We start from the raw sequence: 134,170 nt of genomic DNA, 5'->3' as shown, positions 1-134,170 counted from the left end.
TTTTGACCCACTTATGCATCTAAAGGTTAAACACGCAAGACGTTTTGTTTGCCATTTGTGCACTAAAAGATAATCCAGGCCAGGGGTTCATTTTAGTTCAGCGGTCACATACAGCCCAGTTTGATCCAAAGCGGGCCGGATCAGTGAAATCAGAGCATAATAACCTCCAAATAACCACAAGAACAAGTTTTCTCTTTGTTTTAGTGCTAAAAGAACATTCTGAAAATGTTCAAATCTAAGGATTTTTTTTTTCAAAACATCATGAACAACCTGAAATTTCTTCAGAAAAATAAGTGTACTTTCAACAATATCATGCTTCAGTTTATCATTGGCACATTACAACTTATAGATCACAGTGTATCTACAAAGGTACAAAATATTCAGTCACAGGAATCTGGAACTGAACGATATAGTATTTAACTTTATGATCAAAATGACAAAAGTCAGACAAAAAATGACAAAATGCAACAAAAAGAAGACATAATATTACAAAAATACACACAGCAACAAAAAAAAATGGGCAAATGACACAAACAAGATGAAAGAAGACAAAAAATAAAAACGAGATAAAAAACAACAAATGAAGGAAACACAAAAACGCAAAAATAAGATAAAAAGCACAAGCAAGACAAAAAGGAAACAAAACGACAAAAAAAAACAAACATGGGACACATGATAAAAGTCCGACATAAAAAGACACAAAACAACAAAAACAGGACAAAATATTACAAAGACGAGGCACAAAACAACAAACGCACAGTCAGTTGTCTGGTATTTTACTGTATGATCAAAACAACTTGTCAAGATCCGTAAATTATTTAAAATTTACAGTTTGCAGTTAATGTCTAAAAACTGTAATTTTTACACTTTACAGAGTTATCACACAGGTTGGATTGGACCGTCTGGTGGTCTACGTTTGGCCCGTGGGCCGCATGTTTGACACCCCTGGTCTGTGCACATAGGGATTGTTGGGCAGGACTCTCTTGGAGCTGAGTAAAAATAAAAAATTAAAAAAATATATAATAGAATAAACACCAATCAAAATAGGAAGCTCTTGTGTGCCTTATTATTATTATTATTATTATTATTATTATTATTATTATTATTATTATTATTATTATTATTGTGACACATAGCCTGAGTGTTTTCAAGAAAATCTTGCAACTTCACAAATGTGTTTCCCCCCCACCCCAAATGTATCAGACTTACCAGGTAACATATTGCAAGAAATGACTGACAGTATCAATTAAAAACACAACAAAAGCATTAATTTCCCAGCGGTAATTTACAGGGTTTCCACACATTCCTCCCCTTGAACGTCACGTCAGTCAGTGTCATCGCAAATTCCCATGCGCTCCAGTCACTGTGTTGAGTGTTCAGTTCTCCCGAAGCGTTTGAACGCATCGTAAGGTGAAGGCACGTCTCATTGTTTCTGTGATGTAAATGCATTCTTGAAGCCTGGGTTGCGTTCACTGACTGTCTGTATGGGTCTTTGCTGTTCTGCAAATTATTTTGGCTGTAGAATGAAGAATGGAATTTAGGACCTCATGATACTGCAGTTTACAGTATTATTACTGTAACTGTGTCCTGATACTACTTTGATGATGTTACACTGACAGACTTGTGTCCAATTTCATTAATAATTAAAGAATACTAATATAAACAACTATTCCCAGCTGACTATAATGGCAGTTAAAATGTCACTACAAGTCATTCTGCAGCAAGCTCATTTACAAAAACTTGAAAAAATGAAAAGAATAATGCAATGTAACATGTACAGTACAGTGACAAAATAGCAATATCACCGTTAGTGGTCATTATGAAAAAGGCTTCAGTCTTCTTGACATTTATCAGAGCTTTATGTTTCAAAAATATTGCATCATTTTATTTAACAATCGTTTGTTTAGGAATTGCACTTTAAAAATAATGTTTTGTCTCAATAAGAACAGCAATAATAATAATAATAATAATAATAATGCAATTATTGTCTGTGTAGGTTCTCATTCATCCAGGTCATGGTTATCCAAAGTAGTTTAAATCAGAGAAGCCATCTCTGAACAGGGGGGGTGGTCTGCGACATCATCTTTCACCAATTTACAATCAGGTCCTTTCAAAACTCCCCAAAAGAACTCCTCAGCAGACTCATGCTAATGACCACAATTAGCACACGAGGGCTCAGTGACATTTCAACGACTCCCACCGATACTCACAACGACCATCGTTGAGTAGTCAGATGAGTTTTGGTTTTGGGTCGTTGGAATAATAGCCCTGGACACACCTCACAGAGGTTTAAAAGCTGAGGCAACACCAACCACCACCAGAACTGAAGAAGCCTCTTGGATGAGAGGTGAAACGTCTTCAAGGAACTTTCTTAAAGTCCAGTGGATTGATTTAAACTACTTTGGATAATGCAATTATTGATTTGTTTTGAGTTCCAAGAACTTCTATTGACATTATGTTCAACCAACAAACTATAATGAGTTATGTAATGTCAGTTCTCCACTATAATTAACAGTATTTTTAATGACCAGCCTTGACTGTCTGAAATACTGAAATATAGGACTTAAAGTGAAGGGGAAAAAAGTCATCAAGCCAGTTAAATTAAGCTATCTCAACATGAATTTAGTGAAAAATCACAGAAACCCGGTATTAAGTTGATGCCAATAATATTATGGCAACACATGAAAGTGATGTTTGCAGCTTTAAAGGTTTATCTAAGTCAGTATGTTTTTTACTCGACCAAGGAATGTGGCAAAGTTATGTGATGATCAGTGTCTGTCTGTCTGTCTGTTTGCAACATTACTCAAAACGAACTAACAAATTTGGATCAAATTTTCAGGGAAGGTCAGAAATGACACATTGACAAAATGATTAGATTTTGGCAGTGATGTGGCTTATAGTCTGGATCCACGGATTTGTTAAAGATTTCTGTATCATTGCCAGACAGCGGCATGGCGTCACTGTAACCATGACAACAAGTGAACACTCCATCAGCTGCCTGCTGATGATCACATGATTGCGATCCTACTACACATCAACTGTTGTGAACTTATCAGGACGTATTTGTTGGAAATGACACAACGACTGTGCAGCCTTGGTAGAGTACTGCGCTGTCTGACTGCGTTTCTTGTTATTTTCATGCAACAATGCATTAAATAAGTGGTAGAAACGGATCCGTTTAATCATTTTTCGGAGTCCATTCTCTTGATTTTCTTAGTAGCAACATGCCTATTTATCAGTTCACCACTGGTAAACACTCGTGTATGTTGTTTATAGTGCTTTGTAATTTCCCTTATTTTTCTTTCTTTTTTTCTATCGCTAACAATAAAGACACGAAAGAACCTTGAATCCTAGCCAGCGTGCTTAATATATGTAGTGTAATAATTTCCTGTGAAATGTAGTACAGTAGAAGAACGAAGAAGCAGAAAACTCAAAACTGTGCCAGTATTTGATATAAATGTGCTGCATAAAGCCATCCAGCTGAAGTTGTTCTTGCAGCAGTTTTCTTTATGCACAAAGCAGAATAATTAGAATAATTTCAAAATATAACCTGCTATTGCTTCTTTACACAAGGCTAGTCTTTTCTGTATACTCTTGAAAAAAAAAACTCTTGTATGTTCTGTTGATTTTTACTGTATTATTTTTAGCTAAATTTAATTTAATTGTTATTAATGGTTTAATAATTAAAAAATATTTGAATTAAATTTAAAAAATTGAATCTCATTCAAGTTAAATTTTAGTTTTTTTCTTATTTAATTTGAATGAATTTAATTTAAAAATTAAATAATTCAAAATAGTTAATTTAAAATTTAATTAAATGTTATCCTATGTAATTTAACTTAATTTGATATTACTTTTATTTATTTTAGCTTCACTTTATGCCTTAATATTCAGTGTTGTCTTATTGTTTCCCAGTTTATTTAATATCCATGCTGCTGTAACGACTTAATTTGCCTCCGGGGATTAATAAAGCCATCTATGTCCCTTCAGTTTTTACGTCGGACTGCAGTTAAAGGACACTTCTGACTGTTGGCTGGTTAAAATGAAACTGTTGTCTAGACTGTAGGAGGAGAATTAAAGCCGTTCAGGAGCTGAGGCGAGTAGCTGTACTGGCCGGTGGGGAGTCCCAGGTGTTTCTGGGTCAATCTCACCATGACACATGAGGACTGAGGAGGTGAGTCATGTAGGTCACCTGGCAGTCACATGACATCTGTCAGAGAGGCATGAATCAAGGCAGGAAGAGCAGAAACCATGTGGGAATAAAAGCGTGTGAGCGTGATACAGGAGGGTCGATATCGCTTCCATAAAGGACATTCTGAACAGGTAGTGTAAAGTTTGAGACAAAGCCTGATCTGTTCACGCCCACTCTGGTCTGGTTTCACTTTCATTCACACCTGATTTCATGTGACAGGGAGCTCTCAGAAGCTCATGTGACAAACCCAGAAAGTCTGATATTCTGTGATGAGCAGCAGAAAATCTTAATCTGGCTCCAGTGGATGAACATCCTGGATGAAGGGGAGGAATGCCTCTCTAGCTGTGAAAACATTAGTCACAGATGCGCTTACGTGTGAGCTGTATGCTGAAAGAATAATAATAATTATTATTATTATTATTGTTACTGTTCTTATAGAAAACAAAAAGCACAAATAATTCTGCTAATCTTTTAATTAATTTTCCAACTAAAAATATAAGAAATATTGTGACATTCAAAAGCTGAAAAAGAGAAAGAAAATAATTGCAAATATCTGTAAAATTATTTGATTTTTTGCTGATTTAAATACAGTTACAGTTTTTGACAATATTTAATTAACACGTAGAGAAGAAAACAGATTTTACTAGATATGTGTAACAAAATAATAATAATCTGTAAAAAAAAAAAAAAATTTGTTTATTTGTTTGCTGTTTCAAATCATTACTGTATCTAATTTGTCTTTCTGTGTCATTAACAACAAACAAATGTGAAAACAATTGCAACTGTCTGTGAAATAATTCTCTTTTTTGCTGATTTAAACACAAATACTGTTTTTGACTTTTTTAAACATGTAGTACCAATCTGTGATTTTTTGATATATGTAATAAAATTGGAAAAATCTGTAAAATGTATTTATTTCTTTACAATTTTCAGATCATTAACATATCTAATTTATCTTTTTTGTAACTGGAATGTTACAAAAAACAGTTTTGGAATAAACTGCACATAAACAAAAAATGAGTAAAACACAAACAAACAAAAAGCATGAAAATAATAGCAAATATCTTTAAAATAATTATATTTTTGCTGATTTAAATGCAAAACCAGTTTTGAACAGTTTTTTATGATGAATATGTAAAATTTTTTCATGTGATTTTATTAGATATCTGTAGTTTTCAAATCACTAGTATGTCTAATTTGTCTGTCAAATAATACCAAATATCTGTAAAATGGAGATATTTTTGCAGATTTAAATACAGCCAAACGACTGTACTGTAATTTAAATTTAATTCACTGTAGTTTTATGGCATCGCATTGGAAAATGTAAAAACACATATTTTTGATGTGGAAATTATGTACAGTTTGGCTTGTAAGTGTGTGAATGATTACTTTTTCAGTATTTTTGCTAATTTAATAAAAAAGAGGACAATCTATAAAACTGTCAAAAATATTTAACATTTTCAAATCTCATACACCTCAAAAGTGCAATTTTATGGTCACACAATGTAAAAAAAAAGTAGCAAAAGGCAAGTTTTTAAAATGGTTCAATTTTTGAAAAATTCAGGGATTTTTTTCTGGAAAATGCTAGATGATGTGTAATTTAACAGAACAGGAAAAATCTGTAAAATGACAGCAATTCTTTGATGCCTTTTCTGCATTTCTCTTGTCATTAAGAATAAAACACTTTAAACTCAGAAATTTATCAGTTAATTAAAGACTAGACAGTAATTATGAAGAATATTAAATACAAAAATAAAAATATAAATAACAATAAGAAATATTAATAGGTTTGTTGTTATCTGTTATGGTGTTGGGCCTTAAAGTATGTTTTGATATTAAGAAAATAAACACACATTACCGTTTAAAAGTTTGGGGTCATATAGAAATGTTATTTTTGAAAGAAATGCAGTTTTTTCAATGAAGAAAACATTAAATTAATCAGAAATACAGTCTAGACATTGTTAATGTGGTAAATGACGATTCTAGCTGGAAACGTCTGATTTTTAATGGAATATCTCCATAGGGGTACAGAGGAACATTTCCAGCAACCATCACTCCTGTGTTCTAATGCTACATTGTGTTAGCTAATGGTGTTGAAAGGCTCATTGCTGATTAGAAAACCCTTGTACAGTTATGTTAGCACATGAATAAAAGTGTGAGTTCTCATGGAAAACATGAAATGGTCTGGATGACCCCAAACTTTTGAACAGTATGTTTCATATGCACTATAAATATAATAATTTTGAATTTTGAGATTTTTTTAAAGGAAGGTTAAATAGGAAACTTCAAAAGTAAGAGATAAACTCTTACAAAGTTTATGAATGAAGAAATAAACGTGTCTTTTAGTGTCTGTTTCATTTCAAATATTACAACACAACACCAAAAGTCTTACAGCAACAGCAGCAACAAAAATAATATAAATGCAACAGTTTTCACTGATTTTTCTTTGAGTTACAATAACTTCTATTGGCATTATGTTCATCCAATAAACTATCATGAGTTATGCAATTTAGCATCTAAACTATAATTTATAGTTTATAGTAATTTATAGATATTATTAAATTTACCTTAAAATATGCAACTTAGAGTGAAGGAAAAAAAGTCATCAATCACAGAAATTCAGTTTTTAATTCCACACAATATTAAGCTGATGGCAACAATGTTTTGGTAACACATGAAAGTAATGTTTGTAACTTTCAAGGTTTATCTAAATCAGTATGTTATTATTATTATTATTATTATTATTATTATTATTATTATTATTATTATAAACATCTTGACAAAGTTTGCCGATGATACCACGGTGGTAGGCTTTATCAGGGACAACACCGAGACCTGGTACAGGCAGGAGGTCCAACATCTGGTAGGATGGTGTGCAGACAATGAGCTGCTCCTCAACACCACCAAGAGAAAAGAAGTCATCATGGACTTCAGGAGGACCAGGAGTGCTGTGCAGAGGAGGAGAAGAGGTGGAGAGGGTGGACTCAGTCAGATTCCTTGGCATGCACATTACCAAGGATCTGACATGGACACTAAACACCTCCAAACTGTTGGAAAAAGTCCAGCAGAAGATGTTCTTCCTGGGGAAGCTGAAGCAGGCTGGTCTGGCCCCACAACTGCCCAGAAACTTCTACAGAAGCACCATGGAGTGCATCCTCTGCCAGGGCTGCACAGTGTGGTACAGTTCCTACACAGCCAAAGACAGACAGGATCTGTCCCGGGTGGTAAATGTGGCACAGAGAATCGTGGGAGCTGAGCTCCTGGACTTGGACTCTGTGTTCACTAAGCGCATGCAGAGAAGATCACGGGCCATCTGCAAGGATTCCAGCCACCCAGGACACTCCCTGTTTGTCCTGTGCTGTCAGGAAGGAGGTACAGGGCCATCAGAACACAGACTGCCAGGCTGAGAAACAGCTTCTTCCCCAGAGCTCCATCACATCACCACATCTCCTCCCTCCTCCACTCCCCTGTTCTCAAACAGAGACTTTCTGATGGACAGCAATCATTTTAATGTGCAATAACCATTCATACCGAGCATTTGACTTGAATCAGACACTTTAAAGCAGACGTTGAACCTCATTGCACGACTACACTTCACACTTTGAAATACTATTTACTTGTATATATATATATATTTAATACATGTTTCACATAGTTATTTGTTGTTCTTTATACTATGTTGTTCTTTTTTCCTTTGGAAATGCCACAAAAGTTTCGTTGCAGAAATGCAATGACAATAAATATCCTTGAATCCTTGAATCCTTGAAATATTATCTTGCAACAATGCATTTACATAAGTGGTAGAAACAGATCAGTTTAATTGTTTTTTTCTTTTCTCTGAATTTTCTTAGGAGCAGCATGCCTATTAATCTGTTCACCACTGGTAAACACTTGTGTTTATAGTTTACTTTTGATGTCTTTTTCCATTCCAAATATTGCAACACAACACCAAATGTGCATCCAGGTAATGATGACATTTTACCACTGAGCTCCACTAGATGGAGATGTTTAACCAATAATACAATAATACAATCACAAAGCTCATTCTCCAGTTTACCATTATCTGCAAAATATCCCCCTTATTGTGGAGTTCATTGGTCACACTCCAAAGGACTGACTCATTTCAAACACGTAGTTGGCAGCTTTTAATTGCTGAAAACTTTATACAAGAATAAATGACAGTATTTGATATTTACATTGTAATACTTCCCAAAAACACCCAACTTTACATTTCAAACGTACACACAACCACTTGATTACCGCCGTTTGTACCTAAAAACCCATTCAGAATGAGAATGCAAATCAAAACAAAAAGCTTAAATGACAAATGAAAGTCTGGGAGTAGAAAAATATTACTTTTTTTAATCATATGGTGGTAGAAAATTATGCGGTGATTCGCGTACAAAAGGTTTACCAGCAGGGAGAGAATATAGCCAGCTATCTCTCGTGTTTGCTCGAGAAAACGGTGGAAATACAAAAGCACAAAATATAATTGGAAATTCACACGAGGCACACGCGGAGGGGGGGGATCACAGCTTTACTCAGTTTTCATGTCTGTAGAAGCATAACAGAACCAACTCTCTTAAAGATGAAGGGAAATACTTCATTGTTTGCACCTAAACCTGCCAAACTATCCGACCAGAGTGCTTTTTACTGATTTGACTCTTGTAACTTACGCTGCTTTTCAACGGGTGGCTTGAATACAGAATTAATCCCCAGAAGAGAAAAGAAAAATGGAAAATAAGGCTGACAGCGTTGCCCTTTCTGCAGGATTTAACAGTTGGCTACATCTGCCAGTGATTATTAGAGCAAGTCGTTTTTAATCCTGCATTCAGACACTCTGCTAGTTTTCACTCTGACCATGTAATTTGTTATTCCTCTCCACATGGGACACCAGCTGAGTGCAATTAACTCCAACTGAAGAGGTGACAGCAGAGACCTTTCTGCACAAAACTGGCCACGAGGGGGCGCTTATGTGCGAAATTAATGGAGGTCAATATGTGAACCGCACACAAAAGGAAAACACCACAAAGTCAAATTAGGTTTGGCTTTATGTGTTCCTCATATTATCTGTAGATTGCAAAGATTTGGGACATATTTGGGGCATATTCATGAACCTAAACATAAATTTGTGTGTATTCTGAGGCCTTTAGTTCACTTGTGAAAGTTGAAGAGGCTCAACTAAACTCGCTCCCCAACACTGACATGAAGTGTTTCTTTTTCTCTTCTTCTTCTTAACACTGCATCTTACGGATGCTGCGTGAAATCCTCTTAAACTCGCGCTGCCCCTTCTGCCAGCGCTTCAGGGAGGTGATCACCAGGTGTCCCTCCATCTTCTGGCCCATCACCAGGTAGGCGGCGTTGATGTCGTTCATCTCCTCGCAGATGCACTGCAGTCCGTCCCGCAGCCACAGCACCGTCTTCCGCAGGTCGCGCTCCGTCACGCCGTTCATCATGTAGATGGTTTTGCTCTTGGTGTCCGGCACGATCTTGGTGTCGCCGTTGATGTAGGCGATCTCCTTCACTTTGATTTTCAGCGCTTCGTGGGAGACACAGAGAGAATGTTAGATGAGGAGCACCACTGCTGCATCATTCATGAAAGCCACCTGAGATGGGTAAAAGCGTTTGGAGCAAAATGCGCACAGTGGAGGAGATAAAAACACATTATTTTGTAGATTATGCTCAACATTTCTCCTCGTGGTGCCATAGATTACATGTAACCTCCCTTCAAATTGCTGAATGACACCTCTGCTTCACATTGGGAGCTAATAAATCAGGTGGAGGGACTTACCAAAGTCATTCTTGCACAGGTTGTCAACAATTTCGTTGTCATTTTCGTCTGTTTCTTTGCACGCATCGCACACTCTGGGCACTAAAACAGAAATTAGAAGAGGTGCATATGACACAATCTGCCTTAATTCATGTTTTCTAATATATCAGGCTCCACACACATGCATTTTATGTATCCTATTTATATGAAACGTAACTTCTGACTTTTACGCACAAGATTTTGGTTAACTTTGTGCCACTTTAACGGACCCTTACCCTCTTTGGTGACGGGTACGACGTTCTCGATGCCTGCAGGTGGTATGCACAGGTCGTTGTCGAGAGGGAAACGCTCGCAGTCCAACATCGACGGCCACGGGAAGCCAAACGCGGACATGACGGGCGCGCAGCCGTGCTTGACGCTCTCGCACAGAGACCTGCACGGCTGGATGGGCTCGTCCAAATCGTCCAGACACACCGGAGCGAAAAGAGAGCACAGGAACTTTCTCGTGTCGGGGTGACACTGCTTCTGCACGAGCGGGATCCAGGACGAAGCTTGCTGCAGAACCTCGTTCATGGTTTCGTGGCCGAGCAGGTTCGGGAGGCGCATCTCCGTGTACTCGATGTCATGGCACAAGAGAAGACTTGCAGGAATCGGCTTGCAGTTGTTCTTTTTGTAGAATAAATCATGCTGGCCAAAGTTGTACAGTCCGTGGATGGCCTCCAGGGAGGGGATCGTTATCAGCCACAGTACCGTGGCAACAGAAATTAAGGTTCTCATTTTGTTTGTGGGTAAAAGTTTTAAAAATAAAAGTGTCTTATTCAGGTCTTGCTAAGCATCAGTCAGCGTGGATGGAGCGTCTGTCAGTGGTCAGCTCCTACTGTAACGAGAGGTTTTCTTCCTGGCATGTCTGGGAGGAGTCTGCATGTTGTGCGTAAAGACCTCTTCTTCATTTAGCGCGCTTCGGATCAGGTGGACAAATTTCTCACCTCAGTCAAACAAAACCCCAAATTCTCACTCGGGTCTGAGAGACTTTTCTGATTTCTAATTATGGCTCGTAGTATTTTATCACCAGTCGTTTTCCTGACAGCTTCCCTCCTTATTTCATCTCCTGCTCCCTGGAGAAGTCATAAGAAAGTGACAGGTTTCCCTCATTACGCCCAGATCAACAGAAACACATCCTGAGTGATCCCTGAACTGGCTGCTTTTAGACCTGCTGCTGTAAATAGTTTGGGAATGTCAGTAAGGGCATTTAGCTCAGTTCAGTGGAGCGTTAATTTTCCATCATTAGGGTTGGGGAAATCCTTTGGGCATGTCTGCAGGTTCATACCACATGGTGAAATATTGTTTGTCCCGGTGTGAGTAGCAGACCTCCACTCAGCGCACCCAGGGGTGAAACCAAATCCGCCTCCTCCGGCGCTGCAACTCTGGCTCCCATCTACAAGCGGGTCTACAGACAGCTGTGTGGTTCTTCTCAAACCTGAACTTCCTCTTTCTCCCTATAAAAAGGCTGAAATGAGTGAGCACCTCAATCTCAGATGTGGCATTTCTTGCAAAAGGTTCAGTTTACCCAAATTAGAGACCCTTATTTCCCCATTTACCCCCTTATGGACTGTAGATATTCCGATGTTTTTGGTTTTGTAAATGGAGGATAATTCATTTGCATGTGTCTTTCCAGTTGCAATGAAGTCATGAGCATGAATCACTTCTGAAATCTACTTTTTGTTCTTGATTCCTGTAATGTCTTAGCTCATTGCCACCTTCGCAACAACTTCAATCACTCAAAAGCATCACAAGTCGGTTGCTTTAAATAATAGGGGGAAAAAAGCATTTAGATGGAAGACACAGTTGTAGTTTAGTTGCTCTGAATTAAACATGTCATTAAAGTTTATAGGTTCTGCATGTGCCAGTTTTTCCTTTTTGAAGAACTGAACAAAGAGGATAGTTTGGCGAGAGCTCCTCTTTACTTGTTTTTCTTTCCATGAGAAAACAAGGCAGAACTTAAAAGTGATTTGGTGAACCTTATGTATTAATCAGCTGATATGAATAAAGTCCTGCTCCCTTAAATTAGCTGTTAGATGGTTTTCACTACTGAGGAAACAGCAATCCTGAACGGAGAAGTGACAATGAAATTAAATGCCTCAGACTGACTACTGATAAAGACATAATGCTTATTTCCAGAAACTGGACAGCAAAGTAGTGAAGACTTGGACCCGTATTGACTTTAAAATGAGTCATTTTTCTTGTTTTTTTGTACAATGCATTACTCCAAAGGCATAAAAAGAATAAAACACAGTTTCTCACTTGTATTTTTTGCATTGAGGAGCTGAGAGGTTTGAAATTTTAAAGGACAAATGTGTTCATATTTAATATTTGCCTAATTCTGCAATGAATTGGCTCTTTTAACAACTATCACTTGTGTACAGTTCATTCCACAAACTCACAGAGCTGCTCTGTTAGTCCAAAATCAATGAGGAACACATAACTGAAACACACTGCCGGAATGGGAGTGATTTTATTTAGAACCAAGTGTCGTAAACACTCCTCAAATCCCCGTGTATGTATATAAACCTGCAGATGAAAACAATCCCAGATAAGTGCACAATCTACTCCTGCTTTGGGAAAAATTTGAGACAAACAGCTTTGGGAATTCGTGCTGCCTTTTATACAATAAATATATATATATATATTTGTGACAGATTTTTAGAGTTTATAAGATAAAGAAATTAGCCATGTGTGAAAACAGGCTAATACATTGTTGGATTTTGGACTTTTTATAGGATTTGATTACAAATTTTAGATCTAAAGTTTATAGGAAAAGCTATATTGTTCTATTTGGAGGAAAAATAAATGAATTTCTTGACGTGCAGATCATTTAAGAACTACTTTTATACATAAACAATAACATGTCTTACTTGAAATCTCATCCTACTTAAAAAAAAACAACAAAGAAAATAATCTGAAGTCTTCTTCAGAAAATGGTTTTAGTGAAAACTTGTTTGGTAATTTGAGTAAACAGACCCTTTAAAGAGGAAAAAATGCTCTCTCTATGTCAAACATTTCACTTTACAGGGTAACTCTCTCCCCCTTTACCTTCAAAGTTGTTTGGGTCTCAGTACAAACACTTTTACTGACATTTAGGGGCTAACGGAACCTATTAACCTGCAACTGGACCTGCCACCTTTTAGCCGAGCAGTAGGTCAGCCGGCTAAACTGTACCGTGGTGCAGCGGGTCACACGGTAAAACCTTCTTAGGCCACTAAATGTGATCAGATTTAAACAGGCTCAGGAAGCACTATTGGCCTGAATATGCAAACTATTTTAATACTGAGGTGTTGCTTTTTTTAAAAACGTGTTGTAAAGCGGAAGGCGCTGTCCCACAAATGCTAAAAGATGTTGAAGTGGATCTGAAGCAGGACTGGATCAAGACTTTACTTCTACATGCAGTCTCTATTAACAATAAAGATGGTTAAGGTCAGAGGCTCGGGACGGAGGTAAGCTGATCCAAAACATCAGCAGGTTCTCATTACAACTAGAAAGAGACGCAACTTCTAGTACTCACTGACCCACCCACCCCACCCACTTCCTTCCTTCTTCGTAAAGAATTGAAGGCTGCCGTCCAATGCGATCACACATCATCAAGCAAAACGAGAGGCAAATTTGAGTGGAAAATGTTCTGAGGAATCAATGAAGCAAGTATTAAAGAGACTCCTCAGAAACAGATTGACTTTAAGAGGATTTCACGCAGCATCCGCAAGAATCAGTGTTAAGAAGGAGAGAAAAAGACACTTCCTGTTAGTGTTGGAGAGGAAGTTTAGTTGAGCCTCTTCTTGTTGTTCCTTCAACTTTTGCTTTACCTTCTTGTAATTTGGCTCCAAAGTGAAGCAAAGACCTGAGAATACACACAAGTTTCTCTTTTGGTTAATGAATCTTTGACATCTACAAGTAATATGAGGAACACATAGAGTCTGATTGAAAAGATTCCTCTGCTGATAATTTATTGTTGTCTTATAGTCAACAAATCCCACAAATAAACCAAAAACAACAACAAACTGATCCAAAAATAGCATCTGCTGCTTCACTCCACTGGTCTTCAAACTGAGAACACATGAATGTTTTTCATTCCGACGAACATATTCTGCTTTATTAATCTGCAGTTGAAAGAAGTCCTCCAATAAATGCCCTATTTACCCTTGCTGGATTGAGCTTTGCTGGAAAAAACCCACACAGATGTCAGCACTCTTATTCAAAATGTGTATTTTTTAAGAGATTTATGTCTTCATAAGGAGCACATGAGCCGACAGCTGAGAGCCACAGACGTGCTGGGAAAGCAGACAGACTAATAAAGTGTTAGTTTGTTGACAGACAGAAAAAAATGGTGAAAAATTCTTGCCTTTATTCATTAAACATTAATGATCTGAAACCTACACAGCTGAATAAGTGCCAGTTTTTGATTCGAAATACTTTATTTTGACATAGAAGAGATGGTCTGCACCCTGCTGCACCTTCATAAAAATCATATTAGGTAGTGTTAACTTGTCTGACTCTACCATAAAAACATGCCCAGTCCTTCCCTTCTGGGACCTCTCCTCGTCTTCCTCCAGATTGCCAGCTGAGAATCACTTCTACAGCTCTGAGCATTATCTCGAACGGCACTAATGAGCTTGTTAACTTCAATCACTCCTTCTCGACACTGACGTTTCTGGAGGAATTTGTCCCATCCAAGAGGAATTAATCTCATTAGAGCTCCAGAGTCATATAGATCGTGCCTGCTTGGCGTAATTGATGTTCCTATTGTACAGGTCTAATTGACTCAGTATGGGGCCTCAGAGCAGCTGCATATATGACTGTTGCAGACTTTGGCAAAAACCACATCCATGTTAGAAACGTGGGCATTGTACAGAAATATGTGCAGTATGTATGTATTTTCTGCTTTTGCAATATTAATATGGAAATAAATGTTCGAAATATTTAACGTAAATTGAGAATTCAGTGCTTTTTGGAAATATATTTACATATTTTCTAGCAGAAAGTTCATTTAGATGATCCTTTTTATGTCTGTAAAATAAATAAAAAGGTTTTATTTTATTTCTTTTATAGATTTTTAATTACTAGCAGTATTTCCTACAGTATATTCTTTTAGTTAGCCCTGCTTTAGCAAGTTAATTGCTCCCTTTGTTGATTCTGACATTTTGAGGTTTATAAATATTATTCTGCCAAGGAAAGCGGCAGAGTTAAGTGACGATCAGCGTTGGTTTGTCTGTCTGTCTGTCCGTCTGTCTGTCCGTCTGTCTGTCTGTCTGTTAGCAACATTACTCAGAAATGGACTGACAGATTTGGATGAAATTTTCAGGGAAGGTCAGAAATGGTACAAGGACCAAGTGATTGGATTTTGACAGTGAAGTGGCTTATTTGTTACGGATTTATTTGTTAAGGATTTCTGTATCATTGCAAGATAGCGGCATGGCGTCACTGTAACTATGGTAACAAGCGAACACTACATCAGCTGCCTGCTGACGATCACATGATTGCAATCCTACTACAAATGGACTGCTGCAGACTTATCAGGACTTATCTGTTTGAAATGATACAAGGAAGAATTGAATAAATTGTGGGGGTGTTTTTGAGTCCCATCAATTCCCACCCCCTACGACATATTTAGGTGACATGATTTGGTATCCATACATAATTTATACATGCATAACACGTCTGTGCTCAGCACAAGGTCATTTTGTTGGTGAGTACATCTATATTACATGGCTACTTTCTATGTTGCCGTGATTTTTGATCATCAGTAACTGAGAAAAAAATGCTGTATTTCTACAAAATAATGTTGCATTTCTAACAATACCATATGGAGGAATGAACAGCCTTGGTGGAATAGTGAGCTCTTTAAGTGCTTTTCTGCAATTCATTCATATGTATGTATGTGTGTGTGTGTATATATATATATATATGTATATATATATATATATATATATATATATATATAGATATATACACATATCAGACTAATTCCTGGGTAGGTTTTCATATCTATCTATCTATATATATATATATATATATATGTGTGTATATATATATATATATATATATACATATATATATATGTATGTATGTATGTATGTATGTATAGGACAACCTACCCAGGAATTAGTCTGATTCTTTAAACCCCTGAGCATTTACTGTTGTTACTTGACAAGAAAGAGAATAAATGCATCCGTCCGAAAATGGAAAAGAAGCACACAAAAAATCATTTTTTGTACGAAAATGAACAAAAACATCATAGTTTAGTATGTCATCCGAAAATGGACAAAACAGTCATTTTTTGTCCATAAACAGAGAAAAACGTCATAGTTCAGTATGTCATCCGAAAATGGACAAAAATGTCATTTTTTGTCCGAAAATGGACAAACACGTCATAGTTTAGTATGTCGTCCGAAAATGGACAAAAACGTCACAATTTAGTATGTCGTCCGAAAAAGGACAAAAAAACATCATAGTTTAGTATGTCGTCCGAAAATGGACAAAAAAAAGTCATAGTTTAGTATGTTGTTTGAAAATGGAGAAAAACATCATGGTTTACTATGTCATCCAAAATTAGATGAAAAAATGACTTTTTTGTCCATTTTTGGACAACATACTAAACTATGACTTTTTTTGTCCATTTTGCGACAAAACTGACGTTTTTTGTTCATTTTCGGACGACATACCAAAAAATAACGTTCTTTGTCCATTTTTCAACAAAAATAGATGTTTTTTGTCCATTTTCGGACGACATACTAAACTATGATGTTGTTGTTAACTTTCTGACAAAAAATGACGTTTTTTGTCCATTTTCGGACGACATACTACACTATGGTGTTTTTTTATTTTCAGACAACATACTATATCATGGTGTTTTTTGGACAAAATTCATGATGATTTTTTTCCCAAAGAAAACTGCTCTATAGTGTTTTTCACTATGTCATAGTTTAGTATGTTGTCCAAAAATCGACAAAAACGTCATAATTTAGTATGTCGTCCGAAAATGGACCAAAAAAAAGTAATAGTTTATTATGTCATCCAGAAATGGACAAAAAATGTCATAGTTTAGCATGTCGTCCAAAATGTCACAAAAAACATCATAGATTAGTATGTTGTCCAAAAATGGACAAAAGCGTCATAGTTTAGTATGTTGTCCGAAAATGGACAAAAAATGTCATAGCTTAGTAAGTCGTCCAAAAATGGACAAAAACATAATATTTTAGTAAGTCGTTCAAAAAAATTAAAAAATGTCATAGTTTAGTATGTTGTCCAAAAATAAACAAAAAATGTCATAGTTTAGTATGTTGTCCAAAATGTCACCAAAAACGTCATCGTTTAGTATGTCGTCCAAAAATGGACAAAAAACGTCATAATTTAGTATATCGTCCGAAAATGGACCCAAAAACGTCATAGTTTAGTATGTCGTCTGAAAATGGAGAAAAAAGTCATAGTTTAGTATGTTGTCCGAAAATGGACAAAAAACGTCATAGTTTAGTATGTCGTCCGAAATCTTACAATAAAGTCATTTTTTGTCCGAAAATGGACAAAAACGTCATAATTTAGTATGTTGTCTGAAAATGGACAAAAAAACGTCATAGTTTAGTATGTCGTCTGAAAATAGAGAAAAAAGTCATAGTTTAGTATGTTGTCCGAAAATGGACAAAAAACGTCATAGTTTAGTATGTCGTCCGAAATCTTACAATAAAGTCATTTTTTGTCCGAAAATGGACAAAAACGTCATAATTTAGTATGTTGTCTGAAAATGGACAAAAAAACGTCATAGTTTAGTATGTCGTCTGAAAATAGAGAAAAGTAGACGAGCCCACAGTAGAGGGCAGAACCATGCCCTCTACTGGCGAAAAACCTGTCCTCCCTATACAAATGATGCAATATGTATCAATTTTGATCATCGTACGTATCTCCCTTCCTACTTGACCTGCTGACCTGTAACTCCACAACTGAGCAGGGGACCTTAGACTGATCTTCAGTGCCAAGTTTGATTATCCTGACTTCAGCACTTGCAGAGATATCAGAATGGACATAGCCACATACATACATACATACATACATTCTTACCCAGCCAGCCAGATACCGCACCGAATGCAGTAACCCCGCTGACGTTCGTCAGGCGTGGTTAACTAGACGAGCCCTCAGTAGAGGGCAGAACCACGCCCATGCATGATACTCTGTATCAATTTTGATAATCCTAAGTATATCCCTTCCTACTTGATCTGCTGACCTCTAACTCCACAACTGAGCAGGGGACCTTAGAGTAATCTTCAGTGCCAAGTTTGATTATCCTGACTTCAGCGCTTGCAGAGATATCTGAGCGGACATACCCACATATATACTTACCCAGCCAGATACCGAAGCGAATGCAGTAACCCCGCTGATGTACGTCAGGCGTGGTTAAGAAGTCATAGTTTAGTATGTTGTCTGAAAATGGACAAAAAATGTCATAGTTTTGTATATCATCAGAAAATGGACAAAAAAAGTCATAGTTTAGTATGTCGTCCGAAAATGGACAAAAAAGTCATAGTTTTGTATGTCGTCAAAAAACAGACAAAAATGTCATAGTTTTGTATGTCATCCGAAAATGGATGAAAAAAGTAATTTTTTTGTCCGAAAATGGACAAAAACGTCATAGTTCAGTATGTCGTCTGAAAATGGAGAAAAAAGTCCTAGTTTAGTATGTTGTCTGAAATTAGACAAAAAAGTCCTTTTTTTGTCCAAAAATGGCCAAAAACGTCATCTGAAAATGGAGAAAAATAGTCATAGTTTAGTATGTTGTCCAAAAATGGACAAAAAACGTCATAGCTTAGTATGTCGTCTGAAATCTTACAAAAAAGTCATTTTTTGTCCGAAAATGGCATGAACATTCGAGGCGCTTTTCAGTAGAATTTGTGTCACGGGATGCTAAAATAGTGTCACTGTACCATAAAACACAGCGATGAGCTGGGCAGGTTTATGCTTGCAGGATGTCTAAAGACCACTGTGACGAACAGATCCTTCTGTTGGGCCTTGCTCTCTGACCTCTGACCGACACCGAAGCTGGAAGACTCACGCTATGAAGGGCTCTCAGGGGATATTTTATAACTCAGACCAAAGTACCAGCAGCTCTACAGCCACAGAAGGGCTTTCTGAGTGACCTGTACCTGATCTTCGTCCCATATGGAGAGGGGGGCCCTGCAGCCCTTCAGCTCTCCTCCGTCACACATTACTCACAAGGAAAAAGAAACTTGAAACTATATATATATATTTATATATTATGGCATGCCGTTTAGGAAATTATATATATAATGAAAGTACGAATATACTGAATGAAAGTCAATATACATACATACATACATACATATATATATATATATATATATATATATATATATATATATATATATATATTAGGGATATGCGAACTAGTCGTTTAATCGTTTAACCGCCGACTCATTTATTAAATGGTTAGTATTTTACTAGTCGGTTAAACGCTAGTGTGCCCCCCCCCCACCCCGACCGGGCGCCGCCATGCAGCTCTACGCTCGGCCGTGCGCCGCACGCTCGTCCCGTCTGGGCTACCTGGTTGATCCTGCCAGTAGCATGTGCTTGTCTCTTTTTTTCAACCTCCGCTATCCCCCTCATCATTAGCGGTGTTTTGACCACTCCAGGTACACCCACCACGTCCCTTCCTGCCACCCCGAAGCAAAGCATCGGCTCCAGTATGTGCTGCTCGTGGACTGTCATGACACACCGACCCGCTGCCGTTACGCACAGACGCAGCGGCACTTTCTGTCTCAGTGGACGACTGAACATCTTCATCAGAGGGTGAATATTCCTCTTCAGAATATGAGTAAGCCATTACTTGACAAAGTACTTTGTCAGCGTTGACCAGACCTCTCGGTACGGTGAGTTTTCTCACTCTAAAATGTGCCATCTTGCGCTCTGATACGCTCCGACGGCGAGTCTCATCTCCTCAGTTTTCAAACTCTGTAAACTCCAAAACTTTGAATGAAAGCACGCCCACAACTGATGCTCAGATTGAAGTTCCAGATGTCCGCCATCTCCTGGTGTACAGTACATGAGGCACACGAGGCAGTATATTTGAAGCTATGGCTTGTTATGTTCAGCAATGTTGCTTGTGGCAATATTGCGACTTTGGCGCTTAAAAGGTTAAATTGCAAGTTTTCCGAACCGACTAGTCGCCAATAAAATTAGCGACTAGTCAGCTCGGAAATTAGTCGAAGTTCCCATCCCTAATATATGTGTGTGTATATATATATATATATATATATGTATATATATATATGTACACATACATACATACATGCATACAAGATATATATATATATATATATATATATATATATATACAGTGCCTTGTGAAAGTATTCGGCCCCTTTGAACTTTTCAACCTTTCGCCACATTTCAGGCTTCAAACATAAAGATATAAAATTTGAATTTTTTTTTGTCAAGAATCAACAACAAGTGGGACACAATCATGAAGTGGAACGAAATTTATTGGATATTTTAAACTTTTTTAACAAATAAAAACCTGAAAAGTGGGGCGTGCAATATCATTCAGCCCCCTTGCATTTATACTTTGTAGCGCCACCTTTTGCTGCAATTACAGCTGCAAGTCGCTTGGGGTATGTCTCTATCAGTTTTGCACATCGAGAGACTGAAATTCTTGCCCATTCTTCCTTACAAAACAGCTCGAGCTCAGTGAGGTTGGATGGAGAGCGTTTGTGAACAGCAGTCTTCAGCTCTGCCCACAGATTCTCGAGTGGATTCAGGTCTGGACTTTGACTTGGCCATTCTAACACCTGGATACGTTTATTTGTGAACCATTCCATTGTAGATTTGGCTTTATGTTTTGGATCATTGTCCTGTTGGAAGATAAATCTCCGTCCCAGTCTCAGGTCTTTTGCAGACTCCAACAGGTTTTCTTCCAGAATGCTCCTGTATTTGGCTCCATTCATCTTCCCTGCTGAAGAAAAGCAGGCCCAAACCATGAGGCTGCCACCACCATGTTTGACAGTGGGGATGGTGTGTTCAGGGTGATGAGCTGTGTTGCTTTTACGCCAAACATACCGTTTTGCATTGTGGCCAAAAAGTTGGATTTTGGTTTCATCTGACCAGAGCACCTTCTTCCACATGTTTGGTGTGTCTCCCAGGTGGCTTGTGGCAAACTTCAAACGAGACTTTTTACGGATATCTTTGAGAAATGGCTTTCTTCTTGCCACTCTTCCATAAAGGCCAGATTTGTGCAGTGTACGACTGATTGTTGTCCTATGGACAAACTCTCCCACCTCAGCTGTAGATCTCTGCAGTTCATCCAGAGTGATCATGGGCCTCTTGGCTGCATCTCTGATCAGTCTTCTCCTTGTTCGAGGTGAAAGTTTAGAGGGACGGCCGGGTCTTGGTAGATTTGCAGTGGTCTGATCCCAGATAGCAAACTATGGGTGAATCAATGTTGAATCTATGTTGAGACCTAACGTAGAAATTATACAGAAAGCGCAAGGTTGATAAAATGTTGAGTCAACGTTTGCTTACATAGATTACATGTCTGCTCTCCTTTGTGCTGAACATCAGCCGGATGACCGTCCACAGAGTCGCGGAGAGGCTAAAGAATGGTGAAGATCTTTCAGGTCTTCACCATTCTTGAAAGATCACTGAAAGATCTTCACCTTTCTTGAGCCTCTCCGCGACTCTGTGGACGGTCATCCGGCTGATGTTCAGCTGCTTGGCTCTGTCAGACCTGTTGAGGCCAGCATGAAGGAGAGCAGATATCTCAATTCTTTTGACTTCCATCTTGATACAGCTTCACCGGAGAAAAAAACTGTATTAAGGACACCTGCCTATAAGGTAGAACTTTCAGTTTATTTAATGGAATTTTTCACTCCGACGTGTAAACGTCTCTAAAGATCATGAAACCGTGTAACAGAACTTTTGCAAAGCCCGGTATATATCTCGTTGTAGGGTTCCTTGTTGGTTGGATGTTGGTCCAGACTGGTCAAAGCAGCACTGTTCACCATTGGCAGAGTGCTGACAAGTCTGAGAGTTTTGTCCATCTGTTTCGTTCTCACTGTGACACTGATTCAATGCTTTCTTTCTGGTGTGGATCTGCTGGTGTTGTTTCAGGGAATGCAAAGTTGTAAAAGTCTTCTTACACTCGTCACATCTGTATGGTGTCTCCCCAGTGTGGACACGTTGGTGAACTTTGAGGTATGCAGTGTAGCTGTAGCATTTATATATATATATATATATATATATATATATATATATATATATATATATATATATAACATTTATTGTATCTTAAAATTTAAAAGAGCTTCGGAGGTTTCTGAAGTTACGCTCTTGGACGACAGAAACAGAGGTCATTGTAATAGTGCTGTTTCAGCCTATTACAGTTGATTTTAACTTTTGATGTATTATAGCACTTTTTTATGTATGCATCATGAGTGAAAACAGGCAGAATAAAGCTGGCACTGATTTGGCCTGCAGTAACTTCACTGTCTGCACTCGTCAGTCTGGAACAATCCTCCTCTTTGGTCTCCTGTTTGTCTCAACTTTAAAAGTACAGTTAAGTAGTACACAAAATGGTAAATATCAAGTACTTCCTTGTTTCTGATTGGCCTTTCCTGCTTGAAACTTACATATAATTTAATAATGTAATTCAGTGTTATCTGAAGTTATCTGTAATTAACAGGAAGTTTCTTGATAAATGTGTCTGAGTCGGTTCTCTGAAGCTTATTTAATATGCAAAGTGTTGTAATTAAACAGCTTTGGCTTAATAAAATGTATTTCTGCTGCTGTTTTTGATGCAGTACTTCAAAAAAGACTGTCTGTGTGTTTCCCCCCTCCATTCAATCAAGTCAGTTCTTTAAATTAATCCACTTCCTGCAAAGTTCTCCAGAACAAATTACCACTCTGGCAGAAGTCATGGATCATTTGACAGTTTGTGTTGTGAAATATAATCTCACATACCTTCATCACAGGAATCTGAGGGTTAGAAAAAAGAAAAGAAAAACCAGCTCTCTTAATTTTAGCGATGGTGGCAGTATAGCAAGTGACCCACAGCGACCTCCTGAATACCAGACGCAGGCTCAAGTGTAAATAAAGGTTTGGCATTCATTCACAGTTGTGACAACACAACAAGGACATATTTTGTTTGTCCCCCTGAACTCACGGACTTTACACCAAGTCTGGCCCAAACTCTGAACAACCTCTGCTCACAGATTCGACCTCGAAACTTAAAAACAGACATCCAGAACCGTGAAACAGGATTTGACTTGAAGAATGGGCCAAAGCCATCAAAATATAATTATCTCCTGCAAAGACCTGCACAGTGCAGAGTTTTTTCTTTGTCCAGATGTACGTGATATGACATTTTTTTCCTGTTCTGGGACTGTAAAATGTTTGAATTTTTCTACTACAAGTAAGACAGATAACTCCATTCAACTTAAGTAAATGTAATTTAGGGTAATTTTACCCAGATGCCCTCGACCTGCCAGAAACTACAGACAAGCCTGAATAAACAAAGTATACACTTTATTGGAAAATTTGAATGTGATGTGGAATAACTGTCATTTAGATAAGAGCAGGAAAAAAAACAGCACATTTTTGTTGATCTGTTTTGTTACTTTTGTTATTTTTTAACTTAATTTTACTGGTTAATGTTGAAAAGTAAATATAAACTCCATTTAAAAGTAAATTTCAATCTTCAGGCTTTGATCTTCAAGGTGAATAAGTGACAAAACTGCTGCTGTCTCTGCCTCCTTCAAGAAGAAGACTCTCTTTGCATCCTTATGCATGTTAATAATAAATACAACAACATCTCCATACACAGTTAAAAACTACTAAAAGTCTTGCCATTTACCAAACAATATAAATAATATATGAAGAACATACACACGTGGACAAAATTGTTGGTACCCCTCAGTTAAAGAAGGAAAAACCCACAATTCTCACTGAAATCACTTGAAACTCACAAAAGTAACAATAAATAAAAATTTATTGAAAATTAAATAATCAAAAACAGCCATTACTTTTGAATTGTTGATTAACATAATTATTTAAAAAAACAAACTAATGAAACAGGCCTGGACAAAAATGATGGTACCTCTATAAAAGATTGAAAACTATTTGACCAGAGTGACATGATTAACTCAGGTGTGTCATTTAATTGACATCACAGGTGTTTCCAAACTCATAATCAGTCAGTCTGCCTATTTAAAGGGAGACAAGTAGTCACCCTGCTGTTTGGTGAAAAGGTGTGTCCACACTGAACACGGACAACAGAAAGCGAAGGAGAGAATTGTCCCAGGACATCCGAAAAAAAAATTATAGACAAGCATCTTAAAGGTAAAGGCTATAAGACCATCTCTAAACAGTTTGAAGTTCCTGTGACAACAGTGGCTCATATTATTCAGAAGTTCAAGACCCACGGGACAGTAGCCAACCTCTCTGGACGTGGCCGCAAGAGGAAAATTGATGACAAATTGAAGAGACGGATCGTTGGAATTGTATCCAAAGAGCCCAGAGCAACCTCCAAAGAAATGAAAGGTGAACTCCAAGGCCAAGGTACATCAGTGTCAGATCGCACCATTCGTCGTTGTTTGAGCCAAAGTGGACTTCATGGGAGACGACCAAGGAGGACACCACTGCTGAAAAAAACTCATAAAAAAGCGAGACTGGAATTTGCAAAAATGCATGTTGACAAGCCACAAAGCTTCTGGGAGAATGTCCTTTGGACAGATGAGACCAAACTGGAGCTTTTTGGTAAGGCACATCAACTCTATGTTCATAGACTCAAAAACCAAGCATACGAAGAAAAGAACACTGTCCCTACGGTGAAACATGGAGGAGGCTCAGTAATGTTTTGGGGCTGCTTTGCTGCATCTGGCACAGGGTGTCTTGAAAGTGTGCAAGGTACGATGAAATCTGAAGACTATCAAGGCATTCTGGAGAGAAATGTGCTGCCTAGTGTCAGAAAGCTTGGTCTCAGTCGCAGGTCATGGGTCTTCCAACAGGACAACGATCCAAAACACACAGCCAAAAACACCCAAGAATGGCTGAGAGAAAAGCGTTGGACTATTCTAAAGTGGCCTTCTATGAGCCCAGATCTGAATCCCATTGAACATATGTGGAAGGAGCTGAAACATGCCATTTGGAGAAGACACCCATCAAACCTGAGACAACTGGAGCTGTTTGCTCATGAGGAGTGGGCCAAAATACCTGTTGACAGCTGCAGAACGCTCATTGACAAATACAGAAATCGTTTAATTGCAGTGATTGCCTCAAAAGGTTGTGCAACAAAATATTAAGTTATGGGTACCATCATTTTTGTCCAGCCCTATTTCATTAGTTTGTTTTTTTAAATAATTATGTTAATCAACAATTCAAAAGTGATGGCTGATTTTGATTATTTAATTTTCAATAAATTTTTATTTATTGTTACTTTTGTGAGTTTCAAGTGATTTCAGTGAGAATTGTGGGTTTTTCCTTCTTTAACTGAGGGGTACCAACAATTTTGTCCACGTGTGTATTGTGGAGCTACTCCGGCTTCCTCCCACAGTCCAAAAATATGCTGAGGTTAATTGGTTACTCTAAATTGCCCGTAGGTGTGAATGTGAGTGTGATTGTTTGTCTGTATATGTAGCCCTGTGACAGACTGGCGACCTGTCCAGGGTGTCCCCTGCCTTCGCCCGAGTCAGCTGGGATAGGCTCCAGGACCCCTGCGACCCTAGTGAGGATAAATCGGTGTATAGAGAATAGATGGATGGATATTGTGGAGCACAAGATAGCAACTATTAAAAACTACACACTTCAGTATATTAAAAACTCCACCTCAAGAATAAAACAAAAATCTCATCAAAAACTATTAAAGTCATTTATACATTCCAATTAGAAATACACCAATAATCAGTTAAATACATTATTGGTCTAATAATTATAATGCAGTCAATGAGAGTAGCAACTGAGTGCCCAGAACCAGGACTTTATATCGCTTTTGACTTTCTCTGTGAGCAATGTTTCTAATGAATATACAGCTGTTGTTTTTAACTTGTGTGTTTAACATGTAGTCTTAATGACCTTTGTTTCTGTCACTGTTTCATACTTGTTCCATTGTCTGAAAACAGAAACAGAAAATCAGTGAGAACAGCTTTAGTGGGAATTTAGCTGCTATTAAAGACAGAATATTTAAGCACAATGAGCAGGAGAGAAGCAAAACAGAGGTAAACACCGACTGAGTCTCGGTTGAGCTGAAAGCACAACGGGTGACATGAAAACACAATAACTCATCAAGTCTTTATTTATTGGTTTCAAAATGTTCAATTTCCACAGAGAGCTGCCCTGTGAACGTGTGATCAAAGCTAATGCTAACGTTAGCCACAAAAGCCACATAATGTGCAAACACTGAGGATTTCTTCTTCTGTCATGGGGACATTGCCATGACAGTAGAAAATAATCCACTAGATCTTCAGTTTCTCAGATGGTGGGAGCGTGTGAAACTTTTATGTTCACTCTTGCACCCAAACAGCAGAACACTTGGTGAGCTTGGTGACATTTTAGAGTTAGCAAAAGCAGCTCTAGACAATAAATAAACCTAAGTAGTGAAGAAAGGGCCAATAGTTGCCAGTAGGGTTAACTAAAAATATATATTGTTATTATTTTACACTCTGGCTGTCTGAGAAGTATCCATATGACTCCTCGAACAATTTATGTTTATGTTTATGTGTAAAAACATGGCTAAACAATGGTGTTTTCATTTCTCACTAAGACAGTTATTTGTCTGTATAGTAATTTTTAACAAGCAAATGTGCAGCAGTGTGTGCCCATCAGGAGAAACAGATGAAAGTTGTTTAACACGTCCTGGCCAAAAAAAAAAAGGTGCACACTCTGATATTTTGTTGGACTGCTTTTAGCTTTCAGTATGGCACTCATTCGCTGTGGCATCACTTTGATAAGCTTCGGCAATGTCACAACATTTATTTCTATCCAGAGATGCACAAATTTTTGACCAAGATCTTATATTGATGATGGGAGAGTCGGACCTCTACACAAAGTCTTCTCCAGCACATCCAAGAATCTCAATGGGGCTGAGATCTGGCCTCTGTGGAGCCAATCCATGTGTGAAAATGACATCTCATGCTCCCTGATTCACTCATTCACAATGTGAGCCCCATGAATCCTGGCTTTGTCATCTCGGTATGCCTGTGCCATCATGGAAGAAAAACTCCACTGATGGAAAGACCTGGTCATTCAGTATATTCAGGTAGTCAGCTGACCTTGTTCTTTTGGAACATAACGTTGTTGAACCTGACCAACCCCAGATCATAACCCTAACCCCCACAGGCTTGTTGGCACTAGGATGATGAGTGCATCACTTATTCTGCTTCTCTTTTCACCCTGATGCTCCCATCACTTTAGAACAGGGTAAATCTGGACTCATCAGACCACATGACCGACCACATTTGTTCCCTGAAGATGATGGTTCACCATTATCCTTCAGGTTTTAATAATGTGTTGGACGGTTCTTCACTTGATTTTAGTAGTTTCAGAAATCTCCCTAGTTGTTTTCTTTGCTTGATCCAGGCCAATAATTTTACCAGTCTGAAACAGTTTGGCATCCTTTCCATGACCACAGGATATGTCTTCCAACACGGTTGTTTAAGAAATGAGAAGCTCCTCACTGCATCAGATAGTGTTAAATAAGTTGTGGCCAGTTGAAACATATTCATCACTGCAGTAATTATCTGCTTTAAAGCGCTTACCTATTTGCCCAGTTAAATCCAGGTGGCGACTTTTTTGGTTTGGCTGCATTTTTTGATGCTACAGACAACAAATCCACAGTTGAGAGTTGCTTTTCATTCACACACCCCGCACAAAACAGCAGCCCACTGGACAACCGTACATTCTGAGCAAAAAGTTGGACTACGTGCACCTCATCGGTCTCAACAAGCAGAATTTATTGATGTATTTATTAATCTCACCACTGTTAAAGAGTTTTCCATCATATAAAGTCTGGCATTTTACTTTACAGTGCTGCAGGTTTATTTTATAGATAATTTCCAAAGGCAGACATTTTCTCCACCATAGAAGTAAATTGTAAGAGTTCCAGCTATGAGCATTAGGTAGTCTAATGGACCCACCAACACGTCTTCACTGCTTTCCTGTTTTCATATGAAGAAGGCAGCATTAAAACTCCACATGCAGAATTCTCCCACTGGAGGAGAAGGAACCTAACTGAACCACTGAAACCTTTATTATTCCTCAGTGCATTTCCAAAGCGTACTGACTTAGACTGGCATTGCTACCGTGTGTGTGTGTTTCAGTCTAAGATGGAACAAGCCTGAGGTGGTGCATATTAAACCTGCAGAGTCCTGCTGAGATGAGGAGGAAAAGTTTATCCTAAACTCTTTGGGAAGACACATTACTGCACACACACACTTAAAAACTGGCCTCACATGAACTAAATGATGGCTCCCCTTTAACATCGAGGGCTTTTCCAACCTCAAACATCCAGCAAAACAATCTCCTCTACACTGCTTGTGTTCCGTCGAAGGTTTCACAGCATCATCATCATCATCACCACTGTGCCACAAGACGACAAACTAAATGCTTATCTTTAGCTGTGAGGCTTATTTAAATATTCTCCAACATCCTGCTCAACAGTCCTGGTTAAATGATGGTGGTGGCACAATCTTGAGATTTAGCGTTTCCAACCAAAGCATCGCTCTGGCTCTGCCTCACCCTGCCAGAAGTTACGTATGCCCTATCAGATGACACATCCAGTGTATACAGGATCCAATATAACATTTATTCTAATGCACTCCATGCATGATGTCTGCGTTTTAGGGCTGCTTTTACAACCGAAATGGCGAGCAAGAAGTGACAAACTTGCTCAGCATCAAAGATGGTGAGAGTGTCGTGTTTTCCCTGTTTTTGGGGAGAAATTTTGGTTTCTGCTGCTCTGCCAAGGGAGCAGAACATGAGATATCCACTGACTTTTAGGAAATGTTACAGCAAAAGCTGCATTGTTTTCTGAAGATAAGATCCTGTTGTTTCACCTCCCTCCAGAATACCATTGTTTGAGTTTTGAGAAAAGTTTATGACTTTTCAGCACAACTGAAATAAGAAAGTCAAATACTAAAGACAAGTTTGCAGCATTTGAGAAGCCTTAATTTATGCCAGATTTGTGGTCTGCATACTATAAACAGTCATGTCTACCGGCCTTAGCTATCTTAGCTTAGCATAAAGACTGGATTTAGGGAGAGGTATAGACTGTCAATTCTTGGCTAAGCCTATTGTTGGGCTGCAGTGTTTTAATTAGTGAGCTTTGGAGTTATTGGTAGGATTATTTTTGATGCTCCTCCACTACTCCCTGCCTCTATGATAAGCTGGGTTAATTACCCTCTTGGCTCAGACTCCATATTTAACACCCAGCTATGAGAGCGGTATTTCTTTTATCGTCTAATGTTCTAGAAGAATGCAAACAGTAGGATTCCGGATCTGCAACCTCTAGTGGATGGTTGGTAAGTTTACATGTTTTCGGACAAACAAAGTGAAGTTAGGCTGCCATATTGGCTTAATATTGCCAATTATGCATGCAAAATATGTGAATTATCTAACACATCACTTAAAATTGATCTGCACTATATGAACAGTAAAGCATTTCATAAAAACACATAAAACCCAAGATATATGCAAAAGGCATTTTAGATGTTTAGACACTAATCTGTCTGGTGATAAAAAATGCAAAGAGACAAAATGCAAAGACATTCTCCAAGATTCTTTGAACAACCAACCTGCCAAGTACATTGGAAAATTGCACAAACGAGAACTGGTGCTGTTTTAAAAGCAGATTTTTTTCGTCACATCCAATAGTGTTCTAACTATTAGATTCTATTGGAATGCGAGGAATAATTTTTTACCCAAAGAATCACATTTTTGAGGGCCTAAACATGCTGAAAAACTCATGAAAATTTGCACACAAATCAGAACTAGTGAAAAATTCAAAATTTTATGGGACTTAGACGTCACTTTGAGACTTTAGACTTTGACGTTTCACTTACATCTACAAAGTTTGGTAGCCACATGTAGCATGTTAGGGCACACAAAAGAGCCATTGGCATCCCTACCCTACTCCCAATAGGAAGTCTGACATTTTTTTTAACTGTGAGATTTTTTTTTCTATTTTTGCTCATTTTCAGGTCATAAATCAGATCTCCAAGAGACCTCAAATTTATACAACAGGCCTTATTGATGAAAAGTTATCAAAATCTTCCACAAAAGTCACAGGACATGGCTATTATTGGTAACTCTTGGTAACAGGAAGTTGTAGCCATTATATTTGCATGTACCATGACTAGAAACTTTGTGATATAATCTTTGAAATTGTTCAGCTAAGTCTCAGCTCATTGGAATTTCTGCCACATAATGACATAAACCAGACCTCGACATGCACCATGAGGGCCCGTTCAACGCTGCTTGCAGCTTTAATTGAGCATATTTTCTCTTTCTTTTCGAAAGTATTTATAAAAATGCTTTAAGAAGTAAAACTTTGCAGTGGTAATTCATGCTTTAGTGATAAGTTGTGAGTGAACTCCTTCACCTTGCATCTTTGTGCACAGTTAAAACTTCCCTGCACTGCTGCACACATGGGGCCTGTATACTTGTGTTGTATAAATCATTTTGACTTGGCTGTTTGGCACTTCCTATGCCTGGACCCGATATATTTTCCCTGTATATAAGAGTATACAGTATACCCGTCTTTGCATGTTTCTTCACTGTATATTACTTATATATGTATACATTCTTTGTATGTGCCAGTAAACTAAATGTTTTAAACACACAAATGCATTATGGTTCTACACTCTGAAGATTATCCGCAAAGTAACGGGATAAAATGAGCTCCACATGGGACATTGTGCTTTCTCCTGCGCGACCACTTTCTTTGGCTTTGGTAGCTACAACACACACACACACACACACACACACACACACACACACACACACACACACACACACACACACACACACACACACACACACACACACACACACACACACACACACACACACCACACACTGAGCTTTTCCTTCTGCGTCCCACATCTGTGTCTATGGCTCTAATTGTTTAATACCTCTCCCCTTCCAACCTCCCTGTGCGGCCGAGGCACTAATAGGCCCATCAAAAAAACTGCTGGGGCCTCTGACTCCTGCTACGCCGAGCTAACCGGTGGAGACTTTTCTGGTCAGTGGATGAACTCATGCTTCTCCCCACCTGTGTTTATTTCACGTGGTTGTTGTGGCTTGATTGTGTGTGTGATTGTGTACAGAGGAGGGCAAAGTGGCTCAGAGAGCAGCTTTGGTGATACCTACCTCAGGGGCCTGAAAAAAAGTGTTTGGACATGTGCTCTGTTTGTTTGTTTCAGTCTGTCTGTCCTTAATTTATGCATGCTGTTGAGGTTGGACAAGAAATCCTTTATTTTTGTTCTCCTTTGTTGAGCAGGAGCACAAACCCTCTACCGCCGGGAAGATCGATGCTGGATTCATTTTCTGCCTGTGATGTTAAAAGTCTAACTTTGTGACGCTGAAGGACACTCGATTTGGAAAAACTTGACCCTAACATCGTTGGATCCCCTCCATCCTCCTGAAGCCCTCAAAGACAAAAATGGACGGACTCTTTTTGGACAAGAAGGGAGGAAAGCTGTCATCATCTACGCAGTGTCAGACACAGCTATTTGAACCTGAGGTTGGGGCATAAATCTCCACCTTCGGGCCAACCTTGACATTCTTTTCCCAGATGGTGCCTCCCCTGCTGTGGACTCTACCCCGGAGAGGCCTGGCATCTCAGATAGACCCATCCATCATAGCAGAACCAGACCCTTTATTCTGGGAGCAGAGGCCCCTGTAGGGAGCACCTGCCCTCCTGTTTTCACCTTGTGGCTAAAACAACCCCCAACCACCCCCTCCCCAGCGCTCTTCATCCCCCACCGCTCTCCTGGCAGGTTAGAGGTCATCTGAGGGTGTGAGACGACTCTGCATGTCCAGAGACACTCTTTTAATGTGACATTCACACTCAGGTCTGCGGGTAAATCTATTAGGGCTCATGTTACAGTCAGGTCAGGGGTTGAGATATTATTAATGTTAACAGAAGGCCACACAGGCTACAGAACAAAAAGAAACGTGAAAACAATCAGCGTGGAGTCCAACTTTTTGCACACAAAGATCAAATACGGTAAAACAGAACATTTCAGAGAATGAAAGGGAAAGCTGCAAAAGAAAGAACGCTACCTCTTCACTGCAAACAGCTTTTGCACAAAAGAATCGTACTTCTCCTGTTTTCAGTACATCTGTTTTATATATTGTAGCCCAAAAACATCGCTGATTTGATTGGACCCAAATGTGACGCTTGAGGCTCTTTCATACATCCAAAGACTGTTTGACCCTCCTTCTCTTGCCCTCCACCAACAAAGCTCCGTTTCCCCTCGTTCAAGGGGCTCCAGGCCTGACAGTGTGTGTGTGTGTGTGTGTGTGTGTGTGTGTGTGTGTGTGTGTGTGTGTGTGTGTGTGTGTGTGTGTGTGTGTGTGTGTGTGTGTGTGTGTGTGTGTGTGTGTTTGGGAACAGTAAGATTTGTGCTTGCAGCGAAGACGTATACTGCATTCACAAAAGACGTATGATTTCTGTATCAAACATTCATCAACAGCTGGTGGCTCTGAAAATGTTGTCATCAGTTTGTGAGGTTTGTCCACTAATCGCTAAGGTTGGTGGTTCAGTCTCTGGTCCCTGTGCATGCCCAAGTGTCTTTGGATAAAACAGTTAATCGGATAACTGGCAGACATTGTTGCCATTGGTATTTAAAAGGATAAAAATAAAATTCAACTGCTCTGAGTACCATTGAGGTAGAAAAGGGTTGTATAAGCGTAGAACCTTTAGCTTGAATTTATGGCAAACAACAATGGCTGGTGTGAAGTGGAAGACGTGTATCTAATCATAATTTCGCATGCTTTATTGAGAATGAAGAGTTTCCAGCCATGCTATCAGCTCAGCGAGTGCTGTACATACAGATTTGGAAATAATAATTAGAGCAATGGTTCGCACTGTATCGCTCTTTAATAAACACCAGTATGGCTGATCTCTTCTCTTAGGCGTTTGAGTAACAATTTAGTCTGAATTATTGAGTTGACTTTACATATACAACTTCTGCACAAATAACAGTAACTCGGAAAATGTTTTCCACTATCAACCATGACTTTTGAAATGTTTACACTTTCAATATGTCAGAATTTGTTGCATGTTTTAAACTATTATGAGAATTTTTCATGCCTTCTAGAAGGTGTTTCAAAAATGTCTAAGCTGAAGCCCTGTTGTGTCAATTTTGCACAGAAAGCAAGAGGTGGTTTAACGGCTATTTCCAAAGCTGTAGGTAAATTGTGTTCTGAGCTAAATGCTAACAATGCTAACATGCTGATATGATGTTGACCAACACAAGTAATGTTGGGAATCTTGGGAAAGGCTTTTGTTTTAAAGGTGTTTGGTCAAAAATCAAAATAAAGTACAAATTAAATATTAAAGCAAACCATCTATAGTTTAAGGGAAAACCTTGCCAACATTGCGGTTGCATAAATGTAAACTTTTCAGTCCTTGACCTCCAAAATAACTGCAACACAGACTCAAGACCCCCCAGTATCCCTGGCAGTGGTTAATTTGAATCACCATTTTTATATTTCATAAGAATTACATATAAAATATGCTATTTCTAATCATTTAGAAATGATGATGATGATAGAATTCATCCATTTCATCCATTAAGCAACATACATCTCTGCATCATAGTTAATATAAGGTCAATTTTTAGATGTTTGTAGCCTGGAACTGGACTGCTTTTGTCCTCTTCCATAAAGAAACAATATAAAGTGAAGATTACTTGTATCCAAATCATGATTTTATGGTAGAGCAGCATTTAAGAGCTGGAGGGCTTCACAGTTTAACTAATATTAATGCTTTATATAGTGTTTTGTGCTTCTACAACAGAATGTAAGAACCTAGGAACCAATCATATGTTGTACATTCAATGAAATAGTTTTCACAAAAATGGAGTAAAAGTTACTTTCCCTCAAAGATGAAGTGTAGAAAAAGCATACATTAGCATAAAATTAATGCACATTGAATACATTTTACATACACTGAGATAAACAGATATAATGCAGGTTGTTTTGGAATGAATAGTCTTTAGACATGAAAAACAAGCTTTGATAAAAGTTTACATAAAAAATAAACCAAGCAACAAAACAGGCTCTACATGTTACGCGCTTCCTCTCCTGGGATTCTTGTTCCCAGCTCTGCTCAGTTATCCCACATCATGTCTGCATCAATTTCCATCAGGGGCAGGCAGAGCAACACACTCTGGCATATATCGTCCCACACACTTGTCAAACATCTGAAAAGCATAGCAAGGATATTCCACATGTTTCTGATAAAAACAGAGGTAAGCTATGGTCACAGAGTGCCGTTTACTCACTCTGATTAATTCTTCATCTAAATTTCATTATCTCTTTGTTAGGATTCTAAATTTAACTGGGAAAATGGTTGTATTATCCATAAATGCCAACATGGGTGCCCATTATTAATGGATCACAATGGTTAACTGTTTCTTCTGCTGACAAATGTGCCTCCTTTTGTTTTAAAGAAAAGAAATGTGGAGAAAAGACAAAACAGAAAGATTTTGGACTGTTTCCAGCTTGCAAATGAAGCATAAAGCGTGCTCACAGGGGGACAATGTTTATATAATCTTTCAGCAACACAGCTTAGACGAACATACAGATTTATGGAAAAATATCAAGACGCTGCACATATGTTGATTGTCTGAAGTCAAAGGGTCCGTTGGTAATTTATGACAATGAGGATGATGACTTCTATTTTTGCCACAGTCCTCCTGATAAAGTGTAAACACAATCTAAAGAACAAAAACACATACGTTGCAGCACGTCTAAGAAACTGTAACTGTTGATTATATTGTAAATACAACACGGATGAACTCATAAATGTTTGAACGCTTTTTAATCTCGTAAAGCTGTTACTGATCAGTGTGTTGCTACAACGTCAACAGTCCGTTCTTGTCACTTGTCTCTATAAAAGTTCCCTCCTCAAAGAGCATTTATATAAAACCAATGTCCTGAGGTATTCAGTTTTACACACCGCAATCTCTCCATTGACGATCCTGCCAACCGAATGATTATGTTTTTAAAACATTATTATAATGGCTAGTAAACCATTTGATACTGCATGCTAAGTGAAAATTACCCACCTCTGATTTGATACCTCAGTGTTTTGGTTCATCACTTTGTTTTAAACAGTTGTTTTTAAAGAATTTGTTTTAAATCGACAGTTCTTCTGATGTTATGTTTGCATCATGGCACTGTAGGAGCCACATTTTCTGGATTAGGATGGTTCTGTATAAATGTATCTGGGCTTGTTGTCGTGCAATAGAATGAATTCAAGACCTTCAGATACGTCCCTGATGGTACTGTATGATGGTTAACTCGAATCCAACATGCTTTAAACCAGTGCACAGTCACATATATCAACAAACCGGTGACCTGTCCAGGATATACAGCTAGGATAAACGTCAGTCCTCCGACACCCTACAGAGGATAAAGTTATGTATAGACGATGGATGGATGGATCTCCACAAATACAGTCTAGACTGCCATAAGATTCAGTGCAGACATTCATGTCCAATCACAATAGCTGTAGAAATCCATTAACTTTTTATTTATTTTTCACCATTAGACCAGTTTTTTAATGTCTCAGATTCTTTGGTTTATGTCCTGTTTCCTTTAGCCTCAGCTGCACTTCGTGTTTAGTGTAAGTTGACATTCCAATAGAAAACAATCCTGTGACAAAACTGTGTAGTCGGCTGTGTTGATCAAAAAAGTCCAAGTTGAGAAACGTCCATTTATTTACATCTGCTTATACATGGTTGGGTCATGCTGGCAGCAGGTTAAGCAGGACATTCCACACTTTCTTCCACCCAGCAACGCTTTCAAGTCTCATGTAACGGCTTCTAAAACATTCCCAGGCGGGATGAAGTATGTAATCCCTCCAACCAGTTGTGAATCTACCACACAGTTTCCTCTTAGGTGTACATGCCCAGAAAACCCCCAACAGAAGGCACATTGGAGGCATCCTGATCAGATACCTGAACTACCTCAGCAGAATTTAATTGACATAAGGCTGAGTCCCCCTCTGTATTTGTGATTTCATGCTTTCAATCACTACCCATAGAGCACGACCACAGGTGAGGCTTGGGATGCAGATCGACTGGAAAATGGAGAGATTTGCCTCCTAGAACAGCTCTTCCTTCACCACAATGGACTAGTACAAAGCCCACATTACTGCTGATGCTGCACCAATCCATCTAGTCCATCTCATGCTCTATTTTTGCGGAAAAGTTAGTTAAACTCTTACACTTGTGGCCAGAGGGAGCAATCTACTCATTTCTGGGAGAAAATAATGGCATCAGAATTGGAGGGGCTGACTCATCTCAGCTGCTTTACATCCAGCTGATAGCAACCCTGAGGAAGCCAATGGAACAACATCATCTGCAAAAATCAGAGATATGACTCTAAGTTTCCCAAACAAGACACATTCCTAATCCCCACTGAGAAACTAGTCTGTGAATTGTGTTTATCTTTCTCATCACAGGCCACAGGACAGTTATCACTGTGGAAGTTCTTCTGTGTTTAATGGTGACAAACCCCAAGTAAAAAGAAGAATTCATCTGTTTATATCAGCCAGAAACATGTGCTTGCATGCATTTGACTGAACCCACAGTGCTTCTATAATAGACAAAAATTGACACATGTTCAGCTTTTTTGGAGGACTCCTACAAGTTTTGTTCATGAAAGAATGATTTGTTCTGTAGTCATTAGCTAATGCTGGCATGCTAAAATGATAATCCAACAAGATAAAAGACAAATCTGTTAACTGCCAATATGTTAGCATTCTCATATTAGCATACCAATGTTAGCATTCAGCTCGAAGCACCACTGTGATTAATTTACTGCAAGACTGGCAATTGACTCTAAGTTTCATTAAACACAAGTCTGTTTGCCTTTAAGATAAAAAAAGTTTTCCAATGTTAAGTGTCTGAGTATGGAGTCATGTAAGGACTTGTCTTATATGCAGTACTTACGGAAAGTTTTCAGACCCTTTCAAGTTTTCCACATTTTGTTTTGTTTCAGACTCATCCTGAAACGGATTCATTACCGGCCATGGCAGCGTGACTGGTGTTGTTTTCACCTTCTGAGTCAGTGTGTGTCATCGGGCAAAATGCAATCCTGGAGAACTCAGCGAGACCCACCACGAAGTAATTTAGGATACTTTGACAGGTATTTATGTGACTGTATTTGACATGTATGGTGCCATGGACAGAAAAAAATCCAGATATGCCTGCAGCACTGTAGTTATGTGCCAGAAAGGTAGGCAGCTGTATGAACCCCAGTGTCAATAATGTAAACCTGCATGCAATGAGTTGTAAAATTTCACAAAATTTAACATAGATTGATTGAATTTAAAGTCAGTGACTTTCTGCCATCCATGTACAATGAAAGTATGTAATAAAAAAACAGCTTTCTATTCAGAATCCCTTTAGCACTTGTAAATTTACAACATTACCGTATTATTAATGCTATGTTAGAAAAACACTTAAAAAAATCCATTATACGCATGAATTTCACAATGAAAAAAATCAAGGCTTTTCTACATACATCTGCTCACTGCTAGTGATTTTACAGCATGGAGACATTTTTAAGGAGGTTTAATCAAAGGAAAAACAACCAATCAACTTCTATAGCATTTTTTTAAACTAAAAAATACTGATTATAGATAGAAAATATGTGAACTCCTGATGTGGTTTCATCTTCCAGTTTGAATTTCGTCTATAATCTGGGCCATTTTTCATGTGAGAGAACTTCAGAGGAGTTTCTAAATGCTCTTTAGCAGCAGGTGGAATTTGTAAGGAATAGCTCAAGCTACAAATCTTCATTACATACACAAGTTTTATTTGACAACTCTCTGGCACGAAAACATAAAAAACAAGAATAAGACCGCTATCAATACATTTAATGAGATTTTACATTTGTTTCTGTTAAAACCTCTAAACACAAATCAATCTGCGAGAAATGTGTCGACAAACATTCTGCATATTGTCATCTAGTCTGTCAAATCACATTTTCTGCCAAGAGGAACAGGTAGTGATCCGTCAAAACCTTCAACACTGGATATATAAACCGTTTTAAAAATCATTTATTTAAACACCAGCTGTCGCTCAGGCTACACTTTCCTGTTCAATGACTGTTTTTCTGCCAGTTAAATGTAACCTAAATTCCATCTGTGCATCATATAGCCTCGAGTCTGCTGTGATACAAGCCAGAAACCACAATGCAGAGCTTGTTCTGAGGCCAGTATGTATCTGAGTAGAATGCAAATAGAGACACATATGAAATCCAAGACAGGATGAGAACACAGCTGTGTTTTATTTATCACAGTGCCTCTTCTTCCAATTGACAATCAGACCGGACTATGAGATCTTCATCTTCTCTTCTTCTGACAAATGAGGATCTAGCACAGATGACTGCGTGTTATGATGGAGCGAGGAGATCATTACTTGCCTTGAGTTAAGTTTCTGGCCCGCAAGATTCAAGCTCAAGGATCTTATAGTCATTCATTTAGAGGAACACTGCAGAGATTAGGTACATTTTAAAATGGAACGTTGCCTTTAACTGAGCAATAAAATCGACTTTGTCTTCAGTCTTCATAAAATCCAAATAAACAGTATTTGCCCTTGAAATTAGCTGATCACACATATATCTTTGACTCAAGGAGACATTATGCATCGCATAAGGATTTCATTCAGCGTTTTTTTTTTAAATACAGTACCAAATCATAACACAAGTCATCTCACTTCCCATACTAAGGTCAACACCTTACAACACTTACGATACTATAGAGAAATCCAACATTCCCAGATTAGTACACAATCGATGGCAGTGGGGAAGAAAAACTCACTTTTAACAGAAAAAAACCCTCCAACAGACTGAGGGTGGGTGGCCGTCTGCTTCGACCTCTTGTAGTTGTTTTTGATCTGACAATGTGCTCTTCATTTAGCCTCCAAACAACAACAGACCATCTTTCTTTGTACATCAGGGACAGTTCGTGCAGAGAACAACTAATACTGCCTAGTAATCTATTTTTGGAAAAGAAAAAATAAAGACAGTAATTCAATTGATTTGATTCTATGTTTGACACTGCTTAAGAGTTGCAGATGCAATGGTTGGAACATACACACGTGGACAAAATTGTTGGTACCCCTCAGTTAAAGAAGGAAAAACCCACAATTCTCACTGAAATCACTTGAAACTCACAAAAGTAACAATAAATAAAAATTTATTGAAAATTAAATAATCAAAATCAGCCATCACTTTTGAATTGTTGATTAACATAATTATTTAAAAAAACAAACTAATGAAATAGGGCTGGACAAAAATGATGGTACCCATAACTTAATATTTTGTTGCACAACCTTTTGAGGCAATCACTGCAATTAAACGATTTCTGTATTTGTCAATGAGCGTTCTGCAGCTGTCAACAGGTATTTTGGCCCACTCCTCATGAGCAAACAGCTCCAGTTGTCTCAGGTTTGATGGGTGTCTTCTCCAAATGGCATGTTTCAGCTCCTTCCACATATGTTCAATGGGATTCAGATCTGGGCTCATAGAAGGCCACTTTAGAATAGTCCAACACTTTTCTCTCAGCCATTCTTGGGTGTTTTTGGCTGTGTGTTTTGGATCGTTGTCCTGTTGGAAGACCCATGACCTGCGACTGAGACCAAGCTTTCTGACACTAGGCAGCACATTTCTCTCCAGAATGCCTTGATAGTCTTTAGATTTCATCGTACCTTGCACACTTTCAAGACACCCTGTGCCAGATGCAGCAAAGCAGCCCCAAAACATTACTGAGCCTCCTCCATGTTTCACCGTAGGGACAGTGTTCTTTTCTTCGTATGCTTGGTTTTTGAGTCTATGAACATAGAGTTGATGTGCCTTACCAAAAAGCTCCAGTTTGGTCTCATCTGTCCAAAGGACATTCTCCCAGAAGCTTTGTGGCTTGTCAACATGCATTTTTGCAAATTCCAGTCTGGCTTTTTTATGAGTATTTTTCAGCAGTGGTGTCCTCCTTGGTCGTCTCCCATGAAGTCCACTTTGGCTCAAACAACGACGAATGGTGCGATCTGACACTGATGTACCTTGGCCTTGGAGTTCACCTTTAATTTCTTTGGAGGTTGCTCTGGGCTCTTTGGATACAATTCCAACGATCCGTCTCTTCAATTTGTCATCAATTTTCCTCTTGCGGCCACGTCCAGGGAGGTTGGCTACTCTCCCGTGGGTCTTGAACTTCCGAATAATATGAGCCACTGTTGTCACAGGAACTTCAAGCTGTTTAGAGATGGTCTTATAGCCTTTACCTTTAAGATGTTTGTCTATAATTTTTTTTCGGATGTCCTGGGACAATTCTCTCCTTCGCTTTCTGTTGTCCATGTTCAGTGTGGTACACACCTTTTCACCAAACAGCAGGGTGACTACTTGTCTCCCTTTAAATAGGCAGACTGACTGATTATGAGTTTGGAAACACCTGTGATGTCAATTAAATGACACACCTGAGTTAATCATGTCACTCTGGTCAAATAGTTTTCAATCTTTTATAGAGGTACCATCATTTTTGTCCAGGCCTGTTTCATTAGTTTGTTTTTTTAAATAATTATGTTAATCAACAATTCAAAAGTAATGGCTGTTTTTGATTATTTAATTTTCAATAAATTTTTATTTATTGTTACTTTTGTGAGTTTCAAGTGATTTCAGTGAGAATTGTGGGTTTTTCCTTCTTTAACTGAGGGGTACCAACAATTTTGTCCACGTGTGTAGACCGTACTGGTGAGATTTGCCTTTTGTCTCATCTCCTTTTTCACTATGAAAGTCCAATCCACACGGTACAACAGCTGTGGATACTGCCCCGATCTATATGTCCATTTCACACCTTATTTATCTGTCAATCTTGCACAAAAACCTGAGATACCTAAACTCTTTCACTTAGGGCAGAGAACCACAGCCTCAGATTGGAGATTCTAACTCTAGTCCTGGGCAAACCTAGCTGCAAAAAGGACTGAAGGTCATGGTCTTTGTCCTTTTCTATGACAGATCAAGGATCAGACTCAGTAATAAGGTTGGAGAAACAATCAACCAATTACAGCAGGAAGATGAAAACTCTCTAATAAAGACTCTTAAAACAACCTATTTTTTAAAAATTAACATGTCAAACACCAAATACCGAACCTCACTTCTGTTGGTTTTGGTGCAGGAAAGGCCTTCTTCACACATGACACAACACGCTGTTTCCCAACATTGGGCGCTTGATAGGCATGTCACTAGCGGGTCACATGACAGACACTCTACCTCTATGGTACATGTCCACAGGATCCGTCAGTTCAACGCTTTCTATTCATTTTCGATCTGAAACCCTTCACACTGCATTCTGGTAGCGTTGTGTCGCATTTCGAGCAATGGGGTATCGCATTGCCAGCTTGCTGCCCACATCTCATTTGCATAAAACAACTTAGATCTCAGCTTAATGCAAATGAGGAGAGTCAAGCAGAGGTCCAACACCTCATGAAACTTTCGCAAAACCTCTAAACTTACAGTTGCTGAGGTAGGTTGAAGGTTGAAGGCACTTTACCTTCAGTCCTGCAGAGGCGTCGGACCAACACGGCAGCTTGGTCACAAACTTTCTCTTTTATTATAAAAGCAGTTCAGTGTAAAGTATTTCTGAAAATGTTTGAGGAGAGACACAAGCTGCTGAATCCGTCCTCATGTTAGTTCAAAAACAGCTATTGTAGAGGTCTTAGGAAAGTTTCACGAGGCGTCGGACCTCCGCTCGATGCACCTCATTTGCATAAAGTTGAGATGTAGGCTACTTTATGCTAATGAGGTGCAGGCAACGCAATGCTCCCTCACTCGAAACGCGACTCTATCAGAATGCAGTGTGGAGTGTTCACATACGTAGACCATGAATTGAAAGCTTTAAACTGACGGATCCTGTCAACAGGAACCATCAGACTGAAGTGAAAACAAAGTTGCTATTCAGTAAAATCATGAGACCATCTCATTGTCAAAATTTAGTTTTTAGATGTTCATTTCAGTATTGTTGAAAATTCCCTAAATTATTTGTATTTATAGTTTATTAAATTACCACACAAAAACCATCTAATATCTGAGCATATACCATAACCAGTACAGAGTGTGGGAGGATTCCTCTGGCCATGTTCAGGACTCCTGATGTTAAGTTACCTTTAGCATGTATTGAACATAATCTAGAAATCTCTCTGTCTTTGTGCAAGTGCTGAAAAATATTATTGTACTCAAGATTTCCTGACCTTTCTTACCAGATTTACTTGCCCGGCTGAGTGACAGGCGGCGTAAATGGATCAGTTTGACAGCTCTTTACACAACTTGTGTCGACTGTGGAGCTCTGTGCTGAGACACAGAAGCTTGTTTGGTCAGATCACCTGATATGGTGAGAGATCTCTTCCATCACCGGAGCCATTGAAACCACAAATACAGAAGAGTGCAGAGTTTGTCAGAACCCACCGAGGTGCAGAGGAGGGACCGAATTGAGTCAATAAATAATTATGCAGCTATCAGCGACCACGTACAGGTCACACTTGGCAAGTACGGTTTGAGGCCTGACTGTTTGTTATATTTCATGAATCTATCTGATAAAGACTTTAGCTCCTCAGCTTCCTCAGCTCATAAGTTCCCCGAGGGCAACACATTTGGATTAACAGCAGACCAAGTGGAGCCATGTTGGAGCACTTCAGGTTTCTTACTTTTCTTGGAGAGGCAACATATTCAGATTGCTGTTCTTCTTAAATAAAGGAGGAGAAACTGCAATGATTACTCACAAACGATGAGGCATTTTCTGATCTATCAGTAAGAGTTGGGTTGTCAAAAAACTGATGGACACTGGTACACAATAATCACACTGAGTTTACATTTAACACATATTTCTCTTTTGAATCACTGCAATCATTGCAGATGCAGATTCACAGGTTGTAAACCAGAGATCAGCAAACAGTCAGGCAGGGATCTGAGACTGTCAATAGCGTTTAAACCTGACAACATCTTTGGATGCTGCATTTCTTTATGGAAACAATGGAGAATGAATGATTTGATTCTATTACAGCAATCTGAGGAGGCGGCTCATCACTGTTGTTCTAAAGCCAAGCCGAGGAGTTTGGCACCACAGATGAAAGTGATGAAAGGGAAATACTGGAAATGCTGTAAAAGGTCTGAAAACTGACAAAGCTCGTCTGGGTCAAAACACTGCTCCTTAACCGAATGGAACACCTTATTTATATCTATCTATCTATCTATCTATCTATCTATCTATCTATCTATCTATCTATCTATCTATCTATCTATCATCCATCCATCCATCCATCCATCCATCCATCCATCCATCCATCCATCCATCCAATTTATGGAAAATGCATGATTATCTAAGTAAAAACATGCACACAAAAACAGAAAGCGAGAAGTCCCAGAAAGAATAATATGGACTGTATTTTGAATTGATTTGAACTTTGGATACTTGTTGTAGAAAAACATTTAAAAAGGTGAAAATTGAAAACAAAATCTAATTCTTCAAGACGCACTTCAGTTCCGATATTCCCTATAAACACAGCAGTGAAGTGTTTGCCCTTTCTGGTAAAATTACATCTAATGATCTCTTTAATCTTATAATTTTTTAAAATAATTTTTGTAGTTAGTTCCATCATTGTACCACTAAAAGAATAATACCTTTGCTATTTTCGCATTTTACTTGTCATTTACAGCAAGAAGTCGTGTCTGAACATTTCAAAGTACACATACTCGTACACATCAATAAGTCCTCCTTGAAAACAAACATTTTAAATGTTGCATGCAAGAAAAATACAGAAGAGAGTTTCTTTATTGCAAATCCATTTTTTGCAAATTTATTAATATTTAAAGTCTTACAATTCTCTTCAAATTGTACATAAAGTGCTGTTTATTATCAGGGTATCCAGTCAGCTGACAGTCAGCACAGACAGAAACAATAACGGAGCAAACAGACCATTTCTGTTCATGAGGATAAAGTACAACAGCCAGTATCTGGAACTGGTTTCTGAACAGCGACAGCAAGACAATATAATTCCATTTCTGGAATCTGAACAAAATTACTGTCAGTGAAGAATCCCTTCTCGTTTCTTTTAGTTTTGGATGAAGTCTGCATACATGCAGACTTTTTTTTCTAGCTTTAAAAGGCTGAATATGATATTAAATTCAGCCCTAAATCAAAGGAATAAAATAAGTTCTGTTTGTCATTGGATTTTATTGACGTTTCATTGGCAGAATACATTAAAGAAGAAGGAGGCAAGAAAGGGCCTGGATTTAAAACACATTTTTTTTATGATTCCAGGAAGATAGACAAAACCACATAACAATGTTGCCTTTCTTTGGTTATTACAGTTAAACCAACCGTATAAAAGTTTCCATTTAGAAGCTGCAACCAACTGCAATAACAAAGTGTTTCATTTTCTGCAGATATAAACATGTTTACATTAAAATATTCTGCAATTAATTGCCAACTAGAACATCTGCTCTCATTCAAACTGTTGCATTACAAGAACAGAATGCAAGACAGGCCTGAGTTCAGTCTTTTCCAAGCATTTGTTTAGTTTTATTACAGAAGCGAGTTATGAAATCAACCTCAACCTAAGTAATTAAATCACTATATTATGTTGATATCACCCCCTCAAGTTTAGCCTCACAAAACCATTGTGTCTAAATTCATAAAAATGAAAATGTGATAATGATGGAGTCCAGGAGTACATCAGAATGTCAATGAATCAAAAACTGAACTGTGCGGCGTCCCTGAAAAATCCTCCAGATGGCAAATTAAGGGTAAAATCGAATGTCACAGATAAACTTGGTCAAAGTTGGTGTTTACACCTGTATTTCTGCTTCCAAAAGGCTTGCAGTGAGGGGCCCTGAGTCAAGTCTGATCCCCCCCACCCCGGTCTCTGAGACTACTGGTGAAGCACTGGGGGTCCTGATAGTGAGAGACGACAGTGACGGGGAGAAAGTGGGTGTCATAGCTGATGGGGTGAGTCCTGTGTTTCTGGCTAGGGGGGAATAAGCATATTTGCGGTAAGAGGGCTTCCTGCTCAGGGTTGGTACTCGACCCGGCTTTCGAGGGGGAACTGTCCTAATGCCAGGCTGAGCCACCCCAGTTATAAGAGGCGGTGGGTACATGAGGCAGCTCGACTCTGCTGCTAAGTCCTCACGGCCGCCTTGAAGCTCCTCGTCAGGAAGCATCCCGATATCTGTGAATACAGACGCCAGAGTCTGGAAGTGTGGCTCCCAATCTAAAAGGTAGTCCCAGTTGTAGCTGCCCTGTAGCTGCTCCTCCAGACAAAATAGCGAGGACAGACAATCCTCAGAGGCTTGGGCTTCAGAAAGGGGCGGGTACCCTTTCGTTCTCACGTTCTCCTCCAAATCTCTCACCCTGAGTATTGCAGGAAGTAGTCCCTCACCTCCTCCCTCCTCTTTGAAGTGGTGGAGACTTTCTGTGCTGGGCATCCCTGAGACTAAACATTTATTGACTGCTAAAATGTGCTCAGGTCCTACATCGATAGAGTGGCAGGAGATATTATCTCCAGGTAAGGCAGAGTCCGGGATCTCTGTAGTCTGTTTGCCGGGCTCATCTCGTTTCCGGCAGGGGAACTCATTGATCCACTTGATCTCCTGGTCCTCAGCTGTCTCACCTTCCGCTGATCCACGGCCACTTGAGTCTGACGGATTGTACGGGAGTGCGATGTCCCTCTTGGTTAATAAGAGACTGGGTCGCGTCATCTCCTGCAGAGATATGTCACTTTGGCCATTGGATCTACTGATGGAGCCCGAGCTGGAGTTCAAGTGTGCAGCAATGGTAGCAGCCTTTCTGATGGCAGCTTCCTTGAGCTTGTACCTGAGAACCAAGCCCACAAAAATGGCAAGGACAAACACGAACATGATTAGTGAGACGCTCAGACTAAGCATGTGTGCATCAAGAGGAACCCCGGTCAGTGCTTCTGCTGAACTGGAGATGTTGACAAAAACCAGGCACGTTGTGGTCTTGGAGCCCAATCTCGGGCTCCCTGCAGACACAACCAGTTCCACCACGTCGTCATTGATGTGACTGCCTCTTCTGCGAAACACAGGACCAGACACAGAGATGGCACCAACTGTTTTGTTAATCGAGAAGAACGGCGACAAATTCACAAAAGAATACTCCACCAGTCCGTCCACCCCGGCATCATGGTCCATCGCCATCACGTAGCCGACTGTCTCTCCGGGCTTCACGTTTTCTGGCAGGAGGAAGTGGTACTGCTTTTGGGTGAAGATGGGACTGAACTCATCCACTCCCTTGATGGCCACCTGCACTCTCACTGTCGCTGCTTTGTCGCCTTTGTCCCTGGCCTCCACGACAAAACAGTACTCGCTCTCTCGTTCGTAATCAAATGTTTGTCTGGTGTGAATGTCGCCCGTAAGAGGGTCGATGGCAAAGGCCTCCTTCCTCTCCGGGCTGCCGCTGCCGTAGTCCATGAAGCAGGAGGACAGAATAGAGTAGGTGAGCTGGCCATAGGTGCCTAAGTCGTTGTCAACCGCATGGACAGAACATGCGTGGGTGAACGCTGGGAGATTCTCCAGAACAGAACAGTTAACTGTAGGGAACATGAAATATGGAGTGTTGTCATTCTCATCCAGCACTGTGATGAAGACAACTGTGAAAGCCACCTTATGGTGTTCGGATGATTCGCCGCCATCCGATGCTCGGATGGTGAGGGTGTATTTTGAGTCTTCCTCATAATCCAGCAAGTGGTTGACCACCAAAAGACCAGACTGAGGGTCAAGCTTGAGGTGGCCTTTGCTGTTCCCAGATATAATGTCATACCGCAAAAGGCTGTTGATTCCCAGGTCTGGATCCTGAGCACTGACTTGAACGAGTCTGGTACCTATCTGGCTGTTCTCACTCACCTGAGCGTGGTACTCAGTGCTGGAAAAGATGGGGGCATTGTCGTTGCAGTCCATCACTGTCACCATAACGATGGCAGAGCTATTCAATGGCGGAGTTCCCCGATCAGACACGCTAACGGTTAGCGCATAGCTCTCCATGGTCTCGCGATCCAAAGGGTTGCACAGAACAAGCTTTCCTACATGTTTCATCTGATTCTCAACTGGAATCATCTTCACTTCCAGGCAGAATCTTCCCTCCTCATTTCCCCTGACGATGCTGTAGTCCAAATGGGTGTTTTCAGGGCTCCAGTCTTGGTCTTCAGCAGACAGAGTTAGCAGGGTGGTATCTGTGGGTGTGTCCTCCGGGACGGTGAGTGTGTAGATGTCCTGATGAAACAAAGGTTCGTGATCGTTGATGTCCACGATCAGCACGTCTATGGAAGTGACAGTAGAGCGCATAGGGTCGCCTCCATCTCTAGCCTCAACCAGTAGATGGATCAGGTTGCTGTTTGTGATTGCCTTTAATGCCTTGTTGGTGAAAACAGAACCTGCAAGACAAGAAATGTAGTAAAGAATATCGTATTCTTACTGAAATATTTGGTATTAAATCAAAACCAATATGGAAACACCTAAAATGTGGTCTCACTAGTGTAAAATATAAGACCTTTCAATAGCTTTAACATACGGTTTGAAAAACACGCTGACATGTTTCTCTGAAGAACAACAGCTGTAAAATATGTCTGCGTGTGTGACAATATATCGAGAGTAACATCAAAATTGCCCTGGTCATTAGACACCGCAGCGCAACATCATTTCCCGTGTAACTATTCTGAAATGAATTCCATGTGTAGACTGTAAAAGCAATTTTCTTGTTGGATGGCAACAGTTTGTCCATCCAATTTATTATTCCACTTCACTGCCACTTAAACTTTTCTACAAGATGACTGTATTCATTCTGAGGCTTAAGTCTAAAGAGGCATCATCCACTGTTTGTGACACACATGAGCATGGAAAAACAGAGGCTCTGTACCACAGACAGCACCACATTAAAACTTCTGGATTATAGTTAGAGAGTTTTATTCAATAATGATGCAACTTTCCACCAGTGCTCCTCACCACAAACGAAGCAAATGCACTTCTCTAATATTGAATTTGGGGTTCAAACATAATAGAAACTCATAAATCACTCTTGAGTAAAAAAGGCTACTTTGGTTTCAGGATTTATCTTCTTGCTTGGGTTTAAGGATTTTTTTTAAAGGAAGATAATGGCATAGGCACGGCTCATCTGAAGCACTATATCTCAATGACTTAATTGCCTTCTCATTCCCCTTGTCCAAGAAACTCCCTTGCACAAGCATTCAAAAATATAAACAGTGGCGAAATAAGCTGCTGCTAGCAGAAAGAAAACCCCTAGTAACCTTACACATTGAGAGCTGAGCTGCTCACTACCACGCAAAGACTGTCTCTGTGCCCTTTACTTTGGCATGTTCCCCATTAACTACACCAGAAAACAGATTTTAATTGACAGAGTAGGATTGATGGATATGAAAATAAAACCACCAATTACAAATCATAAAGATTGTAAGGCAAGAAGAAATGTCTTTTGCAGGACTATATATTGTTTGTAGAACATAGAGTATACAGTGATGTTATGCTGTCTGTTGTATATCAGAGCTGTTGCACAGTTAAACTGGTCTTACCATTGTCTGGATGGATGTAAAAGCCTTGCAGTGGAGATGAAAGCAATCGGTAGCGGATTTTGCCATTGAGTCCAGAGTCTCTGTCGGTAGCGGACACTGACAGAACTAATGCATCGGCTGAAACCAGCTCCGACAATTCCACCTTAAACAGGAAACGAATAATGAATCACGTCTTGGTGTATACTCTGCATCCAGTCACGTATTACTGTCACTTTATGAAGGGGTTATAATTGTTTTATTAATGGCTAACAATGATTTAATAATACCATATAAATAAGAATAACTTTTAGGTTTCCAGGTGCTGGTTTTCTGGCTCATATATAGTCTTCTTCTTTAGAAGGATAACTCCTATAACAGTCTACATGTTTAAGTGGACAAATGAGCTGCAGAACATCTGGAGCAGATTCTATTTATTACCAATCAAATAAACTAATTCAAATCAAGAAGTTAAAGTGGAAAACATTTTATAAATAATTTACAACCACATACCTGATGGCTCTCATAGTAACCTCTCACTAAAACGGTCACTCCACTCAATTTTACATCAGGTTCAGTTTAGTTACTCATATTGAGGAGTATATTCAGCCTGTATGATGCTTCAATAGCTCTGAAAAGAGTTTTAGAAAGTCTGTCCCAACATTAAATCTTCCGTGATAGGGATACCTCTGATTTAGGTTGAGACTTCAATTTCTAAACTGAAAAAATAAATTAACTGGATTTGTGGGGATGAAAACTATGAGCATTTAAGAAACAAGGTGGGAGTCGAATGAAAGAACAGCTGCCTTATGGGAAATGTAGGTTCTAGTGTTTTTTTTTTTTAAGATTGACTCATACAGTCAGGTCCATAAATATTTGGACATTTAGGCTCTGTGCACCACCACAGTGGATTTGAAATTAAACAGCCCAGATGTACTTCAAGTGCACACTTTCAGCTTTAAATTGAGGGTATTTCATCCAAATCAGGTGAAGGGAGCAGGAATTACAAAACATTTTAGATGTGCACTCTACCTTTTAAAGGGACCAAAAGAAAGTGGACAACTTGCTGCTCAGCTGTTCAATGTCAGATAAAAGGTCTACAGTTTATTTCAAGTGCGGTATTTGCATTTAGAATCTGGATCTGACTGTAGTAGGAACTAGAAGTTAGGACGTATAGACTCCTGGATATTTATGGAAGTGAAAGACCAAATCACTTGGATGAAATCTTATTTTACTTTATAACAATAACAATAACAATAACAATAATGGAAGCTTTCTTACAGCTCAAAAAATATTAGTCTTGTGTTAGAATCTCACGAATCATCTCTGGCATTAGATTGATCAACACATCATCTGTACCTGGTAGGAGACCTGGCTGAAGACTGGAGCGTTGTCGTTGACATCAAGCACCTGGACTTTAACATCTCCAGTGGTCTGATGCAGGGAATCGGACGCCCACACTGTCAGAGTGTATTCCTTCTGCTCTTCGTAGTCCAGAGCTCGAGTCAGAGTGATGACACCGGTGTACCGGTCGATGGCGAAGGGAGCTCTGATGCTGCTGTTGTCTGAGAAGCTGTAGGTGATGGTTGAGCTCAGGTCAACGTCGTTTGCAGACACCTGGGTGACCATGTAACCAGCTGGGAGGTCTAGTTAGAGAATAACAAATATGGTTACTATAAATGCACTGCACCCCCATTTAAATCCTGTTCTACAATGAGTCCTGATAAGTTAAGTCAAAGTCTACTTTATTGCACAAGACATAGTCAGAATTAAAATGTTGTTTCTCTCAGACTCTGGTGCAAACATGCAAGGCACAGTACAAAAACAAAAAAGAGACACTGAGAAACAAGTAATGCAATGAAATTGATAGTGCAATAGTGTAGTAAAAATTGCCTGGCTGGTGTGCACATAAATAGATATTTACAGATGCCAGTACAGTGTATTTACAGATGTAAATAGTAGTGCAATATATCATAATTGGAAGAAGAACGTAAAAAGAGTCTATCAATCAGTGAAATGTCAGAGCAGTTAGACGAGTGAGGCTTACTCTCAGCTATAACCACAGGCTCCATCGGTGGGATGGCGGGACTGTTGTCGTTGACGTCCACCACTTGGACTCTAACGGTGGCGGTGCTGCTGAGCGGAGGTTTCCCCCTGTCTGCTGCCTGCAGAACCAACCTGAAACATCGAGCAGCAACAAAACGATCCTGTTCATCCAAATGCGTATTATGGATGTGCTGGGTGTCTGTTCTTCATCTGCTATCCTGCTACCACCACCACCCTCATCATCAATCTCAACCCAACCAGTCAAGGCAGATGGCTCGCTTCCTTGAGCCTGGTTAGGTCTGAGTGTTTTCTCCCTCCAAGCGTCGCTGACTGCTTGCTCATAGGGAATTCAAAGGCAAATTTGGATTGTTGGGTTCTCTTTTCCTTGTTTAAAATTTGTAAGGTCTGTACCTCACTATGTGAAGTGCTATGAGATGACATGTTGTGAAATGGCGCTATATAAATAAAATTGAATTAAACTAGCATAATTCAGTTCAATTCAATTTGGTAGGAAATGTACAAGATACAAGTAAATATGAAAAACTAAAATGAGCTGTTCCAGACATTTGCACTTTTTTTTTCTAAAATCAGAAACTGTAGTTTCAGTCAAGCAGATTTCTGACTGTTGTACAAGGCTACATTTTGCAAAGCAGGAATTACAGAGCAGTCAAGCAGTTTGTCTGTTATAGCTACAGCATACGTATATTCCATTTTACTTTAATTGTGTCAATAAATCTGTCCAACAACTTTCTTTTGATGGAACAATATCAGGATTCAGTCATAATGAAATTACTGGATCAGGATCAGAGGCCCATTTCAACAAGTTTGCAAAATGCAGGATGTGACCTTTAACATCCTTCTTGTCTATTTACATGTGTACACGCATTTTTACTTATTAAACTTCTTCAAATTTATATTCTGCTTGAGCTTGCAGGAGCCACATAGAGATAAGTAATGTGTTTGTCATTTGCACATTAACATTCCTGCCAGACACAGTAGGAACTTTTAAACTAATACAGAAGTCTTGTCTCAAAACAACTGCAACTCCAAGCACAAATGCCAGGAAAGTAATTGTGTTATCCTGGATGAAATACTCTCACATTTACAAACAAGTACAGAAGAAGATACACATTTAATCCAGTTGCTGCAGAACTTAGGAAGCAGGATGTTGGCTCTTTACTTTTATAAGTAGAACCATAAACTGTTATAGTCCTCCTTTAAATGCCACACATGCAATAAAAGTTGACAATTTAATGTAAAGTTTGGGCGTACTTGTACGAGGGAGTGATCTCACGGTCCAGTAAAACGTTGGTAGCCAGGATGCCTCGCACCGAGTCCAAAATGAATGCTTCATTATGGTTACCAGAGAGGATGGAGTATTCAATCTGTCCATTCATACCGCTGTCAGCATCAGATGCAAAGACCTGCCCGAAACATGGGGAGTCATCAGCATCAATGGGGTTATTTTACACAATTTTATCACAATGAATTAAATTATCTACATCCAAAGTCAAAGAGGGCTAAACCACTGAGTTTACCTGCATAATGTAGGTGTTGTGCACTTGTCCCTCCCAGACGGCTGTTCTGTAGCTGCTGTATTCAAACTGTGGTGCATTGTCGTTGACGTCCTGCAGGCTGATGGAGACTCTGCAGTGAGCCGTCTGCAGCCCACTGTCAGCCAGCACCACCAGGTGGATCTCAGGACTCACCTCAAAGTCCAGAGAGTTGTCTTTCTGGACTCGGATCTCACCTGCATAAGACAGAAACATGAAGGTAAACAACCAAACTGCATCCTGAACAGCATTAGAGAAAGTGTGGCTCAGTTTATATCGAGGCAAAAGTGGATTTGTGTATTTTAAAATGCATTTAAGAAAATATTTCAAATAATAATAATAAAACGACCCATATTATGCACGTTTACAGGTTTATAATTGTATCTGTCTAATGCTTCTACATGTTCTGCTGTGATCATGGCCTTTTCTCTTTGGCTTGTGATGCCTTGTTTTACCAAATAATAGAAAAGTGAAGATAGAGTAATGGAAAGAAAAACTGAAGTTTTAATCTGTTAAAAGTGCTGAAAGGGAGTACTTTTAGGTTCAAGTTTTGTGGTGATCGTTTAGTAGAATACTTTGTAAATGAGTCTGCTTGTTTACTTTATGCAGACAGGAATCCAAAACAAATAGAACATAATAAAATCAGACAGATAAAGTTATATATCGTAAAGTAAGTAAACCAGAAATGGTTCAAACTGGTCAAAAAAAATTTCTGGACATTTCTGTGGAAAATAAAAGGATGAATGAATGAGAATTTGTGCTATTTGCTTAACTTCAGAAAGCAATCTGATAATCCTCACCAGTGAACTGGAGACAAGAGCAGCACTTCATGGGTTTATTACCTGTGTGACGGTTTATGGAGAAAATGTGATTCTCGTTGCCACTAAATATGGTGTATGCGACTCTCTGTCTGCTGTTGGTTTGGTCACTGGCCTCCACTTTTGCAATCCAAGTACCTTGAGAAAGAGAAAGTGAAAAGATCATTGAGGTTTTAATGTTATCAGTGAAAACAGCAGGAACAGGGCTGATAAAACGTACCGGATTTGCTGTTCTCCTTGACAGAAGCGTTATACACTTTGTTTGTGAACTGGAGTCCTTCGTGTTCTCCCTTCAGATGGATGAAAACCAGGCAGGTGGAGGTCAGAGCAGGACGTCCTCGGTCTGAAACCTCAACCTGCAGCTTCCTCCCAGAGAAACCTGCTCTCACTCGCCTCCTTAGTGAAATCTCTCCTGACTCGCCGTTGATATCGAACAGATTTTCCTCATCAGACAACATAAACTGAATTGTCCCATTCTCCCCCTGATCACTATCTGTTGCCACCACTGTGGTAACTATCTGGTTTGGCAGAGTCCTCATGGAAACCCACGCGTTGAAAGGATTCTGGTCGCAGACTGGCATATTGTCGTTCACGTCCTCCACCTGTATGGTCACTAATGCCACAGAGCTCAGTGGGCCCTGAGAGCAGCTGTCGGTGGCCACGGCTCTGAGAGTGTACTGAGCTCTGTTCTCTCTGTCCAGAGACCTGGTGGTGACAATCGTTCCGGTGAAGGCGTCTATTGAAAAGGCGCCCTGGCTGCTGTCGTCCGTCAGGGAGTAGGTCACATCTCCGTTGGATCCCTCGTCAGGATCGAAGGCACCGATCCGCAGGACCTCAGTCCCTGCAGGTAAGCCCTCGCTGATGGAGGCGTGGTAACTCTTACGGCTGAAGGAGGGGATGTTATCGTTCTGGTCCAGCAGCACCAGCTGGAGCTGGGTGGAGGAGCTGAGCGGGATGGGGCCATAGTCCCGGGCCTGGATGGTGAGAGTGTAGTTCTGAGCTTCTTCCCGGTCAAGGAGCTGCGTGGTACTGATGTCACCTGTGTGGCTGTTGATGGTGAACCGACCTCTGTAGTCCTCACCTGGAGACAATCAGAGATGTGGTCACAAGAGTCGCTTCTGATATCTTGGAACATTTCTGCTATGTAGCCCAACATGAGCGGTTAGATGCTTGGACAGTTTTCTAAGCACTCACATCCAGGTAAAACCAGAAGTCAGCGCACCTGAGATGCTAGTAATAATCCATATACACCCCTGTCAAAAGTTTTAGGACGCTTTCTCATTTATTTTAATAAGAAAGCGTCCTAAAGCTTTTGACAGGGGGTGTATATGTGCACAACTACGGAAGTACATTAGTTCAACATCAATCCATGAAGTCATTGATTGTCTGTTTGTCTTTACTTTCTTTATTCTTACCCTAACCGGTCAAAGCAGACGTCCACCCTCCCTCAGCCTGGTTAGGGTGAGCGTCAAGGAAAGAAAGATAAACTGGGTGTGTGTGTGTGTGGGGGGGGTGGGGGTGGGGGTGGGGTGGGGGGGGTGGGGGTGTCATCTGCCTCAACCAGTTAGGGTGAGAATGAAGGAAAGCCAGAAGGACAACAAATAAGAGACAGAGAGACAGAGAGAGAGGAAAAAGCAGAACCTATGGAGCAAAAACAACATCTGGGTTCTTTACCTAGTATGGAGTAGTGTATTGTGCCGTTTTCTCCGTGGTCAGGGTCTGAGGCCTGGGCAGTGTGGACGACCCCCGGAGGAAGGTTTTCCGGCAGGCTGATGCGGAACGACGACTGCATGAACTCTGGAGGGTTGTCGTTTTCATCCAGCACAGAGCACAGCACTGTGGCGGTGCCGGAAAGTGGACGAGTGCTGCTGTCACGAGCCTGAACTGCAAACAGGAATCAGAACGAATTTACTCTCATGATTTCTCATCTTTTGTTCTTGCTGGGTCACAACATTTCAAAAAACCCTTGAAACTATATATTCTATGTTTGCAGCGTTCTTGTTATGAAGAACAGTTTCTGTCAATCTCTGTCTTCCCTTAAGATTGCTTTTTTGCCATTTTGCCTCATTCAGTAGAGATTGAACATAGATTCAGTCTCAACCGAAGTGATCGACTGACGCCAAACTATCGATAAATAGCTCAGAGTGGCAGCATCCTCTTATCATAATAGCTCAGTCAGCAGCAATTCATTATTAAAAACATAAATATTACATGTAACAGGGGATAGAAATTGACAGTTTTCCTCTGTAGTCTAAGTTTCAAAGCACGGCAGTGAGACACTTATTGGTTCCATATCTGCTGACCAAAGACTGAGGCCAGATTCAACTTTTAATAGCAGTACAAGCTCTACAAAAGGAAAAAATCCTGTCAACATAAAGTATCCAGAGACAGCTTTTAATACGAACTGAAAAGAACTTTCCAAATTCATGTGCAGCCAGAGAAAATTGTCTCCACATACTTCGGTATTTCCCAATAAGCTCTGTGTGACTCTGGCACAACTTCAAGACGTTCAGACTTTCCTGTTATTATATTTTATTATTGGATTTAATTGTTCATCATGCTGGTGACTGAAAAAATATTATGCTAAAACATCTGACAGCATTTTTATCACTAAACATTGCAGAATAAGTTCACTGTAATTAGTGAGTGCACCCATGTGAGAGTAAAAGCAAACACTTCAAAAGAGTGAGGCAGTCAGCAGAGGTTAGATATACTGTAGCTCAGCCTTTTAAAGGTCTACTGTTTCCTTAACATAAATCAATCCGCTGAATAACGCTGCCCTCATGCAGAGGGCAGACCTTGAATTCTTTATGACTTTGGCTGTGAAGCATGACAAGAGGGAGGGCAGAGAATGAGAAACAGAGAGGGGAAGGGAATAAGAAATGTCCATGTTTAATAGAGACTGTAAAAGGCTACTTTATGTGTTTGGTTTCAGCTCTTTTTAAGACACCATTTGATATTTGTGTAACCCTTCAGTGTGACGATCGTGGCCAAGTACTGACGTAAACATGCAGCTCAGCAGGAACATTGTAAAAAAGAAAAAGAATCCCACAGTTGGTTGTGTTCCTATCATGAATGTAAGGATTTCATTAAGTTTCCCCAGAACAGCTGATGATACAATGATAGAGCATATCAATACATTTGAATCTGAAGATGGACTCTAAATGTGTCCAGCTGCTGGATAGAAAACTCGCCTCAGCCTGGCGAGCTGCAGTCACACAAATCTGCACAGATTTCTGATTTTTGGAGCATTTGTCGCTAATATGTTTCCCAGCTTGTAAAAGCTCACAAGGTTTTCTTTGGTCCATTGATGCTGCAATATGGTGCTCTAATTAATGGCAGCTAAACAAACCTACGATGTGATCAATCAGTAACTCGCCTGTTGAGGTAAAACAGGCCAATAATGACACACTGTAACTTGAATATTCATGTAATTACTTGATGATAGTTAAATAATCTTATTTATAAAATATGTGACCTTAAGAGCCAATAAGGTCACATTTGAGCTCATGCACAAGACACAGGGAAAGTCATGTGGGTAAAAAAAGAGAGATGGGAAATCTGGTAGCTGCTATGGAAATATGTTAGTCTCGCATAGTCAGACCATTCTCTTTTGCTAACACAGCGCTGTGCAGAATGGTCTGACTGCAACTTACTATCATTCTGCTACAGAGGGAAAACATCTCTGTTGTGTTGTGTATCTTTGCACATTGGTCTCGGGCAGAGTTGAACACGGTCAGGATGGCTTTATTTGAGATTTCAAACCTTATGCAAACATCTAAATTTTCAACATGTAGGTTTCTGCTTGGAAGTTGATGATGTTGTTTCTTGCAGTAAAGGGTATTACACAGACAGCAGAACAAGACAAGAAAGTCATGTGAAATGTGTGGACAATAGCAGGCTGATACTTCCAATCCGCATCCAGCACATTACAATAAAATATGCTCAATAGTAGAGATCAACCGATACGAGTTTTACTGATGCCGATTACTGTTAATCAAGGAAGGACAAAAACCGATACTTGGAATCGATGTACATTAAATGCATTGTTTTAACACCATGTGATAGCAGAGAACTTGTCATTCATAACTAGATTTGTTCATTTATAAGTGTGACTGAAACTTAATATGTAAAATGAAATAGAAGTGACTAAATTAGGATGCTGTCAAAATTGATCAGTTTGTCTTGATCAGAATTGTCACTTTGTTCTTCACTATTTTCTTGAGCATTCACTGTTCTGTCACTTTAATTGTCCACTCAGGTACAGATCTTAAAGCATTATTACCTCCGCCAGGAGGTTATGTAATCAGCGGAGTTTGTTTGTCTGTCTGTGTGTGTGTCTGTTTGTCTGTTAACAGCATAACTCAAAAAGTCATGGATGGATTTTCACCAAATTTTTACATAATATCCGGAAGAGCAAAAGTAACAATTAGATTTTGGAGGTGATCCGGATCACCGTCTGGATCCAGGATTTTTTTGAAGGTCAAAGGACAATTGAGAGATGGCCGCCAGGTATGCGCTCTCCGAGTGCTTTTCTAGTTAACTATTGTTTTCCAAATTCTGTTTCAGGCTAATCTGTGGCTACCTTCTAGCTTAGCCACAAGCTGTTAGCATAGCTTTAGCCACTACAAGAGTTGCTAATTTCTTGGTTTGTGTTTTTGTTCAGTTTTTGCTGCTTGAGAGACATTTCTGAGACCACAGAGTGATGACACACACAGAGAGAGAAGGCTGCATCAGATCTGAAGTTGCACATTTAATTTATCAGTAATTGGTCAATAAAAATACTGATACCAATAATCAGAAAAAGGCTAAATATCAGCCACAATAATTATGAGGCCGGTATTTGGTCTATCCCTACTTGACAGCTAAAACATCCAGTCCACCTTTACGACATACATGTTTATCAAAATTATTTGCAGACATGTTCTATTTCAGCCAAGAAAGAGATCATCTATGATAAAATACTAAGGAAAACCTGTAATTAAATGCCCGTGTCTCATCTTATCTCATCTTAAATATAAAATAATAAGCAACCTTGAAAGTGAAGTGACAAACGATAAAAATCAGCAAAACAGGATTTGACAATGGTGGTGAGTCACTCAGGTGTAACAGGTGTGTGTTCATGTGTTGTACCTCTTAGAGTGAAGTGTTGCTGTTGTTCTCTGTCCAGGTAGGAGGTGGTGGTGATCAGACCAGTGAACGGGTTGATGCTGAACAGCTCGTAGCCGGGACCCGCCAGCAGACTGTACCACACCACAGCGTTCTCCTCTGAGGGACAGAAACAGGTGAACACTGTTACCGACGTCAAAGCAAATACGGTTCAGAATTCTCCGATTTTTGTGTATTTGTTACACTTGTTACAAATCATCAAATTAATTTCAATATAAGACAGATATAACCCAAGAAAACACAACACATAATTTGTAAATCATGATTTTATTGATTGAAGGAAAAATGCTGTCCAGTCCATCTTGCTCTATTTGAAAAAGTAATTGCTCACTTAGCTACCAATCCACCTAATGACCAAATTCATTCAGCAGTTGGGTTCAGTTTCACCATCCACACTCACATATGATTATACCAGGCTTGTTGAATCGAAACATCACTAAATAGAACCTGTCTGGCACTGAGAAGTAGATAAAGGGTCTGAAAAAGCAGCACATGATGCCACATTCTAAAGGAATTCAAGAACAGATGAGAAACAAAGTCATTGACATTTATCAGTCTGGAGGACTACAAAGGCATTGCTGAGGCTCTGAGACTCCAAAGAACCACAGTGAGAGACATTATCCACTAATGGAGAAACATGGAACAGTGGGGAACCTTCCCAGGAGTGGATTGATGACCAATATTTCTCTAAGAGCTTCACCATCTAATCCAGGAGGTCACAAAAGAACCCAGACAAACATCTAAAGATCTGCAGACCTCACTGGCCTCAGTTAAGGTCCGTCTACATGATTCTACAATAAGAAAGACTCTGGGAGAAAATGGATCCATGAGAGCATTGCAAGGATCAAACCACTGCTGAGCAAAAACAACATAAAGGTATATCTGGTAATTACAAACAAATGTCTGGATGAGCTCCAAGATTTTTGTGATAACATCCTGTGGACTGATGAGTCAAAAGTGGAACTTTTGGAAGACATGGGTCTGTTACATCTAGTGTAAAGCTAATACTACATTCCAATACTTTTTTCATACAACTGTACTCAAGAAGAAAAAAGAAAAATTAAAGTTCTGCTCATACTCTTACTATATTTGTGATTGATAAAGTTATAGCACCAAGTCTGTAGCCTACTAGACAGCAACTACCAAGAGGAGATCACACTGTATGTCCTACTGTTAAGGATACAAGCTAGTCATTGTTGACTGTCAGACCTACATACTGTACATACACTACCATGCAAAAGTTTGGGGTCACCCAGGCAATTTCATGTTTTCCATGAAAACTCACATTTTTATTCATGTGCTAACACAATTGCACAAAAGTTTTCTAATCATCAATTAGCCTTTCAACACCATTAGCTAACACAATGTAGCATTAGAACACAGGAGTGATGGTTGCTGGAAATGTTCCTCTGTACCCCTATGGAGATATTCCATTAAAATCAGCTGTTACCAGCTAGAATAGTTATTTGTCACATTAACAATGTCTAAACTGTATTTCTGATTATTTTAATGTTTTCTTCATTGAAAAAAATGTTTTTTATTCAAAAGTAAAAAGCATTTCTAAGTGACTTCAAACTTTTGAACGGTAGTGTACAACCTCAGTAACTCATATTTTGTATAATACTATACAGCATGTAGATCTAAAACAGCATGACACTTCATGTTCTCCAGAAAAACTGAGTTTTAGTCTTGATATTTGCAGTTTGTTAGTCAGATGTCAGTTTAGCACCTCATCAGCTGAGTTCATGTTTATTGCTGCTCCTATTTCAGACTGTCCTTATCTGAAAGTCTAATTGGAAACAGAACTATAGGAGGAAAAATGACCGACTCCTGGTTCTTCTATTTAGTGGTCATGTCAAAGTTCTTCTGTTTGGAGCCATGCGATCACTAAAAAGTTCACATTAGTTTCCCAGCAGCTGCAGCACAATATTTCATCATCCCAGTATCAGAAGACGTCTTCAGAAACTGATAAAAATGCAACTGAACAGTGCGACTCTCCCTTGATCTCCTACATAAATGGCTTCAGTGGTACAAGAGCTCTTCTGCAACAACAGCGCAGAGGTTGAAAAAAAAAAAAAAAAAAAAAAACCAAAGAAAAATCTGTATCATGTTGATGCATTTGCTCAACCATCACTGTCATTTCTGCTTTCTGCTAAAGCATTAGCCTCCTATAGGAATAACTGGCTCTATGGGGTTGCTACAGCGGAGTGCATAGCTTTTGCTTTTCAAAGCAAAAAAAATGCATTTTTCTTAAAATGTGAGTGAACTCCTGCTCTTTGGTGTCGGTAATGCAATTAATGTTGGTGTTTTTTTTTTAAATGGATCGCCTCCTGATCCATTAGAAAATGTGTTATAAAAGAGTGTTGAGCAACCATTTATGAATGTCAAGATGCTCCACAGAGTGCTCAGCTGTGATCCTATGAACCCTGTTTGCTTGTTTTGAAAAACGTAGGTTGTTCTTTTTTTGTAATACTACGTTTTATTGACAAATACACTATTGATTTTTAAGCGCATCACTTCATCAGCCTGTTATTTAGCCATTGCTTTTTCAATGACATTGCTTGTCAGACAGCAGAGAAAAAAATGTGTAATGGGTCAGATGCGCCTTTCATTAATTAATTTTTGCAACTTGTGAATATTTTGTTTGGAATTTTGTCACTGCAGAAAAGCAACCAAACTCATTACCTTAAGTTTACCGTGTGAAACATAAGATCATACCGGATATTCCTCAATTTTTCTGCAAATTTTTTATACTTTTGATGATTAAAAGTTTTAGCAGAAAAAGAGCCCCAATCGACAAGAATACATTTATCAAATCTTAACATCATCTACCATCTAGTGTATGAATAAAGAAACTCCATCTGTCTTCTTGTGATTCCACAGACAGCACCGTTACTCATCAAATAAAATCCCTCAGAACATATAAACACTTGTTCAACAAAGTGGAATCCAGGACACCTGTTGCTGGACACAGAGACAGGAACAAAACAACGGTCATCTTTGGTGACAAAAAAAAAAAAAAAGCAGCACAAATGACAATGAAATAAGACTGGTGGGAGAGCAGGCCGAGCTGCCAGACGAGGCGATCCGAGGAGAACAGATGAAAACACGGCGCCTATTGGCACAGATGGCTTAGATTATGGAAATCATCATGAGAGAGGACCTTTCAAATCTCCCAGAGGAGCCATGTGCTTGCTGTTCTTGGACAATTCTCACCCCCAAGAATGTTAGTTCACATCGAAAACCTCTCCTGTACCCACCTCCAGGATTTAAAGAGACTCCCGCTGTCAACATGACGAGACCAAATGTGATGTCGGGGGCCCTGCGTGTTAAAATAAACAGGAGTGATGTGTAGGTTTGTGAAAATGATTAGGGGGTCAGATTTGGTGGGACGTACGATGAACGGAGCTCGCGGGAAAAAGACACAAACTGGAAGAGGAAAAGGGGGCAGGGGTTGGATTCAATTAAACTGCTAATGGAGGGAAGAAAAACTAACGGTAACCTTGATTTTAAGCGTGAAGAAAGTTCAACCAAACCATGGCAGGGACTCGCCGTGGCACGCTGGATTTAGTCATGTGGTACTGTGCTGCAAAAATAACACCGACTGTTACACAGAACAAGTTGTCAGAGAATTTCCTCTTTTTACTACTTTATTACTTGAGAAACTAATCCATTCAATCCTACATTATTATTAAAATATACCATTATTTTTGCAGCTTGCCAGCTGCTATTTTATTTTCATGTATCACTGTGGTGTAAAGCCCACTGGATCTCTGATTTGAGGCTACCGGACTTTGAGGATACATGCTAGTGCTGCCATCTAGGCTCCTTGGAGGCAAACTGCCACGGCCAAGTCAACAGGAGGATATTTCAGGCTAAATTTCAATGCTAAAATGATTCTAAATATAACATAAGTCTGCTCTCTGAAAGAAAAAGATTCCTTGATTTATTTGTGTTACCATTTTCCAGGAATTTTCTTTCAGTTTTTTGGGTAAATCTTATCAGTGCAACCCAAAACCACACATTTCTACAAGAAGGCACCGTCAATTAAACATTAAAGAAACAACAAAAATGCCATAAAATAGGAGAAGCAACAGGAAAATCAGCAGAATGGCAACATGTGCCATATCTGTGAAGCAGAAATGACCCGTAATCTGTGGATGATGACTTTGTTGAGCTCATGGTGTTGCCATGTTCATTCAATTCATACTTTCTTTTCCTCAACCTACCAACTTTGTAAAAACATACACAGCACATAAATTAGAAAAAAAACACTGGATTAGAGAAAATTAAATATGTGATCGCCTGTCAAAAAAACACAAATTCACGAACATGGTTTGGGAAAATTAGCCCAACTTCAGCTCCGGTTACAAGTTAGTTTCTTTCTCACAGCTTTAAACTTCATCCTACCTGGTGAGTTTAACTGGTTCAGTTCTCATCACCTAACATAAATACGAAAGCTCAACTTCAAGTTATAACGCAACCATACCCAATAGATTCACGATAAGACGATATTCTCTGATGGAGACCACTAGATGGATCGGTAACTCTGATTTGAGCCATTTGTGACTCAGCTACAAGCAGCAGTCACATGTGAAAAATTATTTGTTTTTTTCAGGGAACTAGATTGAACTACAGCCAGTGCTTGCACAGAGCAGACATGAGAAGTATGGAAACAAAAGAAAAATGTTGAAATGATGATTTGCCTACAGTTATAAATATTGACAGCATCCTTGGTGACACTGAGAAATGCTGTACATGTCAATTACAGGTGGAAATTCAGCTTTCATTTCTCTCTCTCTCTCTCTTTTAATGATGTTTGGCATTTTAGCTGTCTTGCAGCACAGAAGACATTTTTGAGAGAATCTCATTTAGCCATATGTAAGATGTTTCCAGAGAAAAATAAACCCATAGTCACTTAAAATGTGACAGGAACAAAAACACCCAGAATCTGCTTGGAATTCAGAAAGAAAAACTACAATAGAGTGACAATCTTTGGCTATTATTTTAATAGCATGATAAATATTTAATACTAGTAATTAATTGGACAAACCCATGTGGCTCATCATCCTCAGTGTTTTGAAAGAATTGATACTTGAGAAAGTATTCAGTCTGAACCAATAAGAAACCAAACAAAAAAAGAATATGACGCTAACTGCTAATAGTCATTACCTGAGTCCTCGTCGGTGGCAGAGACTCTGACCACAGGTTCTCCAGGGTCTCTGTTCTCGGCCACACTGGCGTTGTAGATGCTCTGACTGAAGACCGGCGCCTGGTCGTTCACGTCGCCCACCTCCACTGTCAGGGTCTGCGTGGACGACAGCGAGGGGAGGCCGCGATCCACTGCTCGGACGGTCAGGCGGTGGAAACGTTGTGTCTCGTAGTCCAGAGGGGCTGAAAGGAACAAAAGGCCTAAAGAGGACGACAGAGTTTAGACATGACGGCCTGAAGAAACACTGACACACCAACATGAAAGGGATGAAAATGTGTAAAAAAGATAGAATTTTAACAAAGAAAAATCCTGCTGAAACAGTAAATATGATGGAAATGAAAAGAGAAACTGCTTGTACATCTAAAAGTATTCTAATAAGTCTATAAGGTCCCTAAAATGACAAAATATTAGTCAAATCGCTTAAGATGTTTATAATAGGCCAACAGATGTACCTACTTTGACCGTTTAAATGAAAAAAACATTAAATTTTAAAGAACAAGTACATATTTAACCTTGAATTTACCAGAGGATGGTTAAAGTATCTATCTATCTATCTATCTATCTATCTATCTATCTATCTATCTATCTATCTATCTATCTATCTATCTATCTATCTATCATCCATCCATCCATCCATCCATGCAAATATCAAAAACATTCTATTAATGAAAAGTTACAACTACTGAAGTAAGAATGGGGTGTTTAAGACAGTTCGGGAGCTGTGTTTTGACAGAGATGAGTTTTGTAAGGTGTCAGACCTTTTACATGCACAAAAAAGCCATATTACACATTGGAGGAAAGAGAGAAACTCTCCATCCATCCATCCATCCATCCATCCATCCATCCATCTTCACAACAATGAAGCTTTAGTTAAGACAGGGGTCTCATGTAGATTTCCAATGTGCAAAAGCCAAACTCTACCTGTTTTCTCCTCCAGTGTGAAGAATCCTTTGTTTCCAGCCATAATGGAGAAGGAGACGACCCCGTTTTCACCTTGATCTCCATCTATGGCCACAAAATGATGCAGCAGACTTCCCACCTCAGCGTCCTCCATCACCTGTACCGTGTCCGCCGACACAAACACCGGCCGGTTGTCATTCACATCCAGCAGGAAGAGCTGAACCGTCACCGATGTTTGTTTTTGCTCATCCTTCTTCTTGGCCTGGTCAGTGGCAGTCACCGTGAAGGCAAAGCTGGGGTTGCTCTCTCGGTCTAAAGGCGCCGCCACAGTCAGGCTGCCAGTAAAAGGGTTCATCAGAAAGGGGAAGCGGGACGACGACCTGCTGACATCAGGGTCAAAGGTCAGGGAGTAGCGCAGGGCGCTGTTTGGAAAAGTCCCATCAGCATCTCTGGCATGAAAGGCAAACACAAGCGATCCGACAGCAGCATCCTCCCTCAGGCCAAACATCACCAGCTTGTCAGTGAACCAGGGAGTGTGGTCGTTCACATCCTCCACCATCACCGTCACCAGCACGGACACGTTCACGCCGGGAGATGAGCCAACATCCTCAGCTCGAACCACGAGGAAGTACTGCATGGCGGACTCGTAGTCCAGCGGCTGGTTGACGTAAATGTCACCAGAGGAGCCGTCGACACCGAAGTGAACGCTGCCGTCACCCTCTGTGATGGAATAATGAAACCTGCCTTTGTCTGAAACTCTTGCAGAGCCGACGACGGTCGCAGGCTCCGTGTCCTCCCTCACCTGGAAACGTCTCACAATCTGGTGATGGGAGCGGCCATACAGAGCCTCTAGTCCATGAACCTACAGGTGGAAAGCACACAATGTCATATTCTGATTCTGGAAACAGGTGAAAACAAAAGGATGACTTTAAAAGATTCAGTAACGTGCACAAACTGTGTAATGTTGTTCACACGAAAGAGATAAAACATCTTTCTTTGGTGTTGATTTGGAGAACAATAATTCCCCAGCATGAAACAGGTTTGTACATTCAGAGCATGATGTCACCTTGTTGTCTAAATACAGACTTTATAATAAAACTCATATAAAAGTAATATCTCCCCTTGTTGTCTAATTTAAACTTACTTAGTGATTTGATTTTTCTTATCCAAAACCATCACATTGTCTTTCCTTTTTCTTTATCTCTGTATAGTGTCTGCAGACAGTATACAGAGGAAGTAGGTACAACTTTGTTACATAACTGTAACATGGCTAAAACTACATTGATTTTCAATAATCACATTATTTCAAAGTTGAACAGGAGAGTATAGTGTTTATGAACCATCAGAGGATTCAGGCAGATCAGTGAATTACAAAAAAAACAACCAAACAAGAAAAGCACTCAGAGAGCACAGTACTGAACCAAGGCTGCTCAGTCGTTGCATCATTTCTGACGGGTGAAATCATGAAAAAATTTGTGAAAGAAATCGTGTCAACATAGAATGTCGACATTTAATAGAAATGCAAAATGACCTTGTGCTGAGGACAGGCGTGTGTTTTGCATGTATACGTTATGCATGGATACCAAACAGTGTGACCTAAATACGTAGCAAGCGGCGGGAATTGATAGGACTCGGAAACACCCACACAATTTCGCAATCATGTGATCATCAGCAGGCAGTTGAAGTAGTGTTCATTTGTTACCATAGTTACAGTGACGCCGTGCCGCTATCTCACAATGACAAATCTTTAACAAATCCTTGGATCCAGACTATAAGCCGCATCACTGCCAAAATCTAATCACTTGGTCCTTGTATCATTTCTGACCTTCCCTGAAAATTTCATCCAAATCTGTTTGTCTGTTTTTGAGTAATGTTGTGCACAGATTAACAGAAGGACAAATGTACGCCCATCGTCACATAACTCTGCCACATTCCTTGGTGGAGTAATTAACTGAAACACAGTTGCAGCAGTAGTCAAGAAATATAGAATCTTGGTCTATATTTATCAAACTGACCTGACTAATTGTACAATAATTTGTCCTAAGACCTTTAAAACCATTTAAGCTTCAGTCAATTCCAGCCGTTTTCAGTACAAAAAATCGCTAATATTCTATTTTTAAATAAAAAAAATTACGAAAAATACGGGGAATATTGGACGGGCATCGCGAGGTGCATTTCCTTGAAAATGACCGATTCGGGGATTTTATACCGACTTCAGGACATGTTTTGGACAAAATAGTTTACTGGCTTGTGTCATCTGGATGTAAAAGGTTGGATTATGGCTGTTTTTTGTGGAATCTTTTTTTTGTGTGTAATAATGAACCCGGAAATGTGAGTCGCGCTGTGTGCGTTGAAGCCGTGTATAGAGAACGGATGGATGAATATTCGTTTTTGTCGGACAAATGTGTTTTTCTCACCCGCTGTAGTAATCGCATCTGAAAGTGGTTTATACCGGCGGATTCATGAGAATCTAAGCTTTCCATCGGCGTATAGTGTTTGTATAATCGTGTTTGCAGCCGTCGGACATTCTTGAAATTCCTATGCAAATTAGTAGGTGTACCGCCGGCGGTACACTGAAGCTTAAGGGGTTAAAATGCAGGAAGGCTCTCAAAACTTTCTCTGCTTTGCTAATTCAGTGATAAAAAGAGTTATATACGCAGTAAAAATGGAATTTCTGTGGTTCCTGTTTCCTACAAGTAACTAAATTTCAAGACTGAATTCTGAAACTGAGTTGGAACTAAATAAACCATCAATGCAGCAGAAATTTCACTACAGAAAGCCATAAATCATAGTAGTGAAGGAAAGACTGTACCTGGACATGGATGACTGCCGTCTCCTCCTGAGGCGGCGCTCCGCTGTCCTTAGCTGTGATTTTCAGACTGTAGTACGGTTCAGTGTTCTGGGTGAAAAGTTCTGTAGTTCTGATGTCTCCACTTTCACTGTCGATCTCAAAGTGTCCGAGATCATCATCCTCTAAACCAACTGAGAAGACATGTGCAAGGCTCATTATTTAGTGGCACTACATATACATATTGTACATTTAAAACACATATTTCCAACTCACCTGTAACCAGTGAATGAGTAACTGTTCCATTCTCTCCTGCATCCAGATCTTTGGCAAACATGTTTGTTACCAGTGATCCTGCTGGTAAACCAGCCCAAATCTGCAATAAAAAGAAGAACATGCAGAATTCATAAATAAATACGACAAAAACATCAACCGACACCTTAAAGACATTTTCCTGTGTTTTTGTAAATTGAGTCTAAACTCTTTCTTTCCTTTACAAAACATTTGTGTCCATTTATTTTAGGTCATATGACTGTTGATCCAAACCCACAGATGAGAAATGTGTCCTTAGAATCTTTTAAAAGTAATTTTACAAACAAATCAAATAGCAAATCAAAGTAGCTCAGTTTCTCACACTGATAAGTCGCCATTTATCAGTGTGAGAAACTGAAAACAGACAAAATCGTTGCATTTTCAATGTTCTGATGGCTGTTGAACTGTTCTCATTTGATGTGCAATTCTCCAATCTTCTTTTCCTTTCGGCTTTTCCCTTCAGGGGTCGCCACAGCGAATCAATTGCCTCCATCTAACCCTGTCTGCTGCATCTTCTTCTCCCACACCAACCACCTTCATGTCCTCTTTAACCACATCCATAAACCTCCTCTTTGGTCTTCCTCTAGGCCTCCTGCCTGGCAGTGGGAAACTCAGCATCCTTCTACCAATATATTCACTCTCTCTCCTCTGGACATGTCTGAACCATCTCAGTCTGGCCTCTCTGACTTTATCTCCAAAGCCTCTAACATGTGCTGTCCCTCTGATGTACTCGTTCCTGATCCTATCCATCCTGGTCACTCCCAAAGAGAACCTCAGCATCTTCAGTTCTGCTACCTCCAGCTCTGCCTCCTGTCTTTTCCTCAGGGACACTGTCTCCAGACCAAACAACATGGCTGGTCTCACCACAGTTTTGTAAACCTTTCTTTTCATTTTAGCTGAAACTCTTCTATCACACATCACACCTGACACTTTTCTCCAGCCGTTCCAGCCTGTCTGTACACGCTTCTTCACCTCTTTTCCACACTCTCCATTGCTCTGGACTGTTGACTCTAAGTACTTAAAATCCTCCACCTTCTTGATCTCTTCTCCCTGTAACCTCACTCTTCCACTTGGGTCCTTCTCATTCACACACAGATATTCTCCAATCTAAGCTTAAAATGCTGAGGATTCATCAGAATCACTTTATTCTACATGTCTTTTTAATTTAAAAATTCACCACAACAAACTGTTTGCACCAGACTCGAAAAAAACCCAAAACAAAATAAATAAATATATTGTCCTTAGTTTGCACCAGACTCTAAAAATAAAATAAAATAAATAACTCTATGATCCTCACGGCCACGAGTGACTCAGCTGTGTCCAATAATCAAGTAACAAAAATGAATTATTTGTTTGGTAAATTGGGAAAATAAGTATTTTTTTTTCTTATCAGCAGCTTCAATCCCTTTTATATGAAAAATATATGCGCTTTTATGACTGTAGAGACAGACAGTCTTAAAGTTGCAGCCTTTAAGATCTTTGGTTTTCTTTGGCAGCTTGTCTGGTGACTGGTGGTGTCTTTTTAAACCTAATTTCACAGAGACTTAAACTAAGTCACTTGTGTAATGTTGGCAGTCGATTGGTAGTTGGGATTTGGTCCAAAAGTCTTGAGCTATTTGAGGTAACCATACAAGAAAGCAAAAAGGGAATCACACAGAAGAAAAACTGTTTCACTGTTCAGTCATAAAGGGAGTCTGTGGTGTGAGCTTGTGATTTTGCACAGTGATGTCGCAATAGACAAATTTCTAAGACTGTAAATACAACAAATTTTACATAATTTCATTCACCATTGTGTTACCTCATTTGGCTGAAAGGACATTTATCTAGATGAAAACCTTTAAAGTCCTTCTGACCTGCACACTGAGCTCTCTGCTGGCCGGCAGGTGTGTAAACTGTGGAGCGTTGTCGTTGACGTCAGTGATGAGGATGTGAACGGTGGCGGTGGCGTTGAGTCGAGGGTGACCCTGATCTGTCACCATCACCTTCAGACTGTGCTGGCCGTGCTGTTCCCGGTCCAACGCCACCCAGTTCATGATTTCACCTGGATGGGCGGAAAAGGCAGAGAAAAATTGAAGGGTCATTCAGTCCACCTTTGATTAGGGGAGGTCAGTTGCTTTCCCATCTCAGAATCTCTTGGAACTTTGTAGGAACTATCTTTGGCATTTGAAACTGACATCTGCCAGTTTTTTAGCTGAAATTCCAACATTTTTAGAATTTTTCACCCAATCGAAATTTCCAGTACATCATTTGCAGGTTGGAAATTGAATAAGATGCCAGTTTCACATGTCCACATCTCTTGAAGTATACGTCCTAGAGTCTTCATATTTTCAGGAGATCTTCAGAAGTTTCTGGTAAATGGAGAGAATGCAGAAAATTCTGGCGAACAAGCCTCAATGCTTTCTAAGCATTGGTAAAGTCATCCAGACAGTATTCTCACAATAACACTGATCATGAAAATCATGAAAATCCTTTTTTTTGCAATCTTTGAACAAATCCTGAATCTGAGAGGTCTTAAGCACAAAACTGAAGCTTGTTTGCCAAAATTTGCTGCATTCTGTTCAATCACCAGAAACTTCTGAACATCTCCTGAAAATGTGAAGACTCCAGGAAATATACTTCAAGAGATGTGGACATCTGAAAGTGGAATCTCGTTCAATTTCCAATTTGTGAATGATTTATTGAAAATTGCCATTGGGTAAAAATTATGAAAATGTTGGATTTTCAGCTAAAAAAAAAATGCTCAGATGTCAGCTTCAGATGCCAAAGATCATTCCTACAGAGTTTCAACAGATTCTGAGATGATCAAGCAACCACTGTCAATGAGTTCACACGGAACGACCCTAAAGACTCTCAGCTGCACAACACAGCAAAAACACAGAGTAAGTCAAGGATGGAGTTGATGATTTACCTGTTTTTGAATTGATGCGGAAGAATTTCCCATCTGAGAGCAGGATATAAGACAGCTGGCTGTTTTTCCCAGAATCCTTATCGACGGCCTTGACTGTTCCCACCAGGCCCTGTGGCGAAGACCCCTCTGACACAGTAAAGTAGTAAACGTCACTGCTGAACACTGGGGGATTGTCGTTGATGTCCAGCACTAACACTATGACTGAGGCTGTAGCTGTGGTGTTTGCCAGTGAGACCTCTTTGGTCGTAGCCAACACTTGAAAGCGATACTGAGACTCCGTCTCGTAGTCGAGGTTCTGGGAGAGATACAACCATCCAGTCTTTGGGTGGATCCGGAAAGGAGCCGGAGGAAACCCAACTTCAGCCTCCAAAGAGTAAATGAGACCCGTGTTTGACATGTGAGCTCCCCGAGTCCGGTGTGCTCTCACCTGGATGACCCGAGAGTCTTTCCGGTAGCCTTCACCGATCTCCACCTGGTAGACCAGCGTCTCGAAGGCCAGGCTGTCCTCTGCAGCTGTCCGGTCGATGTTCACTAAGAGGGTCAGCGTGGAGCTCAGAGGATGTTCTCCTTCATCTTCAGCCACGATTTCCAGGCTGTAGCTCTGCTGACGGTCCACCTGCAAACTCTGGTTCAATGTAACTGTTCCAAGGTTGTGGTCGACAACAAACGTATCATTTCTGCTGCTCTTCAGGAAGTACTGCACCCTCCCATTGGCGCCGCTGTCGTAGTCATGTGCATGGGCAATGAACAAAACTGTACCTGGTGGAGTGTTTTGTGACACTGTGATGGTGTCGCTATGTTTGGGGAAGATGGGGGCGTTGTCGTTGACGTCAGCGATGGTGATGTTGACCTGTGTGGTGCTGTAAACAGGAGAGGAGTCGGTGTAGCACTGGAGGACCAGCAGGGCGTTTGGCTGAGACTCGTGGTCCAGAGGTTTGATGTTGCTGATCAGACCAGACTTGGGATGAACAGAGAACAAACTCTGAGGGTCTCCAGAAGATATCCGGTAAGATGCAGATTCCATGGAGTCTGTGAGGACAAACAGCTTCTCATTGAAATGTGAAAACAAAACTAAGCTTCAGTGGTTGCATTGAAAAATGTACATAGCTTTGGTCTTTTTGTCTCAGTTTTGGGAATTTGTCAGATTACTGCTGACAATGGACCAACGGTGAAAAAATGTAATCTCAGACAAGAGTCTTGCCTCTCTCTGTCTGTAGTGTGGTTCTAGGATAATAAGGCTAAATTTGACGTTTCATGACCAAGCTGCAGCCACCTGGGCTAAAAATCAGATGTCAAAAACCTGCAGTTCTTTAAATGACCACTTGAGGCTAAGTCAGTCCCCATAGACCCCCATGTTAAAATGTGCAACTTTACAGCAGAAATAATACAGCCTGGTACAATAAACAGCTTACAGGAGGTACATTTTGATACAACTCATTCATGTAAATTCTATTATGGTGTAAAGTTGTGGATAATTAAGTGCATGGCTGTCAGTGGCCCAGACATGCTTGCATGGCCCACCTCCACTCACATTTAATCTTTATTAAAATATATATTAAAATTTAAATAACTAAAAAAAACAAACAAGCTAAAGAAATTCAACCACAACGTACTTATAATTATTCCTCCACACAGACCAACTAGAATTAATCCTGTTTTAATAATAGAAACTAGAATTGTTGAATTGCAGTTGTATATCTCTACCACACATGCATGATTGTCCAGACTCATGTTGTGTATGTTTTGTAGCGGAGACTGACAACTTAACAGGTCATTTTCCCAACATTAGTGGCACAATTTTATTTACTTAGGTCTGATTAAATGTGACTTATGATCACAATCTCTTCTGTTTCTGAGTTATGGTGTTGAATATCGGTCAGAAATATATTTCTGCAGATCTTCTGGGTGTGAAAAGCCATTGTTTTACACTTTTAGACATTCAAGTGAAATTGTCATTATTAGCGAATGGATTCTTGAATTTTGTCCAAAAAGGTCACAGTGCGACCTTTTTTTTTGTGCTATAAAATCCAATAATTTTATCGTTGAGTCCAAGGGAACATTTGTGCCAAATGTAAAGAAACCCCCCCAAAGGTGTTAAAAGGATATCAAGTTCACAAAGAAGTGAAAAATATAAGCAGTGTTTTCAAGTTCAAAAATGTTACATCATGCTAATCAGATTGTAAAGTTACAGCAGAACAGTCACTTTGTTAGTGTGCAGCTCAGTAATTTGTGGAGTCAAGTCTAGATACTACATGTTATTTTAAGGATATAGACATTAGGTATAAAGTGGGTGGAGAAACATACTGTGCACACTCACACTAAGCTGCATTAAGTAATTACAGTGCAGGTCGAAAGATCCCATTAATCCCCTCTGAGTGTTTGCTGCACTTCAACACTGACTACAAACCACTGAAACAAACAAAGGGCTTAGCGGAGGCCGACCCCTGTCTAACAGTTCCGTTGTTTGCGCTTTAAGTTGAAGCTTTAATCTGTTAATCGATTAGACATCCTTAAATGACTGTCTAGTGTGGCCAAGTGGTTCAGCTGCTGAAGGGAGAAACAAAAGGATGGCGAAGGGATGATCCTGGAAAATTGGAGCGTTGAGGAACCCTCCACAGAGAAAAACAAAAATCAAATAATACCTGCACCTTCAATATCTAAAATGTTGTCCACTTTTACCTGCTCTTATGAAAGCAAATACATAAACTCACACACATTAACAGAAATGTTTCTAATAACACTGACAAATAAAGAGAAAAAAGCCTACGCTCATTTACGACATGTTTGACCCTTCAGAGAGCAGATAAAGTACAACACAACTGGCTTTGATCCTTTATTATCTGTCATGACTTCATGAGGCTTTAAGAGGATTAAAGATTAAACTGCAGCCTTCTTATTTACTGCCTGTCTCTTCATGTCTGGAAGCAGATTTGAGCAATGACAGATTACTGAATTGTTTTTGTCACCATCATATGTCAGGATAAATCCTGTTTTAATGCTGTGTTTGTGCACAATATTACTGACAGTGAAACTAGCCACTGTTTAGAGTGTTAATCACTGTTTTTGTTTTACAGATTATGAGTTCATTCTACTTTAGCTGGTGCAAATCCCTGCACACAGTTTAAAGTTTCAAAACCTGACCTGTATTTTTGCTACATGTGAGCTACAAGACACATTTATTATCATATATGACTTTGCAACTTTCAGTTCTCATCATTGATCACATTTACACTCAGAACCACAATCAGGGATACAGCTGCGTTTTTTTTATACTGTACACTCTTAACAAAATTTTTTCAGTTTTTGCAGTTTCATGCCCTCCTGGTAGAGCATACGTGTGTTGCAGCCCGGTCTCACGGGGATTCGTGAAACTGTCACGTCAGTTTTTGTTTCGGTTTCGTGCGCACCAACACGATGTCGTCATGTTTTTCGTGCCGCTCACCACGAGCGAAACCCGCTGTGGTAATCACATCTGAAAGTGGTTTATACCGGCGGATTCATGACGATCTAAGCTGTCCATCGGCGTTTGCGGCCGCAAACGCCGATGGACAGCTTAGATCGTCATGAATCCGCCTAATTTGCATAGGAATTTAAAGAATGTCCGGCGGCCGCAGCGGCGGCCGCAAACGCCGATAGACAGCTTAGATCGTCATGAATCCGCCGGTATAAACCACTTTCAGATATGATTACCACAGCGGGTTTCGCTCGTGGTGAGCGGCACGAAAAACATGACGACATCGTGTTGGTGCGCACAAAACCGAAACAAAAACTGACGTGACAGTTTCACGAATCCCCGTGAGACTGACGCTGCACAATGAAATCTTTTTTTTTTAATAACAACTAAATTAACAACATAAGGTAAAACACAAAATCATGACATCACAAGAAAGTTAAGCGTAATTTTCATTATTCTTTGCTTTTAAAGCACTTCTGACACACGGCAAACACATTAAACAGACAGAGTGTTCTATCAAATGCCAGAATAAAACGACTTTATTCTTAATTGTGCTGATTCAGCTGATGTCTTGGGGTTTTACCGTTTGATCGCACTAAAAATAAAGCTGTACTTGGCTCTGTTGCACTGCAGTTATCTAGGATCTACTCTTAACCAACTTCTTAGACCTCTGCAGCTCCCTAAAATTTAAGAGCAGGTGAAAAAAGTTGGATAAATATCTTTTACTGTTATCTTAATGAAGAATATGAATTTCCCCATTGTGCAATAACTTACTGCAATAACTACGTATTTATGTGTAAACAAACCCCACTTATTACTCCGTATATGACACTCATTTTCTAGTAAAGCACATTTTACATTCATGCTTATACTGCTTCTACTTATGTTTATATTTTTAGTACATATTTTTCTATTTATGTTTATATTTTTGGTTGTATTCATAGTTTATACTTAAGTTTGCACTGTTCATATTTCTGATTTTGAATGGGAGCTAGTCATAACATAAGCAATTTCCCTTCTGGAATCAATAAAGTATTTTTGATTCTGATTCTGAATTCTGATAAATACAAGCTCAGAAAAGAAGGAAAGGAAATAGGTATTCCACCTGGCTAAAAATGAAATCCGAGGACATTTAAAACTTTTTAAATTTAAATTTTCTATTGTCTTCTAATCAAAAATCCTCAGAGTGCCTTTTTAAATAAGTAGGAAATCCCAATATCTAACCTCAGTGTAATAGCTGATAGAGTACAGATTCACTTCAAATGTTTCCTTTTTATTTCTTATAGTTTAAAAAGTCTGTGACTGATTCTGTTTTCAGATTATTTTCTAGTTTGTGCAAAATGTAATTTGCGTTATTCCGAAAACAAATTATGTGTCTATATATTATAAGCCACTCTACACTCCTTGAGTATCTTGCTTTTTCTGCTCTTTGGCTACTGTACATTTGTTCACCTGTGTCTATTATCAGCCTCTAATTTGACCCTGCTGTTCTAGATCAGTTTCGATCTGACTGTGGAGATCAAAACAAGCCAAACTAGGTGTTATTCCGCATTTTTTCAATCACTGGTATCATTGTTTTTTTTAAAAACTGATTCCTGAGCGGATAAATAATTATAATGTGTCTCACTTTGGCTCGGTCACCCTTCTCTGTCAGTAGTGCAGTTCTAGGAAAATAAGTGTAAATGTGACATTTCATGAGCAAATAGGAACCTAAAGGGCTGGAACATGAATGTCTCAAAAAGCTGCAGTTCCTCAAATGTCCACTTGAAACTGACCCCAAAACCAAGTCAGTCCTTAAAGACATCCATGTAAAAATTTGCAACTTTGCACCAGAAATAAACATGTTTACAACCTGGTACAATAAACAGTTTTGGTTTTTACAGCTAATTTGTTGTTCATGACGACTGTACAGGAGGTACATCTTTATATAACTCATTTGTGTAAATTGTATTACGGTTTCAAGTGAGCATATTTAAAGGCACTTGAGTGACTGATTGGGACTTTCAAAGGACAGTCAGTGGCCAAAATATGTTTGCATCGCCCACCTCAGGTCCACTCACATCTAAATTTTTTGCCTATTTTTGATTAGCCGGGAGTTAGGATGGTTTAGATGGTAGGAGAAACAGCACAATATCCTTCAAAACAGCTCTTTGGGAAACTTGTGCAGGACGTCCCAGAAGGTTTTTCCATCTTTATATACAGTCACTGCTCACGACTAACAGAATATCAACACTAAAGGTGAATCAATGTTGAAAAGAGGTCTTTTTAATCAAATACCTGTAAATTATATAATAACAAACTCACCATAGTGAAGTTCACGTTCCTCTAAATTTACATTTCAAGCCCAAACACTGCTTTTCTGTAACCTTGATTACTACTAATAATGGGAAAACCATACCGTTGACCCTCTAAAACACACGTACCGGTTGGATTGATGGCCTCCACGGTGCCCACAGACGTCCCCACCGGTGCGTCTTCAGGCACCGTGAAAGAGTAGCGTGACCTCTGGAACACAGCTGGGGCCTGAACGCTGCGTAAAACGTTGATGGTGACGTCTGCCGGTCGGGCTGTGGTCAAACCGTCTCCGTCCTGAGCTGTTATGGAGAGTTTCACACTGACTGAGCCCAGATGGGTCAGGCTGGAGGTCAGGATCAGCATTCCTACAGCAAAGGAAACCACTTTAAGTTGGTTTTAGCTTTATTTAACTTTTCTACTTTCTCTTTTTATTTTTAAAAGTTGAGATTGGAACTAAGAATATTAAATCAACAGAAATCCAAAAGTGCTATGATTAACAGATTATGTTGACTACTATTCTTCTTTCTCTGGTTCCAGCATTTCAAAAAGGAGAATTTGTTGATTTCTATTGTTTCATATCAATGTAAGCTGAAAATCTAGGGGTGCTGAACTGCTGGGTACTCAAATATCTCATTATAATAAAACATACAAGCATGGTTTATTGTTTCAAAGAGGATAATTTGCTGATTTCTATGTTTTCGTATCAATGTAAGCTGAAAATCTGAAGGTGTTGAACTGTTGTTGCTACAATACAGCACCTTAGGTTCTGGAAAAATATACTGGGCATTTTTTTTAATGAATTAAATTTCATTAATGAAATTCATTTTAAAAAACTATGAGGAATTGTGCAATTTTAAAACTCTTTTCAGCCATTTTCCAATCTGACTTGACTTAAAATTGTTTTGTTCAAAGTCAGATTGGTAACAGAAAACATCAGTAACAAATAAATCCATTAGTTAACTGTTATTTGTAAACAGACAGCTGTGTGATGACAGATGGAACTAATTTTTTTCACTTAAATTTACCCTGAAATCCCACAGCAGTAAAACTCAAGCTTGTAGAAACTCCAATTTTCGAGTTAAGAGAATCAAAACAGCTCCCGATTTTCTATATTGAGTTGGAAAAGCATCTGTTTGCAGATAGAAACACCATTAATCCTTAGAAGCTTTGAATGAATTTCTGTGTTTTAAATGTTTAGTGTTACACTGAGTGTAAATCGTATCTGACCCTCGGCCACATGGTCATCTAAAGCTTTCGGGCTTTCTGCACCGCCCCTGCTGAGCGGTGACACTGACAATCATATCACGTGGACTTACATGAAGTAAGTCGTTGTTTATCCCTGAATACCAGAGGCACCAGTTAGAAGTTACTAAAAGACTAGTGAGTGGATTTACAGTGCTGTGGAAGTATTTGTCCCCCTACAGCAATATTCTATTTTTGAATATATCTCACACTTGAATGTTTCATATCATCAAACTAAATACAGTTTAAGACAAAGAAAACACAAAATGCAGTTTTTAAATGGTGATTTAGGTTTTTGAAGGAAAAATGCTGTCCAGTCCATCTTGAAGTAATTGCACCCTTAGCTATCAATCCACCAAACAACCAAATTCGCTCAACAGTTGGGTTCAGTTTCACCATCCACACTCACATATGATTACTGCCAGGCTTGTTGAATCTAAACATCACTAAACAGAACCTGTGAAGTAGCTAAAGGGTCTGAAAAAGCAGCACATGATGTCACGTTCTGAAGAGATTCAAGAACAGATGAGGATCAAAGTCATTGACATTCACCAGTCTGGAGGGTTACAAAGCCATTGCTGAAGCTCTGAGACTCCAGAGAACCACAGTGAGAGGCATTATCCACAAATGGAGAAACATGGAACAGTGGGGAACTTTCCCAGGAGTGGATCAACGACCAACATTTCTCCAAGAGCATCAACATCTAATCCAGGAGGTCACAAAAGAACCCAGACAAACATCTAAAGATCTGCAGACCTCACTGACCTCAGTTAAGGTCCATCTACATGATTCTACAATAAGGAAGACTTTGGGAGAAAATGGATCCATGGGAGAGTTGTAAGGATCAAACCACTGCTGACCAAAAAGAACAAAAAGGTTCGTCTGGTATTTACAAAAAATATCTGGACGAGCTCTAAGACTTCTGGGATAACATCCTGTGGACTGATGAGTCAAAGGTGGAACTTTTTGGAAGACATGGGTCCTGTCAAACTAAAACTGTACTTTGTGTTTTGTTTGTTATCTCTGTCTAATATTCAATTAATATGAATGTAGTTTAATGATCTGGAACATTTAAGTGTGAGAAATACGCAAAAAATGGAAGATTTCTGTAGGAGGTCAAACACTTTTTCACAGCAGTGTATGTGACAAACCAAGCTTGGCAAATCATTGAAATGCAGTTTGAAAGCAAAAATAAGGCTGCAACATAACTGTCTGCTACTTGGAAAACAAACAACACAATGAAACTTGTCACATTTACAATCTTACGTGTATACCTACATTTCTCACACCCCTACCTGTTTGTCTGTCCAGTGTAAACAAACCAGACATGTCTCCAGGGAGGAGATCGTAGGTGACCTGCCCAAACCGACCAGAATCTCGGTCTGTAGCGATGACGTTGACGATTTCTGTTCCCGGCTGTGCGTGACTGCTGACGCTGACGGTGTACTCTTCAGGATTGAACACCGGGACGTTATCATTCAAATCCTCGATCTCAATGTGCACGTAGGTTTGAGCACTCAGGCCTCCCTGAATGGGAATGAAGAGAATTTATTAGGAGTCAGGGTGAAGAGAAGCTGTGATATGTGAGGCCAAATTGATTTGCATTAGTACGTCAGAGGTAACTGGTCACGATAAAAGCCCACTCACTGGATCTTCAGCTTTGATCAGAATGTCGTGCACCGTCTGTCCTGCATCTCGATCGATATCCTGCGACACACACAGCTCTCCTGTGTTTGGCTGGATTTGGAAGAGAGGATGTTTGTCGTGTTGGTCAAAGCCATCAGACAGAGAGTAGAGCAGAGCACCAAACTCAGGGCTGTCTGCGTCCGTGGCAACAACCTGAAGACAAGAGAAGCACACGGATGAAGATTACATAGAGAAAGTGTGAGCATTCATTCATCTAGAAGAGGGGTGTCAAACATATTTTGGATGACTTTGCACCAGGTAAAAATTACAGAGACGACATTAATTGCAAATTGTATATTTGTAAAACTGTACATTTTAAATAATTTCTAGATCTTGACAAGTTGTTTTTATCAAAAAGTAAACCACTATATTGTTCAGTTCAAGATACATGCGGGTAAACGTTGTGTTCTTTTGTAGATATGCTGTGATCTGTAAGCTGTAATGTGTAAATGCTAAACTGAGGAAAATACTGTTGAAATTTCAGGTTGTTCATAATGGTTTGTAAAAAGACAGTGCCTTAAATGTGGACATTTTCATAATGTACTTTTTTGCACTAAAACAAAGGGAAACATTTGGAGTTGTGGTTATTTACAAGTTATTAAATTGTGATTTTGCTGGTCCGGTCCACTTGAGATCAAATTGGGCTGAATGTGGCCCCTGAACTAAAATGACTTGGACATCCTGGCTCTAGAAGGAGGTACTGAATTTATTTTGATGCTGTTCAGTGATACTCCAACATCTTCTATGCAGAAAAACATGGAGAAAAACACAACTACAGATTTTATATCTAGTTTTGTTGTCAGTGAAGAAGTGTTCTAATCATGTATGTGTATAGATAAATGCAATAATAATGATAAAAAAATAAATTAAATGTTTGACAAAGGTCATTATACTAAAACATACACCATATAAACATGGCTTACTGTGTGGAAAAGCTGTTGTTTTTTAATTTTTTTTAATGCACATCAAGTTGTTTAAGGGTCAACTAGACAATAAGGATGGCGTTATAACTACAGGTCAGTAAGTTAAAAATGTAAATGTTAAATCACGTGGAGGTGTTTAGTTCAATGTGAAAAATACACAGCACGTCCTAAAAAAAGTTGCACATTCTAATATTTTGTTGGACTGCCTTTAGCTTTGAGTACAGCACACATTCACTGTGGCATCATTTCAATAAGCTTCTGCAATGTCACAACATTTATTTCTGTTCAGAGATGCATTCATTTTCACCAAAATCTTATATTGATGATGGGGAGTCAAAGATTCTCAGTGAGGCTGAGGTCTGGACTCTGTGGAGGACTATCCATGTGTGAAAATGACGTCTCGTGCTTCCTGAACCACTCATTCACAATGTGAGCCCCATGAATCCTGGTATCATCATCTTGGAACATGCCCATGACATCAGGGAAGAAAAACTCCACTGATGTAAAGACCTGGGCATTCAGGATATTCAGGTAGTCAGCTGACCTCATTCTTTGGGAACATAACGTTGCTGAACCTGACCAACCCCAGATCATAACCCTAACCCTCACAGGCTTGGAGGTGCTAGGATGATGAATGCCTCTCTTCTTACCCTGATGCCCCCATCACTTTGGAACAGGGTAAATCTGGACTCATCAGACCACATGACCTTCTTTCATTGCTCCAGAGTCCAATCTTCATGCTCCATAGCAAACCAAAGTGATTTTTTCTGATTAGCCTCACTGATTAGTGGTGTTCTCAGAACTGCACAGCTGTTAAATCTCAATCCCTTGAGTTCTCTTCCCATTGTGCGTGTGAAAATGCTCTTACTTTCACTATTAAGCATAGCTATGAGTTCTACTCTTGATTTCTTATAATCTGATTTCACCAAACCTTTAAGTGATCTCTGAATAAACAATTTTTCAGTTTTTCGTGTACATTTATCACATGATTCCTTGCAACCGTGTTGTGGTGACACACTGAAGTAACTGTCAGTTTGCAACCTTTGTAGTACCCATGAATCATAATGCTGGTCTTGTTCTGTCACAGAAAGTCAACATAATAAAAGTGTAAAAATTCCCCGCAATCAAAGGGCGAGGATTATCACCTACGTGGAAAACGTCGGAGTAAAAACACGCCTTAGAACCGGCAGAGCTCCTTTCATGTTCGACTGACAAGAGGCACTTTGACAGATAGAGCGCTCACTTTCCAGTCATAAAGATGATATGATCTCAGAAATTTATAACCTTTGATCACAGGAAGTTTTAGAGACGTGGGTCAAGGTCTGACGTGTAGCACAGCCAACGTGTTTCTGAACTAATTCTTGGAAAACAGTAGATCTATTTAAAATAAGCATGAAAGTACGATGGGTTCGTCATCTGTTTCCATGGAGACATTTTCTCAGTTAGCCATATCACTTCTCTACCTCCTGATTCTTATATATTAGCATCTATTGCAGCTGATTTCTTTACTTTACTGAAGCTGCTTTGAATTTGCAGAGCTGACTTGACACTGACAGGCTGTTGCTCCTCTGGTGGCTATAGTTAACTTGTAGTTCTTGGTTAACTGCTAAATATCAAGAATATTTAAAGAAAACGCACCATTGAAAAGGCTTCTCTTGTGGTGAGCTGGTGCCAGGCTGCAGCGGAGCCGTACCAGGCATCACAACAGTCATACTAAAGCCTCAGTGCTGGACTGAAGGCTGCATGTAGTGCGTGCTTGGGAGGAACACTGATGCCTTTGTGCAAACAGACTGAAGCGACTTGTGTGTTACGAGATGTAAGACGGACGCTACAAGTCAGAGAGTACGAGACAGTGGACGTCCACAGTGAGGACTCTTTAAACTGAGTAGCATCTTTTAAGCAAATGATTGTTGATCTATAACTGAGGAGAGTCACTGGACTGTGGGTGAACGTGTCAGTGCCTACTTGTGTTCTTGTAAAATGCATATGTAAGTGTTTTTATCGCTTCCAAGACTGTTACATTTTAACCTTTATACCTGCATTTCACATAAACTTGGAAAGATTGAAGAAGAATCAGAGGAAATAAACTCTGTGTAGTAGATCATATCACTACCCAACCACAGTTCAAGAGGTTAGAAGCAGAGTGGTCTAATCCACAAAAAAGCTGAACTGAGTGCAAAGTGGTCGAACCCACAACCCTAATATAACAGTACCATTCTTGAAAACACAAAGCTTTGAAGCCCTTTTTCTCAAAAACTACACAAAATTAGTTAAACTACTCTGTTTTCTTTTCATCGTCAGGATTAATTGGATGATTACGCAGTCCAACTAAGTAAAATAATAAGGGTCGGCTCGACCGAACTATGAAATAACATCTTAATTTAAATCTTGTAGTATCTTGTGTTGTAGGTAAGCTGTTAGATTTCTGAGTGGATTTTAATTTGTGTGCGTATGTGTGTGTGCATCTAGTTTTACTGGATATGGTTTATACTGGACAACTCAATAAAATCATCCAGATTGTGTTTGCTGAGTGAACAGAACAACGTTTTTGAAAGGATCAGTCGCTGCTGAACTTTACAAAGTTAATTTTTTTTTAACACTTAGGTCACTAAAAATGAAATCCTGATCCCTTACATGTGACCAATTGGCACTTTCTCATGACTTGTGTGGTTACTAGAAAATGCATAACATACTTTTCAACTTGAAAACATCCAATCAACATGTTTTCTTAAATTATATATAAAATGAGATGCCCATTCAGCCACCTTAAGTCATTCACTACTTCAAGCTAAAGGACAAAATGTGACAAATTTAGAAATATTCTCATTCAAAAACATTAATTTCAACAAAGGAGTTTTCTTTTTATAATCTTGTCAGACAGAAAACACCTGCATGCCAGTGGGCCTGAGGTGGGCCTCACTTTAACATTTGCCCAAAGCATCTTCAGACTCTTTGGTGGAAAAAAATGTTTTTTTTTAAAGGTAAATTTTTGCAGGACAGTTTATCTGTGTGTGTGTGTGTGTGTGTGTGTGTGTGTGTGTGTGTGTGTGTGTGTGTGTGGATTCAGGTTTGGGTAGGGTTAGGGTTATGGCAGTTTTTTTCTCAAGAAAAACTAAATAAAATTAAAATACATAAATATATATATATATATATATATATATATATATATATATATATATATAACATAGCAGTGCTTTGGAAGAGTACACATGGTATTTGGTGGGATGCATCATGGCAGCGTTAGACCTTCAGACTGTAACTGCTGATTGGTTCAAGCAGACTGTGCATTTCCTGTCAGCATTTCCTGTCATAGTGACTAAAAGATGGAAGTTTGCACCAAATGGCAACTGCAGATTTCTCCCATACTTGGACCAACTGACTTTACCAGTAAGGATAAATGAGAAAAACTATTTTTGTAGTTTCTTGAGCCAACTCTTGATGCTAAATATTCTCCAACATACTTGTAAGAAGCAGCTTCCGACGTGGCTGTGTTCTGGTATGTAGACGTTGTACAGCTGCTGCTGGAACACCGGCTCGTTGTCGTTGACGTCCTCCACCAGCACCGTGACCGTAGCTGTGGACGACAGGGCTGGTTCCCCTCCATCCACCGCCACCACCAGGAACCACACCTCCATCTGTGTCTCCCTGTCCAGAGCTGCAGCCGTGGTGACCAGGCCCGACTCTGGGTCGATGCTGATCAGGCTGTCCTGGTTGGATTTCAGGATGGAATATCTGATGTCCGAGTTGACGCCTTCGTCTGCATCTCGGGCCTGAAGCTGGATGAGGGAGCTGCCCTGAGGAGCATCCTCAGCGATGCTCACGATGTGCACGTCCTTCTCAAAGACTGGGTGGCAGTCATTTGTGTCAGACACCTTCAGGAGGAAAACCATCTCACTGCTCAGAGGAGGGCTTCCAGAGTCTGATGCTAGGACCTTCAGCTCATACAGATCCTGCTCTTCCCTGTCTAGCTCAGAGTTCACACACAAAGCATACAGAAAATCATCTGTCTGCTTCAGAGTAAACTTCCCATCTCCTCCCTCCAGTGTGACAGTGACCTTCTCCCCCTCAAGGTCAGGGTCCGACACTGAAATCCGAGCAACATAGTCTCCAATCGCTGCTGCCTCTGAAACCACGGCGTCTCCTGTCTCACTGAGAAACAATGCACTGATGCTGGGACTGTTATCATTGATGTTCAGCACCTTAACACCCACAAAGGTGCTGCTGTGCTCCGGTTGAGCTCCATTGTCTCTTGCGCTGATGATCAACTCATGAAAGGCTTGTGCCTCAAAGTCGAGCGGCTTGTTGAGGTAAACCACTCCAGTGGTTTCGTTGATGGAGAAAACTTCACTCGGGTCGCTCTGTCTCCTGTTGATCTCATAGGTGACTCTGCCGTTGTCACCCAAATCGAGGTCGGTGGCCTGAACCTGACACACAGTGGACATGATGGGAGCATCCTCTCGCACCGAGGCGTGGTGCTCAGTCTGGTTGAACACAGGAGGGTGGTCGTTCTCATCCAGGATGTGGATGTTCACCTGGAGAGTCCCAGTTCTTGCCGGGATCCCACCATCGAAGGCCTCAATGGTCAGGGAGTAGAAGTCCTGTGTTTCTCTGTCTAGTTTGCTACTCAGAACCAAATCCAGGCTGAGGTGGTTCTCTGATCCACTGCGATAATCCAAGTGGAACAACTCGGCCATGTCACTCTCTGTGATCCTGTATCCCTGAGTGCCAAACTCTCCCTCATCCTGATCTTTAGCACCTTCCAGCTGAAACCGGCTCCCTGGTGGGCTTAACTCTGAAATGTCCAACTCCGCCTGCCCTGAGGGGAACACAGGCGAATGGTCGTTCACATCTTTCACCTCTATTTTCACTTTGATCATCTCTCCAGTGAGCGTGGCTGCCACAAATTCATAATTATCTCTGCTCTCTCTGTCCAGGATCACAGCCGTGGAGATGATCCCGGTGTCCGCGTCTATTTCCAGGTCCCTGAACACGTACGAGTCTCTGCTCTCTGAGATGAAGAATCCAGTGCTTGGCCTGCTTAACCCCGCTCCCAGATCCCCGACGATGGTTTTAGCAGGCAGACCCTCTTTTACAGACAGCGTCAGGTTGAACACCTGTCCGAGCGACTGCGCGCAAAGCAGCGACAGGACGAGTGTCCGCAGGAGCGCAGCTGACGCATCCTTGCGACCCATTCCTCCTGCACACATGGCTTTGAGCTCTTTGGAAATCCAAGCTGGACTACATATTTCTCCCCGTGTCAAAGTGAAACTCCAAACTCACGTTTTAGAGCACTCTTCCAGACAAAAACGTGCCAAACGCGTCGTACATCTTTGCGCGCAGGAAAGCAGCCAGCAGTCGTTCTCCATCACAGTATTTCAGCAGCCTGTTGCGTGATTTTGGAGACTACAAATCCAAACATCTTGCTGCGTAAATCCCCTGCTCTCCTTCACACTACACGACACCTCAGAGTGGCCGCACTGTGCGCACTGAGCACACCTCCTGGCAGGCGGCGCGTCCCACGCTGATCGGCTCCATCTGTGGCCATGATTGTTTAAGATTGAATTAGGCTGAGAGATTACCTCCAGAGCTGCCAGGTGGCGCACTGAGTCTAACCTGTTCAAGATCCTAAAATGAGCTGAAAACAGGAGGAAGTTAAAATATAACTCGTGTTTAGACAGAAAATTGAGTTTGTGTAATTTGGCACTTAGTATTTTTGACAGTTGTGAAATGATTGAGAATAAATCAGACATAAAGTGGTTTAATAAAGTTTTGGTCCACGTGCGCATAGTGTTGATGTGGCTCCACCTGCTGGTAAAATTATAATTTGAACAGTACAAGACAAAGTTTATCCTGGCAGTTATGAGCACAGTCAATAATTTGCTTGTTTGCCATCTGCAAAAAAAAAAAAAAAAAAGTTTTAAAAAAAGCAGTTTTCTCACAGTAGCTTGACAATACAAACAATTTACACAGCAATACAGGATCTGTGGAAAAAACTGTTCATTCAACACTGAATTATGGTTAATTCGTTTTGGATTTCAAGACAAGAACTTTTCAAGAAAATACAAAAAGACTCTTTCATGTCAAAGTGAAAACAGTTTTCTACAAAGTAATGCCAATTAATTAAAACTATAAAGTCTGAAATAAGTGATTGCATAAGTATTCACCTCCTTCAGTGTGATCTAATTTAAACACATCAGTCAACTGGTGCTAGAATTAAAATCACAAAATTAGTGAAATTTTGGCACGTGTAAAATCTGCCTTGAGCAGGCCATCATTAAAAACTTAGTGTAAAAAAAAGAGAGAGAGGCCACCACTGTGAAGCATGGTGGTGGCAGCATCATGATGTGTTAAAGCTTCTCAGCAGCAAGCCCAAGGAGTCTGTTTTACCATTAATGTTAATTTTGCATACAGTATTGCTGTAACACATAGAATCATTGTACTTTTTTAAAATATTTGAAATCAGATAATTTGCCCAGTCAAATTTCTTTTTACAAAGTTTTCAAAATCAATCCAAATTATTCTGGAATAAATGAAAATAAAGGTTACTTGGCCCAAAAATTAGAGTAAAAAGTTTTTCCTTTACATTTTCACGGGACAAAGTATAGAGACCTAGTTATTATGGACCTTTTGTTGGTTCTGCATGACTGATGCAAGCAGACAATGTAACCAAGCAACGGATGTTACCTGAGCTGCACACCTGAGTAAACAAGCAGCACAGCAACCAACTCTCTCTTTTCTCGGTTAGTTTGCTCAGGTCACAGGAATGTTTTGTCATCCATTCATAAGTTTAAAAAAAATGCCGTCTCATATTATGCTCTCCTTATCAATGGGATGATCAGGCTCTTGTGAAAAAGATATACGAGCGCCTGAAAGATGACGGCCTGCCAGTGTGGATGGACATCGAAGGAGGGGTGACAGGGAACATCAACGACACGTGAGTACAAACTTGTCTGCTGCCATAATGAACTGACAGGATAAAAACTGAAGCTGCCGGTGTGTCATCAGGATGGCTGCAGGGGTGGAAGAGGCTGCTGTGATTTACCCGTTCATGACTCCAGCTTACCAGGCGTCCCGCAGCTGTAAGAAGGAGCTCAGCTATGCAGACACCAGGGAGGCGGTTATTGTGCCGGTCATGCTGACCAACAACTGGGAGGCCAGTGAGTGGCTGGGGCTGATCACTACAGGCCTGCTGTGGGTGGACTTCAGGTGAGGAGGCCTTTGAAAGAGGACACGTTTTTAAAACAGTCCATGTCCTTGGATGTCTAGAGGAATGTATTCCTCAGTCTCAGAATTTCATTCTCACTGACAAGGAATGTCTGAGCCACCTTAAGTGTGTTTAGTGACTGGGTTTTATGTGCACTAGCAAGAAGTTGGTAGAAGCAAAATTTAAGATCAGTACTCTGACAAGAGGGAAATAAAAATTATAATAAAAGTCTTCAAAATCTTTTTCTGTTGAGGATTTCTGGTTTCCAGTTGACTGGGTGACTGTCATCGGCCTGTATGAAAGAAAACAGTTTTGCCAGATGTTTTTGCTGTCTGATACAGAAACTCACTTTAACCCTCCTGTAGTCCTCATTTATGGACACCAAAAAATATTGTTTCCTTGTGTGAAAAGAATCCAAAAATTCAGCAAAAAAATTCCCCAAATTTCTGAAAACTTACAAAACCTCCAGGAAGAAAATTCAAATAATTCCTTAAAAGCTTCCCTTAAAAGTTTTATTTTATAAACATCCCCCAAATTTGGCAAGAAAATTCTTGTAAATACTTTCAAAAATTGAGTAAAAAATCTTGCCAAAAAACCTGAAAAATATCTAAAGTGATTTCATACATATCAGTAAAACATTTAATATTTTCTTTAAGAACATTCACAAAAAAAAATCAACCAAAATCCAGCAAAATTCGCTGGATTTTGGTTGATTTTTGGGTGAATGTTCTTAAAGAAACATTTTTAATATTTATTTTTCCCACCAAAAAATGTTCAAATATTTCCCAGAAATGTTGAAAATGTGAACACCAGAACATTCACTGTGATTTTTTTTTTTTTTTTTCACGTTTTCAAACTTTAAAACAGGTCAGTTTTCAACACGAGGGTTAAAGCTAACAGTTGAACTTACGGTGGTGTTATTCTCTCTTCTCGAAATGCAGAAGAAGATGAAGAGCAGTTTGAGACGTGTCTCCGGTCTCTGGAGGAGTAGATCATGTTTAATGTCGGTCACCTTCTAACAGATAAAGAGACTCTAACAGAGTCGGTGGATCAACCAGAGCCAGCAAAACAAGAAACCTGGCCGAGGCTTTCGTCACGCTCTGTCAAAGCTCTACATCCAGGACTCAGGTAGACGTAGATGCAAAACACCAAGAACCAAACTACCACTGACCCATTTGATTTTAGCAAGTTGTCCATTTAACCAAATTAGAAAAAGTCTTGTTCACTCGACAGTTGTGAAGATTTTGACTGTGGATCCATGAAGACATTTAATGATTATGAAATAATAAATATCAGCTGAAAAGAGAAACTACATTGGGTTTGGCTTGATGAGAAAAACCTAAACAGGTACTTTTTTTCAATAATATTAAAAAAAAGATGATCACTTTAAGACCTATATGTGTGTATATATATATATATATATATATATATACACATAATTTAACATTAACAAAACATTTTATATCATAACAGTCAAGTGTAAAGTAGCCAAGGCTGCCAGATAAATGTAGTGAAGAAACAAATACAATATCATAGATATAGTGGAGGAGAATTAGAAAGTATGGTACAGTCACCTCACATTACTGAAGAACAGAACTTGAGTAGATGTCCTGAGTTACATTCCTACACTTAACACAAAGTCATAACATGTATGTGGTTTCTATTGTCAGCCAAATAGTATGGTGGTAAAAAAATTTAAAAACATTTTTAGAGAAGCTTTTATTGGAATCTTTAAAAAAAAAAAAAAACTGCCGATTTTAAATGACATTTTTAGTAAAGCTTTAACTGGAATCTATTTAAAAAACAGGCTCAAAAATTAACCCAGATCTTCCAAACGATATGCTGTCAAATGTCTTCATGGATTTTTTGTTTTGTTGAAACTTGATTCAATAAATCTAATTCAAAGCGGGCTGCACAGTGTCCTAGTGGTTAGCACTTTTAACTTGCAGCAAGAAGATCCCCGGTTCAAATCCTGGGGTGGGCCTGGGATCTTTCTGCATGGAGTTTGCATATTCTCCCTGTGCATGCGTGGGTTTTCTCCGGGTACTCCAGCTTCCTCCCACAGTCCAAAAATATGCTGAGGTTAATTGATAAATTGTCCGTGAGAGTGATTGTTTGTCTGTATATGTAGCCCTGCGACAGACTGGTGACCTGTCCTGGGTGTCCCCTGCCTTCGCCAGTCAGCTGGGATAGGCTCCAGCACCCCCCGCAACCCTAGTGAGGATAAAGCGGTGTATAGAGAATGGATGGATGGATGTTTAACTCAAAACACTGGAGAATACTTGTCAGGTGTGTTCTTAAAATCTGTCTTCTCTCTGCACAATCCTTTAAACTCAAAGCACTCCTGATATTCGCACACTGAAACCCAGCTGTTAACAATTAGCATTAGCTTAAACTTCTGTTTAACAGCAACAGGATCGAGTTTCTTGTGTTCAAGTCTCAGGTGAGCAGACTGGTGACAGCAGAAACACAGTGGAGCTCAGTGAGACGGCTGGAGATCAGAGCTACTGGGAGGAGATTAAAGGGGACGGCTGTAAGTACTACAGGAGCATCATCACCAACAGATACCTGGGTAAGCTACTGAACGAAGGCACATATGTGAAAATGTGGTCTTTATTAAAATGGAGCAAAATAAACTTCACATTCCAGGCCAGAAACAAGTTTGTTTTCACGTCTGTACAACTGGTAATTCTGTGGAGTCCATACAAAAGAACCTTTTGGAAACCATTTCTTGACGTACTTCGTCTCTCCTGCTGCAGGGTTTGATCCCAGCAGCAACCAGGTCCACTCTGAAGGTCGTCCTTCTCCAAATGAAGAGTGGCTTCTGCTGGTGGACCAAACGGACCAGAACCACCAGAGAGCCGTCGTCATCAAGCACAAAGGCTCCGGGACGTTCCTGGCAGTCCAAAACGGCAGCTTTACTGGACTAACGTCATACAACGAGGGCTGCAAATGGTTTTTAGGGTAAAGCAGACAAACAAGATGTGGGTGCTTCTGTCAAAGTTAGTTGAGGGAAAGTTTGCTTGATAAAAAAAAAGCACTAGCAAGAAGTTGGTAGAAATAAAATTCAAGATTGGTAAGAGGAAAATAATAAAAATAAAAGTCTTCAGAATCTTTTTCTCTTGAGGATTTCTGGTTTCCAGTTGACTGGGTGACTTTCTTCGGTCTGTAAGAAAGAGAGAAGTTTTATCAGATGATGTTCTTGCTGCCTGATACAGAAACACTTGAAATGTGACAGCCTAACTTACGGCGGTGTCATCCTCTTTGTAAACTTTAATGGTCTTGTCAGCCTCTGTGGTGATCAGTCGGCTTTCTGAGTGGTCGAACATGCAGGAGAAGATTCCTGACTCGCTGTCCAGAGATCCAGGCTGAACAGCTGCATGGATTCTCTGGAAGTTGTATCCCGTCCTCCAGTCCCACATGTGGATGGTTCCGTTGTCAGCTACAGAGCGAGAAAATAACACGAATGAGGAACCAAAGTCTGAGCTCAGCGTCCTTCTAAGCTTATACGTCATCAACTGAGGTGAGCATAAAGCTGACTAAAAACAATGCACAAAACAGGCATCATTACCTCCAGACACCAGCACGCCATCAGAGTTCACAGCCAGAGTGTTGATGATGGCGTTGTGACCCGACAGATTCTGGATGAAGTTGCCATCTGGAAACATCCACTGCTTGATGTTATCAGCAGATCCTGAAGCAAATGTGTATCTGGAAAACACACAGCATAAGAACAATGTTTCATCAATTAATTCCACATTTTTATTCATTTTTTACAACAGCATTATAATCCCAAGCTCAGACGTAATCCTGTTTCTAATAAATACAATTATTATTAACCTTGATTTAAAGAGGAGAAACCCCATTGAGATTAAGAAACTTTTTTTCAAGAGAGTACACAGTTAAAACACTAGTAAAAAATAAATAAGAAAGATTCAATTTACAAGCAAATTATGAAAAACAAGTGCATGTTGTGGACTCTACTAAACTACTGACACCCAAGTAAGAACAAATGTATTTATCTGCATTATTAATTTAGCATCAAATGTTTTTGGTTATTCTATAGAATTCAAAAAAAGACAAATGTCAATCCCAGCTTTCCAGAGTCCATGATGTCTTCACAATGCTTAGATTGTCCTAGTAACTTTCTACACAATTCTAATATGCATCCCAGTTTTAAGTTTAATGTTGCTTAAATTTGGTGCATCAGCAAAACATTCAGGCAGCAAGAAAGTCAAACAATGCATTTCTTGGAAGAGAAATGCAGTTTTAGGTGTCAGTACTGTGATTTATGAAACAGTACTTACTGCCTGGGGTGCAGCACCAGAGTCCGGACAGACTTCTTGTGGTTGGTCAGAGTTGCTCTGGTTTTCCCAGCGATCAGATCCCACAGCCTGATGGTTGAATCGTGACTGCCTATGAAAAGAAATGATAGTAGAAAGATTACTAGCAGGCTACAATTTCACAGTAAATCCAGTCATATTCAGGGACTATGCCCAGTATTTTGATTTAATTAAAGTATCTTTACCGGTGATGATCTGTGGTTCTGCTGCCTGACATCTCACCGTGGCCACAGTGTTGGTGTGACCAGTTAGCGTGTGCACATTAGCTTTGGTCCTGATGTCCCACACCTGCATGACCAGGGAGGAAAACCAGTTAGTCTAATTTAAGCATTCAACATCTGGCAAACAGATGGTTCCTCATATGACACAACATTGTACCTTATTGTTTGTAGAGATTAAACTAAACCAGCTACTTGCTTGAACATTTCTTCTTTCATAGACCAGAGGATACTTATGCTATTTAAACTTGAATGCACGCTGCATACACCAACAGTTTAGTTAAGGGCAATTAGTTTGTTCATTATGTAAACTACTGCTCTGTTGTTCTATGAGAACTGTAAAGGTGTGAGGTGGCAGATACTAATATATGATGGCCCTGGAAAGCCCAATCTGTCATAACAATTGAAGACAAAGTCTAGAAGTCACGGTATGTAAAATTCAATACTTAATGCTTAGGAAAAGATTGTTTAATTGTAATGTGGTTCGTTTAGACTAGTGTGCAGTCAGAATCTTTGGCAAAGCTCTATCTAGTGTTTGAATAGTCAATAAATGTGAGAAACTGAAGTCAACTGAAAGAACATTATTTGATTTGATGAGACCAAAATGTAACTTTTTGGTAATTATACTAGACGCTATGTTTTGCGTACATCAAACACTACTACACAACATCATCGCAAACGCACCACTGTGAAGCATGATGGTGGGAGATTTTCCCTCCTCAAAGTGGCATTAACCCTTTAAGCTTCAGTCAATTCCAGCCGTTTTCAGTACAAAAAAATCGCTAATATTCTATTTTTAAATAAAAAAAATTACGGAAAATACGGGGAATATTGGACGGGCATCGCGAGGTGCATTTCCTTGAAAACGACCGATTCGGGGATTTTATACCGACTTCAAGACATGTTTTGGACAAAATAGTTTACTGGCTTGTGTCATCTGGATGTAAAAGGTTGGATTATGGCCGTTTTTTGTGGAATCTTTTTTTTTGTGTGTAATAATAAACCCGGAAATGTGAGTCGCGCTGTGTGCGTTGAAGCCGTGTACAGAGAACGGATGGATGGATATTCGTTGTTTGTCGGACAAATGTGTTTATATTACCCGCTGTGGTAATCACATCTGAAAGTGGTTTATACCGGCGGATTCATGAGAATCTGAGCTTTCCATCGGCGTATAGTGTTTGTATAATCGCATTTGCAGCCGTCGGACATTCTTGAAATTCCTATGCAAATTAGTAGGTGTACCGCCGGCGGTACACTGAAGTTTAACGGGTTAAATCTTTCTCTATACAGCAAATCAAACATTTACATGCTTCCAGACCTTCTGTAGCACATATTCATCATGTGAGAGACTCTGAAGTCAACTGAAAGGAGGTTCTATGGTTTGATGGGGCCAAAATCGAGCTTTGTGGTCATCAGACGAGACGCTATGTTTTGTGTACATGAAACACAGCAAACGTCATCACAAAACACACCAACGAATCCTGATGGCCTTTTTCAAATATCTGGACCATTCATTCAACAGCTGCGGGTCTCAAACCGGACAAAACTATAAAAATACGACAGAAATTGTTGATGTGGACAACGAAAAAAGCTGACCTATTCTGACATCTCTACAGACAGAACTGGAGCTTACCCTTGCTGTGGCATCCCTGCTGCACGTCACCAACACATCGATGGTGGGATGTAGATCCAAATCGTACACAGCACTGAGATGTCCGTGGTAGTGCCTGATTACCTAAAACACAGAATTCCAAAATACCACAACTGAAAAAATCATGTAAAACAAAAGACAAATGTTTGATTTTACAGAGGTTTCACAGAGTGACGCCCTCTCAATAAACTCCACTAACAGACTCATGCAGAAGACGTACCTTGTTGTACTCCAGATCCCAACATTTGACTTGCTTGTCTTCTCCACAGGAGAAGAGGTAAGGGCTGCGGCTGCTGACTGCCACACCACGCACCGTACTGATGTGCCCGGTCAGAGAGAGTTTCAGTTTTCCACTGGCCAGGTCCCAGATCTGTCAAGACAATCAGCCTTCAAGTCACATTAAGGTCATTACACAACATTCCCAGAAATAGCCACTCTGCAGTGTGACACCTTGAGGTGAAAGTTACAGCTGTAGATAATAAAAAATGACTTAAAATGTAAGACATGTGACTGTTAACATCAGTGCACTAAAGCTGCCATCAACCACACTTCCATGTGTGAACCAACACAGAACACACTGGAGTAAATGGATTTAAATGGATTACACAAAGGCAGGGTGAGATCAAGCAAAGTCCTAATCAGAGACTTAAGGTTGCTAACATTTAAACAAAGATCACTCCGTGTCAGGTCGGCCAACTTCAATTTTCTGATGAAGACTGTAAGATGCAGCTTAAAGCTCTGGAGATTAAAAGTAATTCTAAAAACGAGTCACCTGCACAAATATCAAACAGACATCAATATAATCAAAGAAAAATGCCTCTTTATGGCAATTATTTTATTAAATAGACAGAATAATTTATTCATGATGTTACTGAGATATAAAACTGTCATTTATTAGCTTGACTCACCTTTATAGTTCTATCAGCTGACCCTGTGACAAACCACTGATTTCCAGGCTCCACAGCGATGGACCTCACCCAACCAAGATGACCACTGATGACCTATCAGACAAAACATACCACAGTTAATAATAACACCAGGCATTTCACATATGCATCCCTCCTCTACAACACAGGAGAAGTTAAAATGATGTGTTGTTACCCGAAACAGTTTCCATGGAGGATGCCACTGGGGTTTAGGCATTGTTGGAGCTCTCCTCATTAGTGCTGAATTTCTGGTCCCACCTCCTTCCATGAGTGACTGGAATAAACACATTAATTATGAGGTCTGCTGCTCTTCCTGACAATTATCAACATGAGTTAACGTCTGTAATACGCTGCGACCTACCACTACAGACGACTGAGTGTGAACTCTCTCTGCTCCTCCTGCATGTCGATGGATGTCAGCAACACTGGCTGCAGTGCGACTGGCTTCCTGCCTAAAAACGCACAACAGAGCAGGCATGGTTAAAATGTGAATACATTGTATTATTCGCTTGGACTACCAATAACTTAATCAATTTCGACAATGTGTAGGGAACAGTTTACCGAGCTTGTGAGGGTGGTAAAGCCAACGCCATGGAGTGTACTCCTCCCTCGCTGGGATTCCTGTGCAGCTTTGTGTCTGCAGTCAGTGCCACTCCTGTTGAGTCAAAGTTACTGGTGTCAACACTGGAACATAGAGAAAGGCTACAATCATAACTTTGGCTGGATTAACAATAATTACCAGGTCCAGAGGGGTAAGCATGTGTCCCTGCGATCAGGTATTCTGGGTCTTCACCTAAAACACATTAGAAAAATGATAAACACCTCAAACAAGGCAGTCTTGGAAGCTAAGTATTGAAGCAAACTCTTAGAATCTCTCTTAAAAAAAGTCTAGCTGAACTAGGACACATTTATGGAGGCATATAAACACATTTCACATTTTTTTGCATTTCCATTAAGCAAGTTTTACTAGATTTATGTTTAAATGCAGTGTTAGTTTCCTCCTACCTGGCTGTATGTAGCCCTGGTGGCCCTGCATGCTGCCTGGAAGCTGTGAGACTCTGTCTTTTCCTTCCTTCAGGACGGGCATGTGCAAAACTGCACCGTACTCCGTTTTCAGTTTCACGCCCATCTTCACCTGGTGGCTGCAGGTACAGAAGACAATAAAGAATTTAACTTTAAAAATCCACTATGTACTAATACTACCAGGTGATATGATCTGTTCACGTTGTTTTCTACAAAACAAAACATGAAATAGGTTCTTGTTGTACATGTACAAAATGTTTTGTACAAGTAAGATGGCATCTTCTCTTGTGGAATTTGTAACTTAGTATTATAATAGCAGTATAAACCCAAATTAAGATTCCATTTTAAGCATTACTCTACTTGTCTGCTTGTGGTTCTATAAATTCAATATCTGACAAACGAATGGATTTTAGAGCAGCAATCAACAGAAGATTAACTTTCAGCTATTATTCATCATTTCAGTGGTTTCAAAAATACCAGTTACAGCTTTCCAAACATATTTTATGCTGATACTTTTTTACAAATGATAGTAAACTTAAAATCAAGAAACTTTTGAAATTTAAAGGCTGAAATGGTGCATTCTGGTGAACTCTGACACCTAGAATTCTTCAAACATGAAGGCTTAAAAAATGTCTGTATGGGACCTTCCAGGCACCCCCCAAAAACAGCACAAAGTCATGTTAATGTGATGAAACCAAATATTTATACTGGATTCAAATTTGAATGAGCCACATGAAGTCATCACTATGTGTGCTTTCCGATCGACCATGGGAGTGAGCCTCTTCTGTTGAGGAACTTGTGGGGCAATGCCACTGGGTTGTTGCAAGTACACACTACTGATCCCGTATGTTTGGTCCTGTTGTCGCATCTCTTCCCTCCGCTGGGTGAAAAAATTGCTGGGCATTTGGTGGTTAGAGCGCTTTTCGTACAATTTCCTGGCACGATTTTTCATTTTCATGTGGGCTATCAGCGCTTGGCATCCTCTGTCGCTGTATTTTGTCTCATCCTCGCACACCATGCACCTCGCTTTCCCAGCTACATCTAACTTTCGATAATGCTCTCCAATCGTTGTTTCCAACGCGTGCTTTTGGTGCGTAAGCTTCATGGGTTTCGCCAACCACTCCCAATTCCACTTGACGTGACACCCATCGTCCACTTCCCTTGCTCTATTCTCCTCTTTCCTGTCAATAATTCTAGCCATATTCCTCTTTCTCCCTGTCCTCCTTCTTCGCGCGACCACGCAAACTGCCTTCCACTCTGTAAAATGGCAGTTCTCGCATTACCGAATTTGAACACGATGTACGTGAAAGTAAACATTGCAAGCCAGCGCACTGTTGACAACTACGTGCGATCCAACCATATACCCCTTACACCCCATATTTTTTTTCTCATCGAATTTGGGCGATTCACGTTGGGTCTCAACATTGATACCTCGATACGTGAATTTTCGCGGATCCGCGACCAAATAACATGCCTGTCTACACAATTAATGAAGGCCAAGAACCGAAAAGTCGTTGTCTGCAAATGACATTTTCGCATGAACGGCTGCAGCCCTGAACAAGTGGACCAGACTGCAGGGCTTTGGTCACCGATTGCATCTTGTGGTTTGTAAGTTGTATTCAAGTTACAGTACTACATATTTTCAATATCATGCATTCATTGCCGGTATAATGCAAAACAAGTCCACAGCACCACAAACAGCATACAGAGTGATAAATTAGTTTAATTAAAACCTGAACATCAACACCTTCATGAAATTTATCATAAGGTGGAAATAGTCACAGGAAAATATACCTAATAAACTGGCAAATAAAAGCATATCATCATTGAATATTATCCTCATCCATACTGTCATAATTAAGGATATCGTTCTGCTTTAAAAAAAAAAAAAGAAGAAGAATACCCTTATCAGCTAATTGTCTTGCAAGCATAATTACACTCTCATCATTTGGTTAAAAAAATTACAAATAAATACAAATTAAGGTCTAGAGAACATTGACCAAGTTTTGTTGAAAACTTCTCTGCACATTCTGCTTTATTGCAGGATTTGAAAACTCCAATCTGCTAATAGACATATCTTTATAGCCTATTTGAGTAACTTGTTATATTCATGAAAACAAACACAGACATATTATTTACTGCTCCTCTCACCACACAATGGAACCCACAGCTAGCAAGACCTGGTCTGGATTAACACTGAACACCTGGCGCTAGTAATCCTTGCATATTCTAGTAAATACAGGAGACAAAAAGCTCTGGTTTAGATACTACTGTAAGTTACCTTTCATCATCCAGCGAGACTGACTTGGCGTGGTCGGACACAAACATATCATGAGTCCTTTTCAGAGACCTGAAGACCAAAGTGTGGACCGAGTGCTTCTGGACTTCCTGTGAAAGAGAACAGTGGAGTTTAAAAACATGGAATTTAATTCATAAAAAATATAGCTACTTACTTTATTTTGTAACATGACACATACAAACAAAATAATGCTAAACGTATATGGTTCCAGTAATTAGCCTGGCCCGGCAGCGTCAACGTTAAGCTAGCGTCTGAGCGGGAGCGAAGAAAAGAAACACAAAAGGCTTTAAACATCGTCTTACCTCCGTCATTGTTTGGGTGAGTTTTGATTTTTCTACCAAAGGTGAAGAAATGTATGTGTTTTAAGTGAATGTAGCTTCGGACTGGACACAATATCACACATGCAAACACATTCCCACCGCTACAAACCAGCGACCGGAAACCCCGGAAGTAAACAGGACCAAAAGCAGCTGGTGATTTGTTAGCGCCTCGTAGCGGCCAGGAGGTGTACAGCAAGTGTTTTATTATTTTAAATTTTTAATATATCATGAACAGAAATATGAACACAGCATGTAGTTAATTCTGTCCATGTTTTTTTTTTACTTTCTTTCTGGAGTTTCTTGCTTTCTTTTTTGTGTTAAATAGTTTTTCTGTGCATGTTTTTACTTCATTAATCATGCATTTTCATTAATAGGATGCTTTTTGACAGACAGACAGACACAGATTTAAAAAATATTCAATTTAGGTTGCTGTGTAATTGCATTAAAAAATTAAAAATAATAAAGCAACAGAATATATGCATCATTAGTGAAGTATTAAAATAATGAACTGTTATCCGTTGGTCTATGTTTTTTTTTTATTGTTTTGCTTTTTTTTGATGTTCTTTATTTTACAAGGTAAGATCAGTTGACAACAATTTATTCATTTGCCATGATGACCTGGCAAGAGGCCCCGGCATTCTATCATTCTATTCGTGTGTTGTAAATTTTTGAAGCAATTTAAATAATCGCTGGTCAAAATAGGTGTCTGTTTACTAATCACACTATCAGACTTTGATTCAGATTAACTTGGCCGTCGAGATTTTCTCCCCAGCTGAACAGCTAAAATTTTTTGTGCACATTTGACTAAATTTGACCCTTTCCTTACTACAACAACAGACTAGAGCTTCAGTGGAAATCAGCTCGGCTTCTCTTCCTTATTTGATACTGATTTCTACTGAAGCTCCAACAATCACCTGAACGACTGAAAATCTACATATACGTAACAATAGATAGAACAGAAGAGAATAGAAATTTTTAGTTAGGTAGGTAAGTATTGATCCTGAGTGAAATTGAAGCATATACTAAAGCTGAAGGACTGTGTAGATGGTGGCAGAAAAATATAAATCAAATGAGAACAGTGCAATTAGCAATGCGCAAATAACAAGAAGTATCCATTTAACCAACATTGTCACATAAAGTGCAGATGTCAATGTCAGGCAGCTGAGCCACACTGTACTGACCTATTGCTGGACAGTGTGGTTCAGCTGCTGCACTGCAGAGGACAGGAAGGACCTGCTGTCCACAAGCTGTGGCCACAAGCTGTCAAATGTCTTCTCCCTCCCGCTTGTAGAACAATATCACATACCTACAAGTACAATTGCAATATTCATGTTTGAATGAAATTCATATTATGTGCAATAATCATGAGTAGAACAAGTCCCTAACCACAAACTGTTTCCACATTGTACATTTGCTCTTGTTTCAATTGTAATTATTTTTAGTCAGTGTTTGGTTTTGCCTTATATAGTTTAATTTTTAATGCTACTATATGGAGAATGCTAACCGGATTACTGATAACTGAATTTCCCTTCAGGGATGAATAAAGTGATTCTATTCTATTCTATTCTATTCTATTCTATTCTCATTGTTTTTTGTTGTTGTTTTTTCAATAGTGACAATTAAAGACCTATTCTGTTCTGTTCTATTCTATTCTATTCTATTCTATTCTAATCTTTGTGAGGAGGAGTTGATGTATGGCCTCAGAAAAGAAACCAGTTCACATGCTGTTTTTTGTATTTTTGTTTGGCATCACTACTTTGTAATTTGCAGTGAGTACAGGCCAAGGTTTGGTTGTCCAACCTCACCAGATCATGTTTGCTCAGTGGAGAACATTGATTAATGGTTATCCAATCCAAAACTAGACTCAGTTAGTAAGATCAAAGTGTTCCCTGCAAGTTCTATTGAAATTATTATGAGACTGATCTCAAAAACATCTTGTGCTTTTGATGACTTTAAGGCGAGCTGGTGGCTGTACGTGGTGGGGCTTTTGCCCTATTAAATCAAGGCATTTGGTTTTTGGCACAACCATCAACCGTGAGCCAGGTGGAGTTTGGACTCAACGAGACTGGAGGCGAGAGCAATGTTACATGGGAACAAGCACTACTAGTACACAAAGCAGAGTAAATAAACTGTGGACGCAAATAAACATGTCAAGTGTCACCTGATAAGTCTGACACAATGAATCTCACAAGTGGTTTTAATGTCCTGAACATCCCACAGAGAATTCTTTGTACTGACAGGGTTTATGTGGACTACTGTGTAAAAAGTGAGCATGTTTAAAACAAGTCAACACTGGCAAGTGAAATAAGATAATATCTATATCTATTATATAAATATCTATCTATCGCTCTCCACACACACACAGATATATACAGTATATATATATATACAGTGCCTTGTGAAAGTATTCGGCCGCCTTGAACTTTTCAACCTGTCACCACATTTCAGGCTTCAAACATAAAGATATAAAATTTTAATTTTTTGTCAAGAATCAACAACAATTGGGACACAATTGTGAAGTGGAACGAAATTTATTGGATATTTTAAACTTTTTTAATAAATAAAAACCTGAAAAGTGGGGCGTGCAATATTATTCGGCCCCCTTGCATTAATACTTTGTAGCGCCACCTTTTGCTGCAATTACAGCTGCAAGTCACTTGGGGTATGTCTCTATCAGTTTTGCACATCGAGAGACTGAAATTCTTGCCCATTCTTCCTTGCAAAACAGCTCGAGCTCAGTGAGGTTGGATGGAGAGCGTTTGTGAACAGCAGTCTTCAGCTCTGCCCACAGATTCTCGATTGGATTCAGGTCTGGACTTTGACTTGGCCATTCTAACACCTGGATACGTTTATTTGTGAACCATTCCATTGTAGATTTGGCTTTATGTTTTGGATCATTGTCCTGTTGGAAGATAAATCTCCGTCCCAGTCTCAGGTCTTTTGCAGACTCCAACAGGTTTTCTTCCAGAATGCTCCTGTATTTGGCTCCATTCATCTTCCCATCAATTTTAACCATCTTCCCTGTCCCTGCTGAAGAAAAGCAGGCCCAAACCATGAGGCTGCCACCACCATGTTTGACAGTGGGGATGGTGTGTTCAGGGTGATGAGCTGTGTTGCTTTTACGCCAAACATATCGTTTTGCATTGTGGCCAAAAAGTTCCATTTTGGTTTCTTCTGACCAGAGCACCTTCTTCCACATGTTTGGTGTGTCTCCCAGGTGGCTTGTGGCAAACTTCAAACGAGACTTTTTACGGATATCTTTGAGAAATGGCTTTCTTCTTGCCACTCTTCCATAAAGGCCAGATTTGTGCGGTGTACGACTGATTGTTGTCCTATGGACAGACTCTCCCACCTCAGCTGTAGATCTCTGCAGTTCATCCAGAGTGATCATGGGCCTCTTGGCTGCATCTCTGATCAGTCTTCTCCTTGTTTGAGGTGAAAGTTTAGAGGGACGGCCGGGTCTTGTTAGATTTGCAGTGGTCTGATACTCCTTCCATTTCAATGTGATTGCTTGCACAGTGCTCCTTGAGATGTTTAAAGCTTGGAAAATCTTTTTGTATCCAAATCCGGCTTTAAACTTCTCCACAACAGTATCTTGGACCTGCCTGGTGTGTTCCTTGGTCTTCATGATGCTCTCTGCACTTTAAACAGAACCCTGAGACTATCACAGAGCAGGTGCATTTATACGGAGACTTGATTACACACAGGTGGATTCTATTTATCATCATCAGTCATTTAGGACAACACTGGATCATTCAGAGATCCTCACTGAACTTCTGGAGTGAGTTTGCTGCACTGAAAGTAAAGGGGCCGAATAATATTGCACACCCCACTTTTCAGTTTTTTATTTGTTAAAAAAGTATAAAATATCCAATAAATTTCATTCCACTTCACGATTGTGTCCCAATTGTTGTTGATTCTTGACAAAAAATTAAAATTTTATATATTTATGTTTGAAGCCTGAAATGTGGCGAAAGGTTGAAAAGTTCAAGGGGGCCGAATACTTTCACAAGGCACTGTATGTGTGTGTGTGTATATATATATATACATATATGAAGCATTTTTAAAGCTGTTACAACCACGATGAGTAAAGAAAACAGCCCTAAGCAGCACTTTTAGTTTAACTAATTGGATTAGACTTCCTAAATTCCTGCTGGAATGCTTTTCCTTCAGTAGAGCTGTTTGGATCTCTGCCCAGGTCAGAATCTTTTTTATGTATTTACTTCACAAAAGTGAAGTTATGATGTTCTTTTCTTTTAATCTTGGCATTTCATTTCTTTAAGAGGTTCTTCATGTAGCCAGATCAGATGTTCCAGATGTTATTCAATTTTCCATTTTGTGCATCTGTAAGAATATAACGGTGACCTAGAAATGCAACTGAAAGAGAAGCTGAGAAAGCTTTGATAATTCTACAAGTTGTTGGTGCTGAGGGATTATATTATATAGAATGCACTTAAAGGGAAGACGTTGACTACTAAGATGTATTTTGGTGTTATGATAAAATGTTTGGTTTGTTATTTTTTCCATTCACAGGTGTCATGGTCGAGCTTTCTTGGCTATTTCTTTTTTATACCAGATGCTTTTGCCTCATAAAGGAGCTGCTTTATGAGGCTGGAAGCAACTGAGTGCAATGAATCTCTAATGAAGTAATGTCCAAACATGATTGTTAGAGAAAAGAGGTTTATTAGTGCTTAAACACAACAGTAGAGAAGGAAACATCAATGTCCTGCTTGGTCAGATGACTGAAACACGCAAAAATCACAGAAAGACAAATTATAAAAATCTGAAATTTTCCAGGGGGATATTTTATTTGATGTAAAATGGTTTCATGACTGAACACAATGAGTGCACGTCTGATGTTTAAGAACCCAGTCCACCAAACTGTTTGACGCCGGCCTGCTGCCCGCCTCCTGCTGTGATGCGGCTGAGGGGGATGAGCTTCATGGTGGTCTCTTTCAGGGAGTACCAGCGGTTGTGCCAGGTGACCCAAATGATGCCGTTGTCGTAGCCAAACTCCCCTGCATCCTTCTCTGTGTATCTGCCACCTGGATAAACACAACACACATGGGTTAGAGTCTGTCTTTGTGCATGTGGAGCTGTCAAAAGCATAATTAACATTTTAAATGTTGTACAGCACTTTGCGTTACATTTTTTGTATGAAAAGTGCTCTATAAATAAAGTTTGATTGATTGATTGATTGATTGATTGAATTACAGTGCTTTAAACTGCAACAATTACATAAATGACCCCCAAATTACAAGATCTGGCAGCGGTTTCGGCCTCCGAGTCTTACCCTGGTAGTATTTTCCATTCAGATGGGCAGCGTGACATCTGTTCATCCACCAGCCAGAGCCGTCCTGCAGAGCACAGTTGCCGTCATACTTGTCGTTGTCCTTGTCGAAAGTGCTGAACTGCATGCCATTGTGCGATGTGTAGAACTTGTCACTGGGGTCATCTCCAAAGTCGAAGCCGTCGAAAGCGTCTCCTGCATCACCGCCAAAGTAGTAACCGTAGGTCAGACGGTACATGTCGGCCTCCGACCCGATTCTGAACATGTTGTAGTCAGCATACCTGAGCAGAGGAGGAGATTTCATGTTGGTTTTTGCAATTTTTTTCCCCCTAACCTCACTATTGGTGGGTCGTGTTTTTCTCCCCCCTCAGTTCTCTGCTTGCATGATCATGTTATCATGTGTCTGCTTATGCATGTACATTGACCAGCTCCAGTGCCTTTTTTGGCTTCCTGTAGAACCAGTCAGGTCTTTCTTTCTCTTGATTCCTAAAGCAATAAAACCACCCATCCTTTCAGAATTCCAGTTAGGAAAATCGGGATATCATGCCTGAAAGATGGGGATGCTATTCCAAACACTGTGGGGCTGGAACGCATCAGCTTACCCTGTGTAAAGGATATGACTTGTGGAGCACAAAGGGGATATATGCTGTATATAATGCTGTTTTGTTATGTTGTTTGAGGACAGGTCTCTTGGGAATGAGACCCCATGTCTCAATGAGATTACCTGTATTAATAAATAAAAAATAAAATGTACCTCTTGTTGCCGTCCCAGTCAACGAGTTCAATCCTCAGCACAGTTGGGAGGGTGGTGGAGCCGGTCAGCAGGTGGATCTTCTCGTTGCCAAGCCAGAACTCCGTGGTGTCGTCTGGGGAGAGATAACCGAAGCCCTCCTTGTACTGGATCCAGTCCTTGTGGAAGTCCACGCTGCCGTCACGTCTCTGTGAAGTGATCAGAATTCATTTGGTTTGTTTCTGCACAGACAAAACGTTTGCCAGATCCTGAAAGACTGGAGCGTAATACTTAAAAGCAACTTAGCTTTCCAATCTTCACTTTATTAACTGACTGCATGAGCATGATTTATTTATTAGTTATCTTTTAAATAAATGTTTTAGTAAGAGAAGCATAACATTTTGAAGTTGCCACATTGTCTTTAATTTTAAGCCATTAGTATATATTTTTTGAGACATTTCAAGTCAACCAAAATGCTAATCTCACTAGAGAAGGCCAAACCTGAACACAAGTTCAGTACCTCACCCAGCCCTAACTGACTAACTTACAAGCTGTTTATCCACTTCACTTACAAAATAATACACAGGAGAAGGGCCATTTTCTTATGTTCTCAGTGTGATACGTACCCTCTGTATTACTGTGAAGCCACGTCCAAAGCTGTCAATCTCACAGTAAACCAGGAATTGCTCTGTTGCCTTCACTGGCCTCACATAATAAAGACCGCTGGTGGTGGCGCCTTTGTTTGCAATGTCCTGGCAGTCTGATTAGGAAAAAAGCATTTATTTGGAGTTACTGACTTGCTGTTTACGATAAATCCGGACATAAACAGTCAGAATAATGTTAGAATTCAGTCTGAATCACTTATTACATAACTATGTCCTCAGAAAATGTAGGTCACCATCTAGAATAAATATGTTTACTCTGGCCTGATGCAGAATATTGATTTTAGTCCCTAACTAAACACTGAACAAGGACAAGGGATGTTCAAACGAGACAAGATTGAGAAACTCCTGGTGAAATGGGAACGACCTGAGGGTCACAGTGGGTCCTTGTCTTGTGTGTTTTTTACCTGTTCCTGTGGTGGTTTGGATCTCAACGGTGTCTTTGCAGGGCTCGCTGCATTTCTGCTGCAGCTCAATGGACAGCTGTTTCAGGACACCCATTCTTTGCTCATTGGATGCTATTAAGGTCTGAAGTTCACTGGAAGGGAGGGGAGCAAACATGAGTTGTACAAACTACACAGGTTGGGTATTGCGGATATTGGATCACAAGAATGCAAAGATACGAAAAAGCAATAAGAAAATCTAGAGAAAGACATAATAGATTATGTAAAGTGTATGGTTTAAGGAGCAAAGGTGTGTGGGTGGCAGATCAAATCACTCCATGTTCTGAGGGCAATTGTGAGCGTGTGGGTGAGGAGGTAGGAGTGCATTGACCTGAAGGCGTAGGTGGCATGAAAGCTGCTTTGTGGGAAAAGTTCCAGTTCATATAAAAGCCTTGCATTCCTGTTATTAAAAGTCTGAGAAGTTAAAGCATGCCACGGCTTCTTCTAGAGAATCATACTCAAGGTAGGAAGCATTTAAACCTGGAGAGCTCATTTCATTTGTAACAACACACCATAACGTACAAGCTATTCATACGTTGTTAACAGAAAGAATCTGCAAAAAATGAACACGTGTAACAGCTACAGGAAAGTAAAACCCATGCAGTGTCAGTGGATCAAAATAAAGGTGCTTTCTCCACTGCTGGATGTTAACTGTGACACTACAAGCAAAACATTTAAAGCACAAATTGGGTACAACTTACAAAATTTGCTGTTCCTGTGCAATGATGGTCTTTTCAAATCGTAAAACATCATCCAGCATATTTGTTGACTTTCTGAAGTACTGGTCTGAAATGAAAAGGCAGCCGAACTTGATGGGTTAGATTATTCAGTCATTTGAATATTCCAGAGAACTTAAATGTGTACATCTGTGTAGAGATAGGTGTTAATGTGATTTAGTTTTACCTGGCTGGCTTGATTTTTGAGCGGAAGTAGCCGAATCTTTCATGTCGGTAATCGTGCTTTCTGCACCTTGAGTCAAGTTGGCAATAGTTTCCAGCTGATTTTGCATATATACCAAATCCCTGTCCACTCCTGGCATGTACCTCAGAAAGTAATCAGCCACTCCACATGTAGTAGGGCAGTACCTTCCCTAGATGTGCACAGAACAGGGAAAAGGCATTTAAAACTGCAAAGGTGCAAAAACATGTCATGTTCAGATTTGTAACTGCAAACTTACAAAGCCATCATTGGGGTTACATGTTGCCACGCTGTCTCCTCGGGTTTGCTGCACGCAAACAGACAAAATGTTAGATTTTTTAACTTAAGAAAAGAGCAAAAAAAATTGAAATCTAAGTGTGGTGACTTACTGCTGAAGAGAAGGAGAAAAGTAACAGAAGTCCTGCTGCTGCTAGAAGTGATGGAGCCATGTTGCCGTGGCCACTGGTTGCGGTTTGGTCTTGTAGAGTGAAGAGCTGCTCGTCTCGGTGGGATATTTATCTGAGCAAGGTCCTCAGTTCAGCCTTTGATAAGGGGTTCAAAGACAAACATCGTCCCACTCACCTTGTTGTGAAACTCTGTGACTCAAATATGGATCATTCCCAGATGTGACAGTTTCGGGAACCGATTTCAGCTACCAGAACACAGCAGTACAGCTCACTGTATATATTTACATTTGTGTACATCCCAGTGCTGGTAACGATGACACAAGCAGTTTATAAAAGAACTGATGACTGAACTTTGTGCTACTTTTGTATGAAAAGTGCTATAGAAATAAACTCTGATTGATTGAACTTTTGTACCAATGACTTGATAACATTTGGATTTGGACTGCCAGCCAAACTGAGCTGACCTGCTCTGTAATACAGTTTATTTACAATACTTACTCATCATTTGATAAAGAATTAAAGACAAATCGCAGCATGAGACAGCATGACGCAATGTACCTTCGTTAAAGGTACATTGTGTGTGTATGTGTGTGTGTGAATGGGTGAATGTGATGCATCATGTAAAACGCTTTGGGCACATTGCAGGTATAGTAAAGCACTATATAAATACAGACCATTTACTATTGTGTCATCAAACAAGACTTGCAAAAGATAGGGACTGTAACACAAGAATGTGGAAATGGGAAAATTAATTATAGACTGGGTATCAAGCAAAACAACAAAAAAACATCTACTATGAATTATATACAAATGCTCAGAGTAAATGAAACCATTTATAGGCCTCCTTTGATTTACTAAATCAATATGGTGAATGAGTATTTTATTATGGGGATTTTCTAACTTAATAAGTCAAAACTATGATTTATTGCTGCAGAATTTGGATTTGCATGATTGAAACTGTTCTCAATACAAATTTTATCTCACCGTGATCATGAGTTTCCCCCCTCTAAGCTCAACAAAGCAGTCATTTGTAGTGTTTTGGCATCAGAGTGTCAGAAAATGCTTCGGCTGTGTGTGATAGCTTGGAGCTGTTTTCAACCAAAGCATGTTGATGAGGCCTCCAGGTTATTCTACCGGCACAACATTATCAGTATTAGGACCATATAATCCTGTACCTCATAGGCTGAATTATTGTAATTCCTGATTATCACGGTGTCCAATAACTGTGTAAAAAAAACCTTGCAGTGAGAATTCTGACAGAGACAGAGCTGAATAAGTTTCTGTTCATCAGCAGAATAGAATTTAAAATCCACCTCGTCACACACAAAGCCCCAAACAATCAATCTCCATTGTATCTTAAAGACCTTATTGCGCCACATTATCCCAACAGAGACCTTTGCTCTCAGACTCCAGGCTTACTTTCAGTTTCTGGAGTTTCCAAAACACAGAATGGGAGGCAGAACTTTCAGTTTTAAGGCTCCTCTGTTGTGGAATCAGCTCTGGAGACAGACTCCTTTCTGCTGTGAGGATTAGATGTAAAGCCTTCATCTTAGATAAAATGGTAAATGGTTGTATTTATATAGTGCTTTTATCCAAAGCACTTTACATGATACATCACATTTACCCATTCACACACTGATGGCAGGAGCTGCCATGCAAGGTGCTAACCACAACCCATCAGGAGCAATTAGGGGTTCAGTGTCTTGCTCAGGGACACCTCGACATGAGCTCGACAGGCTGAGGATCGAACCGGCAACCTTCCAGTTACAAGACAGCAACTCTACCCACTGAGCCATCCGCTCAGCTACCCAGAACCATCCCTTAGTTCTGCTGCGATTGGCTCAAACTGCTGGGGGACATTTCCTTGATCTCTCCATATGCCACCATGCTATTAACCTCTGTCCTGTAGTTTGTGTTTTCTCCTCACTGCAGGTTTTTCTGGCTACAGAGCTGCATGTTCCTTGTCCACAGTTACTGACCTCACCAACCTCCTTACTGTTTGTTCTTCTCTTATCGTTGTTTGTCTGTTTTCTCGCTGCTACCCCATTCTCTCTCTGGCAGATGGCTGCCCTGAGCCTGTAGGTTTCTTCCTAATAAAGAGGTGTTTTATCTTCCAACTGCTGCCAAAGAGCCGCTTCAAAGGGAATTTTGGGAAAAGGGGAATCAAAAAGTGAACTGAACTGAATTAAAGATGTCATTAAAAGTTTATTTTAAACACATTACTTAATCTTGAGGCAACACTGCATATCATTTTTTCTGTACAAACATACATTTTAGCTAGCTCTTATTTTGAAGGTTGCCTGCACTTGTGTGTAAAACCACTAGTGGGAGTGGAACCACGATAAACCAGAAATACAACCACTGAACACACCTTCAAAGTGCAGACTTAATCAGCTTATATAAAAGTGAACTTAACTAAGATGTCTTGTCAATGCTTTGGCACGTTGCAGTCTGTGTTCCAGATGAGTATTTCTGATTTTCTTCCTCTAGTCTTTAGGGAAAATTTGATTTTCTGAGAACATGAAGGAGCATGAAGGTTTATTCTGCAGAAAACACGTGCACAGCTGAGTTATTGTTGACTGAAGTGGAGCCAAATGCTGATTCGAGACAAGAAAGCAAAGGAAGAAAAATCTCCCTAAATAAACAAATAAAGCTCTGAAATTGTCAAATAGAGCAGAATAAACTCAAAGGGGCTGATTTTGGTTTCCAAGTTCTCAAATATGTGCAAGATCGTACAACTGAGAACGAGCAGCAGCATTTTTACAGTAATCATTTGTAGATTTTGAGTATTTGAAGGTGTTTTTTGTCCTGTAATTTAAAGCAGCATTCAGTCACTTTTAGTTCATCTGGAAAAACCTCATTAAGAGTGTCACATTTATCTGCAAGCAGGAGAAGTTCTTGGAAATTTTGTTTTGCAGATGATTTCAGAGATGATGTTTCCACAATGAAAAACTAACCGTAACAATCCTTTAATTCAGGACACTGAGTTCACGTTCTCTTTGTATTTGAGGGAATTTAAGTCTTTGAACAACCCCAGGGCAGTTTATATAAAGTAAAACTAACTTACTATGTGTGGATTTTTTGTGGACTACTTCAGTCAATGTCTGAATAAGGGATTCAGCATTCCTTCAGCGTGGCTTCATGGCAGAAGTATTTGAGACTCTATTTTGACTGAATTGGGAAATAACAGCTGACTGAATGAGAAAGCGGTCAGAGATTTTATTGGGTGTTTGGTCCAAATTGTTTTGGGGTTTTGTGGCCTAGCAGGAGAAAGAAAGCAACAAATGATTTCTCTGAGCAGATATAAACAATAATCAAAGGCAAGACTTGAATATTAGATCATTCAAGCAGGGATGATATTAAAATCATCATCGGTATCATCCAGTAAATATTTGGAAATGAAATATTAGCATCAACCCAAAACGAAAATTGACAGGCAAATAACGCACGTAGGGCTAAAAGCTTGCATTTTTATTGTGAAAATGTGACATAAAAATAAATATGGCCATGACAAAGTATTTGTCGCCTGAGAGAAAGCTTCTATTTTTGCACATTTATCACACATAAATGTTTCAAACCATCATTTAATGTGAGACAAAGATATCCCAAGACAACACAAAATGCAATTTTTAGATGATGATTTTATTTTTTGAGGGAAACATGCTGTTCAGTCTATCTTGTGAAAAAGTAATTGCCCCATTAGCTACCAATCAGCCAAAGGACCAAATTCATGTGTCAGTTGGATTCAGTTCCACCATTCACACCCACAAGAAGAACACGATACCAGCAGTGAAATATGGTGGAGGTAGTGTGATGGTTGGAGGACCTGGACGACTTGTCATCACTGATGGAGCCATGAATTCTGCTCTCTATCAGAAAATCCTCCTGGAGAATATCCACCATCAGTTCATGACCAAAAGCTCAACAGAAATGGTTTATGCAGCAAACAAAGTCTCAAAGCAAGCAAGCAAGTCCACCTCTGAGTGACTCAAAAAGAACTAAATGAAGGTTCTGGAGTGGCCGAGTCAAAGTCTGGAATGGAATCCAGTTGAGATTCTGCATCAAGACCTTAAAAGGACAGTTCGTACTAGAAAACCATCTAAAGCCAAATTAAAACTATTCTGCAAAGAAGAGTGGACCTAAATTCCTCCATAATATTGTAAAAGACTGATCAACAAACATTTAACTGCAGTTTTTGCAGCCAAGGGACCAACCAGTTATTAGGGTCAGGTGGGCGATTACTTTTTCTTAGGGGTGTTATAGATTTTCAATAAATCATCACGTAAAATCACATTTTGTGTTTCGTGGGTTATCACTGTTTAATATTAAATAAATACAAATATTAGTTTGATGATCTGGAACATTTAAGGGTGAGAAATATGCAAAATTAGAAGATTTCTGTGTAAGATGAAATAGTTTTTTTCTTTTGCATAATGAACTTGAACTTTTGGAAAACATTGCACTTCATTTCTGAACCTGCCAGTGGGCCAGTGCGAGAAAAGTAGGAAGAAGAAAATGTTAATTCTACTACAAGAGAGAGCTGAAGCAAAAGCAATGTGTACTTTTTATAACCCTCCTGTCATCCTTTGGGTCAAATTGACCCGTTTCAAAGTTTCAAAAATGTGGAAAAAAAATCTATATATTTTCATAGTGAAAACTTCCACATTTTCAAAAATTTTTTAGGAAATTTTTGAACATTTTTTGGTGGAAAAAAACAAAAAAATGTTTAAGAACATTCAGAAAAAAATCAACCAAAATCCAGTGAATTTCGCTGTCAAATTTGGGGATTTTTTATTTAAAAAAAATAAAACTTTTGAGGGAAACTTTTCAGGAATTTTCTTCCTGAAGATTTTGCAATTTTTATAAATTTGGGGAAATTTTTTCTGAATTTTTGGACTTTTTCAGACAAGGCAACAACATTTTTTGGTGAGGACAACACGAGGGTTAAGTTAGAAGCATCATTTGATGGAAATCAAACATAAATTGATGAATCAGTCAGGTTGTATTTTGCACCTGTTGAATTTCACGCAAAAGTTGAAATATAGTCTCAGTTTAAGACACAATTCATTTGTTATTTGGTGAGTGAAACGTAGAACTACAGCTAATTTTCAGTAAGTAACTGTCATGATGCCATTATGAGTCTCATACTCATATTACATGATCACACAGCTCAACCCTCCACCCACCCTCCTCAGCCACAGTTTGCATCATGACCTCTGGTATTTCTAAAATCCAATCTCTGACCCAGAATAAGGGCTGAATACTAAATGCATCATTTGCTTCAATCACTTTCCAAATGACAATGCAAAGCCAAACATGCAGCTTGATGGATTTTATACAACAGTTTCAATTCTTATGACGTCCGTGACAGTCAGTCGCTGTTGAGGACAACACACACTGCACTTCCTGATTAGCTGGTCTACGTCATGTTCAAAGATAATAGAGTAAACGTACATCTAGAAGATGATTTGAGTGCCGATTGACCTCTTGTCTCAGTCATTTTTGGCTCTTCACATTTTGCTGCTGGGCTTCTTTCAGTGACAGCTGATGGAAATGCATTCTCTTTTTTATTGTAGTAAATTAGTTTTTTTCATAACAAAAGGAAAAAGTCAACAAAACTCTTTTCCACTGCAACATGAAAGTATGCTATGCCATAGGTAAATTTGATTTTGTGCAGTTAGTTTCCCTTCTCTGCACTTGTCTTTCTAGTCTTTCTGTTGTGTTTGCTGTATAGTTTTAAACAGATGTAGTTGTTGGTAACGGTTATTCCAAGGCTTTTCTTCACGGTGCTGCAGGCAAACATACCTTTTTATTACATTAAAACAAACAGTGACGATACTTGTGATAAAATAAAGCGCAATAACAGTTCATCTGCAGGCCCCTTGTTGACACTGGATGATAAATCTTACCTTAACTACCTCTGTGTGACCTGGTTTTATTATGTGGAAAAAAACAGGCTCAGGACGGACGTAAAGCCCCGCTGACCTGAGAATGAACTGCCAGGTCCATGAACCTAAACAGAGCTGAACTTTAGCTGAACTACTCTCTTTGCATGGAAACACCAGATGGAAAGTGTCTCTTTCTCTCTCTAAGTGCCATGAAGACATGGGCACTCTTCCTGAACACCGTGTCCAGGATGTTAAGATGTGTTTTGGGCTGTTGCTGCTGATGCATTCAGACACTTATGCCAGGATGACATTCTTCCATTGTGTGTATAGCGGCTTATCGGGATGCAAAGCAGCAGAAAACTAATACAGAGCGGTAGCTACAATTCCCCGATGTTCACCCTGTAAATCAAACCAGTGGAATATGATGCTGAATCATTGTATTCTCTGAAAAACAGTCACGTCTAAGGGAAATAGATCGACCCCTCAGTAATCAACTTAATTCTCAAGGTTGAAAAGCAAAGCAGGCAAAGTTCCCAGGTGGTACGAACAGGAATTCGATTTAAAGAGCCTTGCTAGGGCCCTCCATCGCCCACAACTCTGAGCCGTTAGACCACGGTGTAAATCTCCCCAGGACTGAGGGCAAAGGTTTGCCGTAATGCCGCATCAGGGTTCAACCTGCGGCCACAGACGGTGTAAGTCGACTCAGCTGAATGTGGTGTGATCTGAGGTAAACCGTGCAAAGAGACTGACACTTTATTGTCCACGTAGAATGGAGAACTTTGGTGAAATAAGGCAACATCTCAGTCATTTACTTAGGTTTTTAGTGGCTCTAGTAGTCTTTAATTTCCTTACACTTGTTCACTTACACACTCCTGGGGTTCACTTAAAGTGACTGAACTTTAAAAAACACTAGAGCTAAAATTTTAGTGAAAGGTCAAGGACAGCTCATGTTAAGTAATTCGCTTACGGTTTAGTTTATTTTGTCACTGGTGGCACACCTACTGTACAAACAGTGATATGGGAGAATGATCCCTTCATGTCTTGTATAGTGCCATATACTCATTAATCACACTTCCTCAAAAGTATGGCATGCTTTGTGGGTCAAACTCGCTGTCTCAGGTAAAAAGCAGCTGGTCTAAGTTACATACCAGCAATCATTTATCCCTATTGCAAGGATTTTTATCGAATGTAGGTCAGAAAATGTACGGAAACAAATGAGCCAATGACACAAGATCAAAAAGGCTGCAGTGTTTCTCCGAGTATTTGGGTTAAATGATGAGTGTGGAGCTGAAGTCTACAGGATTAAGGTAATCTGGTGGAAGGAATGTTTTATCTCATCATATGGTTCCTCTGGGAAAGTACAAACCGTCAAACGCAACTTGTTTTCGGCTGGTCTGACCCTGGATTGATTTTTGGGTCAGAAAAGGCTGCCCACCGGGAGTCAACAAAATCCATTCTGCCTGGAAAATAAACAGCTTAACTGTCTAATTAAAAATTACACATTAAAACCACTATTAACATGACAACGATCAGTTCAGCAAAGTGGAAAACAGCCCGACTGAGAGCAAAGATTTTGCTTCCATCAATATTTCACTTTGTTATTTTATCTTTTATTATATATATAGCCATTGTCCAGTGCTTTAGTTTGTTATGAACCCAAATTTGAACCTGTGTTTTGACCTTGTACAGATGTTAATTTTGTAGAGACATTACATTTAATAAACAGTATTTCAGCAATGGTGGAGACGTGTCAGTGACATTTTCTCCTTTTATTCATTAAAAAAAAAGCATGGGGAAAAGCATTTCCTTAAGTTTCTGCTAGTTTCATGACTTGCTTTAATCAGTTCATCCATCTACAACGTGAAATGTCAGCAGTGATCCACTTGTTCTGTTTAAGTGAGTTTGTTGCTTTGAGGTCAAGCCCAGAATTCTGCTACAATAAAATATTGATCTTATTACCCTGAACTGATCTCTTGTACATATTTCTGATACCTGCTGTTATTAATATGTGCCACCAACATCTGAAAAGGCCAGTGAAGAGAATACAAGCCTCTCTCGGTGTACTGCTCCTTTACAGATACAAGTCAGAACATCCTGTAGCTAAAACAGTTAGTTAAAATCTGCAGCTGCAACAGATAAGGTCGCAAGTAAGAGATCAGCGTCTACACAACATTCAGCAAGTTGTATTTTTACATCATTTCCCCCCTGTTTATCCTATGGCTAAGCTTAGAAAATAGAATTATTTGTGAATAGTATACAGCAATGTGACTTCACCTCATCACCACTTCTTTCAATTTTCAATGAAAAGATCCTTTTCAACATCACGTTATGCAGCGAAGATAGATAGATAGATAGATAGATAGATAGATAGATAGATAGATAGATAGATAGATAGATAGATAGATAGATAGATAGATAGATAGATAGATAGATAGATAGATAGATAGATAGATAGATAGATAGATAGATAGATAGATAGATAGATAGATAGATAGATAGATAGATAGATAGATAGATAGATAGATAGATAGATAGATAGATAGATAGATAGATAGATACATTGATTACAAAAGACCATACAATTATCTGAGGGTGGACTCGGTGGTGGAGTTGGCTTATGGCTCAGAGATTCTGGTCAACCACATGGATAAAGTGTGCAGCCAGCCTCCCCTGGATGGGGACGAGGTGGCATGAAGGGCTGAGAAGCTCCTAGGATCCGTCACCTACAGCTTGCTGGTTGAACAAACATCAGTAAGGTTCTGCTTCAGCCATCAGGAAGCCAACTCCAGCTCCGATCTGGAATGTCATGTGAGTGTTATCTGCAAGCTTCTACTGGGTGAGAGTGAGGGCTCCACAAATTAAATTGTTATGACAGACAAAGTTTATCAGATCCAGATTTATACTGATTGAACACTAAGGACAGATAATGAAGGTAATAGCAATCAGGTCTCTAAGTTTATACTCATCTGGCACTCCTCACCCACATCATCCATCTAGATGGTAAAGGTGATAGCATCAATGTCATCATCAGTTAGGGACTGACAATTTCTTGGGTTTTTTGGCTGATTTACCTGCTCATGGAATTAGCAGAAAAGGTTGCACAAGCATAGTTGTAGCACAGGCATCTGACCAGGTGACAGACACTGTGGGATGCAAATTTGTCACATTTCCACAAACTCACCTAATATCTGCAACTGCATACGATTGAGTCCCATCGAGCCCAAGAAAAAAAACAAGAAAACATCCCTATGTCTCATCTTCATGGCTCCTCCTTGCTAGCTACAGCTTTTACTATTGCCACTCTATGTTAGGTTGGATTCTTCACTGAATTTGAGATGTGTGTCCCTGACAGAGAACACTGATAGTATAATATGTAATTTATTAACTTATCCTTTCCTGTAAGTACTGGATCTACATGTGGTCGACCCTACTGAATCTCAAACAGTGAATTACCCCTAGAGCTCGGTGCTCAGCGTTACTAATGGGGGGACATTAGTCTCATGTTCTCTGTTTCTGAAACAGCTTTCCTCAGCTTGGACTTAATCCTGTCTTCTTTCTTTCCACTCTAACCCTGCTGATTGAGGTTGAGAACTGGATGATTCTGGATACAGCAGTTTTATGCCATTCTTCTTTGAAAAAACTTCTCAAATCTGTTAGATTGCACATGTATCTTGGGTCAAGCTACAAATTTTCACTTGGATTGAGATCTGGACTCTAACTCGGTGTCGAGTCCAAAACATTCACCTTGTTGTTTTTATCTTAAATCATTTCTGTGCTTTGGCTGTTTGCATTGCTCATTGTTGGAAAATAAATCTTTCCCAAGTCGCAGTCCTCTAACAGACTGGTTCAGGTTGTCTTCCAGGATTTCTGTATATTTTGGTGCATTTACTGTATTTCACACTCTACCTTCACACGCCTTCCTGGACCTGCTGCTGAGAAATATCTGCACATAACAATAATAATGGATTAGATTTATATAGTGCTTTTTTGGGCACTCAAATCACTTCACAATGGATCCATTATTCATTCACTCACACATTCTCACCCTGGTGGTGGTAAGCTACATTTGTAGCCACAGCTGCCCTGGGGCAGACTGATGGAAGTGTGGCTTCCAATCCTCGCCAACGGCCCCTCCAACTCCTCCAATCCTAAAAAGGATTTAAGATCTTATTTCAGAATACATTACCAAAAGAAACAATCGAAAACATTTAAGTGGAAAAGAAGAGCTTAATTGGAGCTATAAATATCACATATAAAGGCACTTTTTAAAATTTTGAACAGATGGCAAAAATGAGGGGTTGGAGGGGCCAACCACTGAAGGCAAGTCAGGTAAAGTGTCTTGCCCAAGGACACAACAGCACATGACTAGGACAGAGCGGGAATCAAACCACCAACCCTTCGATCATTAGACAACCTGCTCTACCACCTGAGCCACAGCCACCCACATCATGCTGCCGCCACCATGGGGATGGTGTATTACGTATTTGTGATGACACGCAGTGTTTTGGCTATTTTAGTCTCACCAGACCAAAGAATTTTGTTTCAGTTGATTTCAGAGTTTTCCATATGCCTTCTGGCAAACTTGAGTAGTTCTTGAGTCAAGAATTAATAAGAGTTGATTTTCACTGTGGCTTTGACTGGTGAAGAATCTGGGCAACAGTTGTTGTTTGCACACTTTTTCCCGCTAAAGCCTGTAACTTTCAGAGGAGCCATGGGTGTCTTGGTGGCCTCCTGACCCACCCTAGTCGTTTTTTGTATATGGTCATTCTGTTTAACTGTGTGGCATCTAGCATGAATTAGCTGCTCCTGTGTTGAACTAGGTGACGCACTTTCAATATTACATGCAATTATGTCGTTTACAATTCGTTAACAGCACTTTGTGGAAATCTATTTTCAGTCTGAATATGAATAAATCTTTTACTGTAGATTGTTGCCACAAAAACTGAAATAAACTAACCTTGGTTGGAAAGCAATAAGACTACATAATAGCGATAATCTTTATAGTCACCATAGCACTGAGGCCTTTTGGACACTGGAACAAAATTTTATTAATATATTTTCACAACATCAGTTTAATTTTCTTCAGTAACCTTAGTCTTCTGTCTTTTTTGGTCACTGCTTATTGGCTGGGGGTGAAAAAAATACTAGACAGTCAAAAACAAAAAGGGAGAAGAAAGATTTATACTTAAAACTGTCAGTTTAGAATCAGTTACAGAATAAAAGATCTTTATAAAGGATGACCTAACAGCAAGTGGAACCCTAAGTTTTAAATTCGAACTTATTTTGTGTTTTCAGCTATATCTTTAAACCTTTCTGTCTCTCTCTGCATATATATCACATTTATTTAATCTCACTTAAGACTTTAGATTTTCTCAATTAAAGGCCTACTTTATTGTAATTATCTTGTTTTGTCCATTTCATGAGAAAGGGTTTAGTCATGAACAAATGCACGTCTGTGCACCAAAGGAAAAGAATGCATCAGTGAATAAATACAAGATGCTGAGGAGGTGAAGAAATAAAGTGAAATGAGCACGTGCACAAGGTCCCTCGTGGCCAATCATGTCCTTCGGATTTCCTCTCAGCTTATTCTCCTCCTCGTGCCACGGTGGATAAAAAGCTCATTTCACTGCTGCACGTTCCAAAATTTCCCTCTGAGACTCTCACGATGCTGCAGCTGCTGACATTCCTGGTGGAGAAGTTCTCTCTTCTCTCCAACTTCAAACTTTTCGAGTCCAGCTGGTTGGACGGTGAGTGTCCTGCGCAGCGCGTTCCAGTGCCGCCGCTCCGGAGAGGAGACCTGCTGGAGGTCCCCAGAACCATCTTCACTCACTTTGGCATCTATTTAGGTGACAATAAAGTCGCCCACCTGATCCCTGACATCCTCCCTGTGTTTACCAACAACAACAAGCTCATCAGCTCCGTCATCACCAACAACAGACTCATCCTCGGCTGCATGTACAAGTGCGCCACGGTGCGCGTAGACACTTTGGAGGACTTTGCGTATGGCTCCAACATACTGGTTAACCGCATGGATAAGATGATGAAGACGCATCCGTTTCCCAACGACACAGTCGCCAAGAGAGCAGAGAAACTCCTCGGAGCTTTCCCGTACAGTCTGATGTGGAATAACTGTGAGCACTTTGGGACTTACTGCAGATATGGAACTTCAGCCAGTCGGCAAACAGAAAAGGTATAGATCCGGCATCACTGAGGTTAAAAAAACTGCATTGCATTCTGCATGTGACATCAGTACAGGCTGTGTTCAAATGCACAGTCACCTTTTAAAGTCTGTTGCAGTTAGTTTAGCCATGGCTGGATTAGAGGGGTCCTTAAGGCAGAAACAACCAGGACTTACATTCCAGCAGTAGTAAAACCTGGACCCAGGTTTTCTGTTTGACAACCAGAGTGGAATAGTTCCAAAACACAACTTTATTTGGGGGGAAAAAGCATCATATAACCACATTGTCTTAAACTTTTGACATCCATCCATCCAAGCATTGTGGACACATGTACAAGGCAGATCATTAGCTAATAAACAGGGTTTCTCACAGGATATAGTTCAGCAAAAATGGTAATCCACGTGCTCAGTTTGTAATTATGTGCCTTGATGATGGTTTGAACAATATCCACACCCAATTATTTAATCTCTTGTGTGCAGCTTCTGGTGCACCCTCCTGAAAAAATGTGCAACTTGCACCACTTCTAGCAAACAACAAGCGGTGAACTTGGGTTTTTAGGGGCCTCTGGAAGTCCTGCAGCCGACTAATCCAGCTCGGCCTAGAGTTGATCCGATGCTGCATGCGGTGGCTATGTCACCACATGTTGTTGTTATTGTTCAGCAGTTAATCCCAAGTTTGAAAGTGACTCTCAAAGTCACTTGCAGGGCGATGACCAATTATTCCAATTATACAATGTTCATATTTAGCAGAAAACACAACATAATTCTTCTGTTTTCTTTCCCTTGCAGTTCTGTCAGTGCCTGAAGTCCATCATCAGAGACCAGCGCAGCATCATTGTCTCGGGGCTGCTTGGAATCGTCTCCATCGTCTGCTTCGGAACGACCCCTTCAACTATTTTACCCACAGTTCTTGTTCCCTTCGCTCTGTGGATGGCTGGCTAAAGGAAGCCACCTGAAGGAACCTGTAAAAAAACTGAACTTTTACTTTTTGCAGAAGACTGACTGGAAACCTCCCCGCAATGCGTGCTCTCTCGTCATGCAATTCTGCTTTTTAGTTTTACTGTTCAGACAGAGTTGACTGTTTTGTGCTGTGACATGCATCAATCATTTCTTTTTGTATTCCCAAAAAAGTCTGAGGAAATACACAAAATCTCTGATATAAGGTTACATTGCTAATCTAAATTGCTTGTCACAAAACTGAGTGAACAGTGAAGTAAAAGTGAAATATGCTGTAAATATACTTATAGAGGTAATTTTATAGTTTGCTAAATATGAAGCTGTGAATATGACAATTACTTAATAAACAATTTATTTTTATTTTTGTGTCTTTTGTGAGCCTGACTGTTCATGCATCTCCAAACTTCCAATGAACACATAAATAATCAGTCACAATAGCAGATATGTGGGTATAGCTGTGAAAGCATCCTAAACAATAACATAGATTGTGTGTATATTTGCACTATAAGCTCTGGAAGAGAACATTAAATAATAATAATAATAATTAAACTTTAATGTAGCTGCATCATCAAACTTAATGGTCATTTGTTCTATAAATTCATATATTTGACTATATGTTGGGAATAATTTAGGTGAAATATGTTCCTAGAGTTGTAAAATATGCAGAAGTTTCAGTCAGAAAGTGCTGAATAACGATGAAACAAATACAAACCAATCTTGTTTTATTAATAACAAAGCCTGTTTAATTGGGAATGATGGCCCAATATGTGACCTTTTAAATCAGGATTTCACTTGTTGCCAGGTAAGTCTTCTTAATGAGCAGCGTTGACCTTAATACACCACAAACAAGGCCCAAGTTTCAAAATCCAGCCACACAGCAAAGTGATTAGAGAAAGCTCCTTTATTCCTATCAAAATCATACTCAAACGTTGACCAATTCTTAAACCTCTTAATCCCACCGACTCCTCCCACGTCCATCACAGATAAAATGCTCAGGCGGCAGGTTGTTTGCTTCACACTGCCATCATGTTTCTCTACCAGCTGCTCAACTTCTTCTTCGTGTCTTCCAAAAAGGAAGAGGAATCCAGTTATGACCTGTCTCTATACAAGCGCGGCGATTTGTTAGAAGTGCCCAGGACGTTGTTTACTCATTTCGGCATCTACCTGGGTGACAACCGTGTGGCCCATCTCATCCCGGACATCCTACCTGTGATCTCCAGGGACAAATCCTCTATTGCCAAGATGGTGACAAACAACCGTCTGCTGCTGGGGGTCATCACCAAAGCGGCCAGCGTTAGGGTGGACTCGGTGGCGGATTTTGCTTATGGCTCAGAGATTCTGATCAACCACATGGATAAAGTGTGCAGCCAGCCTCCCCTGGATGGGGACGAGGTGGCACGAAGGGCTGAGAAGCTCCTGGGATCCGTCACCTACAGCTTGCTGTGGTACAACTGCGAACACTACGTCATGTACTGCAGATATGGGATGGCCATCAGCTACCAGACATACCAGGTTTGTCAAAAAAAAATGCTTGATCACTGAAGTTGACTCTCTTGTGAGGTGTGTCCTCAAAAAGAATCTGTAAAAAATAGTAAAATGTGAAAATAGTGCCAGAAAAAATACATTAAATAATAGTGTATCACCGTAATGTTAAAATTAATATATCAAAAAGGTGAAAATAATACCAAATATGTGGAGAATAAGAATATTTTTAGTGAAATAAACCAGGGTCATTTTACAGTAACACAGTGTAAAAGAGCAAATTGTTTAGAAAAATGAAGAATTTTTAAGTGGTCATTATTTACAGTTTGTGCCAGTTTTCTTTTTATTTATTTTTTTTATAGTCAACATGTAAATTATTACTTATTTCTTTATTATTACGCTTATCTGCAATTTCATAAAACAGGGAGTATCTGCAGAAGAACAGCTTACATTTTTCAAAAAATGTCAAGAGTTGTTCAAGTAATGGCAAATATCTGTAAACAACATTTTTTGCTGATTTAAATGCAGTAAAAATTGGTGTATTTTTGCATTTAAACACTGCAAAAAAAACAATTAATATTAGTAATAATATTGATTTTTGATGTCAACAGTATTGACAGTTTTGGCCACTTTTTTAATAGTTAGCATGTAAATGCTAACTACTGGCTGTAAATTTTTTCTTATCTGTAATTCACAAAACAGGGAATATTTGTAGAAGACTTTAAAAAAACAATTTCTAATTTTCAATATTTATTTATTATTTATTTCAACATTATGCTTTTCAAAGAATGGCAGATATCTGCTAAATAATGATAATGAAACGTGCAGTTACATTCAGTAAAATACAGATTTTTGTCATTATTTACAGTTTGGCCTTTTTAACAGTTAACATGGAAATTATTAATAAAAAATAAACAAGGACAACTAAATTACAGTAAGTTGTAGAAAAAAAACCCTTAAAACTTGAAACATAATTTTCACAGTGTATGAGGCATCTAATGCGAAACCAATTTTGAAAAAAAATGTATTAATACCCACTGCCTACTTTTTCAGGTACACCAATCCAATGCAATCCAGTGTGACAGATAACACTGGGAAGAATATTGGCAACACTTTAATGTGTGATACAGTCGCCACCATCAACTACTATGAACTCGATAATAAACATACAGTTATCACTTGTTGGACGACGTCAACAAAACCTGAAAACTGCATAAAAGTTGGATTCTGTTAGATTTCAGAGGTACATAGCAAATAAAGTCGTTAAAAAAACTTAACACACATTTCTGTGGAAAGACAGATTCATTTTTTCAATCCATTACACACTACCGTTCAAAAGTTTTCTTAGAAATGTCCATATTTTTGAAAGAAAAGCATTTTTTCTAATGAAGATAACAATAAATGAATCAGAAATCCAGTCTAGACATTGTTAATGTGGTAAATGACTATTCTAGCTGGAAACGACTGATTTTAATGGAATATCTCTATAGGGGTACAGAGGAACATTTCCAGCAACCATCACTCCTGTGTTCTAATGCTAGATGTTAGCTTATGGTGCTGAAAGGCTCATTGCTGATTAGAAAACCCTTTTGCAGTTATGGTAGCACTTGAATAAAAGTGTGAGTTTTCATGGAAAACATGAAATTGCCTGGGTGACCCCAAACTTATGAACATTAGTGTAAGTGTTTTTATCTATGCATCCTGGAGGCTGTTGCATCAGAAAGGTCACATGCAACAAAATTCATTGCACGTGCAGCATTTGCAACCCAGAGAAAAGCCGAGTTAAGCTAAATGTTCTTATTACGGCGTGAGACCGAAGAAAACAGCACTATTTCACAAAGAGTGGCTGCTTTAATGCGCATATTTAGAGTATTCAGACGTGCTCATGTTCAGGTGTTTGCTTCAGCCCACAGTAATGAGCATGAACTTTCAAGTATCCGTGAGGCGAGCAGCTCCATCTAGTGTTAATTTAGGCCCAAATTTGCTGCCACCTTTCACAGCAGATTCACTCCACACTTTGTAAAACAGCCCGATTCTGCTCTTTTTCAGTTCTGCACAATTGTCCGGAAGATTGTGTTTAGCCAGATGAGTGCCTACGTGACGGCGCTGTGTGGAGTGTGCACCATGCTGTATCTGGGCTGCGTGACGCCGCTGACGGTTTTACTGACTCTGCTCGTCTCATTCACCATCTGGATGGCGGCCTAATGACCTCTGGAGAGAAAAAGACTCAAACAAAGTCCTGTGGTTTTGCAGTGTGTCTAAAGGCATTAGGAAACAAATCCACTCACTATTATAGAAATGCCTGTGTTTTACTTTTCAGGCTTTTTGTGTACTTTTTATTCATGAACTGCAACTGTTTAATTAATCAGTCTGCTCTTTATTGTAATGCTGCTGTAAGCCTTTTGATTGCTCAGATGTTTAATTTTGCCCGTTTTTCATCATTAACGCTCACAAGGCTCCAATATTCAACATTAATCTCAATGCAGCAGGTTGCAAATGAATTTAGACTCAGTACAGTTGCTTTTGTGTGGTGGTACGTGTATATTTCTTTTGGCCTTATAGAAAACTCAAAGGATACTTTTATCTCCTTCACAATGACTGAAAAAAGCAATCAGTCAGATTCCACTCTTACATAACGCTGTAGCTTAAATGCTGGCTCGGACAAAGTGCAATAATTTTCTCCTCTTGTGATATAATTGTGATAAATTAGTCACATTTCGTTTGACAGTGCATTAAAAATGTATTTCTACCTTCTCCTTGCTTTGTCTCTATTGATGGTTTTGAACAGCTCTGAACTTTGCGAGATAAAAACAGGATTTAAAATATATAAAAAAGACCTTTGGAAAATACAGTGAAATACAAGCTTGGACAAAAACAGCCACAGAGTTCAGTGTTTCAGTGTAAGCAAAGTAGAAATGCGATAAATCAAATTTAATGATGATCAAGAAGAATTAGTTAAACAGTCTGAATCGTGAATTATTAATCCTGCTTATGGCCAAAGGAACTGCATTAAAAATAGTGTCACGATGCACTTAGTGGTAAGAAAAATGATCATAAATCATTAATAACAAGTCAATAAATCTTTATTATAGTTTGTTTCGGATGATCTGTCTTTGCTTGGAAAGCTTTTAGATTTATTTAAGTTCTTAATGGACCTCAAACTGAACTAAAGTCAGTTTCTAGATTTAGAATATTAGATAATAATCTTGCAGTTATGTGAAGAATCAACAGGTCGGTATGAGGAAATGTATAGTAAATATAAACAAACTTTACTGTGTCATTACATCCAAGATTTAGCTGTAGACAGACAATTAAAGCAGGCATCTGCATCAACGTCCAATGGGACAAAAGATGAGACAAAAAAGCCCATAAAGTACCCAAAAGAGCCAAACAGTCAGGAAATGGAAAATGTGGAACAATGAGTAGTTGTTAAACACGCAGCCCGTCCCAAAAAAAAGTCGCACACTCGAATCTTTCTTTGGACCACCTTTAGCTCTGAGAACCACACATGTCCGTCGTGGCATCATTTCGATAAGCTTCTGCAAGGTCACAACATTTATTTCTATCCAGAGATGCATTTTCCAACAAGATCTTATACTGATGATGGGAGAGTTGGACAAAGTCTTCTCCAGCACATCCCAAAGATTCTCAGTGGAGCTGAGGTCTGGACTCTGTGGAGGACTATCCATGAGTGAAAATGACGTCTCATGCCCCCTGATCCACTCATTGACAACGTGAGCCCCATGAATCCTGGCATCGTCATCTTGGAACATGTCCATGCCATCAGGGAAGAAAAACTCCTGAGCTGACCTCATTCTTTGGGAACATAACGTTGCTGAACCTGACCAACCCCAGATCATAATCCTAACCCTCACAGGCTTGGAGGCACTAGACATGAAGAGTTCATCACTTCATCTGCCTCTCTTCTTACCCTGATGCCCCCATCACTTTGGAACAGAGTAAATCTGGACTCATCAGACCTCATGACCGACTACAGGGGCGTCACTAGGCTTTAAGGACGGGGGGGGGTTTCGCCCCCAGGAGACCCACATGATGTGAGTCAACGTTTAATTTCACAAACAGCTAACAAAAACTGAGAAATTGCTCTTCCACTTTTTGGACAGATTTAGATTTATTCAGAGCTACTTTACTGTGTAAATGTTTTAGGCCACAGTGGCCATGACTTTATTTGAAAATTTTGAGGTTACCAGAATGCAGGAAATAGGAATTATTGTTCCTATTTCCTGCATTCTGGTGTATTTTAAGAGCATTTTGCCCTTTTAAAAATCTTATTATTGAGATAACATTAAGGGATAATAAAAAAAAAACCTTGAGCTTAAAAAAAAGCAGAAAAAAAAACAGAGCAAGGGCAGGCAGTACTGAAAATGGTTCTTCATGTAAAATATGGATGAAAGTTCTGTGGCTGGATGAGCACAAAACATTTCAATATTTTCCATAAATATATGTATAATTGAAAAACCTCCAGCAACCACTTTGTAACATTTGTCTTGGAGGATTTTAATCCACACACTCAACAGCTTCAATTAACCACATCAGCCAACTAAACAATAAAAAGTGCTTAAGCAAAAGCAAAACATATCTTCATAACTTAAAGCATCCATTCACTGAACAGAATTACACTCAGACACTAAACTCTCTATTAAATGTCAAAACAATCCATATGACTCTAAAAATTCAACAGCTTTACAAACTCTAAGATTAAACTCTCCACAAGGATCCAAAATAAGTTGGACTTCTGCATGAGAGCTTTAAGCATTCTTCATCTACTCCATGAAAAGTTTGGTCAATAAATAAGACAAAAGCTAATATTTTCAGCTGAACTAACACATGTTGTTGTAAACTTACTCTGTCAATAGCCCCCTAACCCCCTGGAAACCAGGGTTTGTCCTGTTTTTGTGTCGCTCCTCGGTGACCCAAGACAGAATGGTTTTTTTTTGAGCAACACACCATACTATGACATTTTTACAGTGAAGGTTCTACTATGAGGGCTGCACAGTGAAATAGTGGTTAGCACGTTCGCCTTGCAGCAAGAAGATCCCAGGTTCAAATCCCGGCCTGGGCCTGGGCCTGGGATCTTTCTGCATGGAGTTTGCATATTCTCCCTGTGCATGCGTGGGTTTTCTCCGGGTATTCCAGCTTCCTCCCACAGTCCAAAAATATGCTGAGGTTAATTAATTACTCTAAATTGTCCATAGGTGTGAATGTGAGTGTGATTGTTCGTCTGTATATGTAGCCCTGCGACAGACTGGCGACCTGTCCAGGGTGTCCCCTGCCTTCGCCCGAGTTAGCTGAGATAGGCTCCAGCGACCCTAGTGAGGATAAAGTAGTCTATAGAGGATGGATGGATGGATGGTTCTACTATGAAACCAGTTTGACATGTAGGCGTTCTTTGTGTGAAAACTCAGAGATTTCAGGTATAAGAAGGTGGTTTTCAACTTTAAACTAAGGCCCCATCCACACGAAGACAAAACGCTTAACAGTTTCAAAAACGATCGCCATAAAGACGAAGGCATCTCAGAAATTGTGTGCGTCTACATGATTGCACTCGATACGCATGGAAATGCTGTAAAACACATGCTAGACCTCGAGGGGCGCTATAATGATATGATGGAAACACGCACAAACAGAAGAAAAACAGTGGGCATGCACACTTGCGGCAAAAGTTGTAAACAGAGACCAAGCCGGGAAGTAAATAAAGTGCCATAATGTGTCCTCGATAATTGTTTGTTTAACTCGGTGGTGACTGAGAAGAAGGAGATTTTGCTGCAACAGGGATAGTAGGGTCACTAATTTCATCAGCACATTTGCTACACTGCGTGTGGCGCATGCGTGTCAATGAAGATACGAAACTATGATGTAAGCGTATCTGAAAATAGCAGATAGCCAATAAACACGGAGCTACGTATATGGCGTTTCAAAATTTTTCCACTCTGGAACCTGGTTTCAAAAATGATTGTTTACAGACCCCCAAAACCCCGTCTTCGTGTGGATGATACGCAGATTCGGCAAGAAACTTATGCGTTCATGTGGATGGGGCCGAAATTTACTTCACTGAGCCAGCCCTCTGGACTTCCAGTAAGCTGTGTTCCTATTGGCTGTTGTGGTATCTGATCTGAGACATGTATTACTTAAAGGTCCCATATTATGCTATTTTTCAGTCACGTCATATAGGTCTCAGAAGTCCAAAAACATAGTATTTAAGTTTGTTAGCCCCAAAATCATCCTTTGTTCAGAGTTTCAGCAGTCGAAAAAGTCACTCTCACCAGCCCTCCTCAGAACAGGCTGTTTCTGGGCCTGCTTCCAGGTATGCAAATGAACACATCTGTCCGCGCCCACTCCCCCTCCCCTCTCTGGGAGAGGACTCGGCTTACAACAAGCTGTCAGCCGCCGGCCACCACGAGCCGAGAGTGGGGAGCCGACCAGCGCCCGCACCGAGAAGCCGAGCTCCGGGAAATGAGAGAAGAGTGGCGCTGTGAGGGAACCGCCACTCCAGAACCCTCTCCTTCACCCAGGACAATGCACGCTGGTAGGACAGTGCGGCCATGCCGGGGGGGCACAGTCAGGGAGAGGATTTAAATCCGCTTATTTTGTCATAAGCGGACCCAACTCAAACTCGGACGTTTGAGCAGGCATATTCGCAAAATGTCGGTATAGCAAGGCAGGGAGGAAACAGTTACCAGGAACACCTGAGCAGCTTAGTCTCTTCCTGCTCTATGGCTGCAGACAAACATTTCCTCTGGTTCCCTTCACCACTGAACTGGGTTTGGCTCTGTTGCTTTGATTTGATTTTTAGGTGTTGGCTTGCAGGTTCTAGCAGAAAAAAATCGACTTTATTGTGTTTCTTGGTGAGTTTTATGGCTTTGTACTGGATAGCTGTCTTGGTAACTGTGGTTCTTTAGCCACAGTTAGCACATGGTGCTAATGTGTGCAGTGATTAGTGGATTTGGTGCAGCTGAGTTGTGTCTTTATCTTGGCTGTAGTGAGTCTTTAGAGGTTTTTGGTCAGGCACATTCCATATTCTTGTTTGTGTACCAACGTTGGTTGTCCAGAAGGTAAGAGTTCCTGTCCTGATTCTCTGTTTAAAGAGGTTCTGGTAGGCTGCCGGAGACTTTAGCGTTTGGGTTGTGTTAGTTTGTTTTTTGTACGGTTTCATTTGGACGACTATCTTGAGGCCCCTCCATGTGGTTTAGTGAGGTTTTCTGGAACAGTTCTACAAAGCAACCTGCAGCAAAAGAGACTTTGAGAGTTTTTAGGAAGTTCTGGAGACCAGACTTTAGAGCAGCAGAAACAGTTGTCAGCAGTTTGAACAGGAGAAGGTGAGCTTCAGAGTAGAAATGAGAAGGAAACCTTCTTGACCCGTGTGGTGAGGTCCTGTACCAAGAGTTTGAGCAGGTTGTGAAGAGTCTGTAGTTCTTTGGTCTGAAAGCACAAGAAGAGTTGACTCATTAAAGAAGAAAACACGAGATATTGTTGGTTCTTCTGTCGCTCTGCAGTTTCCTTAGACTGAATATCAAGTTTATATTTTAAATGATTTACCATGTGAGCCCAAGAAGACTGCAGTAAATTCCCCCTGTCCCCTGGACACAACATATGTTATTATGATAAATCTTTTTTTAAAAATATGTTTGAGTTTTAATCATAGTTTTAACATCATTTTTTCTCTTTGCCTTGTTTATTCACTTAAGGTGAATTGATAAATTGAATAATTGACTAACTCATGATTGTGACAACAGAATTATTTTTATTGTGATTTAAGGGTTTGTTTCATTTTTAAGGTTGGGGTTAAAATCTTGACAAAAAGATTAAAGAAATAAACTACATAAAAAGGCAATTAAATCAAAGGAAAAACATTTAATACAATAAAACTTTTAAAAAGAAAATTAAACATTAAATACAATAAAATTATTTTAAACATACAAAATTTAATTAGATAATTAAACAGAAGATACAGAACACGTAATTATGAAATTAAAATTTTTTAAACAAATATCAAACATTAAAGATGGAACATTTTACATACATTTTACATACATACATTACATACATTTGACAACTAACATTTCTATTTACATTATTAAATGACAAAGAAGTAAATCCTCACATTTTGGAGATTAAAGCCAGCACCTCTACATCTGTATTATTTTTGTATGCAAGTTTTGCTCTTCTGTCTTTGAGACATGCAAATTTCTCAATGACTCTATGGTTAAAATCTGGGGTCTCCCTGACAAGTTTCTTTTCCACAGAGAGCATGGCCAGTGCATTAAGATGATCCTGCGACATCGTGTTCCTGAGGAAGGTCTTGATTCTTTTTAGTGTTGAGAAGCACCTCTCAGATTCAGCTGTCGTCATTGGAGTCGTGATGAGGATCTTCAGGAGAGACACAGTCTCTGAGAAGGTGTCCTGAAGATTGTTGCTCAGAGCTGGTACAGAGCCACAGCACCATTGCAGCACCTGAACTCTGTGTTGCTGAAGATGAGCGACAGTTCAGCGCAGGCTGACCCGCAGGGTGCGGTCAGCCTGCGCCCTGCTGCCTAAAATCACATCAAACTTTTCTATCTGTCATTCACCCATACATCATAACATGAAAGTACATACAGTGCCTTGTGAAAGAATTCGGCCCCCTTGAATTTTTCAACCTTTCACCACATTTCAGGCTTCAAACATAAAGATATAAAATTTTAATTTTTTGTCAAGAATCAACAACAATTGGGGCACAATTGTGAAGTGGAACGAAATTTATTGGATATTTTATACTTTTTTAACAAATAAAAAAACTGAAAAGTGGGGTGTGCAATATTATTCGGCCCCTTTACTTTCAGTGCAGCAAACTCACTCCAGAAGTTCAGTGAGGATCTCTGAATGATCCAATGTTGTCCTAAATGACTGATGATGATAAATAGAATCCACTTATGTGTAATCAAGTCTCCGTATAAATGCACCTGCTCTGTGATAGTCTCAGGGTTCTGTTTAAAGTGCAGAGAGCATCATGAAGACCAAGGAACACACCAGGCAGGTCTGAGATACTGTTGTGGAGAAGTTTAAAGCCGGATTTGGATACAAAAAGATTTCCCAAGCTTTAAACATCTCAAGGAGCACTGTGCAAGCAATCATATTGAAATGGAAGGAGTATCAGACCACTGCAAATCTAACAAGACCCGGCCGTCCCTCTAAACTTTCACCTGGAACAAGGAGAAGACTGATCAGAGATGCAGCCAAGAGGCCCATGATCACTCTGGATGAACTGCAGAGATCTACAGCTGAGGTGGGAGAGTCTGTCCATAGGACAACAATCAGTCGTACACTGCACAAATCTGGCCTTTATGGAAGAGTGACAAGAAGAAAGCCATTTCTCAAAGATATCCATAAAAAGTCTGGTTTGAAGTTTGCCACAAGCCACCTGGGAGACACACCAAACATGTGGAAGAAGGTGCTCTGGTCAGATGAAACCAAAATGGAACTTTTTGGCCACAATGCAAAACGATATGTTTGGCGTAAAAGCAACACAGCTCATCACCCTGAACACACCATCCCCACTGTCAAACATGGTGGTGGCAGCCTCATGGTTTGGGCCTGCTTTTCTTCAGCAGGGACAGGGAAGATGGTTCAAATTGATGGGAAGATGAATGGAGCCAAATACAGGAGCATTCTGGAAGAAAACCTGTTGGAGTCTGCAAAAGACCTGAGACTGGGACGGAGATTTATCTTCCAACAGGACAATGATCCAAAACATAAAGCCAAATCTACAAATAAACGTATCCAGGTGTTAGAATGGCCAAGTCAAAGTCCAGGCCTGAATCCAATCGAGAATCTGTGGGCAGAGCTGAAGACTGCTGTTCACAAACGCTCTCCATCCAACCTCACTGAGCTCCAGCTGTTTTGCAAGGAAGAATGGGCAAGAATTTCAGTCTCTGGATGTGCAAAACTGATAGAGACATACCCCAAGTGACTTGCAGCTGTAATTGCAGCAAAAGGTGGCGCTACAAAGTATAAATGCAAGGGGGCTGAATGATATTGCACACCCCACTTTTCAGGTTTTTATTTGTTAAAAAAGTTTAAAATATCCAATAAATTTCGTTCCACTTCACGATTGTGTCCCACTTGTTGTTGATTCTTGACAAAAAATTAAAATTTTATATCTTTATGTTTGAAGCCTGAAATGTGGCGAAAGGTTGAAAAGTTCAAGGGGGCCGAATACTTTCACAAGGCACTGTAAAATTATATTGTGAATGGAATGTTTTTCTTTGTCATCTTAACAGGTGTTGTTTTGCATGCCTCTATTCTCAGTTTGTTTTCTTACCTGGTTCTTCCTGACCTTGCACTTGCTCCTCTCTTTTTTTCATCTTTCCCTCTTTGGACTGACAATTATACACAAATAGATTGTAATCAACTAGATGAAAAATTACATAAATATGAAAAAATACCAATAACAATACAAATAAATAACGTCCTCTCTCTCTTTGTGGTGTCAACCTTAAGGAAAATAACCAAACAATGCGCTTTATATCTATAAGAGATATAAACATTGATAGATTGTTCCAACTTATATTACTCTTGATAAACCATTTGATCTTACACTCTTACCTGATCCTGGCTCTCTTTTTTTTCTTTTTGAAAAAACAATCTTATGTCTATGATGAGGCTGTCTGTCTGTCTGTCTGTATACACACACACACACACAAAATAGGAGTTATAATGTTAATGTGCATCCAGTCAGTCAGTAGCACCTTGGCTTTAATATTAACACATGCACTGACACAACAGCTAGCTTCTCTCAGTCCAGTTCAAACAGACACTGACCACCTGTAACATTTGCTAGCTAGAAAAAACGTCAGCTAACTCCTATCTAACAACATAAACAGTAACCTGTGATTAAATGCAGCAAAAAGAGGACTTGTAATGATAATAATGTGTTGGTATTGAGTGGTACAAGTTAAGAATTGTGCCACATATTCTGGTTTAAACCAGATACTTACACCACTATAGCATTACCTTCACTGGGAGGCAGCGCTAAAGGCCCGGTCACACCGCCCGAACTTTGCTGGAGCGTTCCTTGAACGGTAGGGAGGGGGGGCCGAATTTCGACAACGCTCGTCACCGCGCACAAAATGGGAAAAAAATCGAAAACACGGACGTTGGATTAGCGGTGCACCGCTAACGCCGGCGTTGCTTTAGCGTTGGTTTAGCGGTAACGAGCGATAGCGAGCGTTGGTATAGCGGCGTTCTGTGCATGCGGGCGTTGGCTCGGCGGGGGTATAAAGTTGGTTTAGCGGCATACCGCTTGTGACTACGGAGCTGAACAGATCGTTTTGATACAAGTATCAAAACAGCATGAAGTGCTGGAAGGCTCGTGGATCCTCATTCCTCAGCTCCACCATCAGCTTGTCATACAGTCCATGTTCAGGCCTTCTCAGTATCCACTGTCTGACCCACACAACTCTGTCTCTCCTTCTTCTCTCTCTTCTCCTTCTGTCAACAGCTTGTTGCAATCTGAGGAGGTTCTGATCCTGCTGCTGGACTAGTGCACCAATCATAGCAAGTCTCTCAGCATCCATGGTGATACAGTTTTACTGTAACTTTGAGCAAATTCGATATAGATGAGGTCTGAACTCAACGGCAGCTCGATTCCAAATGAGCTCCTGGTCCATTTCTCCCCGTATTTATAGCCAAATTCTGGTCCCACTCTGACACCTCTATACCAACGCCAAACCAAAGTTCATCGCCGCCATGGATCGCTGCTTCAATGCCCGACACCGTTCCAGCAACCGCGTGTCCGCTCGTAAAATGCTTACAACCGCTCCACCGAAGTTTGTGCAATGTTTAATCGCCGCCTGGGCAACGCTGGCGAAGCAGCGGTGGTCCAGCGTTCAAGATTTCTGCGTTGGCCTAGCGGACCCAAGCGTCCACGAACTTGCGTCTTGCGGTGCCAAACTTTGACTGGGCGTTAGTGGAGCGGGGGTGAACTTTGCCGGGGTGGAAAATTGCCCCCTCCTCACCACTCGCAATATTTTGTGCAGCTCAAAACTTTCGGAGCGGTAGGAGGGCCCGTCCAGAAACATCAGCGGTGGCCGAGCGTATACGGCGTTGCTTTAACGGGGGCCAACTTCTGTTAAACGGTGGTGAATGGTGAACACGACAGTCTCTAGTTATTCTACAGGTTAGAAGAGTAAACCAGTGCTCATGCAGGAGACGCAGGACGCGCGCATTCGATCATTCATAACAGCAGAACAGCGGTTATCACTTGAAAACACTTTTCAGAGCGGCAGAAATAACTCAGAAATAACCGTAATTATTAAATGACAGATATGAAAACAATAGGATTTAGACAACAAATGTAACCTCATATATTCTTCATATAAAACACATACCTGTCTGCCAATTCCCGCTGGAAGGAGCCGGTGTCACCAGAAACCCCCGAGTCGTCAGCTCCTGTGTCTGTACTGGGATGGCGTGGTTTCGGCGGGTGGGTCTGTCTAAGACAGGGCCCAGTTCAGCACATAGATCCAAGAGCACTGCTCTAGGGAATCTAAATCGGCTTGTTAGCTAGTCATCATCATGGGCCAGGATATCCCCGTGATCCCTAAAATCTCTCTCCATTCTTATCTACCATTTATGTGACTTCCAAAAATGCCAGCGCATCCATTGTGCCACATTACGCACGGCTGTCACCCGCTATTTATCCGCTTGATCAGCGATTGGACTGATTGTCACATGCTTTGTCCCGATTAGTAATCAATCAGTGCCACTCACCACTCTATATCATTTGAAGTTGGAAGTTTGATATATTAACATAATTCTGCAAATAGTCGTAGGCCGAATGGCGCACTATATGAACATCTACAACAATGAGGGTTTATGATTATCCGACTCTACAAGTCTAATATGTGATGAGAATAAAGGTTTGAGATCAATCTGGTTTCAATTCACCACTTCACCCTCCAGCACTGCCGTTCCCTCTGTCTCCAAAATGTGAGTAAGCAAGCATCAAGGTTGGCGCACCGGTGTGCACATTCTCATGTCAAGTTTATTTTTATAAATCACAACCTTTACGTAGAAAATGGTGTACCTAACTTTCTAGCGCTGTTTTGTGCGTAGGCAAGCTTTA

The 134,170-nt window shown here is 39.8% G+C and overlaps 6 protein-coding genes across 6 annotated transcripts; 2 read left to right on the top strand and 4 right to left on the bottom strand.

Annotated features, from left to right (window-relative positions):
• Positions 1 to 8,324: 8,324 nt before the first annotated feature.
• On the bottom strand, positions 8,325 to 10,886 carry sfrp2 (secreted frizzled-related protein 2). The gene is made up of 3 exons (XM_022212636.2): positions 10,238 to 10,886; positions 9,984 to 10,064; positions 8,325 to 9,731 (listed from the first exon to the last, which is right to left on the bottom strand). The coding sequence occupies exons 1-3, from the start codon at positions 10,737 to 10,739 to the stop codon at positions 9,427 to 9,429; spliced, it is 888 nt and encodes a 295-aa protein (XP_022068328.1). The 5' UTR covers positions 10,740 to 10,886; the 3' UTR covers positions 8,325 to 9,426.
• Positions 10,887 to 44,052: 33,166 nt separating this feature from the next.
• On the bottom strand, positions 44,053 to 85,685 carry dchs2 (dachsous cadherin-related 2). Its single transcript, XM_051945828.1, has 20 exons — positions 83,570 to 85,685; positions 79,147 to 79,338; positions 78,795 to 79,026; positions 76,386 to 76,622; positions 70,509 to 71,537; positions 69,454 to 69,641; positions 67,565 to 67,664; positions 67,313 to 67,482; positions 64,522 to 65,362; positions 63,561 to 63,800; positions 58,353 to 58,487; positions 54,894 to 55,103; positions 53,440 to 54,300; positions 53,244 to 53,357; positions 52,387 to 52,598; positions 52,121 to 52,272; positions 50,850 to 50,980; positions 50,162 to 50,448; positions 48,827 to 48,968; positions 44,053 to 47,674 (listed from the first exon to the last, which is right to left on the bottom strand). Exons 1-20 carry the CDS (start codon positions 85,313 to 85,315, stop codon positions 45,075 to 45,077), a joined length of 9,819 nt encoding a protein of 3,272 aa, XP_051801788.1. The 5' UTR covers positions 85,316 to 85,685; the 3' UTR covers positions 44,053 to 45,074.
• Positions 85,686 to 89,909: 4,224 nt separating this feature from the next.
• plrg1 (pleiotropic regulator 1) lies at positions 89,910 to 98,241 on the bottom strand. The gene is made up of 15 exons (XM_022212631.2): positions 98,075 to 98,241; positions 97,755 to 97,861; positions 95,456 to 95,592; positions 95,190 to 95,243; positions 95,012 to 95,105; positions 94,812 to 94,902; positions 94,626 to 94,724; positions 94,433 to 94,525; positions 93,745 to 93,894; positions 93,507 to 93,608; positions 91,841 to 91,943; positions 91,620 to 91,728; positions 90,884 to 91,023; positions 90,561 to 90,754; positions 89,910 to 90,478 (listed from the first exon to the last, which is right to left on the bottom strand). The coding sequence occupies exons 1-15, from the start codon at positions 98,081 to 98,083 to the stop codon at positions 90,419 to 90,421; spliced, it is 1,542 nt and encodes a 513-aa protein (XP_022068323.1). The 5' UTR covers positions 98,084 to 98,241; the 3' UTR covers positions 89,910 to 90,418.
• Positions 98,242 to 102,755: 4,514 nt separating this feature from the next.
• Positions 102,756 to 106,680, bottom strand: fgg (fibrinogen gamma chain). The gene is made up of 9 exons (XM_022212624.2): positions 106,525 to 106,680; positions 106,395 to 106,442; positions 106,121 to 106,307; positions 105,919 to 106,003; positions 105,182 to 105,312; positions 104,739 to 104,872; positions 104,137 to 104,321; positions 103,386 to 103,663; positions 102,756 to 103,137 (listed from the first exon to the last, which is right to left on the bottom strand). The coding sequence occupies exons 1-9, from the start codon at positions 106,582 to 106,584 to the stop codon at positions 102,953 to 102,955; spliced, it is 1,293 nt and encodes a 430-aa protein (XP_022068316.1). The 5' UTR covers positions 106,585 to 106,680; the 3' UTR covers positions 102,756 to 102,952.
• Positions 106,681 to 117,787: 11,107 nt separating this feature from the next.
• On the top strand, positions 117,788 to 119,925 carry lrata (lecithin retinol acyltransferase a). Its single transcript, XM_022212634.2, has 2 exons — positions 117,788 to 118,620; positions 119,398 to 119,925. The coding sequence occupies exons 1-2, from the start codon at positions 118,096 to 118,098 to the stop codon at positions 119,548 to 119,550; spliced, it is 678 nt and encodes a 225-aa protein (XP_022068326.2). The 5' UTR covers positions 117,788 to 118,095; the 3' UTR covers positions 119,551 to 119,925.
• Positions 119,926 to 120,591: 666 nt separating this feature from the next.
• On the top strand, positions 120,592 to 123,801 carry si:dkey-30k22.5 (lecithin retinol acyltransferase family protein). Its single transcript, XM_022212635.2, has 2 exons — positions 120,592 to 121,077; positions 123,097 to 123,801. The coding sequence occupies exons 1-2, from the start codon at positions 120,592 to 120,594 to the stop codon at positions 123,250 to 123,252; spliced, it is 642 nt and encodes a 213-aa protein (XP_022068327.1). The 3' UTR covers positions 123,253 to 123,801.
• The last annotated feature ends 10,369 nt before the right edge of the window (positions 123,802 to 134,170 follow it).

This window comes from Acanthochromis polyacanthus, chromosome 3 (assembly GCF_021347895.1).
Source record: "Acanthochromis polyacanthus isolate Apoly-LR-REF ecotype Palm Island chromosome 3, KAUST_Apoly_ChrSc, whole genome shotgun sequence".
In the NCBI taxonomy this organism is placed as follows: domain Eukaryota; kingdom Metazoa; phylum Chordata; class Actinopteri; family Pomacentridae; genus Acanthochromis; species Acanthochromis polyacanthus.
This window is presented reverse-complemented; position numbering and strand designations above follow the sequence as displayed.

Coding starts and splice junctions, on each gene's coding strand:
- plrg1 (XM_022212631.2), bottom strand. Junction 93,609..93,744: donor GGGATCTGGAGTACAACAAG/GTACGTCTTCTG, acceptor TCTGTGTTTTAG/GTAATCAGGCACTACCACGG. Junction 90,479..90,560: donor ACAAAGAGGATGACACCGCC/GTAAGTTAGGCT, acceptor TCTTTCTTACAG/ACCGAAGAAAGTCACCCAGT.
- sfrp2 (XM_022212636.2), bottom strand. CDS start 10,739: ATGAGAACCTTAATTTCTGTTGCCACGGTACTGTGGCTGATAACGATC. Junction 10,065..10,237: donor CGTACCCGTCACCAAAGAGG/GTAAGGGTCCGT, acceptor TTTCTGTTTTAG/TGCCCAGAGTGTGCGATGCG. Junction 9,732..9,983: donor CCTGTGCAAGAATGACTTTG/GTAAGTCCCTCC, acceptor TCTCCCACGAAG/CGCTGAAAATCAAAGTGAAG.
- si:dkey-30k22.5 (XM_022212635.2), top strand. CDS start 120,592: ATGTTTCTCTACCAGCTGCTCAACTTCTTCTTCGTGTCTTCCAAAAAG. Junction 121,078..123,096: donor TCAGCTACCAGACATACCAG/GTTTGTCAAAAA, acceptor GCTCTTTTTCAG/TTCTGCACAATTGTCCGGAA.
- lrata (XM_022212634.2), top strand. CDS start 118,096: ATGCTGCAGCTGCTGACATTCCTGGTGGAGAAGTTCTCTCTTCTCTCC. Junction 118,621..119,397: donor CCAGTCGGCAAACAGAAAAG/GTATAGATCCGG, acceptor TTTCCCTTGCAG/TTCTGTCAGTGCCTGAAGTC.
- fgg (XM_022212624.2), bottom strand. CDS start 106,584: ATGGCTCCATCACTTCTAGCAGCAGCAGGACTTCTGTTACTTTTCTCC. Junction 106,308..106,394: donor GTAACCCCAATGATGGCTTT/GTAAGTTTGCAG, acceptor GTGCACATCTAG/GGAAGGTACTGCCCTACTAC. Junction 105,313..105,918: donor GCACAGGAACAGCAAATTTT/GTAAGTTGTACC, acceptor CCTCCCTTCCAG/TGAACTTCAGACCTTAATAG.
- dchs2 (XM_051945828.1), bottom strand. CDS start 85,315: ATGTGTGCAGGAGGAATGGGTCGCAAGGATGCGTCAGCTGCGCTCCTG. Junction 58,488..63,560: donor TGCCACCGACGAGGACTCAG/GTAATGACTATT, acceptor TCTGTCCCTCAG/AGGAGAACGCTGTGGTGTGG. Junction 48,969..50,161: donor TCAGCCAGGTCTCCTACCAG/GTACAGATGATG, acceptor TTCCTGTTTAAG/GTGGAATTGTCGGAGCTGGT.